Source organism: Bufo bufo, chromosome 6 (assembly GCF_905171765.1).
Source record: "Bufo bufo chromosome 6, aBufBuf1.1, whole genome shotgun sequence".
Lineage (NCBI taxonomy): Eukaryota > Metazoa > Chordata > Amphibia > Anura > Bufonidae > Bufo > Bufo bufo.
In genome coordinates, this window is record NC_053394.1 from 139486122 (window position 1) to 139630300 (window position 144179).

The 144179-nt window shown below is 44.3% G+C and overlaps 2 protein-coding genes across 3 annotated transcripts; one reads left to right on the plus strand and one right to left on the minus strand.

Annotated features, from left to right (window-relative positions):
• Positions 1–54556: 54556 nt before the first annotated feature.
• RTF2 (replication termination factor 2) lies at positions 54557–113248 on the minus strand. Its single transcript, XM_040436079.1, has 9 exons — positions 113106–113248; positions 112094–112188; positions 111591–111684; positions 109564–109700; positions 97672–97750; positions 69267–69380; positions 57874–57931; positions 57533–57619; positions 54557–55319 (listed from the first exon to the last, which is right to left on the minus strand). Exons 1-9 carry the CDS (start codon positions 113172–113174, stop codon positions 55150–55152), a joined length of 903 nt encoding a protein of 300 aa, XP_040292013.1. The 5' UTR covers positions 113175–113248; the 3' UTR covers positions 54557–55149.
• On the plus strand, positions 73445–95127 carry LOC121004040 (beta-1,3-galactosyl-O-glycosyl-glycoprotein beta-1,6-N-acetylglucosaminyltransferase 7-like). 2 transcript variants are annotated; one of them, XM_040436077.1, is made up of 5 exons: positions 73445–73549; positions 74097–74280; positions 88435–89477; positions 92446–92541; positions 94206–95127. In XM_040436077.1, the coding sequence occupies exons 3-5, from the start codon at positions 88514–88516 to the stop codon at positions 94424–94426; spliced, it is 1281 nt and encodes a 426-aa protein (XP_040292011.1). In that variant the 5' UTR covers positions 73445–73549; positions 74097–74280; positions 88435–88513; the 3' UTR covers positions 94427–95127. The 2 variants fall into 2 exon arrangements, with proteins under 2 accessions (XP_040292011.1, XP_040292012.1); XM_040436078.1 differs by having other exon boundaries at positions 73451–73553.
• Positions 113249–144179: the final 30931 nt, after the last annotated feature.

Consider the following 144179-nt stretch of genomic DNA (forward strand, 5'->3'; position numbering starts at 1 on the left):
TTTGATGCGGTTTTTGGGGTTTACTAATTATTATAGAAAATTTATCTTGAACTATTCTACCATTGTAAAAAATCTGACCGATATGACTAAGAAGAGCGCCGACGTCTCTGTCTGGTCGGATGAGGCATTGCAGGCCTTTTCGACTATTAAGGAATGTTTTGCGTCTGCTCCCATTCTGGTGCAGCCCGATGTGTCTCAGCCATTCGTGGTGGAGGTTGATGCATCAGAAGTGGGGGTTAGAGCAGTGCTGTCGCAGGGTTCATCTCCTGGCAAATGGGTTCCGTGTGCTTTTTTTCCCAAGAAGCTCTCGGTCGCCGAGAGGAATTATGATGTAGGAAATAGGGAATTGCTGGCCATCAAATTGGCCTTTGAGGAATGGCGTCACTGATTGGAGGGGGCGTCTCATCCCGTTACAGTATATACGGATCATAAGAATTTGGCTTACCTGCAATCTGCCAAGCGTCTGAATCCTAGACAGGCCAGATGGTCACTGTTCTTTACCAGGTTCAATTTTGTGGTTACTTTTCGCCCAGGGGTTAAAAACGCCAAGGCAGATGCGTTGTCTCGCAGTTTTCCTGGGGGATGTGATTCAGAGGATCCTGCTCCGATTTTGGCTGATGGGGTGGTGGTCTCCGCTCTGTACCCCAAATTGGAGATGGAGGTATTGGGAGCCCAGGAGGGGGCTCCTGGTTCTTGTCCCCCAGGGAGGTTGTTTGTTCCTGATGGACTGCGATACAAGGTATTCAAGGAACATCACAATACTGTCCTTGCTGGACATCCTGGTGGTAAGTCCACCTTTGTTCTGGTGGCCCGGGTTACGTAAGAGTGTTGAGGATTACGTAGCAGCTTGTGAAACGTGTGCACGGTCAAAGGTTGCTCATACTCGACCTGCTGATTCACTTCTTCCTTTGTCTATTCCGTCTCGTCCTTGGACGCACTTGTCTATGGACTTTATTATGGATCTGCCGAGTTCCTCTGGGAAAACAGTAATTTTAGTGGTTGTTGACCGTTTTAGTAAAATGGCTCACTTTGTATCATTAGCCAGTCTGCCCAATGCCAAGACCCTTGCTCAGATTTTTGTTGATAATATTGTGAAATTGCATGGCATTCCCTCGGATGTGGTTTCTGATAGGGGCACGCAGTTTGTCTCCAGGTTTTGGATGGCGTTCTGCTCTCGGCTTGGCATGCAACTTTCATTCTCTTCGGCTTTTCATCCGCAGTCGAATGGGCAGACAAAGCTTTGTGGCTGAGAATCAGGAGGACTGGTCCTCATTCTTGTCCATAGCAGAGTTTGCTTTGAATAACCGTAGGCAGGAGTCCACGGGTAAGTCGGCATTTTTTGGCGCTTACGGTTTTCACCCTCAGTTTGGTACCTTTTCTGGGACTAGTTCCTCTGGGATACCAGAGAAGGAGAGATTTTCTTCTGCCTTGTCTTCTATCTGGCGCAGGATCCAAGTGAATTTGGAGAAGATGGGTGAGAGATATAAGCGAATGGCTGACAAGAGACTTATGACTGGTCCGGACCTGTGTGTGGGTGATCTGGTGTGGTTATCTACTAAAAATATTAAACTGAGAGTGCCATCTTGGAAACTGGGTCCAAGATTTATTGGACCTTACAAAATATCTGCGGTGGTCAATCCAGTAGCGTTTCGTCTGGATCTTCCGCAGACTTGGAGGATCCATGATGTGTTCCACAAGTCTTTACTGAAGAAATATGTAAAACCGGTGGAACCATCGCCATTGCCCCCCCCCCCCTGTTCTGGTTGATGGAAATTTAGAGTTCGAGATCTCCAGGGTTCTCGACTCAAGAGTTCTTCGGGGTTCCCTTCAGTACCTGGTACACTGGAGGGGATACGGCCCTGAGGAGAGGATGTGGGTTCCGGCTGTGGGTGTTAGTGCCAGCCGACTGGTGAGGGCTTTTCACAGATCCCACCTGGATAAAGTTGGGCCGGGGTGTCTGGAGGTCACCCGTAGAAGGGGTGGTACTGTCATGCCCTGCTCAGGCTATGTGCAGAGGTCTGCCAGGTTAGCAGCACGTGTGTAGCCTTTTTTTTTTGTTTTGGAGTTGAGCTATATCCGCCTCCCTTCAGGTGCACTGGGTGGGGTCGTTGGTTTGAGTTAAATTACGCCCACTCCCAGTGTCCTGTGCGGGTTATAGCTTCTGTCTGGCTCAGAGGAAGGAAGGAAGGAAGGATTTGCTCTTCCTGCTCAGTAAAGATAAGTTGGTTTTGTTTATCTTGTGGTTGTCTGTCTAGGCTGTTAGAGAGACGCCTGCCCCCTCCAGGTCTGAGGGAGCAGGCTGCCTCTTTCCCCCTTTCACCATCTTAGGGATTCTAGGGAATCTTCAGCCTAGGCACAAGGACACGTTTATTCCCACCTTCAGGGTCTGAACGTGGGCATAGAAGTCTAGGGAGAGCTGGTAGGGATTTGTCAGGAGGTCACCTTTATCCCCAGCTTCTTGCCTAGACACTTGTTTGTTTATATTCTATGTATCTTGTTTCCTGTCCGCCGTGACATTATAACCCGCCAATACTTTGACTGCCATTTCTCAGCTGTTTTGAGATGGAGTCAATTGATGCTCTAGTTGATTGCATGCAGGGATTATCCCTAGAGGTTGCGGATCTGCGTAATTCGGTCACACGGGGTCAGAATGCTCTGGCATCAGGTGCAATAGGAGGAAGTCAAATTTATGGGGAGCCTAAAGTCTCTCTCCCTGATAGATTTTCAGGAGGTGTGGATGACTTTATCCGCTTTAACCACCTCAGCCCCCAGTGCTTAAACACCCTGAAAGACCAGGCCACTTTTTACACTTCTGACCTACACTACTTTCACCGTTTATTGCTCGGTCATGCAACTTACCACCCAAATGAATTTTACCTCCTTTTCTTCTCACTAATAGAGCTTTCATTTGGTGGTATTTCATTGCTGCTGACATTTTTACTTTTTTTGTTATTAATCGAAATTTAACGATTTTTTTGCAAAAAAATGACATTTTTCACTTTCAGTTGTAAAATTTTGCAAAAAAAACGAGATCCATATAGAAATTTTGCTCTAAATTTATTGTTCTACATGTCTTTGATAAAAAAAAAATGTTTGGGTAAAAAAAAAATGGTTTGGGTAAAAGTTATAGCGTTTACAAACTATGGTACAAAAATGTGAATTTCCGCTTTTTGCAGCAGCTCTGACTTTCTGAGCACCTGTCATGTTTCCTGAGGTTCTACAATGGCCAGACAGTACAAACACCCCACAAATGACCCCATTTCGGAAAGTACACACCCTAAGGTATTCGCTGATGGGCATAGTGAGTTCATAGAACTTTTTATTTTTTGTCACAAGTTAGCGGAAAATGATGATTTTTTTTTATTTATTTTTTTCTTCTTACAAAGTCTCATATTCCACTAACTTGTGACAAAAAATAAAAACTTCTATGAACTCACTATGCCCATCACGAAATACCTTGGGGTCTCTTCTTTCCAAAATGGGGTCACTTGTGGGGTAGTTATACTGCCCTGGCATTCTAGGGGCCCAAATGTGTGGTAAGGAGTTTGAAATCAAATTCTGTAAAAAATGACCTGTGAAATCCGAAAGGTGCTCTTTGGAATATGGGCCCCTTTGCCCACCTAGGCTGCAAAAAAGTGTCACACATCTGGTATCTCTGTATTCAGGAGAAGTTGAGGAATGTGTTTTGGGGTGTCTTTTTACATATACCCATGCTGGGTGAGATAAATATCTTGGTCAAATGCCAACTTTGTATAAAAAAATGGGAAAAGTTGTCTTTTGCCAAGATATTTCTCTCACCCAGCATGGGTATATGTAAAATGACACCCCAAAACACATTCCCCAACTTCTCCTGAGTACGGAGATACCAGATGTGTGACAATTTTTTGCAGCCTAGGTGGGCAAAGGGGCCCATATTCCAAAGAGCACCTTTCGGATTTCACAGGTCATTTTTTACAGAATTTGATTTCAAACTCCTTACCACAAATTTGGGCCCCTAGAATGCCAGGGCAGTATAACTACCCCACAAGTGACCCCATTTTGGAAAGAAGACACCCCAAGGTATTCCGTGAGGGGCATGGCAAGTTCCTAGAATTTTTTATTTTTTGTCACAAGTTAGTGGAAAATGATGATTTTTTTTTTTTTTTTTTTTTTCATACAAAGTCTCATATTCCACTAACTTGTGACAAAAAATAAAAACTTCCATGAACTCACTATGCCCATCAGCGAATACCTTGGGGTCTCTTCTTTCCAAAATGGGGTCACTTGTGGGGTAGTTATACTGCGCTGGCATTCTAGGGGCCCAAATGTGTGGTAAGGAGTTTGAAATCAAATTCTGTAAAAAATGACCTGTGAAATCCGAAAGGTGCTCTTTGGAATATGGGCCCCTTTGCCCACCTAGGCTGCAAAAAAGTGTCACACATCTGGTATCTCTGTATTCAGGAGAAGTTGAGGAATGTGTTTTGGGGTGTCTTTTTACATATACCCATGCTGGGTGAGATAAATATCTTGGTCAAATGCCAACTTTGTATAAAAAAATGGGAAAAGTTGTCTTTTGCCAAGATATTTCTCTCACCCAGCATGGGTATATGTAAAATGACACCCCAAAACACATTCCCCAACTTCTCCTGAGTACGGAGATACCAGATGTGTGACACTTTTTTGCAGCCTAGGTGGGCAAAGGGGCCCATATTCCAAAGAGCACCTTTCGGATTTCACAGGTCATTTTTTACAGAATTTGATTTCAAACTCCTTACCACACATTTGGGCCCCTAGAATGCCAGGGCAGTATAACTACCCCACAAGTGACCCCATTTTGGAAAGAAGAGACCCCAAGGTATTCGCTGATGGGCATAGTGAGTTCATGGAAGTTTTTATTTTTTGTCACAAGTTAGTGGAATATGAGACTTTGTATGAAAAAAAATAAAAATAATAATAAATCAGCATTTTCCACTAACTTGTGACAAAAAATAAAAAATTCTAGGAACTCGCCATGCCCCTCACGGAATACCTTGGGGTGTCTTCTTTCCAAAATGGGGTCACTTGTGGGGTAGTTATACTGCCCTGGCATTTTCCAGGGGCCCTAATGTGTGGTAAGTAGGTAAATGACCTGTGAAATCCTAAAGGTGCTCTTTGGAATATGGGCCCCTTTGCCCACCTAGGCTGCAAAAAAGTGTCACACATGTGGTATCTCCGTATTCAGGAGAAGTTGGGGAATGTGTTTTGGGGTGTCATTTTACATATACCCTTGCTGGGTGAGAGAAATATCTTGGCAAAAGACAACTTTTCCCATTTTTTTATACAAAGTTGGCATTTGACCAAGATATTTCTCTCACCCAGCATGGGTATATGTAAAATGACACCCCAAAACACATTCCCCAACTTCTCCTGAGTACGGCGATACCAGATGTGTGACACTTTTTTGCAGCCTAGATGCGCAAAGGTGCCCAAATTCCTTTTAGGAGGGCATTTTTAGACATTTGGATACCAGACTTCTTCTCACGCTTTGGGGCCCCTAGAATTCCAGGGCAGTATAAATACCCCACATGTGACCCCATTTTGGAAAGAAGACACCCCAAGGTATTCAATGAGGGGCATGGCGAGTTCATAGAATTTTTTTTTTTTTGGCACAAGTTAGCGGAAATTGATATTTTTAATTTTTTTCTCACAAAGTCTCCCGTTCCGCTAACTTGGGACAAAAATTTCAATCTTTCATGGACTCAATATGCCCCTCACGGAATACCTGGGGGTGTCTTCTTTCCGAAATGGGGTCACATGTGGGGTATTTATACTGCCCTGGCATTCTAGGGGCCCTAAAGCGTGAGAAGAAGTCTGGAATATAAATGTCTAAAAAATTTTACGCATTTGGATTCCGTGAGGGGTATGGTGAGTTCATGTGAGATTTTATTTTTTGACACAAGTTAGTGGAATATGAGACTTTGTAAGAAAAAAAATATATAATTCCACTAACTTGGGCCAAAAAAATGTCTGAATGGAGCCTTACAGGGGGGTGATCAATGACAGGGGGGTGATCAATGACAGGGGTGTGATCAATGACAGGGGGGTGATCAATGACAGGGGGGTGATCAATGACAGGGGGGTGATCAATGACAGGGGGGTGATCACCACAGTCATTGATCACGCCCCTGTAAGGCTTCATTCAGACGTCCGGATGCGTTTTGCGGATCCGATCCATCTATCAGTGCATCCGTAAAAATCATGCGGACATCTGAATGGAGCTTTACAGGGGGTTGATCAATGACAGGGGTGTAATCAATGACAGGGGGGGTGATCAGGGAGTCTATATCGGGTGATCACCACAGTCATTGATCATGCCCCTGTAAGGCTTCATTCAGACGTCCGGATGCGTTTTGCGGATCCGATCCATCTATCAGTGCATCCGTAAAAATCATGCGGACATCTGAATGGAGCTTTACAGGGGGGTGATCAGGGAGTCTATATGGGGTGATCACCACAGTCATTGATCATGCCCCTGTAAGGCTTCATTCAGACGTCCGGATGCGTTTTGCGGATCCGATCCATCTATCAGTGGATCCGTAAAAATCATGCGGACGTCTGAATGGAGCTTTACAGGGGGGTAATCAATGACAGGGGGGTAATCAATGACAGGGGGGTGATCAGGGAGTCTATATTGGGTGATCACCACAGTCATTGATCACGCCCCTGTAAGGCTTCATTCAGACGTCCGGATGCGTTTTGCGGATCCGATCCATCTATCAGTGCATCCGTAAAAATCATGCGGACATCTGCATGGAGCTTTACAGGGGGTTGATCAATGACAGGGGTGTAATCAATGACAGGGGGGTGATCAGGGAGTCTATATGGGGTGATCACCACAGTCATTGATCATGCCCCTGTAAGGCTTCATTCAGACGTCCGGATGCGTTTTGCGGATCCGATCCATCTATCAGTGCATCCGTAAAAATCATGCGGACATCTGAATGGAGCTTTACAGGGGGGTGATCAGGGAGTCTATATGGGGTGATCACCACAGTCATTGATCATGCCCCTGTAAGGCTTCATTCAGACGTCCGGATGTGTTTTGCGGATCCGATCCATCTATCAGTGCATCCGTAAAAATCATGCGGACATCTGAATGGAGCTTTACAGGGGGGTGATCAATGACAGGGGTGTAATCAATGACAGGGGGGTGATAAGGGAGTCTATATGGGGTGATCACCACAGTCATTGATCATGCCCCTGTAAGGCTTCATTCAGACGTCCGGATGCGTTTTGCGGATCCGATCCATCTATCAGTGCATCCGTAAAAATCATGCGGACATCTGAATGGAGCTTTACAGGGGGGTGATCAGGGAGTCTATATGTGGTGATCACCACAGTCATTGATCACGCCCCTGTAAGGCTTCATTCAGACGTCCGGATGCGTTTTGCGGATCCGATCCATCTATCAGTGCATCCGTAAAAATCATGCGGACATCTGAATGGAGCTTTACAGGGGGGTGATCAATGACAGGGGTGTGATCAATGACAGGGGGGTGATCAGGGAGTCTATATGGGGTGATCACCACAGTCATTGATCATGCCCCTGTAAGGCTTCATTCAGACGTCCGGATGCGTTTTGCGGATCCGATCCATCTATCAGTGCATCCGTAAAAATCATGCGGACATCTGAATGGAGCTTTACAGGGGGGTGATCAGGGAGTCTATATGTGGTGATCACCACAGTCATTGATCATGCCCCTGTAAGGCTTCATTCAGACATCCGGATGCGTTTTGCGGATCCGATCCATCTATCAGTGCATCCGTAAAAATCATGCGGACATCTGAATGGAGCTTTACAGGGGGGTGATCAATGACAGGGGTGTGATCAATGACAGGGGGGTGATAAGGGAGTCTATATGGGGTGATCACCACAGTCATTGATCATGCCCCTGTAAGGCTTCATTCAGACGTCCGGATGCGTTTTGCGGATCCGATCCATCTATCAGTGCATCCGTAAAAATCATGCGGACGTCTGAATGGAGCTTTACAGGGGGTTGATCAATGACAGGGGGGTAATCAATGACAGGAGGGTGATCAGGGAGTCTATATGGGGTGATCAGGGGCTAATAAGGGGTTAATAAGTGACGGGGGGGGGTGTAGTGTAGTGTAGTGGTGCTTGGTGCTACTTTACTGAGCTACCTGTGTCCTCTGGTGGTCGATCCAAACAAAGGGGACCACCAGAGGACCAGGTAGCAGGTATATTAGACGCTGTTATCAAAACAGCGTCTAATATACCTGTTAGGGGTTAAAAAAATCACATCTCCAGCCTGCCAGCGAACGATCGCCGCTGGCAGGCTGGAGATCAACTCTCTTACCTTCCGTTCCTGTGAGCGCGCGCGCCTGTGTGCGCGCGTTCACAGGAAATCTCGCGTCTCGCGAGATGACGCACGGATGCGTCCAGGAGGAATGAATCAACCACCTTCCGGACGCATCCGTGCGTTAGGCGGTCGGGAGGTGGTTAAAGAGTCATGCAAGTTGTATTGTTGGCTGCGTCCATCTTCGTCTGGTGATGAGAGTCGGAGGGTAGGGATAATCATTTCCCTGCTTAAAGGGGACGCGCAATCCTGGGCCTTTTCTCTGCCGTCCAGTTCTCTGGCCCTCTGGTTGGTGGAAGAATTTTTTAAAGCCTTTTGGATTAATTTATGATGATCCAGATCGGGTCTCGATGGCGGAATCTAAATTGCGTAATTTATTACAAGGTGAACATACTGCAGAGGCCTACTGCATTGAGTTTAGGAGATGGGCTACCGAGGCAGAGTGGAATGACCCCGCGTTACGTAGTCAGTTTTGTCAGGGGTTATCTGAGAGATTGAAAGATGCCCTTGCTTTTCATGAGTACCCGGATACATTGGAGAATGCTATGTCTTTGGCAGTACGGTTAGATAGACGGATTAGAGAGAGGTGTAAGGTTCCCTCCGCGCAAGGGATCCCTTCTGTGAGTGGTTTCGTCTCATCTGCTCCACAGGGTGATATGACATGTAACTCTGGGGTAGGGGAGGAACCCATGCAGCTGGGTCAGGTATCTTTCTGTTCTGGTAGTAGGAACTTTAGGAGGTTGCATAAACGATGTTATTACTGTGGAAAAAGTGGTCATTTTATTTTTGCTTGTCTTTTTGTTAAACCGCATGTTGATGAGAAAGAATCACAAAGAGGTTTACTTAAAGAAAAAAAAAAAACATCCCTGACTCTTGGTAGTGTGAATGTGGTGGTGGAGCAAGCAGGTATGCAAGCTCCCTGTAATACTCGTTTTCTCCTTCCAGCTATGGTGCTGGGGTAAACCTTATTGATTTTCTTTAGACAGATGCCTGCCCCCTCCAGGTCTGAGGGAGCAGGCTGCCTCTTTCCCCCTTTCACCATCTTAGGGATTCTAGGGAATATTCAGCCTAGGCACGAGGACAAGTTTATTCCCACCTTCAGGGTCTGAATGTGGGCATAGAAGTCTAGGGAGAGCTGGTAGGGATTTGTCAGGAGGTCACCTTTATCCCCAGCTTCTTGCCTAAACACTTGTTTGTTTATATTCTATGTATCTTGTTTCCTGTCCGCCGTGACAACTAGCATGCTAGAAAACCTATTGCAGACATCTTCCCAGAAGGAAAAAAGCCATATGTACACCAGAGTTGCCAGCCATTGGCTTTTAAAAATGAGAGGGCACACATGCAGGAAGGGGAGGAGGGCCCGTTCTGGTAAGTGGCTGCAGCCTGCGTGGAAAGACAGAGCAAGCCCAGCAACTAGAAGAGGGACACAATGGGAGATGGGCCCGGACCGCAAGGAGAGACCAGCAGAGCAGTGACGGCTAAAGGCTGCTGCTGTAACAATGGGCCTCTTCTAAAAATCTATGTTGTTCTGAATAGCTTAACTTGGTTCATTTTGAGACCATTCCTAATAATGGTACTGGTTTGGGGTGGTTATGGTCTATGCATAAGATTATTCATTTTTTTCGCTTTCTTTCTCATTGAGCGAGTAGGGAGTAATGTTAAATGCTGTTGGCACAATAATTGTATATTTGTATTTATATCTACAGTAACACATCTAGAAGTACTTTAATTGTAGATAGTGAAATTCCCTTTAAATAGATCACGCTATTGACACCTGCTCAGTAATCATATGACTGCCATAAGTTGCATTTTTTACAACCCCCCCTCCTAGCACCCACCCATCCCATACAGCACCCATAAATGGTACATCCTAAGATTGTAATGGTGTTCAATGACAGGACATGAATTTTAGGGTAATTCTGTCCTCCCAGGTGTGTGTTCAAATCATCCGGCTCCAGGCAAAGTTATTTTTATTGTCAGCTATAATTAACCACACAAGCTGTACGAGGAGCTGACATCAGCAATCAAAGGGGGAGTGTCATGGTTTTATGACACTGTGCTCCAAGAACAAAGTCAAAGAGCCCTGAGATCTATTTATCTATATATGGGGAAAATAAGGTACAGGCCCTAAAAGTAACTAAATAGGTACATTGATAATTGAGCTATTACAAACTAAAATTAGATATGGCTTCTATGATATGGACATTAGCATGAAGAAGCTCCACCCACTGTGTACCAAAGACAGCCATGCAAACATTTCTTTTAGACCCTCACTCCTTTTTTATCCTTCGTATCTTGGAACATCATCAATCTAAGGGTAGTATAATTTTTGGAGAGCAAGATTTAGGTTCATTTAATGTAAAGAAGAACTGATTTTAGACATCTTTTAAGAATGGAATTCCCCTTTAAATCATTAAAAAAATGTTTGACTTCATTTTTTATATATTTACAAAATACAGAAACATAATCACATAAGGGACGGATTGGAATTATGAGCTATCACTATAGTGAGGATCGACTTCTGAATTAAAAGGGATTGTCCAGCATTAGAAAAACATGGCTGTTTTCTTCCAAGAATAGCACCACACTAGTTCACAACTTGTGTGCAGTATTGCAGCGCTTTCCATTTACTCCAGTAGAGCCAAGCTACAATACCAGACACAACAGGTGGTGCAGTTTTTGAAAGAAGGCAGACATGTTTTTCTAATCCTGGACAACTGCATTAATAAACTGTTAATATAAACAAAAGACCAACGCTGGCCCACATGCCAAAACTACAGTTAGTATATGCAATACATATTGTGGCAAATTCTGGGGGGCCAACAACTTGAAAAAATATAAGAGTACCAGCTCCTACAACAAAACACAGAACCTACAAAAATTGAAGCTCACAGGTACCAATACAAAAAATATACTTTATTGAATTACAATTGTACATACATAAAAGACGTTGTAGTTAAAAAAAAGGTAGCAGCAAAGAAAAACACCATCCCAGTGGGACACTGGCTACATATTATGTTATAATAAACATCAGTTTATATACAGTACAGACAAAAAGTTTGGACACACCTTCTCATTCAAAGAGTTTTCCTTATTTTCAGGAGAAGTCAGGTGGATACACAGCTGATAGTCCTACTGAATAGACTGTTAGAATTGGTATTATGGCAAGAAAAAAGCAGCTAAGTAAAGAAAAATGAGTGGCCATCATTACTTTAAGAAATGAAGGTCAGTCAGCCCAAAAATTGGGAAAACTTTGAAAGTAAGGGCTATTTGACCATGAAGGAGAGTGATGGGGTGCTGCGCCAGATGACCTGGCCTCCACAGTCACCGGACTTGAACCCATTCGAGATGGTTTGGGGTGAGCTGGACCGCATATTGAGAAGGCAAAAGGGCCAACAAGTGCTAAGCATCTCTGGGAACTCCTTCAAGACTGTTGGAAGACCATTTCAGGGGACTACCTCTTGAAGCTCATCAAGAGAATGCCAAGAGTGTGCAAAGCAGTAATCAAAGCAAAAGGTGGCTACTTTGAAGAACCTAGAATATGGCATATTTTCAGTTGTTTCACACTTGTTTGTTATGTATATAATTCCACATGTGTTAATTCATAGTTTTGATGCCTTCAGTGTGAATTTACAATTTTCATAGTCATGAAAATAAAGAAAACTCTTTGAATGAGAAGGTGTGTCCAAACTTTTGGTCTGTACTGTACATCTATCCATGTGGCTGAGTCTCATACATTACAGCAAAATATGCATAAGGTACAAAAAGTCTCCAAAAATGTACCCAGCAATCCTAAAAGAATGTCAGAACAAAATGTACTGCCCATAAAACAGGGACTAGAAATCTATAGACTATTGACAGCAAATAGGTAATAACCAGGAACCAAAGGAGAGACTCACCTACAGAGCTCAGTGTACCCAAACCAGGATGGCGCTACCCCGACACGCATTTTGGCGTGCCTTCGAAACGCGTGTCGAGGTAGCGCCATTCTGGTTTGGGTACACTGAGCTCTGTAGGCGAGTCTCTCCTTTGGTTCCTGGTTATTACCTTTTTGCTGTCAGCAGTCTATAGATTTCTAGTCCCTGTTTTATGGGCAGTACATTTTGTTCTGACATTCTTTTTGGATTGCTGGGTACATTTTTGGAGACTTGTTGTACCTTATGTATATTTTGCTGTAATGTATGAGACTCAGCCACACGGATAGATGTATATAAACTGCTGTTTATTATAACATAATATGTAGCCAGTGTCCCACTGGGATGGTGTTTTTCTTTGCTGCTACCTTTTTTTTAACTACGTCTTTTATGTATGTACAATTGTAATTCAATAAAGTATATTTTTTGTATTGGTACCCGTGAGCTTCAATTTTTGTAGGTTCTGTGCATTAATAACTGGACATAATTGTATTTATTCACTATTATATTTTATTTTTTATAATTAATATTTTTTTTATTATAATTCCATTTTTTTAATCATTTACACCAGATTTCCTTTTAAGTTTGGTCTTTTGTATTTTTCCATAATTTTGCTCAGTGAAATAAAAACATATGAATGCAAACTTCAAAGTAGTCACAAAAAATAAAAATAATTATCCAACATTTAATTTTTGTGCAATTTAGTATGTCTGTGCTCATAGAACTTTTTTATTTTTTTATCCCCAGAGTTCACAATGTGCTGCATAATGATTACTTTGTGCACAATCTAGTCCAAAAATACAGAACAATATTCTCCTCTCCCCCATCTGCTGGTTATTGGACGCCATAGGTCTATCTGTCTTCCGACAACAAATACCTGCCACATTACTGATAAACTCAGTTCAAAAATATTTTTCGAGTTAATACAAAGTCTTTCCTAATCTTTTCTGTCTATCTGATGGAAGCTATGAGTAAAATGGGTCGTCATGTGTGGTATTTATGGAGGCAACTAAATCATGTGTGATAATTACTTTTATCACAAAACAAAAAAAAAGTTGGTTAGAAAGGATTCTGGGAAGTATAACTAAAGTCAATCCTGAGTTCATTCCCAAAGATATCTGTCATTGTTTTCTCTAATGCTATATCTTTTGCTACATCAGTGTCCCCACCTAAAGGGTAAAAAAAAAGTGAAAACTGCCCCGGGTGCCAATTTGTGATGCCCAGAAGCATTGTCACTCCCTTTCCCTCTTGAATCTTTGAAGTGAGATATTTTTTTTTTACTTTGATACTTTGTAGAATTGCATCCCGGTCCAAAAAGCCAATTTATCCTAGACGAAGAAAAGAGGGATGAATTTTAAATTTTTGAAATCGCCCAAATGCTTTTTACATAGGAAGTTGTACTTATAATGTCTATGTAGAAAATACTCCATACAAAATGTAGGCAACTTTAGAGATCTACTGTAGAGATCTACTGTTGTTACTTTTGATAGGGCCAAGGGGGAAATGGTTTGACCATAGAAGACATGGTATGAGGGGTATTGCTAGGATCTTAAAGGGGTTGGGCAGTGGGTAAATATTGATGTGTAAGTCATCAATATCAGATTAGTGCTGGTCTGACTCCAGGAACTTGCCAATCAGCTGTTTTAACTGGTAGCTGCCCTCATTTGAGCACTACTCCCTTTTCATAATTATCTGGGCATTGTTTCACTTGTATAGGTGGCGTAGTGTGATTCCAACTGCACGTCCCATTCACTTGAATGTTGTAATTACACTGTGCCGCCTCTACAAGTAAGAAGATGTGCAGATAATTATGAAGCGGAAGTAGCACTCAAACAAGTGCCGATACCTCTCAAAACAAATTATTGCCGGGTGCTGGGTGTGGGAACCCTAACAATTAGATATTGATAACCTATCCTGCCCTACTGAACAACCTTTAAAAGATATTGGGAGAGATTTTTTAAGAAAGGTATTTCATATGCAATGCTTAAACTGAAATACGTTGGAGTAAAATGCAAGAAATATATTAAGAGGTGCCCATCTCTTAATAAATGTGTCTCATCTTGAGAAAAAAATTACCTGTGCTATAAGTAGGCATTGATTTGCGCTAAAATTTGTGACATTTTCTGTTTTTAGGAGTCAAACATCTTTACAAATGATGCTGCCTTGCTCCGTCCCAGATAACCCACCCATTTTCCCTTCAGTTCTACAGAACATATAGGAGAATATAGCACTGAATCAACAGTCACAGATACATTGCACAATTACTTCTAGTGACTCAAAGGAGGTAACCTCTTATTATAGACATTTTCTTTTCTCATCATTATTCAGCCTAATCAGCCATGATGTTTCTTCCAGCCACAACTCACACTCCCCATTTTGGTGCCCTAACAGTGTCCTCCTGTTATGACCTCTAATACCATGCCTTCTGTCTTGCCCAGTGCTCCCAAATGCAGTACTGCAGAATCAGTTTCCATATTGCCAATCAAAGTATCCTTAACAGTAAGAGTACTGATAATATCCACCAAAATAACTGTGGCAAACTTGGACTTCAAAAGTGTCTGAACATCTTTAGTGCCCACATAGTCCACCCAAAATAATTCTGCTAAAACAGACGTCCCTCACAGTGCCCCCAACATGAATAGTAGTCTCGTGTATTTCCCAAAGTTCTCCACAAAGTAATAGTGTCTAACTCTAAGTACAAAAAAAATCTAAAAAATTCCCCTCTGTCCCCACATGGCACACACTGGGGCATGCTACAGGTCTCTTCCACTCTGTAGCCTGAGTACTCTACATGATGGCACAGGCAGGCTGGAAGCCTGCCGTCTGTATACTAACAATGGGCTGTGGTCTGTGAGGGTAAACTGTAGGATATGTTTTTGATGGTAGTTTTCAAATTGATCCAAAGAGGACACAGGTGAAGTTGAAAGTTGCCACTGATGCTACCACTGATCAAATTGGGACCCAACATTGATTGACCTTTCAAAGCAATCAATAGGTTGCTTCCCCAGGCCCTAAAGTATAGTGAACAGAAATCCTTTAAAAATCACTTGGTGCCCACAATTCATTTTACATCAATATCTAATGTCAGTCATGTACGTGGTTATCATCTTGTTGATCAAAAGGAGTTGAGAAAGTCTGGAGTGTAGCAAGGGGGTTACTGAATGCCCAAGCTAGCCACTCTGCCATAGCCAGGGTACTTCGCTAGGGCAACAATTTGAATTTTTGGTTTGGGTAAAGGAAAACCTATAAATCATCTACCACCTCCTATAACATATTGGTCCATTGAAGTGATGACCTCAACGTTTCTGCAACGGACACCAAACCCAACAGTCATTGATAAACTGTAAAAATCCAACTCAAACGATCCAAGTTCTGCAAATATCAGTCACATGTTGGTATTCTTGCTAATAATCATGTAAAAATAATATCCAATAGTTACCCAAAAGTGTTGGCAATATAAAAGTGGTTGTCCTCTGTGGATATTTAAAGCATATCCACAGAATATGCCATAAAGGAACAACATGGGCGCATGACAGGGCCTTGTTGTTATGATTCCAGAGGTGGATATGCCATAAAAATTCAGATAGGACAAACACTTTAAGTTGATTTTAACTGTATCTCTTAGTTATCAAACCCTGCACCGAACAATCTCTCCTGACAGTGTGTGGTGGTTTGGCACTCTTATGTTTATCCACATTCACCATACAATTCAACTTTCAAATATCGATCTCTCTTCTGTGAAATCTTATTTTTTTTCTCAAAAAGTAAAATTTTAAAAGACAAAGTCATAGCTGATAGTCAGTGACAGTGACCTAATGTCAGATAGGAACCTTCATGTATCCATGTTTAATTCTGTACCAGATTAAGGGGGTCATTTATTATACTGAAATACGACTTTTTCCTGCTCACACAAGGTGGACGGGGAAGGGGGCGTGCTGCCATGCCCGTCTGATTTAGCATTTTCTTTGCCTGTTTTAGCCGTACAAAAAGGTCTAAATGTAAGCCAGACTGACGCCTCTTCATAACTTTGGCAGATCCACCACCAGCTTAGGGCTTTATTAAGACCGGCATCTAAAACGCTGGTCTTAATAAATGTTCCCCTGTATACTTTTTCATTTATATTGAGCTTTTCCAGGGCTATTCCAGGATTTTAATATTAGTGATCGCGCTGATTAGCTGTTTCACAGTAGCTCAAAGTTATTGGGAGTAGCATATTGGTATTGAAGTGAATTGAGTTACCAGCTCTGTCTACTGCACAATGGACAGATCTGTGTAGTTCTGGTGCCGACTTACGGTTCTTGAGCTACTCTAAAAGAGCTAATCATCAGGGGTGCAAGTTGTCAGATCCCCCCACTGAACAGATATTGATGACCTATCCTGTGGGTAGGTCATCAATAGTAAAATACTGGAATATTCCTTTAAGTGCTTGTGCAGACGGCAGAGATGTACTATGGAGCAAAGATGGTGGAATATGTGCTGCCATAATGATCCTTCAGATTGATACCCTATTGTGAAGGAATTCTCTTCTAAAAACAGTGTGTGTAGGGGAGAAAAATGATATAATGTGACATCAATTGAGCCATGATATCAGTGTGCATGAGCCCTTAGACTCCAGAGTTCCCTGACAGAATCGGTTAAGTGCAAATTCTTATTTCTCTTTTTTTTTTCCTAATTAAATGATACAAAATATCTGAATTTGGTGTTGAGTAGATGGTCACCACCACACAGATCACCAACCAAGTTTTTGTTCATTCGAAAAAGTCACTTTTTGTAAATGTTTTTGTTTTTCACATACCCAATTGTCTTTGTACCCAATCATCTTAATTGTAGAACAGTTCGAAAACCTCTTTGACTACTGGTCATGGATAGAGCAAGACATAAACCAGGCATTGCTGTGTCTATGGCCAGGTTAATGGAGACAAGACACAGAAACGAGTTCTAAAGTTAAAAAAAAAAGTTAGAGATAAAGAAAAGGAACACCTGTAAAGACAAGATGTGTATGATAAGTTATGATGCAATCACCTGGGGCAAAGGTTTGTACTGTTGACCTCTGATCCCTTCCTCCTGACCTCTCCAGTTTAACAGATTAACCCCAGAGTGTCAGCGACCAAGAAGACATTGGTACTCAGAGGTCAGATATCAAAAGCTCTTTTTGGAGACCCTCACTCTGAAACTATTAAATGTAAGCCATAAATCATATGATCATTTTCCATGGGTGCACATGTTTAGACAATAACCCCATATTTCACATGATTCCGTATACGTTTGCATGCTTTCCACTTTATTAATTTTAACAATTTTTCCATATATCATATTTTTTACACATATATGAAATTTCAAGTTAGATTTTGACAAATTGTCATTTGTGTCAACCATCAAAGATGTCTGTTTTTGTATCGGTGAAGTTGCTATGGTCATAAAGCAGAAAATAGAAAACAGTATTTGTGTTACAACATTCTAATATTCGAAAAAAATAATCCTTTTTTGGTTGTATTTATGCCATTTAAAAAACAAAATGATCTACAGAGAAAGTGTTTCCCCAATAGGAGGTATTTTGCTAAAAAATGAACAGTTATTTAACTTATTCATTTTATGGGAGTTTGTTTAGTATTTTAGACTCCTACATCATGGTGTTGCTTTATGTTTTTAATAGTAAAAAAACCTTTTCCTTTGACAACGTATTGTATACTTATAGATTAATTTAGAGAACGAATTGTTGGGAAATAATATAATTATCGTAAATGTTATTTAGTTGGGAGACTACGAGATGACGACCAATGGTAATATCCAGCTGGCAGATGGTCACGTGATGTTGAGATACACAAAAACAAAAAGGGAGGTTGCCCCAGGGAGTGGGACAATAGCTCCTGGCTTATTTTCATTGCAAGTGATCTATAGTCACATGCAGTTCAGCTGAAGTGTGTTCAGGTGGCTACTAAGAAGGTTACTCGTAAATAGGCCAAGACAAGCCATGAACAAAGTCACTTGTAATTTATTTTTTTCTTACCATTTCATATTTTAAACTTTTTATCCATTTGTTTTTTTGGATTACATTTTATACAAAATGTTATAAATTAATGTAGAAACAAAATATGTCATTATTTCTTAAGTTGCATGATAAAAAAAAAGCTTGTCATTGTGAAATTTTAGCTTACTTACATTTGTCTTCCTCGAAACCAACTTATTGATTAATTTATTTTTTAGTTGATTGTAAATTTTTATCTTTATTTAATAATATTTTTAATAGTAAGTAAATTAGTTAAAGAAAAATGTTACTTGGCAATCTGTCTTTGTCTTAGAAATGCTACAAAAAACTATAACAGAAATTATTGGCCACTAACACGATTGTTTTCTACAGTTTACCTCCCAAACTGGACGATGGGTGTTGAAAGCGCACATTCCATTCCATCAGTTAACTTGGGGGCTAATTCACCTGGACTGTCCATCACAAAGTGATGTCACGCTGCACCTTTGTATACAGACAATGGTTTTTGCTTTGTTGTCACAAGTAATTTTAGTTTAGACAGGTATCAACAAATTAATCACATAAAAGAGCTCTGGATATTGGCATGTAAATGACGGCCAACCTTAAAAGGACACCTTCATTAACATAGAAATGTTCTGTTTTGTTTTCCCTACCTGTTCTTTTAAAGTAAAAAACATAGTGTAGCAGGACTAGCTTTTTGGTGGGATTGTATGGCCAAACTGGGCTTTCAAGGTAATTCAGTTTCAATATTTTGGTAGCTTTGAAGGGATTAGGAAAGCTCAAGATGGTACAGTGTTACACTAAAAAAACAAAAGAATTGAAAAAAAATCCTCAAATGATCTACAATGATGGAGCTATACAAACCAAACACATTTTGTAGGCTTTTATGTATGACTGTTACAAGGCTATTGACCCTCTGTAAGGGATACAGGAACAAATATTGATTAAGAGAACCTTACTTTTTAAAGAATAAAAAAAATAATAATAATAAACTAAAACATTTTTATTAAGAAATTTGAAATTTAACATGAAAAGAACAGTATGACAGTCAGTAAAGTCCACAAAACATACACACTGAGCAAATTATTGCCAAATATTTATAGGGAATTAACCCCTCCTCCCAGGTGGTTAAATATTCTCCAATCAGTCTTCACAGAAATTCTTTGAAATGTTTTTGACCAAGCTAAAATTAGTTATTGGCACAAATATCCTGGATATCATATCTATCAATTAGTTTGTAATAAATCAATTCTAAGGTCATGTGGGGAAACAGATAAGTCTGGGTTCACATCATTGTTTGGCTTTCCATTCTTCTGTTCCTTTAGAAGAACAGAAATAAAAATGTAAAAAAAAAAACATATATTTTTTCCGTTTCCGTTCCGATTTTTTTGTGTTCTGTTTGCGGTCCGTATGCGGAACCATTTACTTGAATGGGTCCTCAAAAACAACTGAAGGTACTCCGTATGCATTCTGTTTCCGTATTTCCGTTCCGTTCAAAGATAGAACATCTCCTATTGCCCGCAAATCACGTTCCATGGCTTCATTCAAGTCAATGGTTCCGCAAAAAAAACGGAATGCATACAGAATGCATCCGTATGTCTTCTGTATCCGTTCCGTTTTTGATGAACCATCTATTAAAAATTTTATGCCCAGCCCAATTTTTTTAAGTACTTACTGTTTAAACATTATTGTATGTTTTTAGTTTCCGTTTGCGATCCGCAAAAAACTGATCACAACTGGAAACCAAATGGAAAAATGGACCGGCAAAACGGAATGGAAACGGAAACACTACTGAAGCAAAAACCCGGAAAAACCGATCCTTTAAAAACGGACCGCAAAATACTGAAAAAGCCATACGGTCGTGTGCAAGAGGGCTTATTTTGAGCATTATAATCAGTTTGTGTCACTTCCATCAGAGATCAATTTTTGTTGGAAGAAAAAAAACTTTTTGCAGGACTCCTGTAAAAAATAACTGAGCTCTGATGGAAGTGACAAAAAACTGATGCTCAAAATAACGGATCCGTTTTTTTTTTTCTTCCGACGGAGAACAGAAAGCTAATCAGTGATGTGAACTTGGCCTAAGATATAAATTTGTGTGTGTGTGTTTTTTTTTTACATACATAATAGTAAATATTATTATTATTATTATTATTAGCTGCACACATTGCGTTTTTGATGCCACTGGATTTTATTCTAATTCTTTTGTAAGCTGAAACCAGGATTGGATTCTAACCATTTAGATTCAATTTTTTAAAATCTAATCCCAGTTTCTGTCACGTGTCCACATTGCAAAAATTGCACCAAATCCACATCATGTAAACAAGGCCTAAAATAATCTCTCATTGGACAAATGTCTCTCCCTGTGAGAAGAATGTCATAAGGAGCAATAATCAATAGACAGACAACATAAGATGCTACTAAAAAGTGTTGTTGTTTTTTCCAAAAGAGAAAACCAAACTATATTTTTGGTTAATTTATTTTTAATGGTTTCCAAGTATTTGAGGCAGAAAAATAGTTAACAAGCAACTTGTTCTTTGAGCAGCTGAATTGTTATGACAGTTGTGGTCACCGATTGTTCTCGAGGTGAAGAATTTTACTGTGGTTACGACCTATGCTGTGACAATAGAGAATAGAGGTGGATATGCTCATAGCTTTGTTTGTTATGCATCGCTTCGGGGACGGCTGAATCGTAGTTGGTCTCTAGCTATCCACCTATGCTGCATTTCCCTGACAGCAAGCAAAGGCTTGAGACATCCCAGGGACTCCAAACGTCTCAAGCATTCGCCAACATGTGGATACCTGCACCAATGTGATTGTTGACAAACAGACTTGTTACCCAATCTACTCTCATCACGGTTACACCCATCCTCAAGTTGATTAAATTAAATGATTGGAAATATGGAAAGACGCCAAGAATAGAAATAGTAATAAAAGTTATTTTTGTGTGATTACAGGGTAGCATTTAGTGATTTCATGTCAAAATTTAACCCTCACATTGTAGATTGTAAGAATATAATAATTCATAATTCCTATGATTTAGCATAAAAAGAGGGCTTCCACACAGGCTACTTCTACAATCTGAGGGGATGGTAGAAATATCTGTAATCTTGAAATAATAATAATAATAATAATAATAATAATAATAGTACATATATATATATATATAATAAAACAGTACTCTACAAAATAAACTATATAAAAACATATTGCAGCTTATAAAATGCAGATCTAATTATTGAAAAGAGAATCAAATCAGCCTTTCTGATGAGCTGCGATTATTCAAGTTTAGCTAAAGGCCAAGTACAAGTCAAGAAAAGTTTACTAGTTTGGAGAAAACTTTTACACTTCTTGAAAAGTTCTTCACCTAGAGCAATACTACTGTAAAAGGTGTGAAAGAGCAGCCTGTAAATGAACCCTGGAATAAAGCAGGCGTGGAGCTTGTTGTTCTCGGTTTGTTAAATACCGCTTTTTGCTTTTTTTTTTTTATTATTATTAATCCAAATCTCATAGATGACAGTGTTCAAAGCCTAACTAATACCTGGAGGAACGGCTTTCCTCGCTTCCAGCAATGCATATACCAGTATTTTTCTAATCCTCTTCCATCACAAAGCAAAACCGCTTTCTGATCACTGAATAGTATTACTTAGGACTTTTAGTTATTGTCGTTATTATTACTATTTATTTAATAGTTTTATTATTCATGTTTTATGTGTTATTCTTCTATATTGTATTTGTAAATGCAGAAATATTCTATTTTTAAAATCATTTTATTATTACTATTGCTATTTTTTCTTTAATATGTGCATTATCATTATTAGCTATTGAATTTTATCTTGTTGTTTTGTTATTACTACTATAATTTGATTTAGCAATATTCCATTTGTTTATGTATTAGATTTCAATTATGATATATATATATATATATATATATATATATATATTTTGCAGGACTTGCAAGACTTTATATGATTTCAGATTTTAAAAAAAAGATAGATTTTTTTCTCACCATCATTAAAAAAAAAAAAAGGTAGGTAACATTTTACTGATGCCAGTTTATAATTTCTTTGCATGCAGGATGACACATTTACTGTCCTACTCACAAAGAAGTTCTTACATGAAACTAAATTCTGAAAATAGTTATAGATAAGGACAATTCTTTTACAGTTACTCTCCGCCTTGATGGTTTCTTTTGTTTTTTTATTTCATTTCATTTACATTTAAATTATTTTATTATTTCACGTTATATTCTTTTATATACACCAACATAAGCAGAAATCCATGAACCATAGAAAATTTGAAGACAAAAATGTTTACACACTGCTAGGCCTTACTGATAATGTGCAGATCTATTGCAATTGTTTAAGTGTTTTTCACACGCTAAACTGATTTTTAAATAAAGGGCATCATAGGTGATAATGGGATAAGGGTGTGAGTCGGGGAGGTCAGTTCCCTGAGTGCTGGGTGCTGGGGGGTGGGCACCAACAAGCCACTCATGGGTAATGGGCTAGGGCAATGTAATGAGTTTTTCCCCATATGTATTTTTTTTTTGTGTTTTTTATTGCATTTTTTCTGCAGTTTCGAGACTTTGTGTATTTTTCATGCAGTCATTGATAGGAAAATGTGTTAAAAATCCCACCAAAACAAGGCAAAGCACCACATATATTCAGCCCTAATTACCTAGTATACCCTTATGGTATTTTCCCCATTATTCTCAATTGAAAACTTCCTGGACTTGCAGTGTTACCCACATGATAACCCTCATCATCATCATCATCATCATTATATCATCAATATTATTATTTCATTGTACTTTTTGAAATAATGAAAAACATTGGAACAAATATTGTTTCCTGTAAATTAGGCCCGACCCCTAAGCATCCAATTACACTATTTCTACAGCCATATTTTTTTTAACTATGCAATGTTGTTTAAATATATATTTTTTTCTAATTGCTGGCATTGCTCTTAATATTTTTTTTTTTACTGTCAGCCAGGTGCTGCAAATTACCAAAAGTTATGTCACCTGAGTAACTGTATGTAAACTTCAAGGAAAACACAAGAGCCGGCCTGCAGGACGGGTTACATTCCTGACTCCAGAGAGAGATATAAAGCAGAATTATGTCTGCCCGCGGGACTTCTGTTATAAATTCACGTTATTTTTATGCCAATGACTCTAACAGACCCGGGTAAAAAAAAAATATATAAAAATTATAAATAATAATAACAACAATAAATAATAATAAACATTTTCATCATCCATTTCCACACTCCAGGCCCAGGGGTCACGCCCACCCATGAAACCATAATGCGATACAATGATTGCACTTTGTGGGGTTGCATCCGATCATGGCCCATTGGATTGCACCTGATTGCAACAGCCCACAACTGATGCAAGCCTCTCATATCTTCCATAGGCATGTAGCTAAATGAAAGCTATCATTCTCTGTTATCCGCCATGTCAGTCAGGTTTGGGGATGTGGTGTTGGTTGAGTGTAGTGTCCATCAATGGTATTCCTTTTTTCACTACCCACTACTCTACTTCAGGTGGTGGGCTATGTATTTTATACTACAAATTTGGGGTAATGGGCAAATACCAGTCATGAAAGACAATGGATCATATAATGATCACAACAGAGGAGGTCCCATAGCAACAACAATATGGAGCCATTATATTCACCATCTCAGGAGCTTGGTGCACCTCAACATCCCACGCAGGAGAGAAGAGCAGAATGTGAATGTTGGTAATAGTGAAAAAGGGAGCCCTGCGCATATTTACATAGCATGAGCTTGATGCCATCATCTCATGGGCCCCTCACTAGACACCAGTCTGTACAGCGTCAGATCCCAACAAATATGACATTTTCAGTTGTAAGTGGGAACAATCTGTGTCCTTCTTGCTAAGCTAGATAGTATATATTTAAGGAACATCAAGTAGATAAATCTGTAGAGCTGATGTTATGCTGCCATTGCCACCAAGGGTGTAGCTGCAGGGGGTGCAGACGTGCAGAAAGTTGCCAGGTTCATTTAAAAAAAATAATAAATTCTGGACAACTTATTCAAAAATCACAGGCAACCACAATTTTTTTATGGACAAATTGGAAAACAAAAATGAATGATAAGGTATTCTTTTTTTTTTTTTTTTTTTTTACCCCAGGACAGTAAAAATGCTCTGTTGAAAGTAATAATGTCCTCCAACTTCACACTAAAAAGTAATATTTCCTCTGAGTGCCAAACAGTGGTCTGTGCCACCAACAAAATAAAAATGGTTCTGGATAAAAAAAATAAAAATAAAAACTTATACCCACCTAAATTGAGCCCTCTTCTGGCATTTACAATTAGTGGCCTGGCACAGATAGACTGATGCAGTGATGTCATTGTGCCATCTCTGCTGGGAAGATGATATTCTGTCCGTAGTTCCCGCATTGTAAAATAACAGGTGCTGTGGCTCCTTGCGCTACCATACGTTTCAACTTCTATATAGTTGCAAGTGGTGCTCGGCATGTACCCTGTATGCTAGCAATGCCTCTGCTGGGTAGTGATGTGAACCCATGGGCTGCAATTACTCTGGCCTGTAAAATGAAGATCATTACAATTATAATATCCTGTAAAAGCTCCTCCAGTTAATCTCTTGAGACTTTAAACATGGTGCCCATTCAGGAGCTAAATGGGTGCCATAGCCGTCAGGTGACTGCTCTGTTATACATGATCATAGGCAACTCCAGTCATGGCCATTTTTTCCTTCAGATGACGTGGTCATTTGTGACCACAGCATCTGAGTGGTTGGGGGGGGGAGTGCTCATTCTGATCATCTAACACTCCTCCTAACCCCCTCCGCCCAACAAGATTACGGGAGCTGTTTGGTTACTAAGCAAGTTTGGGGACTTCTGAAGGCTCCCAAGCCTGCTATAGTAAAGTAGTAAAGTCCCAAATAAGTCCCTGCCAGTAGATGGCAATATAAAAAAGTTATGAGTGTCAGAATATACATAAATACAGTATATACCAGTTAGGCTACTTTCACATCTGCATTGTTCTGTCTGTTTTTTTTAGATCGGCCACAGGGCCTCAAAACCGCAACACAACACTTCTGTTTTGTCCCCATTCATTGTCAATGGGGACAAAACTGAACAAACCGGAATGGAGTGTACCAGAATGCATTCTGTTCCGGTTTGTTGCATTCCCATGCCGGACACAAAACCGCTTCAAGCAACATTTTTGTGTGCGACATGGGAAACTGAACAAGCCTGATCCGGCACTAAAAACCATGTAAGTCAATGGCACAGATTTGTTTTGTTTTTTTGGACACGAAAGAAAAGGATCCAGCGCCCATTGCAACGGTTTTAGTGTTGGATCTGGTTTCTTAATTTTTGATATAATACAACAGGATCCGTTCTGAACCGGTTGTATTATTAGAACAGAAGCGTTTTTCCATGGTTTTGAGATCCTAAGCCAGATCTCAAAACCGGACAGCAAAAACGCAGATTAGAAGTAGCCTTAAATTTTTTTTTGAGAGCATAATAAAATTATAACAATTAAAAATTTAATAAATTTAAGAATTTCAATAGAAATAACATCTGCAAGGGATTATTTACTGCTGAAGAGTGAAAGTGCAGTCAATGTAACAGAATACTGTAATGACTAATGGAATAGATTTTACATAAAATGTGGAATTTTAGAAGCTACTGATTTATTTGTCAGCGCAGCTCCAGGCAAGGTTTATCCAGTGATCTGTAAAGCAGCATTATTAATGTTATCTAATCTGCCCCACCCACAGCTACCATTAAGACACCCAGACAAAGTTCTCTACTTTGGCACTTCACGGAAAGAACTTCATGGCCTTAAGATACTGAAGGTCTTTACAGATTTCCAAAAATTCTAAGAAATTCTAATTTTCTGTAATTTCAAATAAAATCTATAGACTGAAACTACATATAACATGCACAAAAAAAACCTGTATTTTACATAGACATTTTATGATGTTCAATTCGATATTATGTAATCATTTTGAAATGTAAAAAATTATTTTTAAATGGTGAAGAATATGACATAGCCCTACACATAAATATATGTAAATTAGCTACTCCCCTTTCGATATATTTTTGCAAATATTTTATCCCTGTATTTTATCATTTACCTAAAGGCAAGTGACCCAGCAGTGATGACCTGTTTGGGGCCAAATCACCTCTGAGGCCAGTCACTGGCTGCAGCGGCGCACGTAACCCTGCTTGTGCGGAAGGGGACAGACGGGAACCAGAAGGCCAGTGAGGAAAATCAAGGGTGGAATGGAGCAGTTGAGGATGGATTCTTTCACAGGGTGCATTTTGGACAACCCCTTTAAGAAATCTTTTCTTATTTTTTGGACTTATTTCCAACAAAAATTACAGTGGCAGCCACCGAATGCATTAAAAACAGTGCACTTGGTAAGCAATTAAATAAGGAAATAAATAATTTATTACTGCTGTTTCCCTGTATCTGTAGTCCTATTTAAATTTTTTTATCTTTTTTATATTTTTTTTTAGCATATTCTAATGAAAATTCTCAAAATATCACACAATAGAATATTACCGAGCCCTGACCGTAATTTTAAATTAATCTATCCATGGAAGCGGCCATATTCAAACAACAATTTTCCAGAAATTTACCAAAGATTTAAAAAAATTCTCGGACATTCGTTTTACAAAATTTTACAACTATCTGAACAGATTAACATGGGTCACAAATGATTGTTTTGTCACCAGGTTTTGTCAAATTACCAGAATGGTGGAATAATGGAATATTTTTGTGCCTGTGAAGCTAACATTAAGCTGAGAAATAACTGACAATGACTTATTGACGGAGCTGAGAACAATGAATAATGTTTTAAATAAAATTTCTTTTTTGAAGTCCCCGCACTGTAATTCATGGCTGTAGGCTGCATCCATTTTTGTTTCACCACAAATTTTTATTTTTTTTATAATTTGTTGAAGACTTAAAATATGGTAAAAAAAAACAAACTAATAATAATAAAAGCAGTGTCAGAGATAAAATGGTGTATTCATAGATCTCTGCATGATATTGTTTTCTGCTTCGTGTCCTTCAGGTTCCCAGGTTTGTAGAAGGTACCTGGGGTCATTTGGATGCTGAATGCTAATATATTGTTTTTTGTTGTTTTTCAACTATTTTTGTGTCTGTATGATTTCTACTAAATTAAATGCCTACATTTATTTCAAGGTAACAACTTGATTTTTGAGATGGTATTTTCAGGAAATTATGTATAAAATTATTAGAGCAAATAATTTGGAGAGAAAAAAAATGAAATGTCATAAAAAAATAGCCATCGCTGTTTGTGAACACAAATGATAAACATTATAAAATTTATAGGTATTATTTTTATTTCAATAACATCTTGAAAGAGAACTTTCAGAAGTTGCATATTAAATTGTCTTTAGAAGATCTTGTGTACCTATGGCAGGGATGGCCAACATGCGGCTCTCCAGCTGTTGCAAAACTACAACTCTCAGCATTCCCAGACTGCCTACAGCTATCAGCCTACAGCAAGGCATGGTGGGAATTTTAGTTTCAAAACAGCTGGAGAGCTGCAAGTTGGCCATCCCTGACCTATGGCAACACTTGTCGACGTCCTCAGGCAGATGACCACAGTACAACTGATTCAATCTTGTGCTCCAAAATGAAAAGAAGGGTTCTGATGGTTATCATGCCTCATCGGAGCACAGGACCAGGAAGGGTTGTCATTGACCAGACAGAGAGTTGCTTCTCTCTAGAATGCATCCTTGATCTCTGTTGTGGTTCTGCTGTTGTCATGTCTGTGTTCCCAATGCCCAGTTCTGAATCCCTGCAAGCTGCCACATCTGCGATGCTAAAATTCTGGTGGGGTGTGGTCACCACAAGGTGGCGTTCAATGGGAGCCATAGGAATCTGTCAAATGTAAGCGCCATCTAGTGGAGACCGCTATGATGTTAACATTCACAAAAGAGGCTGTATGCAGGGCAGATGGGGATTTAGAGTTCAGGGGGATCCGACTGTCATGAAAGTGTATTAAAAAGTTGATAAAGGGCAGTAGGGCACCTTTACAGTTTTACCTTTCAGTAGGTAAGTTTTTAAAAGTTTTTCTTCAGATTATATGTACAGCTTGTGTCTTCTTTGAAAGTAGCGTCGTTATTTCTAAAATTGAAGGATACAATGAGCAGGCGGAGAGAAAACTGAACATAAAATGATAATAATAAGTTACGCAAACAAGTTGAAGTGTTACTGTGAAGATAAACACGGCTGTTTACAATGGAGTGCCCCGAGGCCTACAACTCCACCATCCGAGGTGATGATGGGAGAAGAGCTCCATAGAATGGGGCCTGGAACAGACACAGCACGAGCTGCTCCCAAACAATGGCCACAGTCAACACCAGCATTCAGTCTGTCAGCTGGGCACAAACTGCTGCCAATGGTGTAGAAAATGTATAGACAAGCTGGTGTATCTAAGCCTATCATATGCAATATTGTCTGCCGAACCACTGTATCATGTGCAATATTGTCTGCTGAGCTGCTTTATCTAAGCCTATTATGTATAATACAGTCCACTGAGCTTCTGTATCTAAGCCTATCATGTGTAATACTGTCTGCTGAACTGCTGTATCTAAGCTTATGTATAATAGTCTCTACTGAGCTACTGTATCTAAGACCCCATTCATGCAACCGTATTTTTGGTCCATATCTGATCTACCTTTTTTGTGGTTCACACATGGACCCATTCATTTCTATGGGTCAGCAAAAAAAAAAAAATGGACAGCACACTGTGCACATCCGTACTTCTCTTCTGCAGTCCCGCAAAAAGATAGAAGATATCATATTCTTGTCCGTTATGCGGACAAGGATAGGCATTGTTACAAAGGGGCCACACGAAAAAAAAACGGATGCAACACAGACATCATCGATTTTGTTTGCAGATGCGTGTTTTGCAGACCGCAAAATACATACGGGTGTGTAAATGCACCCTAAGCCTATCATGTGCGATACTGTCTGCTGAGCTACTGTGTCTAAGCCTATCATGTGCGATACTGTCTGCTGAGCTGCTGTATCTAAGCCTATTGTGTGTGATACTGTCTGCAAAGCCTCGGTATCTAATCCCATCTTGTATGATACGGTTTTGCACCCAGGGTCTCTTACTTCTAGGCTTTTTCTAACTCCCCTATAGAGGTGCTCCAAAATGCCTGGAAAAACACCAAGAGCTCCAGCGCGCTGGGTTATTTTTAAAAGAAGACAAAAAGACAAAAAAATTCCACCCAATGAACAAAATATGCTAGGAGCAAAATTACGCTTATGTGTCCTGGATTTCGTATTTCCCATAGACTTTCAGCTAACGTCTAGAGCTGGCATCTTTACTGCAAAAAACTCCAAACACCCCTTCCAACAAAAAGTGTAGAAAAGCACCATAAAAAAACTGTGTGAATGCAGCCCTAAGACCTCCCTGACCCAGATAACCTGCGAGCCTGACAGTCAGTTTGTACCTTGTTGCCTAAAAACCCCTGAGTAATACCTTTATAAGACGGCGGAAGAAACGGTTGCTGCTCAGACATCTCCTTGAGTCAGTCGCTCCCCGAGACAGTTCCTGTGTGTCGTGTCAATAATTATTCCAGTCATTGGATGAATCATTTGCAGCCGATAATGGGAACTTATTGAGAAATAAATAACGCTCATTGTGTTTGTTTGTGCTGCCAGTTGTGCACTGAGGTCATTTTAAAAAAAAAAGAAATGAAGGAAACGGGAAATCTACATTCCGCAGAAGTGACTGCATGATTAAAAGGTGGCACTCCGAAAAATGGAGACTGGATACTGGCTAATACAATGATAGTAATATGCCGCCATCTAGTGGCCATAGGAGGAAGTGTAATTTCATGTGCCAAGACATGTAGCTTGCAATTTATACAATTCCTGTCAGTTGTCAGGACATGCTGGGATTTGTGGTTTTTCCATAGACAGAGTACTGGGTTTGCCATGACTAGTGCAAGGGAAATTCCCGATTTTTTTTATTATCACCGCTCAAAAATCAGTGCAGTATTAGTGCATCTATGACCAAGTTGAAGTGGTTCTGCAGTTTGTTTAAACTGATGATCTATCCTCTGGATAGATCATCAGCATTGTTTCATGTGATGTAAATAAACACAGCACACGGGATTACTGCACAGGAGCCATGTTGGTAACATAACATAAAGACAGAAGCAACTGCCACAAACGGAAAACAGGAAACAGGAAGTGGTGCACCCACATAACATCCATAATAACATCTTCCCCTTTTTTTGTGTTAATAAATGAACATTGTAAGTTTTGAAGAGAGATAACAATAACGCATTTGATACTCTATAGGTTACTGGGCCCTTATCACCTCCTACTGGCATGTCTTGCGCGTGGCTGCTGGTAGATGTACTAGCTTGTTCAGGATTGCCAGTACCATTGGTCTGTGGCCCCACCTCTGTACATTCCTCACAGTCAATGGGCACATGTGTCCCTATTATACCAAGCAAGACTGGCTTATCAGTGATATTGCGACATAGGTTTTTCTGCCACTCGTAAATCCACACGATTGCGACGAAAGAGAGTTGCGTCAACGTCCACTAGATACGAGCGTGGTGCAACTTTTTTCAAACAAGTACCCATTCTCCAACGACCTGTTCGATCCCCAGGTAAGGGTTTCATACGGATTTGTTCTCCAATAATCAACTCTGGCAGATCCCTGGCCGATGTATCATGTTGAGCCTTTGACATTTGTCTCTTAAACTTTAACTTTTCTCTAACACCTTGTACCACACAAGGTTCCAGAAGCTTATTCGCTGCCGGTAAGGAAGTCTTCAGCCTCCTTGACATCAGTCAAGGACTACTATCCATGCCTTCGGTTGGAGTGTTTCTCCAATGCAAAATGGCCTTCCACGAGTCTTTACCATCACTGTGTGCTCTCTTGCATAAGTTCTTAACAATCTTTACAGCTGCTTCTGCTTTGCCATTCGCCTGTGGATGACGTGGTGAGGAAGTAACGTGCTCAAACGCCCATTCCATTGCAAATCTTCTAAATTGCAAGCTTGAAAACTGAGGGCCATTATCAGAGATCAGTTTATCTGTTTGGCCATAACGGGCAAACTGAGCCTTGCGCCGCTTAATTGTGGTTTCAGTGGACAAATCAGGAAGAAGGTCGATTTCCCAAAAGTCTTAATAGTGGTCAACTAATATCAGGTATTCTTTGCCTGCGTAGTTGAATAAGTCCATACTGATGATCTGCCATGGACGTGTCGGTATCTCGTGCGACATCATAGTTTCTTTTTGTTGGAAGTGGGCATATTCATTGCAGATATGACAATTATTGACAAAATCTTTGATTTCACCTTGCATGTTAGGCCAGTAAAGAGTATCACGAGCTTGTCTGTAGCATGCTTCACCTCCAATGTGGCTAGAGTGTATTCGTGATAACATCTCCGCTCTCAGCGATTTAGGCACTATGACCCTTGGGCCTTTGTACAAGATACCATTTTGTACGCTGATCTCATCTCTGAAGGACCAATATTCCCGTAGAGTTGCAGGAATTGCTACTTTATCATCTGGCCATCCACTCAAGACAACAGATTTCAGAGCTTGTAACGTTGCGTCACCGTCAGTGTGTTGTTTGAGTTGCTGCAGATGCTGAGCAGTGACATTAAGATAGTCGGCTTGATTGATGTCAGCAAAGAAAATTTAGTTCCTGTTGCAGCTGACAAATTGTTTGACGCTCGTGCTCACCTCCAGGTGCCACATTATCCAACGTAGCTCTGCTCAAAGCATCGCTGATATACATTTCACTTCCTGGCTTATAGACAACATTGAGGTTGTAATGCTGCAATGTAAGCATCATGCTCTGCAAACGCTTGGGAGCACACAAAAGGGGCTTCTTGAATATGGCTATCAGAGGTTTGTGGTCCGTCTCAGCTGTAATGGAGTCCCGCCCATAGAGATAATGATGGAAGCGTTGCCATGCAAATACAATACTTAAACATTCCTTCTCAATCTGAGCATAGTTTCGCTCAGCTGGTGAAAGAGCTCTGGACGCATATTCAACCGGTTGACCTTCCTGCAAAAGACAACAACCCAGGCCATTTTTGCTAGAGTCACTTTGTATGGCAACAGGCTTAGTGACATCATAGTATTTCAACACTGGTGCAGAGGTGACCAAGCGTTTGATATCCTCTACTGCCTGGTCATGTTTGGGAAACCAGTGCCAAACCGCATCTCTGTCCACAAGTGGTCTTAACGGCTCACACACCTCAGATAAATGTGGCAGGAATTTTGCTAGATATGTAACAAAGCCAATAAATCTCTGTACTGCTTTGGCATCAGCAGGCTGTGGCATGTCCACAATGGCTTTAATCTTGTCCGGGTCAGCTTTTAAGCCTTGTGAAGACAGGATATGCCCATGGAAATGGACTTCTTGCACCTTGAACTGCAATTTCTTCACTCTAAGCCTCAGCATCACCTGTCTGCAACGATCTAGTAGCGCTATTAACTTTTTGTCATGGTCCCACTCAGCTTCTTCATCAGTGTTACCACAACCAACTATAAGAATGTCATCAGCTATTGGCTCAATTCCATGAAGCCCACTCAATAGTTCATGTTGTTTATGCTGGTAGACCTCTTGTCACGGTGGGGAGTGGGGGAAACTCCCCACCGTACAATGTCACCATGTACTAAGCCATAGGCAGGGAAAAGGGAGCTGGTCACCTCCTAAAGCTTCCCTAAAATAGCCCTAGTCTCCTGGCTGTATGAGCCGCCTTCAATGGTAAGGGGGCTCATACCCACGAACCTAGAAGTTTAGGAATCCCTGCATCGCCCTCAACATCGTGACAGGGCAGAGACCTCCTGTTCATCCATCACCACGGATGAAAGGCGTCTCCAGTGGCCCAGTAGCTGACAGGGAGAAAGACAATGCAGAAACTGCACGGCAGGTAAGAACACAATGTAACAACGGAACATCAAACACTTACCTGGTGCAGCAAAGATGGAATAACCACACCAAAACAACCTGGACCCCCATGCGGACACTGAAGCAAGGTGGCTCCAGGCAAGGCTGCTAATGTCTTTAGGTTCACCCCTCCGGGAAACCAATGGGACCCCCTTTCGGAGGTAACACACACAAGGGAGATGTCTTGCACACATGCAGGGACAAACACCAACAACATCCCAGACATGCAACCACAAACAAGACGTACACCAAATCTCCAACTTAAACCCACACCGTAAATGACACACCAGGAGGGGAAGGAAGACCAGGAGGAAACACTCAGGATGACATCGCTAATAAACTTGATGTCAAACTTGGATGGCCCTCAGATCTCATCCAAGTACAGATCAAGCATCTCACATGCAAGGCAGACAAACCAAACTGGTCTCAGTCTCCAAGCCAGAGTATATAAGGAGACCTGAGACCACACCCAACTCACCAATTTGCTCCAGCCAGAGTATTAACCCCACACACACCACACAGCAGGGAGACACTACTTAAAAGGGGATTGCACACACAGGCAAAAGGCAACAGGTTGCCGCAGACAACAGCATGCGCGGCCAGCAATTCACGGCGCACACAGCAAAACCCGTGGCACTGCCACAACATGCCAAAACAGCAACATGTTGCCACCAGCTTCATACTTGGCTATTGGTACATTCCTTGGGGCACATTGAACTGGTTGAATAGCAGGGTCAAGTTCAAAGCGCACCACCCCTGGAACAGATACTACCGGGCCTTCAAATACATCACTGTACAGTCGTGGCCAAAAGTTTTGAGAATGACACAAATATTAGTTTTCACAAAGTTTTCTGCTAAACTGCTTTTAGATCTTTGTTTCAGTTGTTTCTGTGATGTAGTGAAATATAATTACACGCACTTCATACGTTTCAAAGGCTTTTATCGACAATTAAATGACATTTATGCAAAGAGTCAGTATTTGCAGTGTTGGCCCTTCTTTTTCAGGACCTCTGCAATTCGACTGGGCATGCTCTCAATCAACTTCTGTCCCAATTCCTGACTGATAGCAACCCATTCTTTCATAATCACTTCTTGGAGTTTGTCAGAATTAGTGGGTTTTTGTTTGTCCACCCGCCTCTTGAGGATTGACCACATGTTCTCAATGGGATTAAGATCTGGGGAGTTTCCAGGCCATGGACCCAAAATGTCAACGTTTTGGTCCCCGAGCCACTTAGTTATCACTTTTGCCTTATGGCACAGTGCTCCATCGTGCTGAAAAATGCATTGTTCTTCACCAAACTGTTGTTGGATTGTTGGAAGAAGTTGCTGTTGGAGGGTGTTTTGGTACCATTCTTTATTCATGGCTGTGTTTTTGGGAAAAATTGTGAGTGAGCCTACTCCCTTGGATGAAAAGCAACCCCACACATGAATGGTCTCAGGATGCTTTACTGTTGGCATGACACAGGACTGATGGTAGCGCTCACCTTTTCTTCTCCGGACAAGCCTTTTTCCAGATGCCCCAAACAATCGGAAAGAGGCTTCATCAGAGAATATGACTTTGCCACAGTCCTCAGCAGTCCATTCACCATACTTTCTGCAGAAGATCAATCTGTCCCTGATGTTTTTTTTGGAGAGAAGTGGCTTCTTTGCTGGCCTTCTTGACACCAGGCCATCTTCCAAAAGTCTTCGCCTCACTGTGCGTGCAGATGCGCTCACACCTGCCTGCTGCCATTCCTGAGCAAGCTCTGCACTGGTGGCACTCCGATCCCGAATCCTCTTTAGGAGACGATCCTGGTGCTTGCTGGACTTTCTTGGACGCCCTGAAGCCTTCTTAACAAGAATTGAACCTCTTTCCTTGAAGTTCTTGATGATCCTATAAATTGTTGATTGAGGTGCAATCTTAGTTGCCACAATATCCTTGCCTGTGAAGCCATTTTTATGCAACGCAATGATGGCTGCACGCGTTTCTTTGCAGGTAACCATGGTTAACAATGGAAGAACAATGATTTCAAGCTCACCCTTCTTTTAACATATCAAGTCTGCCATTTTAACCCAATCAGCCTGACATAATGATCTCCAGCCTTGTGCTCATCAACATTCTCACCTGAGTTAACAAGAAGATTACTGAAATGATCTCAGCAGGTCCTTTAATGACAGCAAATGAAATGCAGTGGAAAGTTTTTTTTGGGATTAAGTTAATTTTCATGGCAAAGAAGGACTATGCAATTCATCTGATCACTCTTCATAACATTCTGGAGTATATGCAAATTGCTATTATAAAAACTTAAGCAGCAACTTTTCCAATTTCCAATATTTATCTAATTCTCAAAACTTTTGGCCACGACTGTAGGCATGAAGAATTTGCTGTTTTGTCAGCGGCCTTGTCAGAGATTTCGCTGGCTGATTATCAACATAGTGCAGCTCAGCAGGAATAGTGAACTGTAGCAGTCCCAGGCGCTCACATGTTGAACCAGATAATAGCGGTTTCTGATCAGCTTCCACAATCTCAAAGTGCAATTTGTGAGCACAATCTCGTATGCTGCATTTTGTTTGGAAAAGTCCCAATGATTCCAATATTTCCCCTGAATACAGCTTTAATATAGTGCTGCTAGGCTGAAGGGGTGTTTTGGGCGCCAGTTTTATTTTGTCCTTTAAACTCATTACATCACATGTTGCACCTGAATCCAGCTGACAAGGTTGGATTATATTATTTAAATTGAGGTTTACAAACAATTTCTTGCCTTTTGTGTTTACAGCACCAACGCATTCTGAGGAGTAAAGCATATCAGTGCTAAACAGTTGTGCATCAGCTTGCTGAATTGTGTGTAGCTTCCTTACTTATACAGTGCTGCCCATAATTATTCATACCCCTGGCAAATTTAGACTTAAAGTTACTTTTATTCAACTAGCAAGTAATTTTTGGATGGGAAATGACATAGGTGTCTTCCAAAAGATAATAAGACAATGTACAAGAGGCATTATTGTGGAAAAAAACATTTCTCAGCTTTTATTTACATTTGAGCAAAAAGTGTCCAGTCCAAAATTATTCATACCCTTCTCAATAATCAATAGAAAAGCCTTTATTGGCTATTACAGCAATCAAACGCTTCCTATAATTGCAGACCAGCTTTTTGCATGTCTCCACAGGTATTTTTGCCCATTCATCAATACCAATGAGCTCCAAATCTTTCAGGTTGGAGGGTCTTCTTGCCATCACCCTGATCTTTAGCTCCCTCCACAGATTCTCAATTGGATTCAAGTCTGGACTCTGGCTGGGCCACTCCAAAACGTTAATATTGTTGTCTGCTAACCATTTCTTCACCACTTTTTCTGTGTGTTTTGGGTCATTGTCAGGCTGAAATGTCCACTGGTGCCCAAGGCCAAGTTTCTCTGCAGACTGCCTGATGTTGTCGCTGAGAATCCTCATGTATTGCTCTTTGTTCATGGTGCCGTTTACTGTGATTAGGTTCCCTAGTCCATTGGCTGAAAAACACCCCCAAAGCATTAGGTTCCCACCACCATGTTTGACAGTTTTTTGGGTTGAAGGCTTCTCCTTTTTTACGCTGAATGAAGGAAACATCATTGTGACCAAACAATTCAATTTTTGTTTCATCTGACCATAACACAGAAGACCAGAAGTCTTCTTCTTTGTCCAGATGAGCTTTTGCAAAGGCCAAGCAAGCTTTTGTGTGCCTGGTCTGCATCCGTGGAACCCAGCAGTGTGCAGTGTCCGTTGGATTGTCGGCCTTGAGACATTGCCACCATCAGAGCCCAGATTCACCAGGATGGCCTTGTTGGTGATCCTTGGATTCTTTTTCACCTCTCTAACTATCCTCCTGGCCAGCACAGGTGTCACTTTTGGCTTCCGACCATGTCCTCTTGTATTTTTTGCTTAAATGCAAATAAAAGCTGAGAAATGTTTTTTTCCCCACAATAATGCCTCTTGTACATCGTCTTATTATCTTTTGGGAGACACCTATGTCATTTCCCGTAAAAAAATGACTTGCTGGTTGAATAAAAGTAAATTTAAGGCCCCTTTCACACGGGTGATATTTCCGCGCTGGTGCAATGCGTGAGGTGAACGCATTGCACCCGCACTGAATCCAGACCCATTCACTTGTGCGTTGCGTGAAAATCGCAGCATTCTCCTCTTTGTGCGTTTTCCACGCAACGCAGGCCCCATAGAAGTGAGTGGGGCTGCGCGAAAATCGCAAGCATCCGCAAGCAAGTGCGGATGCGGTGCGATTTTCACGCATGGTTGCTAGGAGACGATCGGGATGGAGACCCGATCATAATTATTTTCCCTTATAACATGGTTATAAGGGAAAATAATAGCATTCTGAATACAGAATGCTAAGTACAATAGGGCTGGAGGGGTTAAAAAAATAATAATAATAATTTAACTCACCTTAATCCACTTGTTCGCACAGCCTGGCTTCTCTTCTGTCGTCTTCTTTGCTGTGCAGGAAAAGGACCTGTGGTGACGTCACTGCGCTCATCACATGGTCAGTCACATGATCCATCACCATGGTAAAAGATCATGTGATGGACCATGTGATGAGAGCAGTGATGTCATCAAAGGTCCTATTCCTCAAAGAAGAAGACAGAAGAGAAGCCGGGCTGCGGGATCAAGTGGATTAAGGTGAGTTAAATTATTTTTAAATTTTTTTTTAACCCCTCCAGCCCTATTGTACTATGCATTCTGTATTAAGAATGCTATTATTTTCCCTTATAACCATGTTATAAGGGAAAATAATACAATCTACACAACACCTAACCCAAACCCGAACTTCTGTGAAGAAGTCCGGGTTCGGGTACCAAATATGCAGATTTTTCTCACGCGAGTGCATTAAAATGTTTTGCACTCACGCGGAAAAATCGTGCATTTTCCTGCGACGCACCCGCATCTTATCCAGGCCAAAAACATGACACCTGTGTGAAAGAGGCCTAAGTCAAAATTTGTCAGGGATATGAATAATTATGGGCAGCACTGTATGGCATGGGAGAGACACACCCTTGCAAAGTGATTTGGCTTATAGCATGCAGTACAGAAATTCCCATATGCAGGGCACTTTTCTTTCACACGTAAATGCAGACTGCCACAATACTTGCATGATACAGGCTTCTGCTCAGGTGAGTTGTGTGAGCGACTCTTGTGTTGAAACTTGTGCTGCTGTGAAGAGGCTATATTGATATTGTCGGTCGTTTTATCCTGCTCCATAGCTTTCATATGCTTGTCAGTAAGTTCTGCGGTGTGACATATCTCAAGCGCTGTTTGCAAATCTAAATCGTGTTTCCTCAACAAGTGGCGGCGTGTGTTTTCATTGATGATACCCAGAACCAGTTTATCACAAATAAGTTCATCTCTCAGAGCCATACTCACAGCTTGCAGATTTTTCTCTAAGCCGTGTGACAAACTTGTCTATCGATTTTGCCGTCTTCTTGCTTGCAGCAGCCAAATATATATCTTTCATATATGACATTTTTAGAAGGCCTGAAGAAAGTTTCTAATGCATCCAGGATGGCTTTGGCATCATTCTTTTGCTCCTCTGTAAGGTTTAGATTATGCTTGTAAATATGGAGCCATTCACTGCCCGTCACCCTCCTCAGAGTGGCTGCCGGCACTTCTGCAGGCTTCTCCTTTAACCCTGTTGCGAGGCAGTAGTCATCAAACTCAGTTTTGAAGGTGTCCCAGTTATCACAAACGTTGCCGCTTACCCTCATCGGCTCAGAAGCGGAATGCTGTTAGCCGCCATTATGCTGCTATTGCTTGCGTCAAATGCTCAAATCCACGGACAGGAGACACGATCACGCTGCAAGGCTGGCAGGCTCTCAGCGGCAAATGTGCCGAAGCAGCGCAAATCCAGATACTTCTGACACCATGTTTCATGTGATGTAAATAAACACAGCACGCGGGATTACTGCACAGGAGCCATGTTGGTAACATAACATAAAAAGACAGGAGCAACTGCCACAAACGGGAACAGGAAACAGGAAGTGGTGCACCAACATAACATCCATAACAAGCATCTGATCGGTGGGGTTCTGCACCCCAATCAGCTGTTTGAGAAGGCAGTGGCGCTCCAGCAGCGCCGTGGCCTTCTCACTGTTTACTGCTGGCCCAGTGACGTCACGAATAGTATCAACTGGCCTGGGCGGGGCTAATCTCCATTCAAGTGAACAGAGCACTGCTGCCTGGCTGTCGGACCACCGCCGATCAGATGCTGATTAAAGGAGTTTTCTGAGATTTTAATATTGATGACCTATCCTCAGGATAGATCATTAATATCAGATCAGCGGGGGTCCAACACCAGGCACCCACACTGATCAGCTGGTTGAAGAGAAGCTCTGCTGTCCCTTCACTGTTTACATGCTCACGACGACATCGCCTCGGTGAGCAAGTCATCCCATTCACTTCTATGGGACAGCTACTTCCTATTCAAGTGTACACTACAGAGCCATCCCATAGGTGAATTAGACGGCTTGTAGCTACACCTGCTCACTGTGGCAATGTCGACGCGAGCAGGTTAACAACGAAGGGAAGGCTGTCATCACATAGAGTGAGGCCTTCTCTTCAACCAGCTGATTTGCGGGGGGTGCCGGCTGTCAGACCCCTGCTGATCTGATATGGATGACCTATCCTGAGGAGTCATCAATATTAAAATCCCGGAAAACCCCTTTACTCTAGCCTAAGTTCACACGGCTAATAATTTGTGTAGGGGTTCATATTTCATACCAGGGGTCCAGGGAGTTATGTCTCCAGGTTCCAGTGTTGTCCTGGAAGCTGAACACTGGTCGTTCCTTTTCCTATTTTCTCCCTCCACTGATTATAGAGATGAGTGCAGGGAGGAGATAGACAGAACTGTGCAGCTGCAAGTGTATGGCTGTTCAGTCCTCTCTGTGATTGGGTAGAATGTTTCTCTGCCCAATCATTAAAGGGCATCTGTCAGCAGATTTGTACCTATGACACTGGCTGACCTGTTATATGTACACTTGGCAGCTGAAGGCATCTGTGTTGGTCCCATGTTCATACAGTTGCAAGAAAAAGTATGTGAACCCTTTGGAATGATATGGATTTCTGCACAAATTGGTCATAAAATGTGAACTGATCTTCATCTAAGTCATAGACAATCACAGTCTGCTTAAACTAAAAACACACAAAGAATTAAATGTTACCATGTTTTTTTTTCAACACCCCATGTAAACATTCACAGTGCAGGTGGAAAAAGTATGTGAACCCCTAGACTAATGACATCTCCAAGAGCTAATTGGAGTGAGGTGTCAGCCAACTGGAGACCAATCAATGAGATGAGATTGGAGGTGTTGGTTACAGCTGCCCTATAAAAAAAACACACCAGTTCTGGGTTTGCTTTTCACAAGAATCATTGCCTGATGTGAATGATGCCTCGCACAAAAGAGCTCTCAGAAGCCCTACGATTAAGAATTGTTGACTTGCATAAAGCTGGAAAGGGTTATAAAAGTATCTCCAAAAGCCTTGCTGTTCATCAGTCCACGTTAAGACAAATAGTCTATAAATGGAGAAAGTTCAGCACTGCTGCTACTCTCCCTAGGAAGGGCCGTCCTGTAAAGATGACTGCAAGAGCACAGCGCAGACTGCTCAATGAGGTGAAGAAGAATCCTAGAGTGTCAGCTAAAGACTTACAAAAGTCTCTGGAATATGCTAACATCCCTGTTAGCGAATCTACGATACGTAAAACACTAAACAAGAATGGATTTCATGGGAGGCTACCACAGAGGAAACTGCTGTCCAAAAAAAACATTGCTGCACGTTTACAGTTTGCACAAGAGCACCTGGAAGTTCCACAGCAGTACTGGCAAAATATTCTGTGGACAATGGAACCAAAGTTGAGTTGTTTGGAAGAAACACACAACACTATGTGTGGAGAAAAAGAGGCACAACACACCAACATCAAAACCTCATCCCAACTGTGAAGTATGGTGGTGGGGGCATCATGGTTTGGGGCTGCTTTGCTGCGTCAGGGCCTGGACGGATTGCTATCATCGAAGGAAAAATTAATACCCAAGTTTATCAAGACATTTTGCAGGAGAACTTAAGGCCATCTGTCCACCAGCTGAAGCTCAACAGAAGATGGGTGTTGCAACAGGACAACGACCCAAAGCATAGAAGTAAATCAACAGAATGGCTTAAACAGAAGAAAATACGCCTTCTGGAGTGGCCAAGTCAGAGTCCTGACCTCAACCCGATTGAGATGATGTGGCATGACCTTAAAAAAGCGTTTCACACGACATCCCAAGAATATTGCTGAACGGAAACAGTTCTGTAAAGAGGAATGGTCAAGAATTACTCCTGACCGTTGTGCACGTCTGATCTGCAACTACAGGAAACGTTTGGTTGAAGTTTTTGCTGCCAAAGGAGGTTCAACCAGTTATTAAATCCAAGGGTTCACATACTTTTTCCACCTGCACTGTGAATGTTTACATGGTGTATTCAATAAAAACATGGTAACATTTAATTCTTTGTGTGTTATTAGTTTAAGCAGACTGTGATTGTCTATTGTTGTGACTTAGATGAAGATCAGATCACATTTTATGACCAATTTGTGCAGAAATCCATATCATTCAGAAAGGTTTACATACTTTTTCTTGCAACTGTATGTGTCCGCATTGCTAAGAAAATTTATGTTTTAATATATGCAAATGAGTCTCCCACTTTCCAATACAAGACATGGTAAATTAAATGGTGGCATTAAAAATGCATCCTGTCCCGCAAAAAATAAGCCCTCATATGGCTATGTGAATGGAAAAATAAAAAAGTTATGGCTATTGAAATGTGGGGAGGAAAAATAAAAAAATGAAAAAATGAAAATAGGCCCGGTCTTTAAGGGGTTAAGCTGTGCAGCCACACAAGTTAACGGGCCCAGTAGAGCCCCCATATATGGCAAAGGGAAATTATTTGTGAATGCTGATGCATAATGGGATATAATTAAAACGGAAAAATGGGGTATCATTATTATTATTTATTATTAAAGCGCCATTCATTCCATAGCGCTGTACATATGATAAGGGGTGCACATACATAATACAGACAAGTGCACTAAGCAGGAACAAGACGAGTTACAGACTGGTACAGAAGGAGAGAGGGCCCTGCCCGTGAGGGCTTACAATCTACATGGTATGGGAGAAGGACACAGTAGGTGCGGGTATATTATACATAGTTTACGGTACAATTTTCTGCTTTCTAGCTGTAGCAAAATTACAACTCTTAGCTTGCCCTCACACCCTGTGGCTTTCACAGCATGTTGGAAGTTGTAGTTTTGCAGTAGCTGAAGAGCCACAGGTTAGTGATTACTATTGTGGAGCACAAACACAACTTTATACTAAAGTGTGCCAAAGGAAGCCTCACTGCACCACCTAGTGTCCAAAAGGATTTACTGCAACAGTGCAGATTCACTGAAATCTGACCGCAGTAATCAATGTAATGTTATTTCATTCTAAAACTAAAACAGAGGGGGGGATTTATCAAAGCTGGTGTAAAGGCAAACTGGCTTAGTTTCCCATAACAACCAATCAGATTCCACCTTTCATTTACTAAAACACTTCTGAAAAATGAAAGGGGGAATCTGATTGGTTGCTAGTTTTCCTTTACACCAGTTTTGATAAATATGTATCTAAGCCTATGGTGTGATGGTCTGCTGAGCAGTGTATCTAAGCCTGAGTAAGGGCTCTTTCACACTTGCGTTGTTTTGTTCCGGCATAGAGTTACGTCGTCGGGGCTCTATGTCGGAAGAATCCTGATCAGTTTTATCCTAATGCATTCTGAATGGAGAGAAATCCGGATGTCTTCAATTCCGGACCGGAGTGTTTTTTGGCCGGAGAAAATACCGCAGCATGCTGCGCTTTTTGCTCCGGCCAAAAATCCTGAACACTTGCGCAAGGCAGGATCCGGAATTAATGCCCATTGAAAGGCATTAATCCATATCCGGCCTTAAGCTAAACGTCGTTTCAGCGCATTGCCGGATCCGACGTTTAGCTTTTTCTGAATGGTTACCATGGCTGCCAAGACACTAAAGTCCTGTTTGGCATGGTAAAGTGTAGTGGGGAGCGGGGGAGCAGTATACTTACCGTCCGTGCGGCTCCCCGGGCGCTCCAGAGTGACGTCAGGGCGCCCCACGCGCATGGATGACGTGATCGCATGGACACGTCATCTATGCGCATGGGGCGCTCTGACGTCATTCTGGAGCGCCCCGGGAGCCGCACGGACTGTAAGTATACCGCTCCCCCGCTCCCCACTACTACTATGGCAACCAGGACTTTAATAGCGTCCTGGCTGCCATAGTAACACTGAATGCATTTTGAAGACGGATCTGTCTTCAAATGCTTTCAGTTCACTTGCGTTTTTCCGGATCCGGCGTGTAATTCCGGCAAATGGAGTACACGCCGGATCCGGACAACGCAAGTGTGAAAGAGCCCTAAGACTGTCATTTGTTGTACTGTCTCACTCCGGATAGGATTAAATACAGCACACTGTATCAAACAATAGCATTAGATACACACACCACTCAGCAGACCACGTTCTGGATGGGAAGATGGGAGTAGGCGGTTGCCAAGTGCATCTAACAGCAGCTTATCTCCCGAGACCAAAAGGATTGGTCATATTGAAAGCCAACTCCCTGATTGTTTTATCCGTTGACCTGTGAGTTGGAATATTCCAATACTCATTAGATGGTTGGCCATTTTCACCAAAATCAGTAAGTTTGGCCAACAGTAGTCATGTGTATGGCCACTTTAACCCCTTAAAGGGGTTGTCTCACTTCAGTAACTGGCATTTATGATGTAGAGAAAGTTAATACAAGTCACTTCCTAAGGTATTGTTATTATTCATATTGCTTCCTTTGTTGGCGGGATTCATTTTTCCATCACATTATACATTGCTCGTTTCCATGGTTACATTCCACCCTGCAATCCATCAGTAGTGGTTGTGCTTGCACAATATAGGAAAAACACTAGCCTATGTGCGCTCCCGTGGTCCCGGCCACCAGAGAGGCTGACGCTTTTTCCTATAGTGTGCAAGCACGACCACCACTGATGGATTGCAGGGTGGTCTGTAACCATGGAAACTAGCAGTGTATAATGTGATGGAAAAATGAATCCAGTCAGCAAAGGAAGCAATATGGGTAATAATATATTAGTAAGTGGCTTGCATTAACTTCCACTACTGATGTGAGACAACCCCTTTAACCACCTCCGGACCGCCGAACGCAGCGACGCGTCCTGGAGGTGGTTGATTCATTCCGCCTGGACGCGCCGGCGCGTCCTCTCGCGAGACGCGAGATTTCGGTCACAGCCGGCCTGCGCATGCTCATCGCGGGCCGGCAAAAGTTCGAGGAGAATTGCATCAGCAACCTGCCAGCCAATGATCGTCGCTGGCAGGTTGCTGATTTTTAAAAAACCGAATCACAAGCCATATAACAGATCATATTAGTAAATATGATCTGTTATATGGCTTCTCTGCTCCTCTGCTGGTCCTTTTCGTCGGTTGGATCCAGCAGAGGAGCAGACTGAACTGTGAGTACACACCAAACACTGCCCTTAGCCCCAGATCACCTTCCATCACCCCCATCATCCAAATTAACCCCTTGATCGCCCCCTGTCAATCACTTAGTGATAGACAAAAAGTGATCAGTGTAAACTGTCACTTTTTTTTCACTAGTATTGGCTGTTAGGTTTTAGGATTAGTTTAGGCCCCTTGGTTAGGTAGTTTAGCGTCAGTTAGCGCCCAGCCCACCGCACCGCAGTCCCTTATTCGCTGATTAGCATATCGCTAATCAGCATTTGTACTTTTATAGTATCTGTAAGTGATCAAAACTGATCTCGGTCAGATCTATAATTGTATTAGTGTCACCTTAGCTCGCCCTCCACCCAAAACGCAGTGTTTGCCCGATCAGGCCTGATCGGTCGCCCACACGTGCGTTCACCCACGCCCGCCCCACCGCAGTGACAAAAAATGTATTTATTTTGATCACTGCACATTCACTTTACACGCACTGCGGCGATAAAAAAATCAGTTTTGATATTTTTTATCAACCGCAGCGGCCTCCGGTACTTCGCTAGCCTCCCCTTTGTAAGACAGGCTTGCTTTTTTTTCTTGGGTAGTCTCAGGGAATACCCCTAAATTTAGTTGCCCAAATGTCAAACAGGGGGTATTCTTCTGAAGAGGCCTACAGGATTCTGACCCAGTCGGATGAGGAGTGGGAACCCTCATCTGATGAATCTAGCGGGTCAGAATATGAACCTGTAGAAAGCAGTGGCTCTCTGACCCAAAGTTCGGACGAGGAGGTGGAGGTCCCTGATAGAACCAGGCGTACCCGGCCCCGTGTCGCTAGACCACAGGTTGCGCAGGATCCGCTTCAAGAGCAGCAGAGTGGGGCTGTCGCTGCCGGATCACGTGGTGAGGCATACACCAGCAGCGCAGCCCTTCCTGGACCTAGTACCAGCACTGCCGTACAACATGGTGAAGTAGCGAGCACCAGAAGGGCAGTTGAAGCTGGTACGGTGGCACGTGCAGTAGTTACCCCGTCGCAGCCACCGCACAGACAGGCCCGTAGAGCCCCTGAGGTGCTGGCAAACCCTGATTGGCAGTCACCAACTTCAGCCGCACCTGTAGTTCCCCCTTTCACCGCCCAGTCTGGAGTTCGGGTTGAGACAGCTCAGATCGGTTCGGCCCTGGGATTTTTTGAGCTGTTCTTGACTGCGGAGCTCTTGGACTTAGTCGTGGCAGAAACAAATCGGTATGCCACACAATTTATAACCGCAAACCCGGGAAGCTATTATGCCCAGCCTTTCCGGTGGAAACCAGTCCAAGTTTCCTAACTTAAAATTTTTCTGGGCCTTCTCCTCAATATGGGTCTAACTAAAAAGCATGAATTGCGGTCATATTGGTCCACGAACCCAATTCATCACATGCCCATGTTCTCTGCTGCTATGTCCAGGACACGATTTGAGACCATCCTGCGTTTTCTGCATTTTAGCGACAACACCACCTCCCATCCCAGAGGCCACCCAGCTTTTGACCGGCTCCACAAAATTCGGCCCCTCATAGACCATTTCAACCAGAAATTTGCAGATTTGTATACCCCTGAGCAAAACATCTGCGTAGACGAGTCCCTAATACATTTTACCGGGCGCCTTGGCTTTAAACAATACATCCCAAGCAAGCGTGCCCGGTATGGGGTCAAATTGTATAAGCTCTGTGAAAGGGCCACAGGCTATACCCACAAATTTCGGATCTATGAGGGAAAAGATCAGACCCTGGAGCCGGTTGGTTGCCCTGACTACCTGGGGAGCAGTGGGAAGACAGTCTGGGACTTGGTGTCACCCTTATTCGGCAAGGGGTACCTTCTTTATGTGGACAATTTTTACACAAGTGTGGCCCTCTTTAGGCATTTGTTTCTAGAACAGATTTGCGCCTGTGGCACCGCGCGAACTAGTCGCGTGGGCTTCCCCCAACGGCTCGTTACCACCCGTCTTGCAAGGGGGGAGAGGGCTGCCTTGTGTAACGAAGAACTGCTCGCGGTGAAATGGAGAGACAAGCGTGACGTTTACATGCTCTCCTCCATTCACGCAGACACGACAATCCAAATTGAAAGGGCAACCCGTGTCATTGAAAAGCCCCTCTCAGTCCACGACTATAATGCGCTCATGGGAGGGGTGGACTTCAATGACCAGATGTTGGCTCCCTATTTAGTTTCCCGACGCACAAGACGCTGGTATAAGAAGGTGTCTGTATATTTAATTCAATTGGCTCTGTATAATAGTTTTGTTCTCTACAGTAAGGCTGGGAGAACACGATCCTTCCTCAAATTCCAGGAAGAGATCATCGAGAACCTGTATCCAGGAGGTTCCGTGGCCCCAAACACCAGTGTAGTTAGCCGTCTACACGAGCGACATTTCCCCAGTGTCGTTCCTGGTACCTCAACCCAACCGCCATCCCGAAAAAAATGTCATGTCTGTAGCAGGAGTGGAATAAGGCGTGACACCCGCTATTTCTGTCCTGACCACCCTGCCCTATGCTTAGGAGAGTGTTTCCGGAAGTACCACACACAGGTACACTTAGCATAGGGATTGCATCTCACAGGACAGGCACACAGGGCTATTAGGGCCCTTTTACTCACAGCTGCTGCAAACCTCTCCTTTCACCTGGGATAAAGTGCATAACGTACTTCGCCACATCTTTGGGCGATTTGCGCTTTGCACATTGTCCCATGGGGAAGGAGAGGTTTGTTCTATAAAGGTAAAAAAAACTAAACAAAAAAAAAATTACCGGTAAGTAAAAAAGTTAACGTTCAGTTAAAAAAGTTTATATGTTCTGTTCAAAAGTTAATAAATTTATTGCGTTGCGGCCTGGTTTTTTCTTTTGTTTTTTTTACCTTCCAGGTGGACCAACCGATCGACTAGCTGCAGCACTGATGTGCATTCTGACAGAAGCATTGCGCTGCTGTCTGATTACACGCAAGTCGGTGTATGCGGCGCTGCAAGACGAGATTTCTCCTCTGCAGTAAAAGATACGTTTGCCGAGGCAAACACTTTGTATATATATATGTGCCAACTTTGTATAAAAAAATGGGAAACTTGTCTTTTGCCAAGATATTTCTCTCACCCAGCATGGGTATATGTAAAATGACACCCCAAAACACATTCCCCAACTTCTCCTGAATACGGAGATACCACATGTGTGACACTTTTTTGCAGCCTAGGTGGGCAAAGGGGCCCACATTCCAAAGAGCACCTTTCGGATTTCACCGGCCATTTTTTACAGAATTTGATTTCAAACTCCTTACCACACATTTGGGCCGCTAGAATGCCAGGGCAGTATAACTACCCCACAAGTGACCCCATTTTGGAAAGAAGACACCCCAAGGTATTCCGTGAGGGGCATGGCGAGTTCCTAGAATTTTTTATTTTTTGTCACAAGTTAGTGGAAAATGATGATTTTTTTTACAAAGTCTCATATTCCACTAACTTGTGACAAAAAATAAAAACTTCCATGAACTCACTATGCCCATCAGCGAATACCTTGGGGTGTCTTCTTTCCAAAATGGGGTCACTTGTGTGGTAGTTATACTGCCCTGGCATTCTAGGGGCCCAAATGTGTGGTAAGGAGTTTGAAATCAAATTCTGTAAAAAATGGCCTGGTGAAATCCGAAAGGTGCTCTTTGGAATGTGGGCCCCTTTGCCCACCTAGGCTGCAAAAAAGTGTCACACATGTGGTATCTCCGTATTCAGGAGAAGTTGGGGAATGTGTTTTGGGGTGTCATTTTACATATACCCATGCTGGGTGAGAGAAATATCTTGGCAAAAGACAACTTTTCCCATTTTTTTATACAAAGTTGGCATTTGACCAAGATATTTATCTCACCCAGCATGGGTATATGTAAAATGACACCCCAAAACACATTCCCTAACTTCTCCTGAATACGGAGATACCACATGTGTGACACTTTTTTGCAGCCTAGGTGGGCAAAGGGGCCCACATTCCAAAGAGCACCTTTCGGATTTCACCGGCCATTTTTTACAGAATTTGATTTCAAACTCCTTACCACACATTTGGGCCCCTAGAATGCCAGGGCAGTATAACTACCCCACAAGTGACCCCATTTTGGAAAGAAGACACCCAAAGGTATTCGCTGATGGGCATAGTGAGTTCATAGAACTTTTTATTTTTTGTCACAAGTTAGTGGAATATGAGACTTTGTAAGAAAAAAAAAAAAAAAATCATCATTTTCCGCTAACTTGTGACAAAAAATAAAAACTTCTATGAACTCACTATGCCCATCAGCGAATACCTTAGGGTGTCTACTTTCCGAAATGGGGTCATTTGTGGGGTGTTTGTACTGTCTGGCCATTGTAGAACCTCAGGAAACATGACAGGTGCTCAGAAAGTCAGAGCTGCTTCAAAAAGCGGAAATTCACATTTTTGTACCATAGTTTGTAAACGCTATAACTTTTACCCAAACCATTTTTTTTTTATCAAAGACATGTATAACAATAAATTTAGAGCAAAATTTATATATGGATGTCGTTTTTTTTGCAAAATTTTACAACTGAAAGTGAAAAATGTCATTTTTTTGCAAAAAAATCGTTAAATTTTGATTAATAACAAAAAAAGTAAAAATGTCAGCAGCAATGAAATACCACCAAATGAAAGCTCTATTAGTGAGAAGAAAAGAGGTAAAATTCATTTGGTTGGTAAGTTGCATGACCGAGCAATAAACGGTGAAAGTAGGGTAGGTCAGAAGTGTAAAAAGTGGCCTGGTCTTTCAGGGTGTTTAAGCTATGGGGGCTGAGGTGGTTAATGACCAGGCCATTTTGAAACTTCGTGACCAGGCTGATTTGTGCAAATCTGACATGTCACTTTATATGGTAATAACGTTTAAATGCTTTTACTTATCCAAGCCATTTTGAGAATGTTTTCTTGTGACACATTGTACTTAATGTTAGTGGAAAATTTGAGTTGATATAAACCACCTTTATTTATAAAAACATCCTAAATTTACAGATAATTTGGAGGAAAAAAAAATTCTAAATTTGAATTTCTCTGCTTTTAAGGCGGATAGTGATACCTCACAAAATAGTTATTACTTTACATTCCCCATATGTCTACTTTGAGCTGGCATAATTTTGTAAATGTCATTTTATTTTTTTAGGACCTTAGAATTTTAGAAGTAATTCTTAAAATTTTTAAGAAAATTTCCAAAACCCACTTTTTAAGGACCAGTTCAGTTATGAAGTCCCTTTGTTGGGCTTACTTAGTGGAAACTACCCATAAATTACCCCATTTTAGAAATTACACCCCTCAAGCTATTCAAAACTGATTTTACAAACTTTGTTAACCCTTTAGGTGTTCCACAAAAATTAAAGGAAAATAAAGATGACATTTCTAAATTTCCCTTTTTTAGCAGATTTTCCATTTTAATCCATTTTTTCCTTGAACACAGCAAGGGGTAACAGCCAAACTAAAATCAATATCTATTACCCTGATTCTGCAGTTTACAGAAACAACCCATTTGTGGTCATAAACTGCTGTATGGGTACATGGCAGGGCTCAGAAGGAAATGAGCGCTGTATGGTTTTTAGATGGCAGATTTTGCTGGACAGGATTTTAGGCACCACGTCACATTTGAAGCCCCCCTGATGCACCTCTACAGTAGAAACTCTCAAAAAGTGACCCCATTTTGGAAACCACGGGATAAGGTGACAATTTTGTTGCCACTATTTTGACATACATATGATTTTTTATCACTTGATTTTACGCTTTTTGTGAGACAAGGTAACAAAAAAATGGTTGTTCTGTAACATTTTTAGGGTTCACCGGACAGGTTAGATCATGCACTATTTTTATAGAGCAAGTTGTTACTGACACGTTGATACCAAATATGTCTATTTTTTTTCAGTTTACATAATTAGGCACGTTTGAAAATAAATCATGTTTTTGTGTCTCCATTTTCTGAAAGCCATATTATTTTTTATTTTTTGGGCAGTTGTCTCATGTAGGGGCTCATTTTTTGTGGGATGAGGTAATGGTGGACTGGTACTATTTTGGTCTATATCGGACTTTATGATCGCTTCGTATTACACTTTTTGTAATGTAAGGTAACAAAAAATTGCTTTTTTGGCACAGTTATTTATTTTTTACAGCATTTACCTTAGGGGGTAGATCATGTGATATTTTTATAGAGCAGGTCATTACGAACGCAGAAATATCCAATAGGTCTATATATTATTTTTTTGTTGTTTTACACAATAAAAGCATTTTTGAAAAAAAAAAAATTGTTTTATGTCTCCATTTTCTGAAAGCCATATATTTTTTTTCTTTTTTGGGCAATTGTGTAATTTTTTGCGGGATGAGGTGACGGTTTGATTGGTACTATTTTGGGATACATACAACTTTTTTGATCACTTTTTATACCATTTTATGGGAAGGGAGGTGGGCAAAATTGCAATTCCATCAATTTTTCTTTTTTTTTATGGCGTTCACATTGCAGGAAAAGTAACGTGATCCTTATAGTTCAGGTCGTTACGGACGTGGCGATACCAAACTTGTGTAATGTATTTTATTTTTAACCAAATATAAATGTGCGGATATAGGAAAAAAGTTTTTTTTTACACTTTTTGTACCCAGATCCACTTGGTTCTTGAAGATCCAGTGTACTGCAATGTATTGTGACTGTACACTAAGGGCTCATGGACATGAACGTATGGGCACGACTGTAGGGCCTCCACATACGGATGTGGACCCATTCACGTGTATGGGGTCCGCAATCCGCACCGCAAAAATGTAGTGCATACACTACTTTTTTGCAGACACGGACAGAAACCCCACGGAAGCACTCTGTAGTGTTTCCGTGGGGTTGTGTGCCTGTTTCGCACCGCACCTTCCGGATTGTGGACCAATTCAAGTGAATTGGTCCACATACGGTATGGGGTGCAAAAACGTCTGGTGTCCGTACTTTGCGGGCCGCAATATGAGCCCGGACAGCACCAAGTCGTGTGCATAAGCCCTAAGCCTGATCAGGCTCCTACCTCTGTCAGGACCTTACAGGCTTAGACATCATGGCAAGCCTGGATGCCTGTGAAAGAGTCTGGTTACCATGGTAACCATCGGGGCGGTGGCCTAATGTAAGATTAGCCAGACCTCTCAAGTCTTCAATTTATGTACACTAACAGCTTGGCGTTACATTTCTTTAAGTGTTCCAGCAGCTGTTTTTGAACCTTACATTGCCAGGCCATATGTTGCTTGTGCTACCATGAACTGCAGAGTCTCCGGACGGGTCTCCTATCAAGCATATCTGGGACATCATTGGTCAGCAATTACAAAGGGAGCTTTCAGCAGTGGATCTTGATGATTTGCGTGCCCAAGTGCATTTAGTGTGGCAGAATATTCCTCAAACATCCATTAATAACCTCACTGATAGCATGCCAAGGAGTGTAAGTGCCTGTATTACTATGTTTGGCGCTCATACTCGATACTGAATAAATTGAGATGTTTTGAATATTTTGTTTCTGTTTTTTTTATAATTTACATATCATTAACATGTCTATCAATCCTGTGATTTCCAACTCTACAACTTTACCTTCTTGGTGTGGCAATTTCAATGTTGAGGGTTGTAGCTTCCAACCTTCCTGGATTGAGTGGGACAGTCCCATACTTCAGGCACGGTCCTACCAAGGGCTACCAATCTATAGCCTTCCTATTGTGTATCTATAGTACAGGAGTTAGATCATGGGCTATCTTTCTCTCATAAATGACTAATTGTATCACTTTCCCTCCTGGAGATCAGTTGTGTAATGATTGTGACAATACAGATCAGTGCGGCCCATAATAACAAAAGTGGACTAACAGGAGCTTTTTGTGGTTGTGCAGCATAATCTTCTGCCTGATCTGACATGGATGTGGAGAGATAAATCTGCATGCTGGGAGATACAGTCACCAAGAAAACAATCCAATGACCAGTGAGTATAGTGCATAGGCCCTATTCTAAATGGGACCCATGAACGATACTCAATAAGACATTTCTTAAGCTAATTACACCACTATTGTGCATGCCATATGTGAGCCATAATTTGCAACTTTTTAGGCTACTTTCACACTCGCGTTTGGTGCGGATCCGTTCAGATAATACAACCGTCTGCATCCGTTCAGAACGGATCAGTTTGTATTATCTTTAAAGAGGACCTTTCATCAGTATAATTTTAATAAACTAATAACCCTACCTAATAGTGCGGCTTCCACTGATGTTCCCCCTTTTTTTTTTTAAATCGACCACCGAATGTTGAAATAATAGCCCCGTTTGTTCTGGTGCAGCGCCTGTCACTCAAGCGCTTTTTTGTATGGGGCGTTGCTAAACTTTTTTCTTTGCTATGGGCCTTGGCTGAGAGCGCAGCCAATCAGAGCGCTCCTCTCTCAGCCAGGCAGAAGGAGCTAAAGTTCTCGCGAGAACTTTAGCTTCATAACATCCTGTTGCAGCGATGTCTAGGGGATGATTATGATACTTACCCTGCCGCTCGTACCGCTGCTTCCACACTCGTTGCGTCCCTCGGCCGGTCTATCTGATCTTTCTATCTGATCTGCCTGGCTGAGAGAGGAGCGCTCTGATTGGCTGCGCTCTCAGCCAAGGCCCATAGCAAAGAAAAAAGTTTAGCAACGCCCTATACAAAAAAGCGCTTGAGTGACAGGCGCTGCAGCAGAACAAACGGGGCTATTATTTCAACATTCGGTGGTCGATTTAAAAAAAAAAAAAAAAAAAGAAGGGGAACATCAGTGGAAGCTGCACTATTAGGTAGGGTTATTAGTTTATTAAAATTATACTGATGAAAGGTCCTCTTTAACATAGCCAAGACGGATCCGTCTTGAACACCATTGAAAGTCAATGGAGGACGGATCCGTTTTATATTGTGCCAGATTGTGTCATAGAAAACAGATCCGTCCCCATTGACTTACATTGTGTGTCAGAACGGATCAGTTTCGTCAGACGGACACCAAAATGCTGCAAGCAGCGTTTTGGTGTCCGCCTTCAGAGCGGAATGGAGAGGCAAACTGATGCATTCTGAGCGCATCCTGCTCTATTCAGAATGCATTAGGACAAAACTGATCCGTTTTGGACCGCTTGTGAGAGCCCTGAACGGATCTCCCAAACGGAAAGCCAAAACACCAGTGTGAAAGTAGCCTTAGGCTTCTCAACACTTTTCCGAAGTGGCGAGAAAAATTGGCAAGGCTTAGCAGAAGGGATGTGGCTTCACACCGCTCGTTGTAGTCACTATGACTTTCTCCAGAAACTGGCAGAAGTTATAGCTGGTGTAGACTTCAGCTCCTGGTGCAGGGCAGGGCAGAGATGCGCCTGATTTGTTAAGAGGCATCTCACAACAGTGCAGGGAGATCAAGAATGGTGTATGGACGCTCCAGTCTTGATATATTTCCCCCAATGGGTGTCAGACATGTCCTATGTCAGACCAAGTGTGAGAGAGGGGCTGGACAATCCCTTTCATTATAAAAAAAAAAAAAAAAGTTAACCTGTCCCTTCCAGTGCATTACAGAATTTTCTAGGGCCAGGCTTGGATTATAGGGTGGCTACTTTTTTGTGTTCATTGGACAGAAGATACACGGATGGGCTGGAATTCACAGCACCACAGATCACTATGATGCAGTCAGTTTGGCACAGGCGAGCCGTGGTCAGTCTGGAGAATGAGGCATTGCCACGCGGAGCATGTTTCACAGAGCACACATAGGGGTGTTAAAGAATACCGTTGGATGAGCTGTTGTATCTAAGCCCATCATGTGTCGCTCTCTAATAACTGGTCACTATATGAAGAGCACTACAAGTAAATGACAGTTTAATGACCTATAACAAAGACATCACATTTTTATTGTACTTTTCCAAGGGGACATTCACCTCCTATTATCCAATGAGGTTTGTGAGCTGGGACAAACATTGAACCTTTTAGTAAAATGGCTGCTCAGTAATACACTAGGCCTTCTTTGTCACCACGCACATTTTCAGAAACTCTCTGGCTTTTCAGGCCTCCTGGTTACTATGACAGATTTGCTTCCAGAAGAGATAGATATTTGGGCCCACCTCACAAACATACTCCGATTTGAAAAGTTGGAATACACCTTTAAAAACAGGTCTTGGAACTACTAAACCATGAAATGAACTTTGTATCTGCAGATGCACCCTATGCACGTGCCTCAATAACTGCATATGGAACAGAGTGGTGTTGCAAAACTATTGACGGGCTTACACACCATGTATGACTGAGGGCAGAAGACTGCCCCTTTAATATTTGGGCAAGGTCATAAATCTCAGATAAAGCATCAATCCCATAAAAAGAAAGATACAATAAAAGTTCACAACACTTTATACAAATGTCTATTCTCAGTACAGTCATGGTGAGGTCCAGTTCATTCGCTTAGAAGTAATATGCCGTGTGGGTGACCCAGTTGGACGACTGATCCTTGGTGCGCTTGGCAGAGCTGTGGGAGGTGAAGATGGATTTGTATGCCTCAGACTTCCTGTCCACGCTTGAAAATGGCCTTTTAGCAGCAGATGATGATGAGGCATTTTCTGATGACTTGGGTTCTGTAATGACACAGACACCATAAAGAGCTGAGGATATATACATTATGTTTCCTTTACCAGTCCTAAATTACACCCTGTATTATACCCCAGAGCTGTACTCTCTCTTCTGCTAGCGGAGTCACTGTGTACATACAGTGGATATAAAAAGTCTACACACCCCTGTTAAAATGTCAGGTTTCTGTGCTGTAAAAAAAATGAGACCAAGATAAATCATTTCAGAACTTTTCCCACCTTTAATGTGACCTATAAACTGTACCATTCAATTGAAAAACAAACTGAAATCTTTTAGGTAGAGGAAAGAAAACAAAAAAAAAACTAAAATGATATGCTTGCATAAGTGTGCACACCCTCATAACTGGGGATGTAGCGGTGTTCAGAATTAAACAATCACATTCAAAATCATGTTACATAGGAGTCAGCATACACCTGCCATCATTTAAAGTGCCTCTGATTAACCCCAAGTAAAGTTCAGTTGCTCTAGTTGGTCTTTCCTGAAATTTTCTTAGTCGCATCCCACAGCAAAAGCCATGGTCCACAGAGAGCTTCCAAAGCATCAGAGGGATCTCATTGTTAAAAGGTATCAGTCAGGAGAAGGGTACAAAAGAATTTCCAAGGCATTAGATATACCATGGAACACAGTGAAGTCATCATCAAGTGGAGAAAATATGGCACAGTGACATTACCAAGAACTGGACGTCCCTCCAAAATTGATGAAAAGACAAGAAGAAAACCGGTCTGGGAGGCGACCAAGAGGCCTACAGCAACATTAAAGGAGCTGCAGGAATATCTGGCAAGTACTGGCTGTGTGGTACATGTGACAACAATCTCCCATATTATTCATATGTCTGGGCTATGGAGTAGAGTGGAAAGATGAAAGCCTTTTCTTACGAAGAAAAACATCCAAGCCAGGCTACATGTGGGAAAAGGTGTTATGGTCTGATGAAACCAAGGTTCAACTTTTTGGCCATAATTCCAAAAGATATGTTTGGCGCAAAAACAACACTGCACATCACCAAATGAACACCATACCCACAGTGAAGCATGGTGGTGGCAGCATCATGCCAAGGGGCTGTTTTTCTTCAGCTGGAACTGGGGCCTTAGTTAAGCTAGAGGGAATTATGAACAGTTCCAAATACCAGTCAATATTGGCACAAAACCTTTAGGCTTCTGCTAGAAATCTGAACATGAAGAGGAACTTCATCTTTCAGCACGACAACGACCCAAGGCATACATCCAAATCAACAAAGGAATGGCTTCACCAGAAGAAGATTAAAGTTTTGGAATGTCCCAGCCAGAGCCCAGACCTGAATCCGATTGAAAATCTGTGGGGTGATCTGAAGAGGGCTGTGCACAGGAGATGCCCTCGCAATCTGACAGATCTGGAGTGTTTTTGCAAAGAAGAGTGGGCAAATCTTGCCAAGTCAAAATGTTCCATGCTGATAGATTCATACCCAAAAAGACTGAGTGCTGTAATAAAATCAAAAGGTGCTTCAACACAGTATTAGTTTGATGGTGTGCACACTTATGCAACCATATTATTTTATTTTTATATTTTTTCTTCCCTCTACCTAAAAGATTTCAGTTCGTTTTTCAATTGAGTTGTACAGTTTATAGGTCATATTAAAAAAGGTGGAAAAAGATCTGAAATGATTTTTCGTTGTCTCATTTTTCTACATCACAGAAACCTAACATTTTAACAGGGGTGTGTAGACTTTTTATATCCACTGTATGTTACAATACTTATCGTACACTGATCCCGAGTTACATCCTGTATTATACTCCAGAGCGGCACTCACTATTCTGCAGGTGGAGTCACTATGTACATACTATTACATATCTTGTACTGATCCCGATTTATACTCCAGAGCTGCGCCCACAATTCAGCTATTTGTTCTTGGAAACAGCCAGCAAGTTTATCTATCGTCAGGCACACGCTATCATTTTAGGTGACCACCTATAATGCAGGGGGCAGTTTCCTACATCAGATGCCTGTACAGTTCCCGGTAGAACTATGAAGTCTCCAAGAATGCCAAGGAAGAAAGATCAGTGAATTCACCAAACAAGCAGGGGATGCTGGGAGCTGTGATTTCTAAAGAGTGCAGAAACATGTTATGCTTAAATATACACAAAAACTAAAATCCGTCTAATCGGCCATCTTTAGATTTAGGTCAATCAGATCAGGTCAGTGATGAACGTTTTGTTCTCAGGCTTACCACTGGATTCAGTGCTGGACACAAAACTGATTTTATCCCTTGCATTGGTTTTGCTTCCATTTGTGACTTCGGAGGGTCCTGCAGCTACTAAAAAAACAAAACAAAAAAAAAACACAACTATTAGGAACACATTAACCCTTAATCCAGGGTACTGGCTAATACTGGAGTAACAGGAATATATCCGATAGGGCTGCACAAACCCGTGTCGCCAACATTTGAGTGCTCTTCAATGATGGCGCACTATTGTTAATATCTTCCATGAACGTTGGTGCTTTGTGGCTCTTAGGAGGAAAATACATCCAATGGATTTTTTTCTGGCGGCACAGTCCCTGCAGTCTTACCTTCCTGTGTGTGACCATTTGCTGCGATGCTTTCAGCTGGTTTTGTCTTCTTGGATTTCTAGAGGCACAGAGGATTTCAGCATTATAATATCATACATATATATTATACTTCTGTTATCAGAATAGTTTCCCTTATGAGTAGGAGAGATCTATAGAGCTGGCCCAAGGGTCCGTCTGCAGACACAGCAGGCCGCATTTATTCACAGTGAAGTAACAATGGGGATGTCCCTCCACATTTACTAACACGATAACCCTTGTCAAGTTTAATCATTGTGCAAAGTTTAATTGTTCACAATTTTCAAGATCTCTGCTTGCTGGCAGTGCTTGGAAGCATACTTTGATTAATAACAGAAAGAAACTCTAGTTAGCTACAAAGCACCTTAAAGGGGTTCTGGCACGATTAATGTAAAAATGAAAATCAGACAACATAGAGTACATGATAATCTCTTTCCAGCAAAGCTAGATCCAGCCCTGTACCTCACATGGATCCAGAGGTCTCCCCAACCATTGTTCCAATCTCTCTGCTAGATTTATATTAAGCTGGCAGCTCAGGGGGCATATCCTTTCTGCTGCAGATCTCTCCCCCTCACAGCTCAGAAGGCAGTTGAAGGATGGAACTGAGCATGTCCATTCACCTCAGCGACATGGACAAAGAAATAAGAAAAAGAACAAACTGCAGGTGGCGCCATACAGATACATTTTATTGAAGATTAAAGTGGCTATGCTAAGATTTTAATTATATGCAGTAGGAGTGGGCGATATAAATGATATTATCTTCATAAATTCCGGCCATGATATAGATTTTAGTTATATCGCCATATAGCGATAGATGACCACGGAGAGGTAGTAAATTGAAGAAGCTTCTCACTCACCGCTCCGTGGCATCCCGACTCTTCACCGTGCTGCAGGGCCTTAAGTTCACACATCATCAGTGCGCTGGCTGACGCTGTGTATGACGCCAGGTCCCTCCCAGTGCATGCTGGGAAGAAGACGCGGTCCGTCTCCTGCGGACTCCATCAGCCAGTCGCACACCCTCCAGGAAAGGGGGATGGCTATGGCATGGGGCTGATGGCGCTGGCTGGGGGACATGGATGATGGCAAATGGCTATGGCAAAGGGCTGATGGCGCTGGCTGGAGGACATGGATAATGATGGCCATGTAATTTGTATACATACAGAAGAAAATATATTGTGATATATCGGTATATTGCACATGCTTCAAATTATATTGCGATATAGATTTTAGGCCATATCGCCCAGCCCTAATTATGCAGTTACAAATTTATTCAGATCCAGGTGCTGGTTTGAAAACTGCAGATCCAGGGGCTGGATCTCACAGGCTGTCACGGAAGGCATCGGGCTTCCTTCCCTGTCATCGGGTCCCCGTCACAGCAGCGCGGGGACCCAATGACCACCCTGCACGATCCCGCATGTGCCGCGGTCAGCGCTGACCGCGGCAGTGCGAGGGTTAATGCGCCGGCATCTGTGTTTTCACTGATGCCGGCGCATACAGCAGGGGTCCAGCTATCAGTGACTGCTAAACCCCTGCCGCAGCTCCTGCACCCGCCCGATCAGCCCGCTGTACATGTACGGCTCTGGTTCTTAAGTCACGTCCACCAGCGCCATACATGTACGGCGCAGGTCCTTATGGGGTTAATATATGGATTAGAAAGACACCAGTAATAATATTCTCTATATGATAAGGATATAGATTTTTATTATGGGTTCAATGTGGAAGAAAAAAAAATAAAAAATAAGTCTCTCCCAGTTACAGAGCAGTGCTCCAAGGGTTCAATCCTGCCCCTTGGTTCTCAGACTTGCTCATTTAAATATAAATGAAAGACACAGATATCTCTGCAGCTGTTTAGCATACAGACAAAAGAAAGTTAGTTTTAATCAGCATGATGAGCTCTACCAGGCAGTATGCCTCGTTTAATAGCGCTGATCATAGTGACAGATCCTCTTTAAAGTGATTGTCCAAGTTATTTTTTTGTTCTTTGTATGTTTCTAACTAACCAAATGTAAGGGGTTTACAATTCACTTACTTCATCAACAGTGGCCCATTTGTCATATTTTTACATGACCTGTGTTGTCAGCTTTTCTCCCTGCTTTGATGATGTTTTCTGCACAAATCTGGGGAGCAGGTCTGTTCTGGCCACCCCCCCTGCACTGCCTCTGCTGCTGTCTGCCCAGTGTCTCCCCTCCCACTGGATTCATTAGCAAAGGTTAACCATTTCTACCATCAGCAGTACAGACTCAGGTTTGGAGGTATTGCTAAGCAGCTGCATGGCTTCCTCTTCTCCACGCAGTGAAGAAACAAATGCTGGGCACAGGATCTTCTCACCTTACCCTGCAAACCCAGAGCTGATGGACTGGAGGAGTTCTGCAGAGCATTGCACAAGAACAGATAGGGGGAAGATCCTGTGTGTATCAGCAATGGCATTGTACTGTAAAGCTGGGACTTGTAGTCCCACACATACAACATGAGTATCCCAACTGTCAGACTGCAGACAGGGCAACAATTTTATTAACTCCCTTTAGTCGTTGCTGATGCCCACAAAGATTCATTAGAAAACCCTCAGAGATTGTTGTTACTGCATGTAGACAAAGGGCCAGAACAAAATATATACGGTATTTTTATTTATTTATATAATTCGGACAACCCCTTTATCCAACTTCCTTACAAGGCCAGTTTTTCAGTTGTAGCAATGAGTCTATTTAACAGCAAATAACTGGTTAATTTCTGAGCCAGCCTAGATGTATTTCATCTTATTTTTCTCGGCACACCTTAGACCTTTTGTGTCATCAGATGATGGATATAATAAAAAAATATATATATTTAAGGAAAAACTGAAAATTATGAAAAAAACTTAGACTTCACGGTAATTCTGTTTCCTTAAATCCACCATGACGGCTACTACACATGAGATTGACCCCTTGACCTCTATAGGGGCAGGAACACAGTTTAAAAGGCCACCACCACCGACTCTCACCCTCAGTGTTTACAAATTACCAAAGTGGGTGCAAACCTATATTAGAATATATATATATTTTGTATATTTATTTTTGTATTTCTTTATACGCAATATCCGATCAACTAAGGGAGGGAATATCCGAGCCGTCATGGTGGATTCAAGAAAACAGAATTACCGGTAAGTCTAATTACGGTTTTCCATTTCATCCAACATGATGGCTACCCAATAGAAAGAGAGAATCCAGCTTCTTGTGGAGTAAAAAATAGTTCTTTATTTGCTAATCATATAAAATCCACTAAAATCACAGGAAAAAGGCGTAGTAACATGTTTCGGGCTACAGAATCCAGCCCTTCATCAAGACATAACACACATCTTAAAACCATTCCTTTTTATGTAGCACAAGGTCCAACCCCCTCTAATCAGCAAAGTGTCCGCACCTGGAGCCTGGAATGGGAACCATTCAGCGGTCCAGGGGAGGAGATCCAGTATCACAGGTGATGCATACATACACATAATAAACATATCTTAGGCCACTTTTACACCTGCGTTAGGTGAGGATCCGTCTGCCATCCGCACCTATAAATGCAAACGATGGCATCCGTTCAGAACGGATCCGTCCGTATTCTATGTAAAAAAGTTTAAGTCCAATTGTTAGTCAGACGGATCCGTCCCGACCCCACACCGAAAGTCAACAGGGGACGGATCCGCCCGCAAGCGCACCATATTGAGTCAACGTCAAACGGATCCGTCCCCACCGACTCACACTGCAAGTCAGGACGGATCCGCCTGGCTCCGCACGGCCAGGTGGACACCTCCAGAGCGGAATGAAGGCGGAACGGAGCCAAACTGATGCACTCCGAGCGGATCCGCATCCATCCAGAATGCATTGGGGCCAAACCAATCCGCCCAGGGCCGCCTGTGAGAGCCCCGATATGGACCCCACAGGCGGACACCGAAACGCCGGTGCGAAAGTAACCCTAGTTGTATTGCAGAGTGAGGTCATGTTTTCTATTCACTTGATACCTGCATGCCAAAGGGGTTAACCAGAAAACATGACCTCACTCTGCAATACAACTAGGGCTACTTTCGCACCGGCGTTTCGGTGTCCGCCTGTGGGGTCCATATCGGGGCTCTCACGGGCGGATTGGTTTGGCCCCAATGCATTCTGGTTGGATGCGGATCCGCTCGGAGTGCATCAGTTTGGCTCCGTTCCGCCTTCATTCCGCTCTGGAGGCGGACACCGGGGCGCTGCTTGCAGCATTTTGGTGTCCGCAGACGGATCCGCACCTAACGCAGGTGTGAAAGTGGCCTAAGATATGTTCATTATCTGTATGTATGCACCACCTGTGATACTGGATCTCCTCCCCTGGACCGCTGAATGGTTCCCATTCCAGGCTCCAGGTGCGGACACTTTGCTGATTAGAGGGGGTTGGACCTTGTGCTACATAAAAAGGAATGGTTTTAATATGTGTGTTATGTCTTGATGAAGGGCTGGATTCTGTAGCCCGAAACATGTTACTACACCTTTTTCCTGTGATTTTAGTGGATTTTATATGATGAGCAAATAAAAGAACTATTTTTTACTCCACAAGAAGCTGGATTCTCTCTTTCTATTGGATATTCTATTAGGCCCAGTTCTGGCCTTTTTTCCATGCTTCATGGATTAAAGTCAGGGGTGAGAGCTTCAGCCATTTCTATCATTGTTTTGAACATGATGGCTACACATAAGAACTACCAGATTACTTGGTAGGGGGCTTGCAGAACTTTCTGGCCAAAAAGGTCAGATCTGTAGAAGCAGAGACATCTATACGATAATGCTTTATGAATGTATTTATACTTGACCAGGTAGCAGCTCTACAAATCCTGTCAAGGGAAACACCAGCTTTTTTTCCCGTCCAAGAAGACGCCATTGCCCTAATGGAACTGTACTTCAGTTCAATTTTGTGGGTCTGTAGAAAGGGTAGGTAGGATGATTTCCTGATCTCTATGGAAATTTGAGACCACTTTTGGAAGAAAACCCGGATCTAAATCTCAGTACTATTCTGTCCGGAAAAATTGAAAGGTAGGGTTCTCGGCAGGAGAGGGCCTGAATTTCTCCCAGGCATCTAGCTGATGTTATAGCTATTAAAAATGCTGCTTTGAATGAAAGGTGTTTAATTGAAATGTCCGATAAAGGAGTAAACTGAGACTTCATTAGTCCTCTCAAGACCAAGTTTAAATCCCACTGGGAAAACCTTGGGGTTAGAGATGGTCTTAGTCTGGAGGCAGCTCTTATAAATCTTTTTATCCATCTATGGTTGGCTAAGTCCATGTCATAGAAGGCCACCAAGGTGGAGATCGGGACCTTTAGCGTCTAGGTCTAAGGCAGATATCAACCCCCCTCTGGAGAAAATCTTAAAATTTTCTGGATACATGGGGTGACCTATTCGGGGAGACCTCCCCTAGCCAACTACAGTATATTTTCCAGATATTGAGATATATAGCCGAGGTGACTTTTTTCCTGCTAGATTTCAAGTATTACTGACTTTTTCCGAAAGCCCTTTACTTAAGATTTCGCTTTCAGGATCCAGACTGATAGCTTGAACAGGCTGGGGTCCTGGGATAGAATGTCCTTCTGAAATGGTATTTTCCACGATTCTTCCACAGCCATCTCCTTTAGGATGGAGAACCAGCTTCTCTTGGGCCAGTAGGAGACCACTAGTATCACCGTTACTGGGTCCGTTAATATCTTCTGCAAGACCCAAGGGATTAGGGCCCAGGGAGAAAAGGCGTATGCGAGGTTCCAAGTCCACCTGACTGAGAAAGCGTCGACAGCCCATGGTGGGTCTTAGGGATTTAAGGAACAAAAATGCCTTACTTTCGCATTGGTTTTTGAAGTGAATAGGTCTATTTAAGGTACTCCCCACCTTTTGAAAATCTTCTGAAAAATTTCTAGACTTAGAGACCACTCCCCTGGGTCTAATGTTTTTCTGCTGAGATAATCGGCTTCTATGTTTTCTGAACCTTTGAGATGGATTGCTGTAATTAAAAAGGACATTCTTTTCTGCCCAGAAGAATATTTTTTCTGCCAGCTTGGAGATCTTGTGCCTTCCTGATGTTTTAGATAGGCCACAGTTGTTATATTGTCCGAAAATATTTTCAGATGCTTTTTGAATAACATGTCTCCTCTTTACTTTGTCTGACCACTTGCCCTGCCAAGTTGAGGAGGCCACTTTTGCCCCCCATCCGATGCCACTTGCGTCTGTCATCATTTGAATTTCTGGAACTGTTAGCCAGGCAACACCTTTTGATAGATTTTCTTTCCTTCCACCAGTTCAAATCCGAATTTACGTAGTAAGGGACGTTTATCTTTGTCTAGGGAGGACTGTTTTCTGTCCTATTTCCCTAGAATCCAGGTTTGTGTTATCCTGGTATGAGCCTGACACCATGCTACGGCTGTAATGCATGATGTCATCATTCCCAGGATGCTCATGGCCCCTCTGATATAGCACTGTTTGTGAGACTGGAAGTTCTTTATTCGCTCCCTGAAAGATTCCAACTTTTCCTGTGGGAGAGATGAATTCTGGGTAATTGAATCTAACATTACCCCCCCAAGAACTTAATTTTTGTCGCTGGTACTAGGCAAAATTTTTTCACATTTATCAACCAGCCCAATTCTGAGATTTTTTTGTATCACGTAATTGGTCTGTCTGGACGTTTCCAGCTCTGAAAAAGGAAGGAAGTTGTCTAAATGGGGAAAAAAAAATTTAAGCCCTCTACTCAGAGGGGAAATCATTTGTATTACCAGCTTTGTGAACACCCTTGGGGCAGATGATATACCGAATGGTAGGGCAGTGAACTGGAAATTGATTGACTATGCACTCTTCGTCTTTCAATGCGAATCTGAGGTATCTTTGTGACTTGATGGATGGGAACATGGTAGTAGGCATCTTTTAGATCGATGGATGTCATATATGCTCCTTTTTGGACTAGGGGAATTATTGATGAAATTGACTCCATTTTGAATTTTCTGCAGGCTATAGATTTGTTTAGCCCTTTCAGGTTTATAATAGTACACTAAAATAACTTTGAATAAAAGCCCCTTCCCCTCTCTGGTTCGGGAACTTCTAATACCACGCCTGATTTTTTTTAAAGTCTAGGACTCCCTGCCAAACACATTCTGACTGTGGGATGTTATTTGAAATCTTTTTGGAGGGGTTGAGGAAAATTCTATCCTGTAGCCATTTTTTACAATGTCTAAGGCCCAGGGATTCTGGGTTACGTCTTCCCACGGAGATAGAAAATGTATCAACATTCCTACTACCCTGGCGTCATTGTTTTTCGGTTTGTTTGTTCTGAGGATTAAGGAGGAACCCTCTGCCATTTTCCCCCTTTCTGATAGCTCCATCGTCCCGATTTTCCCTTTCCCCTGTAGGATCTTGATTGTGAGCTAAAGGGACGAAAAAGTTTCTTCTTGCTCTCTTCTGGGAACCCTTTTTTGTCAGCAGCCTTCTCTAGGATTGTATCTAGTACTGGCCCAAAAACGTATTCGCCAGAAAACACAATAGAGCAGAAGTTTAGCTTTGGAGGTCCTGTCATCCCCCCGAGACTTCATCCAAAATGCCCTTCTCAACGAATTTGATAGTGCTGCATCCTTAGCAGCAAATCTGACCGATTCTGCGGAGGCATCAGCCAGAAAAGTTGTGGCAGACTTAAGGGGGATGGAGTTTAGGATTTCTTCTCTGGGAGTTTTGATTTTTATGTGGTTCTCTAATTCGTCAAGCCAAAAATACATGGCCCTGGCCACAGAAGTTGCTGCTATGTTGATCTCAACTCCGAACATGGAGGCTTCCCAGCATTTCCTCAGTAGAGCATCTGCCTTACTCTCCATTGGATCCTATAGTTGTGACGAATCCTCAAATGGCAGGGAAGTTTTTTTGACAACTTTTGCCACCTGAAGATCAATCTTTGGGATCTCATGAAAGATTTTTATTGCAGCCTGATCAAACAACTACCTGTTTTTAAACTCCTTAGAGACTCCCAGTCTTCTTTCTGGATCAGTCCACTCATCCAGAATCAGGTCTTTAATATTTTAGTTTACAGGAAAAACTTAGGATTTTTTCGCTCTACGTCCCCCAAACATCTCATCCTGAACTGACCAGGGCTTTTGAACATCTTCAATGCCCATAGTAGCTCTCATAGCCCCCAGTAACTGCTCAATATCCTCAGAAGAAAAGTAATATTTATTTTAGTCTTCCACAATTTCCCCCTCTGACAATACATCATCTTCCATATTTTGTCTAGAGGTGGAAGCCTCCTCGTCCATGTCCTCTGCATCAGAGGAGGATGGAACCGACATTTTGGATTTTTTGGCAGGAGGCATAGGAGGGACAGACTAGAGGGAGGCCAAGGAGGATTTAATTTCACTTTGAATCATAGATTTAACCTCCATGAGGATAGATGGTTGCTCTTCCTTTACAAGCTCATTAATGCAAGACTAGCAGAGCTTCTTTTTGTGATTTTCAGGGAGTCTTTTCACAAGTTGCGCATCTTGTGTATTTGGATTTAACTTTGGGCCCCTTCACTCCCAATAAAGAGAGGAACAACCAGGTATCAGAGATTTTAAAAACACATGAAATATGCAAGGTCACAGATTTTCCCCACAGGGGAACTCAGGATAGGAGTAGCAGAGGGTGGGTCTGCGGTATCCATCTGGCTTGCAAGGACATCAGGAGCTGACAGTATATCTCCGGAGCAGGAAACGCAGTGGAGGCAGCGGCAGGTTGAATTCACCAACTCTTTCAAAGCTCGGCGTCTGACGTCACCAGTGTGCGCGCGCTCTCCGTGTGATCCTAGGCTCTGCCCCCTCCGGCAATGCCGAGAACAGATCGTAGACTGAGGTGCGTATGAGCAGGACGGCGTGCTCTTTTTCCGGTCTGCTTCCTCACAAAAGGGAGACCCTGTGTTATGGAGTGAAAATAGGCCCCCGCTGTTGCTACTCCCGTATAGGTCCTCTGCCCAGCTTTAGTAGCATCCGCAGGAGGGCAGAGAACAAAGACAAGAAGTAACCCTCTTCTTAAAAGGTATTCGAAAAATAAAATTGGCATAAAATCTTCACCTCCCCAAGGGAGGTCTCTCTGTGAGATGCTCTATAGGGACAGGAAAACAGAGGGTGAGAGTGGGTGGTGGCGGCATATAGGGGTCAATCTCATGTGTAGCCGTGGTGGATGCAATGGAAAAATATATATATTTTTCCTATCAATTTTTTTTCTAACTATTACAAAAGGTTTCAAGACAAAACATTTCTAAAACCATTCCCGTACGCTTGTACCCTGAAAATGGACGCTATTTATGCAAGTTATCTACTGGATGGGCTCACAGCAAGACTTCAAACACTGGAGCGCATTTTGGCGGCCTATTTTTCTATTGCTGGTTCTATAGCACCCTACTGCCAGAAAAATCTTGTACAGTGCCAAAACGCAACAAGCCCCGTCAAAGCGAAATTTTTTAGGTTATTCATCTTGGGGAAATTTGGCCATTAAGATTTTTATATTTACTTTTTATTTATTACTTACTTTTTTTTATTTTTTATGAATTAACCAATTTCTGCCACAGTCAAGGCAGCAAGAGGTTAATTCCCAGCCTGAAATTTCGTTTTAAAGCCAGCAGGTGGCGATCTTACCCAACAAAAAGCGCTCCCTGCCGGCTTTTAGATTTTACAATGTAAAATGACAGCGCGGTCACAGCGATCTGCGGCAGCATGGGCCACCGGCAGATAGCCATGTAACCCAACGCTTTTATACGTCAGGTTACAGATAAGAGCCTACTGCTAAAACGTATAAAGTCGTGCAGCAGTAGGCAAGTGGTTAAGATCTTGTAGTAACTGGAAACGTTTCAGAATTTTTCTGCCTCTAGTTGTATGCGGTTTTAGAGGATTTAAAAAAAACAAAAAAAACAAAAAAACAACTCCATTTTAAGTAGAAAGAAGCGGTGCTGGATTTTTTTTCTTGTTTTACGAATACTTTGTTTACAATCTAATTCCCTGATCTTGGCCAGCTCACATAGCTGCATTTCGTTACAATGTATCAGTTAGGGCTGCAACTTTCAATTATTTTTGTAATCAAGTATTTTACCGATTAATCCAACGATACGAGTACTCTAATCAGAAAAAAAAAAAACTAATTAAAAACTATTTATTTTTTTATAAAAATTCAGACCACCCTGCCATCAGTCCTCAGCGCCACCAGGCTACCCCTTCCCCCCCAGTACCATCAGGCTACCCCCCCCTCCCCCAGTGCCATCAGGTTCCCCTCCTAGCTATCAGTCTCATCAGTTAAGTCCCCAGTGCCACCATCTCCCCCTACTAGCCATCAGTCCCCAGCGCCAGTGAAATAAAATACTTACCTTTCCTGTAGGGGCGCTCTGGCACTCCGCAGTTGCATTGTCTTCTTCACGCACTGCAATGTCCTCCTGATGTCACACAGCATCAGGTCATAGTGCGTGCTCACGTGCACTACATCCTGACAATGTGTGTATGTCAGGATACAGTGCAGCATGGTGCGGCTGGCGGGAGACCATGTTGCGTGAGTAGTAAAAAGCGCTTCACTCATGCTCCGTGGTCACATGGCACAAACAAAATCAAAATTTTTTGCATTGAGGACTTTGTGTCGAGTTACTTTATTTAATCAACTAAGGCTACTTTCCCACTAGCGTTAATATTTTTCGGTATTGAGATTTGTCATAGGGTCTCAATACCGGAAAAAACGCTTCCATTTTGTCCCCATTCATTGTCAATGGGGACAAAATGTAACTGAACAGAACAAAATGCTCCAAAATACATTCCATTCCGTTCTCATACCGGAGAGAAAACCGCAGCATGCTGAGGTTTGCTTTCCGTCCTGGGATGCGGAGCAAAACAGATCCGTTATGACCCACAATGCAAGTCAATGGGGACAGATCCACAATAGAAAACTGATCCGTCCCCTATTGATTTTCAATGGAGTTCATGACAGATCCGTTTTAGGCATGTTAAAGATAATCAGTAAGGCTACTTTCGCTCCAGCAGTGCCGCGGCCTTCTCACTGTTTACCGCTGGCCCAGTGACATCACGACTAGTATCAACTTGCCTGCACGCGGCTAAGCTCCGTTCACTTGAATGGAGCTTAGCCCCACCCAGGCCAGTTGATTCTAGTCGTGATGTCACTGGGCCAGCGGTAAACAGTGAGCCGGCCGCGGTGGAGCTGGCGCTCCGATGCCTTCTCAAACAGCTGATCGGGGAAGGGGGTCCCGGGTGTCGGACCCCTGCCAATCAGATGCTGATGATCTATCCAGAGGATAGATCATCAGTTTAAACAAACTGCAGAACCCCTTTAAACTTCATTTACTTAAGACTGAACTGGCCCTTTAAGTCTATCATGGCTACAGACCACCTATACCTTACCTTCTCCATCTTGGCTCTTAATCTTCTTTCTTCCATCTTTTTCCTCAGCATCTCTATTTCATCTTTGTCTCCATTCAGCAGAATGACGTCATCGTCCTTGAAGCTTGCTCCACACTAGAAGCAAGGAACAGATAGAGAAAATGTAATCCATGTACGCACAATGAGTCCTTGAGCAGAAGACGGATTCCTACAGACAGCTCTGCCAAATCATACATATACAGATGTTCTAAACCTACATACACTGCATATATCTTATAAATCAGATAGTTTTTTTATACTCCAGTCACCTCCAAAGCTGCGGGGCCTCGGAACGGAGCAACGGATGCGGACAGCCCCCCCCCCCCCCCCCAAACATCATCTGGATATACATTGATTGTATTCAATGAATATAAATTAGGAAAAAAAAAAAAGTGTTTTTTCTTCCAGAAGGTGTTTCTGGGCTATTCCACATTATACTGTGTTGTACCCCCCTACGCCAGGTCCTCAGTCATTGACCTTCACAGGCACTCGTGCAGATAATTTACCATTTGTGAAGCTTGCCAGTTTTGCATAAGTAAAATACTCATGCATGCAAAACTTTTTCTTTCATGAAGGTGGGTCCATTTACCAAAAACCTGTGACCACAGAGCAGATGAAGGCTAGAGCGGCGGAGGACGTGGTCGACAGATTCAAGACATCAGGAAACACATAATAGGGTAAGATAATGAAATCAAATCAGCGCCACTAAAACAATTCTGGGCTACAAAGCCCTGGGTAACCACCAATAACATTAGCCTTAAAGGGGCTGTCAGAGTTAAAGGGGTTCTTTAACCCTTATCTTCAGAATAGGTCATCAATATCAGATCAGTGGGGGTTTGACATGGCGTCAGAGATTAAGGTCTCATGCACACAACCTTTTTTTTTTTTGCATCTGATACACATTTTTTTGCAGACTGGATGCGGACCCATTCATTTCAACGGAGACGCAAAAAAATAAATAAATTCTGACAGCACACATCTGTATGTCCGCATGTCCTACTCTTGTCCGTTTTACGGACAGGAACAGACATTTCGACAGTGAGGCCCGCTGAAATTGTGAGATGCACAAAGCTGGTATCTGTAGTTTGCAGATCTGTGGTTTGTGGACCGCAAAACACACACGGTCATGTGCATGAGGCCCAACAGTGTATGGACAGAAGCAGACGGCTCCAAACAATGTATTTTCCAGGACCAGAATACTGAAGTAAGCTGCAGTACCCCAGAACGGCCACTACACAGTGAACGGCGCTGTCTGCCTCCAGGTCCATACACAGCAAAGTTTCCAGAACTGTAGCAGCTTGAATCAGCTGACCAGTCGGGGTGTGGGGTGTTGGACCCCTCTGATCTGATACAGATGACCTATCCTTAAAACAGGCATCAATATGTGTAGACTGGAGAGCCCCTTTAAATAAAAATTCAGGCAGCCCCTATAAATGGCTTAAAATGTCAAAAGAATTGATACTTACCCCTTCTCTTCTCGTGCTGTGCTCTGGGCCTTCCTGTAGCGGTGCCATTTCATGCACACAGGTCACCACTGCAGCTAATCATTGGCCTCAGCAGTGACATCCCATACCAGTGATGGCGAACCTTTTAGAGACCGAGTGCTCAAACTGCAACCCAGAACCCACTTATATATAGGAAAGTGCCAGCACTGAATACTACAGTCCAGTATAGTATATCTTCCATGTACTTTATCATTTAGCTATAATAGCCTTACTACATTCAGTGCGCTGCCTGTGCTGTCCATAGCGCGCCCTGCACTGATGAATGGCAGGAAAAGTCTAAGGCATATTGGTACACCATAGACTTTTTGCAGGGAGTGGGAGCCCACAGAAAGGGCTCACCCGTGCCATAGGTTCGCCACCACTGTCCTGTACAATCCTGATGCCAGTAATTGGTTGCATGGTGACCTGTGTGCACAGAATGTCACTACTGCAGCCAGGAAGAAAAGGGGTGACTATTGATCCTGTTATTTTAGCACCTTTACAGGTGCTGCCCTAGTTTTAATTTAAATCAGACAACCCCTTTGAAAGGATAGTCACCCAGCTTTCTACAGACTCTGAATGGAACAGAAATGTGCTTTGTTAAAGAGGACCTTTCCCCACTCTTGACATGCCTGCTTCATGCATTCTCTATGTACACTGCTCAAAAAAATAAAGGGAACACTTAAACAACACAATGTAACTCCAAGTCAATCACACTTCTGTGAAATCAAACTTTCCACTTAGGAAGCAACACTAAGTGACAATCAATTTCACATGCTGTTGTGCAACTGGGATAGACAACAGGTGGAAATTATAGGCAATTAGCAACACACCCCCAATAAAGGAGTGGTTCTGCAGGTGGTGAGCACAGACCACTTCTCAGTTCCTATGCTTCCTGGCTGATGTTTGGTCACTTTTGAATGCTGGCGGTGCTTTCACTCTAGTGGTAGCATGAGACAGAGTCTACAACCCACACAAGTGGCTCAGGTAGTGCAGCTTATCCAGGATGGCACATCAATGTGAGCTGTGGCAAGAAGGTTTGCTGTGTCTGTCAGCGTAGTGTCCAGAGCATGGAGGCGCTAACAGGAGACAGGCCAGTACATCAGGAGACGTGGAGGAGGCCGTAGGAGGGCAACAACCCAGCAGCAGGACCGCTACCTCCGCCTTTGTGCAAGGAGGAACAGGAGGAGCACTGCCAGAGCCCTGCAAAATGACCTCCAGCAGGCCACAAATGTGCATGTGTCTGGTCAAACGGTCAGAAACAGACTCCATGAGGGTGATATGAGGGCCCGACGTCCACAGGTGGGGGTTATGCTTACAGCCCAACACCGTGCAGGACGTTTGGCATTGGCCAAAGAACACCAAGATTGGCAAATTCGCCACTGGCGCCCTGTGCTCTTCACAGATGAAAGCAGGTTCACACTGAGCACATGTGACAGAGTCTGGAGACGCCGTGGAGAACGTTCTGCTGCCTGCAACATCCTCCAGCATGACCGGTTTGGCATTGGGTCAGTAATGGTGTGGGGTGGCATTTCTTTGGAGGGCCGCACAGCCCTCCATGTGCTCGCCAGAGGTAGCCTGACTGCCATTAGGTACCAAGATGAGATCCTCAGACCCCTTGTGAGACCATATGCTGGTGCTGTTGGCCCTGGGTTCCTCCTAATGCAAGACAATGCTAGACCTCATGTGGCTGGAGTGTGTCAGCAGTTCCTGCAAGACAAAGGCATTGATGCTATGGACTGGCCCGCCCGTTCCCCAGACCTGAATCCAATTGAGCACATCTGGGACATCATGTCTCGCTCTATCCACCAACGTCACGTTGCACCACAGGAGTTGTCAGATGCTTTAGTCCAGGTCTGGGAGGAGATCCCTCAGGAGACCGTCCGCCACCTCATCAGGAGCATGCACAGGCGTTGTATGGAGGTCATACAGCCACGTGGAGGCCACACACACTACTGAGCCTCATTTTGACTTGTTTTAAGGACATTACATCAAAGTTGGATCAGCCTGTAGTGTGTTTTTCCACTTTAATTTTGAGTGTGACTCCAAATCCAGACCTCCAAGGGTTAAAAAATTTGATTTCCATTTTTTTATTTTTGTGTGATTTTGTTGTCAGCACATTCAACTATGTAAAGAACAAAGTATTTCAGAAGAATATTTAATTAATTCCGATCTAGGATGTGTTATTTTTGTGTTCCCTTTATTTTTTTGAGCAGTGTAATAATAATTCTGGAACATCTATTCTTATGGCTCTGTGTTGTGCCATTCCTTTATTATTTCTACTTGAAGTTATGAATGAATTGCTAGCAGTCTGCAGTAAGGGTACAGAGGGGTGGTAACAAGTTGGGGGTGTGTACCTGTACAGGCTCATCCAATCAGTGCTGCCATTTTGAGACTGTGCAGGGACACACCCCCAACTTGTTACCACCTCTCTGTACCCTTACTGCTGACTGCTAGCAATTCATTCATAACTTCAAGTAGAAATAATAAAGGAATGGCACAACATAGAACCATAAGAATAGATGCTCCAGAACTGTTATTACATGGAGAATGCATGAAGCTATTAAAACATACATGTCAGGAGTGCTGAAAGGTCTTTAAGAAGTTACATGCCTCTTCCCACCCAGCCCTGTGATAGTAAGTTTTAGGAAATACGTACTTCCTGCAAGCTGCAGTGCAGTGATAGCGGAGGCATGGCAGTTGTGCCCTCACCATCAATGTACCATATAGCTGGCAGCCCGCTCCAACTATCAGGATTGGAGTTAACTGATGCCAATTGCAGTACGTGAGTGGTTAGAGAGAGGTAGGGGGCCTCTCTCATGCCATTGTCCCCCCACAACATGATCATGGTATACGGAGGGCTTGCCATGGCAGCCAAGAGCTTAACAATGGCCCTCAGGCCTGCCATGTATAGAACTCTAAAAGGCATTCTGTCAGATTTACTGTAACTGACATAATACACTGCAATACAAAGTATTTCAGTGTATTATATGGGCGATCAAAAGATCACAGGTCCATGTACCATACTGGGACTTAAACTGCTGTTATGCTTAAATGAACTCCCAAAAAAAATAATAAAAAAAATAATATGCAATAAAAAGGTGATCAAAAAGTTCCCCAAATGTACCCCAAAATAGCATAAATGAAAACTACAACTCATCCCACAAAAATCTAATTGGCAACATTTCTGTGCTTTTTCATACAAATCACTTCCTCCCTCCCCCCACAAAAAAATGCTAAAAATTATTATATTTTTCATACTGTAAAGCAAGGATTCTGGCTGGCAGGGCACACCTAGTCCTTACAGCTTTCATTCTCTTTAATAAAGCCCAAAAGGACCAACAAGCAGTGTCCCAGGGGCCCCGTGGAGTCATCAGATAAGAAATGTAAACCTTGCTTGGAAACCAAATCTCTGCTGCTAGTAACTGACACACCAACAATAACACCCACAACTCATCCTAGACGTCTGCAGCACAGAAGCTTCTGGTCAGGGTGTGAGGAACGCTCTGCAGGTAAGTGTGTACCTGAAGGGTGAGGAGACCGGGCTGTATCATAGGAGGTTACTTATATAAACCATGGGGAGTGAGCATACGTGGGCAGTGGTTGATAGTCACAGAAAGATGAGGATATATGTAAGAAAGATAAAATAACTGCAGTGTGTAAACATGCTGCCAACCAGCCTGTAATCAAGCTAATGCTCTTTTGGTGGGTGATGGCATCTTTTATGAGTTTGTTGGCAACATATTGCCCCAGTTAAACAGGGATGAGCTGCAGAGAAAGGAAAACCACGTAGGGGGCGAAAGATCTTATTACCATCTGGTTGCATAATTGCTGCAAATAAATGAAGATTGCGTAAGACAGTTGCCATGCTGGTAATTGGCGCTTGTTACCAGGCAGAATATCTACTTGCATAAAGGGACCCAACGTAAAAGGATCCCAAACTCAAGCAACAGAATTGTTAATGCAGACAGATAGGTGATATATAGATAGACAGACAGACACACAGCCAGACATGACATACGGTAGATCTATAGATTCGGAGCACATTAATAATATTTATAATCCACGAACCAGAAATGTTTCAGCAACTTCCATGCATTTGTTATATGTACATGGAGGGGACATCCTGTACAGTTGTGAAAAAGTCATCGAACTGCCTAGAGGTGGTGACTGGAGGCATAACGTCCATACTAAAGAAGCATATTGAGCCCTGCAATTGGAGACTCGGGCTCCACAGGGTATTATTAGGGATGAGCGAACTCAATGAGCGAATCGACTTCTGATTAAACATCCGAAGTAGATTCGCATAATACTTCGTTTGAATACTGTACGGAGCGAGTATTAGAATGTATTGGCTCCTATGAGCTGAAGTTTCTCAAGAGACTTCGCATAATAACTTCAAAAATCTATTTCTACTGTTTATAAAGTGACCCAATAAAGCGTGTGAAAGGCTCACTGAGTTTTCAGGGAACATTTGATATGTCATAGGGACGCATCAAAAGTTTGGATAGGTAGAAGGTGAGAGTGCAGAGTACCTCGCCGATCGCTAGAACAAAGAGAGAAGCCCTTGCATATCACGCTTTTTCCTCTGCAGGACGGAAATCAGATGGACTCAACAGAACGTCTATGGGCCCATCTTGATTATGTCTCCTGCAGCAAACAGGGACATGTGAGCACTTCTCTTTTCATTCCATAGGTTGACAGGGGTCTGAGTGCAGGAGACAGAATAAAGACAGGCCCATGGACTTTCTGTTGAGTCCATCTCCTGCAGTGACGAGAGAGGGCAATAGGTGAGCACTTCTCTCTCCTCTTTCTAGCGATCGGTGGTGGTCAAAGTGCTGAGACTCCCACCAATGCTAGAATGAGGAGAGAAGTCTCACTTATCACGCTCTCTCCTTGCTACAAGATACGGTAAAGAGGGTTATTAATAGCATGACTTCTTGTTAGATCATGGGGCTCAGCAAAATACCCAGAAAAAGAGGAGTGGAGACAGGTAATGAATAGAATCAAGAGCAATATACACTTGATTCTATAAAAAACAATCAGTTAAGGGTTTGGGATAGGATTTGGGTTGGTTGGCAGTAATTTGAATTTTGATTTATTATTTTTTCCCCTTACCCCCGATGGTGCTTGTTGCTTGGGTTGGGTGGATGGTGTGGTTAAGGTTAGGTAGAGATGAAGGGGATCATGTTTATTATTTTTCTCCCTTCTTCTTGGATATGTACCGATATACATAGTAACAGTTTATAAGGCTGAAAAAAGACATCTGTCCATGCAGTTCAGCCTGTTAGCCTGCAAGTTGATCCAGAGGAAGGCCAAAAAAAAAAAAAACAACACACAACACACACACTGAGGTAGAAGCAAATTTACTTTAGGAGAAAAAAAAATTCCTTCCGGACTCCAATTAGGCAACCAGAATAACTCCCTGGACCCCTCTCTAGTAGCTATAACCTGTAATATTATTACACTCCAGAAATACATCCAGACCCCTCTTGAACTCTTTTATTGTACTCACCATCACCACCTCCTCAGGCAGAGAGTTCCATAGTCTCACTGCTCTTACCGTAAAGAATCCTCTTCTAGGTTTGTGTACAAACCTTCTTTCCTCCAGACGCAGAGGATGTCCCCTCGTCACAGTCACGGGGATCAATACAGTCAGGTCCATAAATATTGGGACATCGACACAATTCTAAAATTTTTGGCTCTATACACCACCACAATGGATTTGAAATTAAACAAACAAGATGTGTTTTAACTGCAGACTGTCAGCTTTAATTTGAGGGCATTTACATCCAAATCAGGTGAATGGTGTAGAAATTACAACAGTTTGCATATGTGCCTCCCACTTGTTAAGGGACCAAGAGTAATGGGACAGAATAATAATAATCATAAATCAAACTTACACTTTTTAATACTTGGTTGCAAATCCTTTGAAGTCAATTACAGCCTGAAGTCTGGAACGCATAGACATCACCAGACGCTGGGTTTCATCCCTGGTGATGCTCTGCCAGCCTCTACTGCAACTGTCTTCAGTTCCTGCTTGTTCTTGGGGCATTTTCCCTTCAGTTTTGTCTTCAGCAAGTGAAATGCATGCTCAATCGGATTCAGGTCAGGTAATTGACCATTGCATAACATTCCACTTTTTTCACTTAAACTCTTTGGTTGCTTTTGCAGTATGCTTTGGGTCATTGTCCATCTGCACTGTGAAGCGCCGTCCAATGAGTTCTGAAGCATTTGACTGAATATGAGCAGATAATATTGCCTGAAACACTTCAGAATTCATCCTGCTGCTTTTGTCAGCAGTCACATCAATAAATACAAGAGAACCAGTTCCATTGGCAGCAATACATGCCCACGCCATGACACTACCAACACCATGCTTCACGGATGAGGTGGTATGCTTAGGATCATGAGCAGTTCCTTTCCTTCTCCATACTCTTCTCCTCCCATCACTCTGGTACAAGTTAATCTTGGTCTCATCTGTCCATAGGATGTTCTTCCAGAACTGTGAAGGCTTTTTTAGATGTCGTTTGGCAAACTCTAATCTGGCCTTCCTGTTTTTGAGGCTCACCAATTGTTTACATCTTGTGGTGAACCCTCTGTATTCACTCTGGTGAAGTCTTCTCTTGATTGTTGACTTTGACACACATACACCTACCTCCTAGAGTGTTCTTGATCTGGCCAACTGTTGTGAAGGGCGTTTTCTTCACCAGGGAAAGAATTCTTCAGTCATCCACCACAGTTGTTTTCCGTGGTCTTCCGGGTCTTTTGCTGTTGCTGAGCTCACCGATGCATTTCTTCTTTTTAAGGATGTTCCAAACAGTTGTTTTGGCCATGCCTAATGTTTTTGCCATCTCTCTGATGGGTTTGTTTTGATTTTTAATGATGGCTTGCTTCACTAATAGTGACAGCTCTTTGGATCTCCTCTTGAGCGTTGACAGCAACAGATTCCAAATGCAAATAGTACACTTGAAATGAACTCTGGACCTTTTATCTGCTCATTCTAATTGGGATAATGAGGAAATACACACCTGGCCATGGAACAGCTGAGAAGCCAATGGTCCCATTACTTTTGGTCCCTTAACAAGTGGGAGGCACATATGCAATTCCTACACCTGATTTGGATGTAAATACCCTCAAATTAAAGCTGACCGTCTGCAGTTAAAGCACATCTTGTTCGTTTCATTTCAAATCCATTGTGGTAGTGTATAGAGCCAAAAATGTTAGAATTGTGTCCATGTCCCAATATTTATGGACCTGACTGTAGATGATGGGAGAGATCTCTGTACTGACCCCTGATATATTTATACAAAGTTACTAGATCTCTCCTCAGTCATCTTTTTTCTAAAGTGAGTAACCCTAATTTTGATTATCTTTCAGGGTACTGTAGTCCACTCATTCCAGGTATTACTTTAGTTGCCCTCCTCTGAACCCTCTCCAGCTCTGCTATGTCTGCCTTGTTCACAGGAGCCCAGAACTGTACACACTACTCCATGTGTGGTCTGACTAGCGATTTGTAAAGTGGCAGGACTATGTTCTCATCACGGGCATCTATGCCCCTTTTGATGCAACCCATTATCTTATTGGCCTTGGCAGCAGCTGCCCAACACTGGTCTACAGCTTAGTTTAATGTTCACTAAAATTCCTAGGTCCTTTTCCATGTCGATGTTACCCAGTGTTTTACCATTTAGTATGTACTGGTGACTTGCATTATTCTTTCCCATGTGCATAACCTTACATTTGTCAGTGTTAAACCTCATCTGCCACTTATCTGCCCAAGCCTCCAATCTATCCAGATCCACCTATAGCAGTATACTGTCCTCTTCCGTGTTAATTACACAGTTTAGTGTCATCTGCAAAAATTGATATTTTACTGTGCAAGCCTTCTACAAGATCATTAATAAATATATTGAAGAGACTAATGCCCAATACTGACAGTGACCCAATCTGAGTATGTACCGTTAATACCCACACTCCGTTTTATATCACTCAGCCAGTTACTTACCCACATACAGACATTGTCCCCAGTACAAGCACTCATTTTATATACTAACCTTTTATGTGGTACAGTGTCAAATGCTTTTGAGAAGTCAAGATTCATTGATTCGCTGTGGTCAAGTCTTGAACTTACCTCCTCATAGAAACTGATTAAATTAGTTTGATATGACCGATCCCTCACGAAGCCATGCTGATATGGTGTTATTTGCTTATTTTCATTGAGGTACTCCAAGATAGCATCTCTTAGAAAACCTTCAAACAGTTTTCCCACGACATGTTAAACTTACCGGCCTATAGTTTCCGGGCTCTGTTTTTGGACCCTTTTTGAATATTGGCACCACATTTGCTATGCGCCAATCCTGTGGAACACTCCCTGTCAGTATAGAGTCCATAAATATAGGAAATAAGGGTCTGGCTATGACATTACTTAATTCTCTTAGGATACGGGGGTGTATGCCATCTGGTCCTGGCGATTTGTCTATTTTAGGCTGGGTTCACACGAGCGTGTCCGGATTAGTTCCGGATGCGTCCCGGTGTGTTGCGGCAAACCCGCGCGAGTAGGAATGCAATTGCAGTCAGTTTTGACTGCGATTGCGTTCCGATGTTCAGTTTTTATCGCGCGTGTGCAATGTGTTTTGCACGCGCGTGATAAAAAACCGACTGTGGTACCCAGACCCGAACTTCTTCACAGAAGTTCAGGTTTGGGTTCGGTGTTGTGTAGATGTTATTATTTTCCCTTATAACATGGTTATAAGGGAAAATAATAGCATTCTGATTACAGAATGCATAGTAGGTGATCGATTGAGGGTTAAAAAATAAAAAAAATTAACTCACCTTCTCCGTTTGTTCGCGTAGTTCTCCCGGTCTTCAGTTCTTTAAAAAGATGAACTATGGGCTAAAGGACCTTTGGTGACGTCAGATCACATGCTCCAATCACAGGGTCCATCACCGTGGTGATGGACCATGTGATTGGAGCATGTGATCTTACGTCATCAAAGGTCCTTTAGCCCATAGTTCATCTTTTTAAAGAACTGAAGACCGGGAGAACTACGCGAACAAACGGAGAAGGTGAGTTAATTTTTTTTATTTTTTAACCCTCAATCGATCACCTACTATGCATTCTGTAATCAGAATGCTATTATTTTCCCTTATAACCATGTTATAAGGGAAAATAATACAGTGTATAGACAGTCACCTAGCAACCGTGCGTGAAAAATCGCACCGCATCCGCACTTGCTTGCGGATGCATGCGATTTTCACGCAACCCCATTCACTTCTATGGGGCCTGCGTTGCGTGAAAAACGCAGAATATAGAGCATGCTGCGATTTTCACGCAACGCATAAGTGATGCGTGAAAATCATCGCTCATCTGAACAGCCCCATTGAAATGAATGGGTCCAGATTCAGTGCGGGTGCAATGCGTTCACCTACCGCATTGCACCCGCGCGGAAATCTCGCCCGTGTGAACGCAGCCTTAAGCTATTTAAGATGCCACTGTACTTCTTCCTGGGTCAGACAGGGCACTTTTAATGGGGAATTTACTTTAACATTCTGCATTTCATCTGACAGTTTCTTCAGTGAATACAGTGAAGAAGAAAAAAATAGTTAATAGCTTTGCTTTCTCCTCATCGCTCTCTGCAACTCCCCCTGCTTATATTTGTCATTTACATATTCTATTCTTTTAGTTTTTCAGTGCTTCCTCGCTACCCTCCTGTTTTAGTGACTTAAACGGAACCTGTCACCTCCAAAACACATTTTAAACAGACTTCATTACCTTACAGTAGCCCCCAGTGTGTTCCTAATCATGATTTTCATTCCTCCACTGGTTGTTTTATAAGTTATAAAAAAGTGGCCTCCTTGCTTCAAGTCAAGCTAAGCCCGCCCCTTACCAGTCCTCCCTTCACTGTGATTGACATGCTGCTGTGAGGCTGGGATAGTGCAAGTCTCACGCATGCGCTCCTTGTCACTGCGCGATCCTGTCTCCGGCAATCAGCCGGTCGCTTTCTTCTCTCTGCGCATGCGCCGGGCTTTTCCATTGTGCGCGCCCGGCTCAAACGCAGACATAAGGAAAGCAGCCGGCTGAGTGTGGGACCCGGAATTGCGCAGTAACAAGGAGCGCACAATCCCAGCCTCACAGCAGGATGTCAATCACAGTGAAGGGATGATGGGTAAGGGGCGGGCTTAAGGAGGCCACTTTTTTTTTAATAAAGTATACAACAACCAGTGGAGGAATGAAAATCATGATTAGGAACACACTGGGGGCTACTGTAAGGTAATGATTTCTGTTTAAAATGTGTTTAGGAGGTGACAGGTTCGCTTTAAATAATTTATTTTTGTCATTTATTGCTTTCTTTTCATTTGTTTATCCACATTGTTTTTTTTCTTGTTCCTTACCCTTTTATTCCCATAAAAAGGTATGTACCTCTCAGAATTAGATTTTGGGATGCCTTTAAAAATATCCCATTTTGTGGCAGTATTTTAATTTTTGAGGACTTTGTCCCAGTTAGTTAGGCCTCTCTTAGTTGGCTAAATTTAGCTTTTTTGAAGTTTGGTATTTTTGTCCTCCCTGAAGAAACACTCTTTTGAATGACAACTGGAAGGTTATTACTTTATGGTCACTATTTCCCAGGTGTCCCCCAACCTGCACATCTGTTGTTCTGTCATGTCTATTGGTTAATACTAAGTCCAGTATGGCCGTCCCTCTAGTCGGGTCCTGAACCAGTTGGGAAAGGTAATTGTCCTTGGGTATTGCCAAGAACCTGTTTCCATTATGGGATCTACAGCTTTCAGTTTCCCAGTCTATATCTGGGAAGTTAAAAGTCCCCCATAATAACCACCTCATTATGATTTGCCCCTTCATCTATTTCATTTAGTAGAAGATTTTCTGTGAACTCTGGTATATTAGGTGGCTTATAATAAACTCCTATTAGTAATTTATTATTGTTTTTAGCTCCATGTATCTCTACCCACAGTGACTCCACATGTTCATGTCCCTCACTTATATCTTCCGGGACCGTGGGCTTTAGACAAGACTTTACATAAAGGCAAACCCCTCCCCCTCTCCGGATTTGGCGATCCTTTCTAAACAGACTGTAACCTTGTACATTAAAAGGGGTATTCCCATCACAATGGTCACTGTTAAATCTGTTAATGATTTGACAGTGATCATTTTTGTAAATACATTTAATTACCCAATTCCCACCCTTTTTGAGAAAATAAGTCCCCTCTTACCTGATTGTTGTCTTTCGTCTCCCCTGGTTACGGCCACCTCTCCTGTCGAATCCCGCCAGGCCGCGCTTGCGCAGAAAACTGAAGATTTTCTCCTGGCCGGGCAAAGTCCTGAACGCGCAGGCCGCCACGCATGCACCATGATGACTTCTTCCTGGCCAGTATAGTACAGAGCCACGAACGCGCACGCTGGCTCTGTACTTTACGGGTCAGGAATAAGTCACCATGGAGCATGCGCGGCGGCGGCGTGTGCGTTCAGGACATTGCGCGGCCCAGCAAGGAGAAAATCTTCAGTCTTCTGCGCAAGCACAGCCCGGCAGAAGAAGTCAATCAAGTCCAGCCAAAACCAGGAAGTGAACGTCGCGCTCAACAAAAGGTAAGTATGAAAAGTGAAGATGGGAATACCCCTTTAACTGCCCAGTCATAGGTATCATCCAGCCATGTCTCAGTTATTTCCACTAGGTCATTGTCCTCCTCACAGATCACTAATTCCAGTTCACCAGGTTTATGAGTCAGGCTTGGTGATAGAGACCTCCCCCAGGTCTCTATCTTCCCCTCCTATAATTACCCTCCCCTCCCTCAGTCTCTAGTTTAAACACTCCAACCTTCTTGCCATCTTCTCACCCAAAACAGCTGCACCTTCCCCATTGAGGCGCAGCCCATCCTAACCATAGAGCCTGACAGCCCAGTTCTCCAGGAACCCAAACCCCTCCTACCTACACCAGTTCTTGAGCTGCCTTTCAGGTGTGCCTCGTGGTACAGGTATTATTTCGGAAAACACCATCTTTGAGGTCCTTGCCTGTGACCTAAATCCCTAAAAATCCTTTTTTAAGGTCGCTTCACCTACCTCTAACTTTTTTTATTTGTTCCAATATGGACCACGACTGCCGGGTGTTCTCCAGCCCCCCCCCCAGTAATCTGTCAACCTCGAGTGCCAGAAAGACAACACACCATTTGATGATCACGGTCTTTGTGACAGATCGCCCTATCTGTACCCCTAATAATTGAGTCTCCCTGTCTTGCCTGCCCTGCTCTCCTGCTTACTGGAGCGGACATTCCCCTGACTGACAGAGGAAGGGTCTGGCTGCAGCAGTGTTGTCCCTGAACCGACATCCCCCTCATCTGCCAACCTTTCAAACTTGTAGGGGTGAGCTAGATCAGGACTAGCCTCCCTGGCACTCTTCCCTCTACATGGCTTTCTAAATGTTACCTAGCTAGCTACCTCACTTTCCTGAGCCTCCTCGCTACCATCTTCCCCCGCATCTCCCTCATAGAGTGCCTGCTCAGTGAGTAGCAAACTTTTTTCCAAATTGTCAACTCTTCTGTGTTGAAACTCGCCCGGTTAGATACACAATGTGCGATTCCCAACGGGCAATTTGCTCACATTTTGAACAAAGATATGCACCTTCAAACGGCTGTTCCAGGACTGCATACATTAGACAAGATATGCACTGGACTGTGCTGTCAATAATGGAACACATACTAAATGGGGATTACGCAAGAAAAGAGAAAAAAAAAATACAATACAGTGCAGTGATAAGAAACTGATTTAGTGTAGTCCCCTCCGAAAGTCCCTGAATTTCTCAAGTCACAATCTAAAGTCACACACTTAATACAAACACATATTTTAAATCAAACTAGGGCTGCAACGATTAATCGATGTAATCGATAATAATCGATAACTGGATTCGTTGTCGACGAATCCAGTTATCGAATAATCGCCGATTCGTTGCTATGCGGGCGGGCGCCGGGCGAGCGGTTTACTTTAAGTCACTGCATCTTTGTAAGGTAAAATAATCGTGACACTCCAGTAACAACTCTGCAGGCAGAGCGGAGAGCGCCGTAACGTCACTTACTCACGTGACGCGCCTGCTCCGACACCTTTATTCATAAAGTGGGCTGAGCAGGTGCGTCACGTGAGTAAGTGACGTTACGCCGCCCTCCGCTCTGCCTGCAGAGTTGTTACTGGAGCGTCACGATTGCAAGGTAAAATAAAGATGCAGTGAGTGATTAGTCTGCTGTGAGCAGCAGGGCCGGGGCTGTTATGGGTAGGGGGATCGGTCTATGGCACTGCTATGGGGATGGGGGATCTGTGCACTGCTATGGGGAGGGGGGATCTGTGCACTGCTATGGGGAGGGGGGATCTGTGCACTGCTATGGGGAGGGGGGATCTGTGCACTGCTATGGGGAGGGGGGATCTGTGCACTGCTATGGGGAGGGGGGATCTGTGCACTGCTATGGGGAAAGGGGATCTGTGCACTGCTATGGGGAAAGGGGATCTGTGCACTGCTATGGGGAAAGGGGATCTGTGCACTGCTATGGGGAAAGGGGATCTGTGCACTGCTATGGGGAAAGGGGATCTGTGCACTGTTATGGGGAAAGGGGATCTGTGCACTGTTATGGGGAAAGGGGATCTGTGCACTGTTATGGGGAAAGGGGATCTGTGCACTGTTATGGGGAAAGGGGATCTGTGCACTGTTATGGGGAAAGGGGATCTGTGCACTGTTATGGGGAAAGGGGATCTGTGCACTGTTATGGGGAAAGGGGATCTGTGCACTGTTATGGGGAAAGGGGATCTGTGCACTGTTATGGGGAAAGGGGATCTGTGCACTGTTATGGGGAAAGGGGATCTGTGCACTGTTATGGGGAAAGGGGATCTGTGCACTGTTATGGGGAAAGGGGATCTGTGCACTGTTATGGGGAAAGGGGATCTGTGCACTGTTATGGGGAAAGGGGATCTGTGCACTGTTATGGGGAAAGGGGATCTGTGCACTGTTATGGGGAAAGGGGATCTGTGCACTGTTATGGGGAAAGGGGATCTGTGCACTGTTATGGGGAAAGGGATCTGTGCACTGTTATGGGGAAAGGGATCTGTGCACTGTTATGGGGAAAGGGATCTGTGCACTGTTATGCCCATAACAGTGCACATATCCCCTTCCCCATAACAGTGCACATATCCCCTCTCCATAACAGCGCCACCCACAGATCCCCCTCTCCATAACAGCGCCACCCACAGATCCCCCTCTCCATAACAGCGCCACCCACAGATCCCCCTCTCCATAACAGCGCCACCCACAGATCCCCCTCTCCATAACAGCGCCACCCACAGATCCCCCTCTCCATAACAGCGCCACCCACAGATCCCCCTCTCCATAACAGCGCCACCCACAGATCCCCCTCTCCATAACAGCACCACCAACAGATCCCCCTCTCCATAACAGCGCCACCCACAGATCCCCCTCTCCATAACAGCGCCACCCACAGATCCTCCCCATAACAGTGCCATCCACAATTTGTTTTAATATGGCCTTTGAACATAATTTTTCAAGTAAAATCATATAAACCGCTTTGTTTTGTAATTTTGTCGTTTTTCCCGATTAATCGTAGAAATTAATCGGCAACTAATCGATTATTCAAATAATCGTTAGCTGCAGCCCTAAATCAAACATATGAACGCTCACAAACTCGCGCTGTTTGTCTGCTTGTATAAGTGCAGCTCCAAAACAACTTCAAACCAGACAGCTTTTTTTCCCTACTGGAGTCAAAGGACTGAGCTGACCTTAAGACTGGCTATTTAACTTCTCCTAATAAGGCTACTTTTACATTAGCGTTTTTTGCGGATCAGTCATGGATCTGCAAAAAAACGCTTCCGTTACCATAATACAACCGCATGCATCCGTCATGAACGGGCCGGTTGTATTAGGTCTTCTATAGCCATGACGGATCCGTCATGAACACCATTGAAAGTCAACGGGGGACGGATCCGTCCCCATTGACTTGCATTGTGTGTCAGGACGTCTTGCTCCGCACCACATGACAGAGAAAAACGCTGCAGGCAGCGTTTTGGTGTCCGCCTCCAGAGCGGAATGGTGACTGAACGGAGGCAAACTGATGCATTCTGAGGGGATCCTTTTCCATTCAGAATGCATTAAATTCAAAAACAAAACACGCTCAATAGTCAGCAGCACATGGCCCAGGCGTGATCCTGCTGAACAATGAAAAATGCATGTGGACGAAAGATCTAGTCACTGATGGTTTGTCTGAATACTAACAGCACATAGATGCAAGTAACGTGCGGCGGTCGCCATCCTGTTGACATCTATTGCTGCTTGTGCTCGGATCGGCTCATGTAAGGACACACCCTACCTAATAGCAGAAGGATTATGCCGGAACTGCTGTAGAAGGGCAGCCTAAAGGGGGCAACCCTAATATGAAGCGCCCTAAGAAAGAAGGGGGTTTTGGGAGGGCTGTAACGCTGACGTACCGCACCTGTGGCTGTGTGCCTGCAGGTATAAATAGGTTGTAGGGCCCCGTCCCCCCTCTCACAAACACGGCAATTGTATTGCCTAACACTTGTGCTTGGATCGGCTCATGTAAGAACACACCCTACCTAACTACCTACCTAATAGCAGAAGGATTATGCCGGAACTGCTGTAGAAGGGCAGCCTAAAAAGGTGCCAAAAATAACAGACCATTGATATAGCAAAGGTATCTTTAGGACATAATTACATAACCAAATCCTGAAAGGCAAGTGACAAGTCATGATGAGGATCGGGAATATATTGAGTAATAGCAAGCAGAACTCCACCGACCCATTTTTTTTTTTTATGATATGGACCGGTAAGTAATGCTCTGAAGCAGCGCCAATACGGAAGGAGTGACCAGTTATGGACAAAGGGTTAACTCCTGAATTGACTAACAATATGCGGATGAACTTGAGGAACGTATTGATATTCAAGGGAGCATCTACCAACTTGAGTAAGGGGGAATCCGTTGGCTCAGCTTTGATAAACTGCAACCACTGATGCAATACCCTCACCGGGCACCATTTATTACCGGTGGCAAAATACTTGACTGTTACAGGTTCCCCCAGCCGGGTCGTCTTGGAGGCTAATAAGGTAAGAGTGTAGCAAGAGCTACTCCAGCGCAGCCGACTCTTGCATAAGTAATTTAAAGATGTGCTGGCGCAGGAAAACTCACCCGGCCTGAGGAACCCATAGAAAGCCAAGTACATGGCTGTTTTAATTAGTAGGCTGATGTGCCGACCAAACGGGTTATTCTGCAACATGTCTGATAAAGACCTAAACATGCTACCGTTAAAAGGCTGTTGAGTGGGTCGTTTCTTGACGGACACCTTCTGAATACCCTTTAATAAGGCCTTAACGGGATGGGCTGAGAACAGAGACGGTTGATCGGGATACTGTGTTTTTTTTTTATAATTAAAAACGGAATTGTGGGCCCCCCCCATCCCCCCAGCAACAAACCCAAACAAACATAACGAGCAGCACTAGGATGTGCTGGCGAAGCTGCAGAGGTGCGCAGCGAAAAATGACCAGCAGATGGTGCCCGCACACCCCGACAGGCACTGGGGAGGGCCAAGCACGCCGGCTGTGAGCTCAGTGCGCGCCGCTCGAGACAGGAACAAAACTGAAAGTAAGCACCGCCAACCCTGCCCCACGGATAACAGCTTTGATCGAACATGTCCCAGGCTGCCAGGAAGCACTAGCAGCCTTCGTCCTACCAGGAGAAGCAGCGCCTGCTGTGGAAAGACGCCTCACCGCCGAACCACCACTAGCGCACACAGAATCCAATGGTGACCCAGCCAAACCGGAAGTGCCTGTAACGCTGACGTACCGCACCTGCGGCTGTGTGCCTGCAGGTATAAATAGGCTGTAAGGCCCTGCCTCCCCTCTTACAAACACGGCAATTGTATTGCCTAACACTTGTCACCGGGCACAATATCTACGTGTATAAAAGGAACCTATGTATGGCCAGGAAAGATCTCTCTACAGATAGGATGTGTATGGTGGACGTCAAAGTATATGGTGACACAGGGCTGACAGATTTCAAACTCAAGCAGCAGAACCGTTAAAGCAGCTCTAGATAGGACTGGAGAAAATACATGGGATGTACTGTAGACAAATGACCGGTTTCCAGTGGCCCAAGTGGAGAATTGTGAATGCAGCTGTGGAAACTGAATAAGGCCTCACGCACACACAAATGTATTTTCTTTCTGTGTCCGTTCCGTTTATTCGTGTGGACCGTATACGGAACTATAAAAAAAAATATAATAATAAATAGTCTGTGTGCATTCCGTTTGTCCATTCTGCAAAAAAATAGAACATGTCCTATTATTGTCCGCCTTACGAACAAGGATAGTACTGTACTATTAGGGGCCGGCTGTTCTGTTACCGCAAAATACGGAATGCACACGGACGTCATCTCTATTTTTTGCAGTTCCGTTTTTTTTGCAGACCACAAAATACATACGGTCGTGTGCATGAGGCCTAAGAAAGGTGAATGCAGCTCTGGATGTGACTGATGAATAAGAAGAGCGACTGCAGCTCTGGATGTGAATGAAGAATGAGAATTGTGAACGCAGCTCTGGATGTGACTTCAGAATACATATTGTTAAGGTTGTTTTCTCTATTTTTTTTCAGGCAGGATCACAAACTAAAAAAAAAACAAAAAAAAAAAAAACACAATAATGCTGATGACAAGGCCGATGCAGAGGAGACAATGAGCCTCCTTGGATGCACCAAGTCAGGATTTATGTTATGTGTCGGCCTCTGCCTCATCCTTTTGGCCATTAACAATTTTAACCAACCTGAGGTCAGGCTGACCGTTGAGGAGATCAAGGAATGTGGCTTCTATCCCGGAGAACTCTGTAAAGCGTTATTTGAGGAGAAGCCAAGCGCCCTGGTGGTGGGAAAGATATGTCAAGAAGCCCTGCCCCCACCCAGAGAAGATGGAGCAATCAACTTACAGTTCAACTGCACCACCCTGATAAACGACCTGCACTTTATAACAAAGCCGCTGTCGTCGGAGGAGGCGGACTACCCCTTGGCGTACATCCTGATCATACACAAACAGTTGCACATGTTCATAAAGTTGCTTTCCGCTATTTACACCCCGCAGAACGTCTACTGCATCCACATCGACCAGAAGTCTCCCAAAACGTACAGTCAGGCGGTGTGGAGGCTCGCCAGCTGCTTCCAGAACGTGTTTATAGCATCCCAGCAAGAGACAGTGGTCTACGCGGGGTTCTCTCGACTACGCGCTGATATCAACTGCATGGAGGACCTCGTCCGCTCCCACGTTCTGTGGAGACACGTCATAAACTTGTGCGGCCAAGACTTCCCCATGAAAACCAACAGGGAGATTGTACAGTATCTCAAGAGCAAATGGAAAGGACGGAACCTGACACCGGGCGTGATCCAGCCGCCGCATATGAGGTACCGGACTCAAATCACTTACAAGGAGTTTGTCCATATGGGGAGGTCCTACGTCTATCCTATCCCAAGAGGAAAGGCTGCCCCCCCTCACAACATCACGCTTTACTTCGGAACCGCCTACTATGCCCTGACAAGGGAGTTTGTAGAATTTTTATTGACTGACCAAAGGGCTAAAGATCTTCTAGAGTGGTCGAAGGAATCCTACAGTCCGGATGAGCATTACTGGGTGACCCTCAACAGGATGAAAGGTGAGAGATCTGCACATGAAACCTAGTAGAGTCCATACCTCGTCCGTAACCCCCTAGAGTCCAGGCTACAATCTCAATGATTGTATTAGACTCTGGGCATCAACCCCTGATGCTCGTCAAGAACTCTACCTGCCGTCAGTGAATGGGAACAGATCCTTATTCACATTCAGAGGCTGAAAACATGTCCTGATCTAATACTTCTCACATATAAAGGCTTGCTACAATTGTATCGAGTTTAGACAATCCTCTGGGATACTTCATGCTGATACACCGTACCTGCTTGTGGCACATTATCAGGAGAGAGTTTGGTGCTGCTCGCTTGCTTACCTCACAGAGGATAGTCTAGACTGGATACATTTGTGGCAAACCCTCACTTGTGAGAAATACAAAGTCTGTAGGGCTAAAATAGTTTACATTCACTGACAGCAAGCTTGCAAATTGTGAGGAACTGCAATGCAAGTTCCGGTTAAGGCTCCATTCAGACGTCCGCACTTTGGGTCCGGATCCGTTCTGCAATTATGCGGAACGGGTGCGGACCCATTAATTTTCAATGGGGACGGAAAAGATACTGTCCGTGTGTGCTGTCCGCATCAGCATTTCCGATCCGCGGCTCCAGGGCTGGGACAAGGTCCACCAACAGAGGCTGAGCTGCCCAAGTGCGCCCCCCTGCCTGCGCCCAGGGCCGGTGCAAGGTTTTTTACCAACACAAGCGAACCTACATTTTGGCGCCCCCGACCCCCCCTCCCCCTTCAGCTCACCTGGGGGAAGGGGGGTGCACCAAAATGTAGGTTCGTCCCATAAGACGCACCTAGGTTTTAAAGGAGGATAATAGGAAACAATATTTTTCATTCCACCTCAGGTCAGACCAGCCATCAGACCCCAGCTCGCAGGCACAGCCCCAATGCCTCAGATCAGACCCCCATGTCAGCCATCAGCCCTCCATGTCATATTTCTCCCCGTCCATGGCACAGACAGACTACAGTCATTGTCTCCGGCCCATCATGTAACCCCATCCTCACCCATGTCACATTTCTCCCCCTCCATTTGATTGCTCTAACACCTAAAGAAATTATATATTTTTTTTTTTAAAACCTGATGTTTCTCCAGATAATCTTGTGCTAAAAGTCATGGTAATAGAGTCTCAAAGGTCTATAGAAGCAGGTACAATATTTTTACAAACCTTTGAGACTCTATTAACACTACCATCAACATCAGGTCATTTAGAGAAACAGCATGTTTTTTTTTTAATTATGTTTTTCCTTTAGGTGTTAAAACATAACTTTCATTTGACTGCTGTAACACCTAAAGGAAAAATCTTTTTAAAAACCTGCTGTGTCTCTAAATGACCTTATGTTGACAGTAGTGTTATTAGAGCCTCAAAGGTCTGTAAAAATAGGGTAACTGCTTCTATAGACCTTTCAGACTCTATTACCACTGCTATCGACATAAGGTCATCTTGAGAAACAGCAGGTTTCTTATTTGATTTCCTTTAGGTGTTCAAGAAATCAAATAAGTTATGTTTTAACACCTAAAGGAAAAAGATAATTTAAAAAAACTTGTTCTTTCTCTAGGTGACCTTATGTTTATAGTAGTGTTAATAGTCTCAAGGGTCTATAAAAGCAGTTACCCTATTTTTACAGACCTTTGAGACTCTATTAACACTACTATCAGCATAAGGTCATCTTCTAGAGAAACAGCAGGCTTTAAAAAAAATCCCTTTAGGTGTTAGAGTAAATTGCAATCAAATGAACGTTATGTGTTACGATTAGGGTCAGAAGCAGACAAGCAGGGTTTCTTTAGCCTCTTGGGTATTAGTTTTTACATTCATAAAGCTCCACATTGAGCTTCCAGCAGCAGACAGATGCCAGGGCACTTCTGTGGTCACCTCACCTGGGCACATGGTCTTTGCTCAGCAGAGTCCTGCCATACATGCTGGGTAGATGCTAGAATGGATTTGTTAGAAGGAGGTCTGTGACGTCACTGGTCACATGCTCCTTCGTGGTCACATGATCCACTGTGAGAACGCCTGCCTCCTGTCTTCAAAGTTCACACCCTCCTGCTGTGTTCAGCTCCAGAGAGAAGGGGGTGTGAAAGGATGGACCAATGGCAGGGCAGCTAGCTGATACTGGCCAATCAGCAGCCTCCTGCTCCTATCTACAAGCGCAGCTTAGAGTGAACACTGGCTGGGGAGGGGAGGGGAGGGCGCCCGGCAGCAAGTAAGTGATAAAAAAAAAAAAAAAAAAAAAAAAAAAGGTTTGTTTTTCCGCCCACCCCAGGCTGCGCCCTGAGGCTGGAGCCTCCCCAGCCTCTGTGTCGGCCCGGCCCTGCGCGGCTCCACCAAAAAATAGAACATGCCCTATTCTTGTCCACAGCTTCGGACAAGAATAGGCATTTCTATTGGGGTGCCGGACCGGTGTTCTGCGGATCTGCAAAACACTGCGGATGTGTAAATGGACCCTAAAGGGGTTTTCCAGGTATTATATTAATATCTGACCAGTGAGGGTCTGAAAACCCTGCTCCAGCTGATAAGTGGCGGTGCAGAAGAACAGCGCTGTTCAAAGTGTAGTGGTCACACTTGGTTACTGCAGCTTAGCTCCTATTGAAGTGAATGGGAGCTGGGGTGCAGTAACCCAGCACAGCCACTACTCTTTGAACGGGGCTGTGCTTCCTGTTTAATTCAAAGTGCTTGTTCCAGCGCCAGAGGCTGCAAAGAACAGCTGATCAGTAGCGGTGCGGGGTGTCAGACCCTCATTGACCAGATATTAATTACCTATCCTGAGGTCCTCAACAACAGGAACCTGAAAAACCCATTTAAGCTTCATGGACAAAAAGCAGAAAAACATCTGTAATGCCCAATTAAGCAGGAGAGCAGAAATGCAGCCGGTCAACAGGACAAGGATCCACAGTCGCCGCTCCGCTAAGTAACCATCAGCCCTTTAAACCGTGCACTGGATTTTTCTGTTTCCAGATTTCCCAGGATCAACACCGGATGCTGGCTGGGAGGGGAACATCCGAGCTGTAAAATGGAGGGACCAGGAGGGCACCTCACACTCTGGCTGCAGTGGTAACCTTTACAATCTCATTCTGCCTTTGCACTCTATGAGGGGCAACGTTCAAGCCGTTTCCCACAGAAACATTTAGGTCAGAGCCAGGCCATCAGTGTGCGCTCCCGGCCAGAAGAGGGGTTATGTGACTCCAACGCGCCTCTTGTGTGTTTCTTTATATTGGGAACGCTGGGAGTCACATGACCGATTCGGTCGCCATACTCGCACTGCAGCAGTGTTAGGGACAGGCTGACACATGGATTTCAAGAACACCAAAGAGAATCCCTATGTCATAGCACAGTACGTCACTTCTCCTAGGAGTGCTTCTTCAATTTGCGCCATATTGCAACTAACAAGCCACTCCATGTCTTTGGTGTAAGAAATGGAGTAAACACTGACAGCTGTAGAGCCAAGGTCATGGTCTTAAAGGGCACTTCCTCCAACTTAAAGGGGTTGTCTGGTTTCAAGAAGAAACCAAACTCCACATGTGATTCACTTGCAATAAAGAAAAGATCATCACTTACTTGACAGCTCCCATGCTACCGCGCCGGTTCTCCCGGCAGGGCTCTGTTAACCTGACGGCACTGGTGACATCACATTGACATGCAGGGCACCAAAGAGGCTAGCGATTGGCTGCAGTGGTCACGTGTTGACGTGACCTCACTGCTGCAGCCAGGTAAACAGAACCGGGACAGGAGCACAGGATGTTTTGGGTAAGTAACAGTCTATTCATTAGTGAGGGTGGAGAGCATGTGTTGTCTAGTTTCCTTCTGAAACAGGACAACCCCTTTAAGTTGGAGGAAGTGCCCTTAAAATCATGCCCTTAGCTCCAGGATTACAAAAAACACATGGCTGCTTACTTCTAAATCCAGCACCACACCTGTCCAAAGGCTGTGAGTGGTATTACAGCTCATGAGCATTCACTTTGAGGGCGGATTCACATCACCCTGATCAGTCCGGGAAACACGGTCCGGGTGTCGGCTGCGGCTCCCCTGACCCAAAGCGACTGCGTCATAGTGTTTTATGACACAGTGGATTCCTATGTGATCTCGGATCTATTATACATGTGAGTACAGTACAATAGACCTGCAATCAGATGGGAACTGACTATCATAAAACACAATGATGCGGTCAGTTCAGGTGAGGGGAGCCGTGCAACCAAGACACAGACCATGTTCTTCGGACAGAAGAACCAGGCCTAAAAGGAGCCAAACTGCAATACCAGACACCATCCTTAGCTGCGGCAGTGCTGGTTTCGGAAAAACGCAGCCACATAATTATAATCCTGGACAACCCCCTAAAAGGGTGTAAGCAAAAAAAAGTTCTGCAATTTTCTAATACAGTAATAATTATGCCTAATTTAGTTCACAATTTCCAAGATCTCTGCCAGCGAGTGAGAATTCACATTTATTCTTCACATCCAGGTGTAGAAACCGGTCCCAACACAAAACTTCTGACAGCTGAGGCTTTGTTACAATAATACCCAGTAATACCCTGAGAGGTAAACAATCTGGATTCCAGACTGCTACATCTTACCTGCCTTGATGTATTGGAACAAACTCTCAGGACAGGAGATATTGGTGCTGCTGGTGTGTTTCTACACTGGATACAACTGTAACAAACCCTCAGCTGGAAGTCCACTGAAGTCACTTTTTCCCTAACCTGCGTCCTGTTCCTCTCTCAGGGCATTATGTCCGGGACATCTGCATCTATGGGCTCGGAGATCTGCGCTGGTTGATCAATTCTCCGCATTTATTTGCAAACAAATTTGACCCCAATCTCTACGGCCTGGTCACCGACTGCCTGGAGAGACATCACAGACACAGGGTCCTGGAGGGGGCGGAGGTCCCGGTGGAGAAGAGCTGGTATTTACAAGACGAGTATTCAGCAGAGATCATTCCGTGAAGTCGAGCAGAGCGCCCTCAGGAGGTGAAATGCAATATGTCATTTGAATACATGCAGAGTAGCATGCAAATCTACTGGACTCATCTGCTGCAGTAAAGCCATTTGCATGGGAGACTGAAGGACATAACCCGAGAATCCCAGAATGGAGCGTTCCTCGCGATTTCAATTACTTTATTAACCCACAATGGGTGAACAAAATAAATAAAAAAACAGCAATATGGTCGAGTCAATTAATGGGGTCTATGTGTCTGGCAAAAACCTATGACACCAAAATGCTAATTGCAAGCTCCTGTGGTGTTTGATCCTTAAAGGGGCAGTAACCCCATACTTGTTTCTCATTTTCAGCCATTTTTAATACGAGCAAAAGCTCACTACACAGTATAGTCAATTATTGTTCTCTGTTGTCAGCCATTTCTGGCTGGTGAGAGTCTGACTAACGTGTGGGAGGAGTGACAGGAACGTGACCACGGGGGCTGAGAATCTCCGGAGACATTTACATCCGTAGGAGCATTATTAGATGCTGGCCCTTTAAACGATTTTCATGTTTCTCATTGTGAGCCTGGATACGGGACTACATCAAATTCGGAATCAACCAGAATGACTGCAAACGACTGTATATAATTAACAGATTTTGGAGATGGTGGATAGGTCACCCCAGGAGCTAAACAGAGATGGAGCAGGGCTGGGTTTGTCATTAAAAAGTTTCTTTGGTACTTTGTACTAACTTGCTGGGGTTAAGCTAAGATCATAGAATGGACAGCACACCATGCATTGTGCTGAACAGCAAACACAGCCCTGCTACATAGACACCATAGACAGATCACCAACCAACAGTGAATCCAAGCAGATACCCCCCAGCTACAGAGAAAACTAACTGGGATAACTCGGAGTATCTACCGAATCATTCAATGAGGACTTTTCCTGACTGGGACAAGCGGCTCTCACTTCAATTTGGATGTTCCTTGAAAACCATTGTGAATATTGTATATGAATATCAATGCATTAAATGCTCTAAATCTGTAATTTTTAACACATTAAATTGTTGAGATGGTTTATGTCGTTATGTGACTGACTTCACCACTGGCCTTAGGATCTACACCAGTGACAGAAAATTCCCTTAAAGAGGCATCTTAACCACAGACCTCTAAAAGGTGTACAGATATCTGACAGGTGAGGTCCCGCAGGCTACTGGCAAAAGACCCCCTAGCTAGAGTGTCGATTAAATAGGTAAACGAGAAGGTGAAGAGAAGAGATCCAAGGGAGTTCTGGAACAGCCGAGCACGCAGCCCATTCTGTGCCTACCGTAGACTACATCTGAGAGATGTAACTAGATTGCTATAGTCACAAAACCCCATAAATCTGATCTTATGGATGCCGGATTTATCAGAATTAATGGACTAGTGAAGAACTATAGAAAACTCATTGTTAGGGCTCATGCACACGACTGTATGTATTTTGCGGTCCGCAAAAAATACTGATGATGTCCTTATTTTGCAGAACGGAACAGCTGTCACCTAATAGAACAGTCCTATCCATGTGCATTACGCAGACAATAACAGGACATGTTCTATTTTTTTGCGGGACGGACATGAGGACATACGGAAACGGAATGCACATGGCATATACTTCCGTTTTTTTATTTACTGACCCATTGAAATGAATAGTTCCGTGTACGGTCCGCAAAAAGAAAAACGGAACGGATACAGAAAGAAAATATTTTCATGTGCATAAGCCCTTAAAGTGTAAAAACAGCAGGGAATGCTGGAAGAATTCAACTCTGACGCCTGTAGTGCTGTGAATGTAGCTCCATAGTATATTACAGGATGTCCCTCAATCAGTACAAGATAAGTAATGTAATGTATATACACAGTGATTTCACCAGCAGAATAGTGAGTGCAGCTCTGGAGTATAATACAGGATGTAACCAGGATTAGTACAGGATACAGAATAGTGATTGCAGCTCTGGATCAGTACAGGATAAGTAATATAATTCATTTACACAGTAAATACAGCTGGATCATAATCTGTGTTGTTGTATAATGTTAATTGTATCTGAATTATAACATTTAGCCACAACTGTGTTTCTAATCGGCTACAGTATAAACATTAATTAGGTGTGAACAGGCCCGGGGCAGCATTCCATGGCCATGTTGGTGTCCCTCGAGAGTGCCATGTAATAGTAAGATGACAGAATCCTATCAGAGCGTCTCGCTGCTCCTGGACTATGGCTGAAACGATTACTCGATTGAATCGAGTAATTCGACACAAAAAGATCCTCGATGCAAATTTTTTTCATCAAGGATTCGTTTGTGTCATGTGACCACAGAGCGGGAGTGAAGCGCTTGCTATTACTTACCGCTCTGTGGTCACCCGCCGGCCCGTACCGCACTGGATCCTGACACATCGTCAGGTCATAGCGCATGTAAGCGCGCACTATGACCTGACGCTGTGTGACGTCAGGATCCAGTGCAGCTCGCGGTGAGGAGCCCCTACAGGAAAGGTAAGTATTTTATGTCACTGGTGGTGGGGACATGGCACTGAAGGGGGACAACCGGCAATGGATGGCATGGAGGAGCTGATCTGATGGCACTGGGGGACATGGAGGGGCTGATCTGATGGCACTGGGGGAGTGGGGGACATGGCAATTGATGGCACTGGGGGAGTGGAGCTGAAGGCACTGGGGGAATGGAGTTGATGGCACTCGGGGAACTTATGGGGCTGATAGCACAGGCGGGAACGAAGGGTGTTGGGGACTGATGGCAGGGGGTCTGATGAGTTTTTATAAATGAAAAACAAACATTCTATTAATTAATTTTTTCTTATTAGAGTACTCGATTAATTGTAAAAAATAATCGATAGAATAGTCGATTACTAAAATAATCGTTTACTGCAGCCCTATCCTGGACTAGTAACAGTGGAGAGAAATGATGCATCCATTGGCAAGGAGCAATCCCACAGGAGGAGCCGCTAATGATCTTAGAGCTTAAATAAAGGACTGGTAACTAGAAACCTTAGCGACCACCCCAGGGGAGAAATCCAACCATATACACAGCAGCTAAGCCACTTTGTTACCGTAATGATGGCACTTAGGTACAAAGTGACAGGGACAATAGAGAACAGAAAATCGCTACGGAAACGTTACATCATAGAAGCAATGCAGCTCTGAAATACTTAGTGCTGCTGACAGGATGCTGCACAGTGTTGATGTCTGGTTTACTTATTTCACACATTTGGGGTGGACATACCTTATGGCATATGTCAGTCTTGATTTCCTTTAACGCTCTCTCGGAGAACACACAGCCGCAGTTTCTCAGCACACAGAACCTAAGAGATATGAAGACACATTACAGGAGATACGAATGTTTAACCCTTGAAATAACCTGCTTCATAAATGATCTGGACCACTACCCTATTATCCAGAGCCTCATTTCATTTTCATGGAGCTGTTAGACTAATATCACAAGCATCTGAATGAGGCTGGTTCTGCTGCATGGCCATGGATTTCTCCAATTCGGATGAATGAGGCAGATGTGGGTATTTTTTCAACAAATCTACTGTGCGTGAATGTACCCTTATTCTCCCAACTGTTATCACCACTAAGGAGGATGGGTCACTGATTCTAACGTCCAAGTGTGCGGGGAACAAAGGACCAAGTTTCTGAATATAGGAAACAGAGCAGAGGTTTATCAAGTATATTAGGAATAGGCTCCACATACAATTATAAATCATCACCTGTAGGTGTTACTGTTGCTACAACGATGAAGTGCACGTGTCTGGAGATATATCTATATGAAGGCCAAAGGCAACTGGCACCCAGGTCAGAAGTTTTGGAGGTGCTGTGAGAGGCCTTCTCCATTCAACCTACAAAAGACCTTGGGGCACCTTTATTAAGAATGGGGTTTGGGTTGTGTGCGCTAATAGGGCAGTGACCATTTTATTTCCCTTGATGCTTGTACCCTAGAGAAAATGAGCTATTATACATAAAAGCTTTTTGGGAATGTGTTTATAATAGTAATATTTAGGTATTTTCAGTAATTTTACTCCTTTAAAAAGGTAAATCTCACATAATGCCTAAAGGCGCATTTAAAGGGGTTGTCCAAGTATTTTTTTTGTTTGTTTATTGTATGTTTCTAGCTAAGAAAATGTAAGGGATTAAAACCCTCATAGATTGTTGTTACATGCCCCCACAGCTCTGCAACTGCATGTCAACAAAGGGCCAGAACAGAACTAGGGTAATGAGGAAACATTTTTATTTATTTTTTTGCTTGAAACTTGCTTATCTTACGTATACATTGCTGACCATCAGATTTACAGTGCTATATTATTTTTTTTTACATAACTCAGACAACCACTTTAAGGTAAATCTGACATAATGCCAAAAGGCGCGTTTACACATGGCAACCAAGTAGGCAATTATCGGGAAGGGACCGTTCCTTCCCAATAAGTGCCACGCTCATCAGTGGAGGAATGCTATTGCTTGTCCTCAAACAGATTACAGTTCACACAGCACTATCTGCTGCTCAGAAATGGCGAGTTAGTTGTCCGCATGAACGAACATTTCACCTGATGAACTACGGCACCTTTAGGCTCCATTCACACGTCCGTGGTGTGTTGCGGACCCGCAAATTGCGGATCCGCAACACACCCGCCCGGCACCCCTATAGAAATGCCTATTCTTGTACGCAGCTGCGGACAAGAATAGGACATGTTCTATCTTTTGCGGAGCTGCGGACCCGAAGTTCGGGGCCGCGCTCCGCAATTGCGGATGCGGACAGCATCCATTCCATCCCCATAGAGAATGAATGGGTCCGCACCCGTTCCGCAAATTTGCGGAACGGATGCGGACCCATTTGCGGACGTGTGAATGGAGCCTTACACAGGCCACTTTTTTGGCATGAGCTTCCAAACGTACTAACTAGGGCAAAGCGAATCGACTTTGGATGCTTTATCCGAAGTTGATTTGCATAAAACTTCATTCTAATACTGTACGAAGATCCCGCTCAGATGAGCTGAAGTAATTACTTCGAAGACTCGCGAGACTTTGTGTAATATCGTCGAAACCTTGACACAGATTGGGTTTGGTTCCAAGAAGCATCCGGAGTCGATTCACTCATCCCTAGTACTAACATTTGTTCCCGATAATCAGCCCAACAATTGCCGTGTGTAAACCCGTCATAACAGACATTCATACCAGGCCATCGTTAGGTCCCAGGCTACCATGGTAACTTCCCGACACCTCACAATCACATTGTGGGGTGTGGCGGTGCAGGGAGAGAGGGAGTCCAATTAGATGCTGTAGTCAGCACTGACTGTGGCATCTAAGGAGTTAAACGTCTAATCAACGTTAACTTCGATCTCCATAGTAAGAGTAGGGTGCTGTCATAATAGTATGGCAGCACACAGAAACTATGGCCCTGGTCTGATTCATCAAGACCGATGTCTGCTAGGCCTGCACGATATATCGCCAAAGCAATCGTATCGCGATAATCGACGATTCCGATATGGCGATTTGGCAGACCCAAAAACGCTGCGATTACCTATACACAGAGGGAGGAGGGGCTGGGGGCCGGCATCTGTATTAGGAATGACAGTGGGGACCGGTGCAGTCCCTGTATTCTAATGCACCGGCCCCGCTCATTGTTGTATAATATTATCTAACATGTAGGCATTTTTAAAATATAATAATCTTGTATAATCCATACTTACAACTAAATTCCGTAGAAGAGAGGAGGGAAGAGGCAGGCTGGCGCGTCACTCACTAAGTCATGCACCGGCGCCGCCCACTTTATGAATGAAGCAGGCGGCGCGGGCGCGTGACGTAGTGAGTGACACGTCGCCCCGCCCGTCCTGCCTCCTCCCTTCTACGGAATTTAGCTGTAAGTAATACAGCTGGATTATACAAGATTATTATATTTTAACAATGCCTACATGTTAGATAATATTATACAACAGTGAGCGGGACCGCAGAGAAAAAGGGGGTCAGTCAGCACATGCCAAAGCGCAGGGGCACGTTGCTATGGCTGAGAACAAGACTGTTAAACAAAACAAGCAATGCAACAGCTCACTGCAAATCAAATAAGGTACAAAATTGCATCATAATTGCAAATGCTGAACTAATAAGTTAGAGATACTTGGCAAATCGTTTTGTACAAAATTATTTGAGCCCGTCTGCCGAACGTCAAGGCAATCTCTAGTTAGACGGGTTCCTAACACTAAATATACCCGTTATGTGCCATAGCGGCTATCATAATTCAGAAAGTGCAGGTTCCACTTACATGCTGGATCCGCCTGAATTTCTGTAATTTTCGGTGCCAAAATGGCCTCCATTATATCCAGGGAAAGCAGTTACCAGCATGCACGCCAGGCCCACTCCACACCACCCCTGGCGCCACATGGTCACCAAGGACTGCAATGAGAGTCCACACAGCGGGGCCGGTGCATTAGAATATAGGGACTGCACCGGTCCCCACTGTCATTCCTAATACAGATTCCGGCCCCCAGCCCCTTCACACTGCAAGGACACTATTATATTGGGGGGGGGGGGGGGGGGGGGGGGGGGGGGAGGAATCTCTGAATGGCACATAGAATAAGATGCTATATATGTGCCATGCACAGATCCCCTCCAATTCTGGAGCATCTATTCTTATGGCTCTATGTTGTGCCATTCCTTTATTATTTCTACTAGAAGTTATGAATTGCTAGCAGTCGGCAGTAAGGGTGTTACGTGTGTGTGTGTGTGGGGGTGTCTCTGCAACGTCTGACAATGGCACCACTGATTGGATACAGTGAGTCTGTGCTTGTACACACCCCCAACTGGTAACACTGCTCTGTACCCTTACTGCAGACTGCTAGCAATTCATTCATAACTAGTAGAAATAATAAAGGAATGGTCTTTAGGGGGAGCAGAGCCTGACTGCTCATGGAGGAAGACGTGTGAGTGTGGAGCTCCTCCGTAACAGTCCCTACAAGCATCATAGAACTCGACTCTAAGAAGACAGACATGGTCAAATACGGCAGAGACCGCAAGGCAGACATCCCGAGCGTTCATTCAAGCCAAAAGACCAATCCAGATATGCACAAGTTTCTGCAACAGAAGACTGCTAGCCTGCAGCCGCAACCAGACAAAATGGCGCCGAAAGATCTGGCAGCAGCTGACAGCGAGGAAGACGCGGAGCTGCGCAGCGGCGAGGAGAGAGAATATGAAGAACCAGGCATGGCGGCCACTTCTAAAGTGTTTTTCAAGCATACCATCACGCAAACCCTGCGCCCAGTAGTAACCGAGCTCTCAGAGATCAAGGCAGAGATCAAACAGGTGGGTGCGAGGGTAGAGACTCTGGAAACCTCATGTGCAGCCACAGTTGACCACGCCACATCAATGGAGGCGCGAACAACCGATCACCCGGGGCACATCAACAGAGCACTCCCTCTAATTTACGACCAGGAGAATAGGAATAGAAGGCGTAACATCCGCATAAAAGGCCTACCAGAATCCTGGTCAGCGGACATTGCCATTGAAATCTTCAGCGGCTTAGTGGGTGAAACTGAGGCCCAAAAGATCACTATAGAGAGAATCCATAGGTCCCTCAGGCCCAAGCCAGTCTCCCACAGATCCGCCCAGGGATGTAATATGCGGATTACTATCATGTACATACAGCTTCCATATTAAAAGAAGCGAGAGAAAAGGCACCAGTGGTGTACGCTGGGGTTGAATTAGCCTTATACCAAGATGTCGCACCATCTATACTGGCTAAACGGAGAATACTGAGACCGCTTCTGGAACAGCTCCGCCAAAAGAACATTGTCTACTCCTGGCTTTACCACTTCGGCTTAAACATCTTGCGTAATGGCAGAAGGATCCGCATTCACACGCCAGAGGACTTAGATAAATCGTGGTCGTTGCTAGGCCTGGAACCGATGAAGATTCCATCATGGATGCCTATATCCGCAGACGCGCACCTACCCGCGCTACCAACTTCATCACCATGGCAGCCAGTGCCGAAGAATAAGAGGCAGCGCCCAGACCAACGTACATTTCAAAGCACCAGAGAACCAACCTGAGAAAGGACTTGGTCTTGTCGGAGGTACCACGTCCTATTAAGGCCATGTTAGACGGCCCAGTGAAGTACAGCCGTGCTCATTCACAGTACAGTTCTTCATTTGAACGTTGAGACTTATGTCTCCTGTTTTACACATTACCTAGTGAGATCTTAATATGCTAGATATATGTTTTTTAAGTGCTTGTTTAAAAGTGCAAAATCATAAGCTGCAAGACCGGCATAACCTCCCCCATCCCCTAAACAGAGTCACAGATATCTGACAGACACATGAATACCGACATGAAAGTCACCACCTATGAAAACATATGTGGTCTCCTTTAGCTATATATCGGTTTTAGGACAAGCTGAGCCTCATTATATATCCCATTCTGATGTGTAAGGTATATATCTCAATGATCACCAGCTCTAATGTTCATCACCGTTATCCATAATGATTTGACATGTATAACTCTCTCCAGCCTGGGTCTGTGATATTTGACTGCCCTAATAACACTAGTCTCAACCCAAACCTCTAAATCCTAATGCTTACTACAGGACCACGTCATCTTCCTGCAAGAAACGCACTTTAAAATGAAACGCATTCCGAAGATGCCCAAATCGCCATTTTCGCAATGGTTCCATAGCTGCAATACCTCCTAGGCCACCAAAGGAGTAGCGATAGCCATACACAACTCGATCCCTTTCACATTCATGAAACAACATACTGACTCAGAAGGTCGTTTGCTCCTAGTGAAAGGGGAAATAGAAGTTAGCAAAAGTATATATCTGTGAGCCTATGCCCCTAACAAAGGACAAATCTCCTGGCTGCTCAAAGCGTTAGACACGCTATATCTCTTCGCAGAGGGCACAGTCATCCTAGGCACAGATCTCAATGTCACACTGGATCCAACAGTGGATTCCTCCACATCCAGATCACACGTATCACTAAAAGAGCTAGGGAAACTCTCAAGCAAACTACACGACTTACAACTAGTAGATACCTGGAGATTATGTAATCCATTGATGAGACTACTCTTTTCACTCCATACCTAATAACTCTTTCCAACGCTTAGACTATATTTTCACCTCTAGAACAGCTCTTCCCCTTCTCTCAACGGCTCAAATAGGCAATATCACGATATCAGACCATGCGCCCTGCTCGGTCACAATTCTTTTGTCACAAATCCCACGGGGTGAATGGATCTGGAGACTAAATGAAATGCTACTTGGCACAGAGAAAAAACAGGCACATATTAGAAAACATCTACAAGAATTCTTCCAGAATAATGAAACCAAACAGACCCCCCCAGCGTTGTTGTGGGAGTCGCATAAAGCATACATTAGAGGTGTACTGGTTGAATTGGGCTCTAGGACAAAGAAAGAGAGGCAGAAGGTAATAGAGGACTTACTGGAACAGATAGCCAAAATAGAAAGTTCCATCAAGCTTTCTTACTCTCAGGAAAAGCAAGCAAACTTAGCAGCAACTTAAACATGTACTAGACCTACGCCATGCCAAACACCTCTTTTTCAAAACACAAGCTGTATGCGCATGGAGACAGAGGGGGAAAGTTGATGTCCTCCCTGATTAAAAAGTCAAGGGAAAGATCATTCATTAAAAAGATTAAGGGGAATCAGGGACAACAGTACACACAGACAGACGACATAGCTAGAGCCTTCCACTCCTTTTACACAGAACTCTATAACCTCCAGTCTAACCCCTGCCCCCCTCAATTCAGACTTTTCTAGATACCCTAGACTTACCCTCAATATCCGAGTCTGAGGCGGACAGCCTTTTGGCGCCGGTTACATTAACAGAAATACAACCCATCATTAACAGCTTTTCACCAGGGAAGAGTCCTGGTCCAGATGGACTCCCGCTTCTGTATTACAAAAAATTTGGTGAAGTGTTGTCACACCAACTTGTGTCTTTGTGCAACTCATTGCTACAAGGAGGTAGGCTGTAGCCCCAGACACTAGAGGCCCACATCACATTGATTCACAAAACGGGAAAAGACCCCCAGTCATGTGGGAGTTACCGACCCATTTCGCTTTTGAATTTGGATTAAAAAATTTGGGCCAAGCTGATAGCTAGACGAATAGCTCCCCTGCTCCCGAAACTTATAGGTAGCGAACAGGCCGTATTTATTCAGGGAAGAGAAGGAAGGGATAACTCGTGCAGATTATTTCATGCCATGCATATAGCACATAAGCGCAACCTACCGTTAGCATTACTAGGGGTCGACGCGGAGAAGGCCTTCGACCTGTAAATTGGGCCTTTATGGAAGCCACACTCAATAAATTTAATTTCCCTCCTAGCTTCATAACAGCCATCCTCTCACTACACAAAACCTTCAGCGAGAATAAAAATAAACGGTACATTGTCCCCCTCCTTTGCGATCACAAACGGGACAAGACAGGGGTGCCCCCTGTCCCCATCCCTTTTTATCCTGGTAGTAGAAACACTACTACAGAACATACGGCAGAACAAATCCCTCAAGGGATTTACCATAGGTCATATACAACTCAAATGCCTAGCCTTTGCAGACGACCTTTTATTCCTTATCGCAAACCCAACTGCTGACCTCCCGATACTCACCAAAATACTAAATGATTATGGCCTTATGTCCAATTTTACAGTAAACATATCAAAGTCTGAGATCCTTAACATCACAGTCCCCTCCAAAGAACTTCATCTAGCAAAATCATCGTCTCACTTCCCATGGGTTTCCTCTTCACTAAAGTATCTAGGTATACAAATCCCAAACAAGCTATCAGACCTACACTCACCTAAAGAATTATTAGGAACACCATACTAATATGGTGTTGGACCCCTTTTTGCCTTCAGAACTGCCTTAATTCTACGTGGCATTGATTCAACAAGGTGCTGATAGCATTCTTTAGAAATGTTGGCCCATATTGATAGGATAGCATCTTGCAGTTGATGGAGATTTGAGGGATGCACATCCAGGGCACGAAGCTCCCGTTCCACCACATCCCAAAGATGCTCTATTGGGTTGAGATCTGGTGACTGTGGGGGCCATTTTAGTACAGTGAACTCATTGTCCTGTTCAAGAAACCAATTTGAAATGATTCGAGCTTCGTGACATGATGCATTATCCTGCTGGAAGTAGCCATCAGAGGATGGATACATGTTCTCATTCTGTTTACGCCAAATTCGGATTCTACCATTTGAATGTCTCAACAGAAATCGAGACTCCGACCAGGCAACATTTTTCCAGTCTTCAACAGCCAATTTTGGTGAGCTCGTGCAAATTGTAGCCTCTTTTTCCTATTTGTAGTGGAGATGAGTGGTACCCGGTGGGGTCTTCTGCTGTTGTAGCCCATCCGCCTCAAGGTTGTGCGCGTTGTGGCTTCACAAATGCTTTGCTGCATACCTCAGTTGTAACGAGTGGTTATTTTAGTCAACGTTGCTCTTCTATCAGCTTGAATCAGTCGGCCCATTCTCCTCTGACCTCTAGCATCCACAAGGCATTTTTGCCCACAGGACTGCCGCATACTGGATGTTTTTCCCTTTTCACACCATTCTTTGTAAACCCTAGAAATGGTTGTGCGTGAAAATCCCAGTAACTGAGCAGATTGTGAAATACTCAGACCGGCCCGTCTGGCACCAACAACCATGCCACACTCAAAATTGCTTAAATCACCTTTCTTTCCCATTCTGACATTCAGTTTGGAGTTCAGGAGATTGTCTTGACCAGGACCACACCCCTAAATGCATTGAAGCAACTGCCATGTGATTGGTTGACTAGATAATTGCATTAATGAGAAATAGAACAGGTGTTCCTAATAATTCTTTAGGTCAGTGTATATACCATGAATTTCTCCCCTCTGATTTTAGAAGTCAAACAACTTTTGCAGAAGTATGATTTCCCCTTTATCTCCTGGATAGGCCGCAAGAACCTACTTAAAGCTTATATAATACCTAAAATATTATATACCTTAGCAATGGTCCAAATGTACCTACCAACGAGCTTCTTTAGCTCCATCAGAGCTCTCTTCTCCAAATACTTGTGGAAGGGCCGTAGGCCTAGGTTGCCATACACTTTACTAATGAAACGAAGAGAACATGGAGGTATAGGTCTCCCAGACATAGCAACATACACTGCTCAAAAAAATAAAGGGAACACTTAAACAACACAATGTAACTCCAAGTCAATCCCACTTCTGTGAAATCAAACTGTCCACTTAGGAAGCAACACTGAGTGACAATCAATTTCACATGCTGTTGTGCAAATGGGATAGACAACTGGTGGAAATTATAGGCAATTAGCAAGACACCCCCAATAAAGGAGTGGTTCTGCAGGTGGTGACCACAGACCACTTCTCAGTTCCTATGCTTCCTGGCTGATGTTTTGGTCACTTTTGAATGCTGGCGGTGATTTCACTCTAGTGGTAGCATGAGACGGAGTCTACAACCCACACAAGTGGCTCAGGTAGTGCAGCTTATCCAGGATGACACATCAATGCGAGCTGTGGCAAGAAGGTTTGCTGTGTCTGTCAGCGTAGTGTTCAGAGCATGGAGGCGCTACCAGGAGACAGGCCAGTACATCAGGAGACGTGGAGGAGGCCGTAGGAGGGCAACAACCCAGCAGCAGGACCGCTACCTCCGCCTTTGTGCAAGGAGGAACAGGAGGAGCACTGCCAGAGCCCTGCAAAATGACCTCCAGCAGGCCACAAATGTGCATGTGTCTGCTCAAACGGTCAGAAACAGACTCCATGAGGGCGATATGAGGGCCCGACATCCACAGGTGGGGGTTGTGCTTACAGCCCAACACCGTGCAGGACGTTTGGCATTTGCCAGAAAACACCAAGATTGGCAAATTCGCCACTGGCGCCCTGTGCTCTTCACAGATGAAAGCAGGTTCACACTGAGCACATGTGACAGACGTGACAGAGTCTTGAGACGCCGTGGAGAACGTTCTGCTGCCTGCAACATCCTCCAGCATGACCGGTTTGGCATTGGGTCAGTAATGGTGTGGGGTGACATTTCTTTGGAGGGCCGCACAGCCCTCCATGTGCTCGCCAGAGGTAGCCTGACTGCCATTAGGTACCAAGATGAGATCCTCAGACCCCTTGTGAGACCATATGCTGGTGGGGTTGGCCCTGGGTTCCTCCTAATGGAAGACAATGCTAGACCTCATGTGGCTGGAGTGTGTCAGCAGTTCCTGCAAGACGAAGGCATTGATGCTATGGACTGGCCCGCCCGTTCCCCAGACCTGAATCCAATTGAGCACATCTGGGACATCATGTCTCGCTCTATCCACCAACGTCACGTTGCACCACAGACTGTCCAGGAGTTGGCAGATGCTTTAGTCCAGGTCTGGGAGGAGATCCCTCAGGAGACCGTCCGCCACCTCATCAGGAGCATGCACAGGCGTTGTAGGGAGGTCATACAGGCACGTGGAGGCCACACACACTACTGAGCCTCATTTTGACTTGCTTTAAGGACATTACATCAAAGTTGGATCAGCCTGTAGTGTGTTTTTCCACTTTTAGGGTCCATTCACACGTCCGTTTTTTCTTTCCTGATCTGTTCCGTTTTTTCAGGAACAGATCTGGACCCATTCATTTTCAATGGGTCCTGAAAAAAATCTGACATTGAGCTGTCCGTTTTTTTCCAGGACCCATTGAAAATGAATGGGTCCAGATCTGTTCCTGAAAAAACGGAACAGATCAGGAAAGAAAAAACGGACGTGTGAATGGACCCTAATTTTGAGTGTGACTCAAAATCCAGACCTCCATGGGTTAAAAAATTTGATTTCCATTTTTTTATTTTTGTGTGATTTTGTTGTCAGCACATTCAACTATGTAAAGAACAAAGTATTTCAGAAGAATATTTAATCAATTCAGATCTAGGATGTGTTATTTTTGTGTTCCCTTTATTTTTTTGAGCAGTGTATATACACACAACAATTGTTGGCGTTGTGAGACGGGGACTGGCTCCCTATCCCACATCTGGTTTAATTGTCCACGAGTTGCCACCTTCTAGAGCCAGGTAGAACAGACCATTAAGACAATATGCTCTCCCTCCTTCTCTATTCAAATAGAACATATTGTCTTAGCAAGACCCAGCCTTGCATTCCTACCATCCAAGCACAATTTAGCCGCCCATCTTATAGCAGCTGCAAAATCTCTTATCCCCTTGCATTGGCTGAGCAAGGAGCCACCCACATTTAGTGAATTGATTGACTTTGTTCACCCAATTTGCCAATTTGAAGAGATTACTAGTCTACATGACAGACTCAAAGATAAATTCCACAGAATCTGGTCTCCCTGGCTAAGATACAGGGACCAAATTACCAAACCTGCATTAACTGCGTGTGTATAATGTACGCCAAGACCGACTTTTGTACAACTGCATACTTGAGAAAGAAATAGTCACCTTTCCCTCCCCTCCTCTTATACCTATATCCCTCTCTTTTCTTATCTTTGTGTTCCTTTTCTAATGCAGGCCGTTAAATATATGTTTTCTGAACCGCATAATCATTTCCAACACTATGTCAGATGTAATACTATGGAATTGTTCCTTTTTGCTGGCCTTTTTAGGTCGACAGTTTGTGCAGTAACCTATTCATTGTATTTTTCTCCTATGACATTTGTTGTATACTACAATGACTGCTAAAAATTAAAAGAATTAAAAAAAAAAAAAGAAAAGAAATAAAAGAATGGTACAACATAGAGCCATAAGAATAGATGCTCCAGAACTGTTATTACATGCAGAATCCCACATGTGTGTCAGGAGTGGCGACAGGTCCTCTAAGTACTTCTGCAACTCACTAGAATGCCATTAAGTGGAAGGGAATGTATACCTCAGACTGCTGCCTGACAAGAGGGAACAAATCCCTCTCGTCCTGATACTTTGTTACAATGTATCCGTGCAGGTAAAACAAACCAGTCTAGAGTTCAGGCTGTGTAGCTCACAAAGGATTATGTAGACTGGATACAACTGTAACAAACCCTCAGCTGGAGAAGCTGTATGTCAGGACATATTTTGGACAGGAATATTCTCTTTTTTTTTTACATCAGGCAGGGATCTTAAAATCTCAACGACATTCCTTGTTTGTTTTGCTGCGCACATACCTGTGTTTTCCATTCACTTCCAGACCCACAACAGGACAGATGAACTGCGCTCGCTGCTCGTCATATGTGTCGCCTTTCGTGTTGCCTTTGTCGCCTTTCCAGGCCGGGTTGTTGGTCAGATTCAGCTCAATCACATTCTGCAAGGAGATAGCATATTATGTTAACCACAATAGAATGGTGACACTAATCTTGGCCACAGCCAGAGCTGCATGTATTACATTGCAGGAGATGCAGTGTTTAGAACAGTGGTGTAAAGTAAGTCTTCCATATAGCTAACTGCACAGTACTGCAGTGTCAGATTGGGGTACGCTGGGCCCACCTTCTATCTTCACAAATGTAATAAAATTTTTACATATAAATAATACCCTCACATACTATACATATAGCGCTCTGTTCATCACATTTATAGGCCTTAAAGGGGTTTTCCAAAACTTTAATACTGATGATGTATCCTCAGGATAGGTCATCAGTATCTTATCGATGGGGGTCCGACACCAAGGACCTCTGCTGATCAGCTTTCTCCAGGCCAGTGACAACACGTTCATCGGTCATACGGCCTAGGAGCAGCTTAGCCCCATTGAAGTTAATGGGGATGAGCGCATGTCACCACCAGTTCTGTGAGAAGATCTGGCAGACGTTCTTCTCTACCTGTTGTATGATGTTGTTTGTTTTGGTTTCACTTTCTCATCTCCTTTCCTTCTCCCAGCTGTCACCTATTTGCACTGATTGTCTCCCTTTATATTCCCTCCCATACTGCCTCACTTTGCGGTTTACACTTCTTCCTGGAGGCTGCGTCTCCTGATTCCTCAGATAAGTCTGTTTCCTTTATTTGTGTTTCTTGCTGGCTTGATTGTAGGTGACCCTGACTCCGTCCGTATTAAGTGCAGGGAGCCGGTGGTCGTGTCCCCTCACTATTATAGGGTTTTCAGGTGTCACATAGCATAAGGTACGAGGGCATGCAATCGTCTACCATAAAGATCTTTGCATGGGCATAGCAGTCAGGGAGAGCTCTAGGGTTTTATTGGGCTCACCCATATGCTCCTTAGTTTGGGATCAAGCCAGTTGGATGTTTATTTATAAGTTCCAGCTTTCTGCAACACCATCCGTGACAGCGCAATACCAAGCACAGCCACTATACTATGTATGGCGCTGTGCTTGGTAAGCACGGAGAAGGCCACATCGCTCACAGGAGCACCGATGCCTTCTCGAACAGCTGATCAGTGGGGCCCCGGGTGTCAGACCCCCACCGATCAGATATAGATGACTTATCCTGACTCTGATTCTTGGAAAACCCTTTTAAATATGTGCCAAGGATGTACATGTGGAACAGATACTCTGCCAGGTGTCATACAATGACAGTTAAAGGGGTTTGCCGGGATTTACATACTGATGACCTATCCTCAGGATAGGTCATCAACATGAGATCGGCAGGGGTCCGACTCCCACCAATCAGCTTTTGCAGGAGACCGCTGCCTCCTCACAGCGTACCAAGCACATTGGTTCAGTTTGGGGCCAATGTACTGTGAATGGGGTATGCTCCATTCAGGATGCATACCGTTCTGGTAGCATTCAGTTTTGTGACCGGATCCGTTTTATTCGGATCTGTCACCCATTGACTTACACTGTTTTTAGTGACAGATCCGGTTTCTTCCATTTCGATTTAACACAACCGCATCCTAATGGAAGGGATGAATCCTGATGTGCAAAATCAAACTGAACTGTTTTGGTCCGGTTTTCAGATCCTCTGCTGGAAGCGCAGATGTGAAAGTAGCCGGAGCTCAGCTGCTCTCTAATAGCCAATATGGCTGACAGTGATAGCGGTCATGTGCTCCTATTACTGTCCCCGGTCAACTCAGGGGCTCCTTGCCTTCCTTCTCTCTGGTAATAAATCAGCGAGAAACCTCCCCATGCCGCTCACCAATTCTCTACCTGTAGGGTGGGAAACATGACCTGGTACTTGGTGTCCGGAAGTAGCGAACTGAAGCCTGGGACAGAACAACACGAAATACAGCAGCAAAGAGCTTTACCTTGATGCTCTTGATATGGGCGGCAGAGTCCGCGTGCGGTTTTTCTGGGGATTTGTCAAGAAGGAATTCAATGACAGCATCTTTATTGTACAACCTGTGAAAAGACAAGAATATGGAGTCACAATCGGATGCAAGGGGGGGTATTTATTAACAGACATCACTGTATTAGAGGGACAGGCGCCATTTTATACAATGAAGACTTAACAACACTTCACAATCAGAAATACTTCTCTCAGCTGGGGGTTTGTTACATTGCATCCGGTCTAGACAGTAAACAACACTCTGCTGTGCGGATAGTTTGTTACAATGTATCAGCACAAGTAAAATGTCTGTAGATCAAAGAGGATTGTCTAGACTGGATAAAATTGTAACAAACCCTCAGCTGTGCAAAGTAGTTGATCTGCGCAGGTTTTCAGCCTCTGGAAGCAAACAAGAATAATGCCGTTTACTGACAGCAAGCTGAGATCTTGGAGAGGAATTAAAACAGCTTTATTGGTCCGCACCTTCCCAGCTCACAGGTGACGATTGGTCTTTTCAGCTTCTCCTGGCTCAAGGTGCAGTAATACCAGCGAGCGACCAGCTCCGCGTTCTTATCAATCTGCAAGAGACAAGAAGAAACTAAGAAACTAAGTTACAGGCAGAGGAAGGGGGGGCCGAGGGCACGGCAGAGGAAGGGGGGGGCCCAGGGCACGGCAGAGGAAGGGGGGGGGGCCCAGGGCACGGCAGAGGAAGGGGGGGGGGGGCCCAGGGCACGGCAGAGGAAGGGGGGGGGGGCCCAGGGCACGGCAGAGGAAGGGGGGGGGGGCCCAGGGCACGGCAGAGGAAGGGGGGGGGGGGCCCAGGGCACGGCAGAGGAAGGGGGGGGGGGGCCCAGGGCACGGCAGAGGAAGGGGGGGGGGCCCAGGGCACGGCAGAGGAAGGGGGGGGGGCCCAGGGCACGGCAGAGGAAGGGGGGGGGGCCCAGGGCACGGCAGAGGAAGGGGGGGGGGGCCCAGGGCACGGCAGAGGAAGGGGGGGGGGCCCAGGGCACGGCAGAGGAAGGGGGGGGGGGGCCGAGGGCACGACAGAGGAAGGGGGGGGGGCCCAGGGCACGGCAGAGGAAGGGGGGGGGGGGCCCAGGGCACGGCAGAGGAAGGGGGGGGGGGCCCAGGGCACGGCAGAGGAAGGGGGGGGGGGCCGAGGGCACGGCAGAGGAAGGGGGGGGGCCGAGGGCACGGCAGAGGAAGGGGGGGGGCCGAGGGCACGGCAGAGGAAGGGGGGGGGCCGAGGGCACGGCAGAGGAAGGGGGGGCCGAGGGCACGGCAGAGGAAGGGGGGGCCGAGGGCGGCCGCCGAGATAGCAATATGTCACCACTTTGAAAAGTGGGCAGCAAACCCATATACACATGTAGTATCAGCCACTCTCCAGACCGAAGAATACTGGGATTTGTAGTGCCCCTGTTCTGAGATATCTGAGGTAGGAAAATATCTCAGAACACCACCACCGCTCGGCCCATACATTGTATCCCGTCCTCACCTTCTCCACCTTCTTAGGCCCTTTCACCAATTCATGGCGCTTGGGGATGGTTCCTCCGTCACAACCCATCGCACGGCTCTCTACGACCACAACAAACTCGGTAAAGGCTAAATCCCATGAACAGGAAGGACCTACTGACGTCAAGGAGGCACGTGACCGTAAAGCGCAAACCGGGCCTGCCGACGTCACAACATCACGTGGGACTCCTAGATCACGTGATTTTATACTGCGAACTTGCTAGGGTTGAGACTAGAATGGAGTTGTTACAATGAGGTCCTCCCCCTGGAGTCAGTAATCTAGCCTGTTCAGTGTAGAGCAGGCTAGAATGGAGTTGTTACAATGAGGTCCTCACCCTGGAGTGAGTATTCTAGCTTGTTCAGTGTAGAGCAGGCTAGAATGGAGTTGTTACAATGAGGTCCTCACCCTGGAGTCAGAAATCTAGTCTGTTCACTAGAAAGCAGGCTAGAATGGAGTTGTTAGGAGGAGGTCCTCCTGTTCTTCATGTTACTTAATAAATTCTTTGCTTTCTTAATTCTGGAAACTGTTTTACTAGATTTATGAATTTCCTATATAATTTTTTCATATATATTTTTATCGATGCAATAGAAAAAATTCCATTCTGCTTGTTTTCACAAATACATAAAAATAGAACTAAGGGGTCATTTATTTTCAAATATATACGACCTTTTGGTGTATTTTTGGTGCAGATTTTTTCGCAAAGGTGATTTGCGGCAAAATCTAAGACTTCATCCCCTTCCAAGTCACTTACACCAGTTCTAAATAAGGAGGAATGGCGGGGAAGGGGTGGCCCGACTGGTTTATAATTTCCTACACCAATGATGTAATTCTAATCCGACATGATCAAATTCAGAGTTTTACAGTTGTGTTCACACAGCGCGGCCATTTTCTGTTAACACTCTCATTAATGGCTGTGTGGTTTTGCCAATAAAACACACAAGTGTCAATCAAAATGCCACTTCTAAAACCACGCCGACCACATGAGTACACCCTTCATGTATTTTAATTTCACAGTTTTATCTGCCACAGCCGACTAGATTAAGGACTTCTCAGAGGACCAATATTAACTCAATAAGCCACAGCAAATACAGGAGGACCTCCTTCTGCCCACTCCATTCTAGCCTGCTCTGTATAGAAAAGACTTGGTTACTGACTCCAGGAGGAGGACCTTCTTCTAATATCTCTACAGCTTATATTACTGATAGTAGAGGAGGACCTCCTTCTAACACCTCTACAGCTTATATTACTGATAGTAGAGGAGGACCTCCTTCTAACACCTCTGCTGCTTATATTACTGATAATAGAGGAGGACCTCCTTCTAACAACTCCATTCTAGCTGATTCTATAGTGAACGGGCTAGATTACTGACTCCAGGAGGAGGACCTCCTTCTAACACCTCTACAGCTTATATTACTGATAATAGAGGAGGACCTCCTAACAACTCTGCAGCTTATATTACTGATAATAGAGGAGGACCTCCTTCTAACAACTCCATTCTAGCTGATTCTATAGTGAACGGGCTAGATTACTGACTCCAGGAGGAGGACCTCCTTCTAACACCTCTACAGCTTATATTACTGATAATAGAGGAGGACCTCCTAACAACTCTGCAGCTTATATTACTGATAGTAGAGGAGGACCTCCTTCTAACACCTCTGCTGCTTATATTACTGATAATATAGGAGGACCTCCTTCTAACACCTCTGCTGCTTATATTACTGATAATAGAGGAGGACCTCCTTCTAACAACTCCATTCTAGCTGATTCTATAGTGAACAGGCTAGATTACTGACTCCAGGAGGAGGACCTCCTTCTAACACCTTTACAGCTTATATTACTGATAATAGAGGAGGACCTCCTTCTAACACCTCTACAGCTTATATTACTGATAATAGAGGAGGACCTCCTTCTAACACCTCTGCAGCTTCTAGCAATGATAATAGAGGAGGACCTCCTTCTAACAACTCCATTCTAGCTGATTTTATAGTGAACAGGCTAGATTACTGACTCCAGGAGGAGGACCTCCTTCTAACACCTCTAAAGCATATCCTACTGGCTCCTGGAGGCCCTCCTCCTAACATTCCTATTCTACCATATTACTGGCTCCAGAAGGAGAACCTTATTTCTCCCACTATTCTAATAAGGGTCCATGCACATAAACATATGCCATCTGAGATATACAGTCCGTGAGCAGGGCATATGTCCCAGAGCGCATAGCTTCATAGTTTACTATAATGCAGTGCACATCGAGCGACCCGCGGGACTACCGTCCCAGACTCGTATTATCATGGGACATGACTGATGCCGCTCTGGGACATATGGCCTACTCATGAACGCTATGTCTCGGAAGGCACACGTCTGTGTGCATGGGCCCTAACATGCAGTTGTTAGGAGGAGGTCCACACTTTGTAGTCAGTAATATATTAGAATGGAGTTGTTAGCAGGAGGTCCTTCTCTATTATCAGTAATATAAGCTGTAGAGTTGTTAGTAGGAGGTCCTCCTCCTGGAGTCAGTAATCTAGCCTGTTCACTATAGAATCAGCTAGAATGGAGTTGTTAGAAGGAGGTGCTCCTCTATTATCATTGCTAGAAGCTGCAGAGGTGTTAGAAGGAGGTCCTCCTCTATTATCATTGCTAGAAGCTGCAGAGTTGTTAGGAGGTCCTCCTCTACTATCATTAATATAAGCTGGAGAGATGTTAAAAGGAGGTCCTCCTCCTGGAGTCAGTAATCTAGCCCTTTCACTATAGAATCAGCTAGAATGGAGTTGTTAGAAGGAGGTGCTCCTCTATTATCAGTAATATAAGCTGTAGAGGTGTTAGAAGGAGGTCCTCCTCTATTATCAGTAATATAAGCTGTAGAGGTGTTAGAAGGAGGTGCTCCTCTATTATCAGTAATATAAGCTGTAGAGGTGTTAGAAGGAGGTCCTCCTCTATTATCAGTAATATAAGCTGTAGAGGTGTTAGAAGGAGGTCCTCCTCCTGGAGTCAGTAATCTAGCCTGTTCACTATAGAATCAGCTAGAATGGAGTTGTTAGAAGGAGGTCCTCCTCTATTATCAGTAATATAAGCTGTAGAGGTGTTAGAAGGAGGTCCTCCTCTATTATCAGTAATATAAGCTGTAGAGGTGTTAGAAGGAGGTCCTCCTCTATTATCAGTAATATAAGCTGTAGAGGTGTTAGAAGGAGGTCCTCCTCCTGGAGTCAGTAATCTAGCCTGTTCACTATAGAATCAGCTAGAATGGAGTTGTTAGAAAGAGGTCCTCCTCTATTATCAGTAATATAAGCTGTAGAGGTGTTAGAACAGGCATCCTCCAACTGCGGCCCTCCAGCTCTTGTAAAACTACACCTCCCATAATGTCCTGCTATAGGCTGATACCTGTAGGCTGTTCAGGCATGCTGGGAGTTGTAGTTTTGCAACAGCTGGAGGGCCGTAGTTGGAGGATGCCTGTGTTAGGAGGTCCTCCTCAATTATCAGTAATATAAGCTGTAAAGGTCAGAAGCCAGTAGTATAAGCTGTAGTGTTTTTAGAAGGAGTTCCTCCTCTTGGAATCATTGTTCTAAAAAAGTTTCCTTGAGAATGTAAAGAATTTAATATCAAGAACAGGAGAACCGCCTCCTAACAACTCCATTCTAGCCTGCTTCATAGTTAGTGAGCAGACTAGATTTCTGACTTTGGGGGGGTTTACGGGACCTCCTAACAACTCCATCCTAGTCTCAGTATTCTAGCCTGTTCAGCGTGGAGCATGCTAGAATGGCGTTGTTAGCAGGAGGTCCCGTAACCCTTCCCCCCCCCCAAGGTCATAAATCTAGCCTGCTCAATAACTATAAAGCAGGCTAGAAAGGAGGAGTTGTTAGGAAGAGGTTCTCCTGTTCTTGATGTTATTAAATACCTTACATTCTCAATTAAGTAAATAGTTTTACTATTAAGAATTTACCTTTATTATTTTCTTGTATATTTTTTCTATGCAATCTGATGCCACTGAGTGTTTGATATCCAAAGCTTGTCTTCATGCTGCAGATATCAAAAACTGATTAAAAACCTTTCCATAGAAAAGAGCCTCACCCCCCACCATTTTCTTTGATTTCACATAAAATGTTATACGAATGTAGTGTGAGGCGGGTGTGCAGTTGGCCTCCTCTACCACCTCACCCTCCATTCCTGCCAATTTTCAGAGCTCTGGTTACCATGTAGTGGGCAGAAGAATATGTGGGTGTTCTGTATGGGCCCTATTGCAATTTGATATATATATATATATATATATATATATATATTTTGGTGATGTTAACTTGGGGGTGTATCTCACCTGGTGGTTCAGTCTCACTGGGTGAGGTAGCTGAAATGCAGAAAAGTACTGCATCAGTAAGGCATAGCTTGCTGGAGATTGGTTAAAGTTGTATGGGCTGGATTTCTTTGGACTGGGAGTCAGGTTGGTAGCGTGAAACAACTGAAAATATGTCATATTCTAGGTTCTTCAAAGTAGCCACCTTTTGCTTTGATTACTGCTTTGCACACTCTTGGCATTCTCTTGATGAGCTTCAAGAGGTAGTCCCCTGAAATGGTCTTCCAACAGTCTTGAAGTTCGAGTTCCCAGAGATGCTTAGCACTTGTTGGCCCTTTTGCCTTCACTCTGCGGTCCAGCTCACCCCAAACCATCTCGATTGGGTTCAGGTCCGGTGACTGTGGAGGCCAGGTCATCTGGCGCAGCACCCCATCACTCTCCTTAATGGTCAAATAGCCCTTACACAGCCTGGAGGTGTGTTTGGGGTCATTGTCCTGTTGAAAAATAAATGATGGTCCAACTAAACGCAAACCGGATGGAATAGCATGCCGCTGCAAGATGCTGTGGTAGCCATGCTGGTTCAGTATGCCTTCAATTTTGAATAAATCCCCAACAGTGTCACCAGCAGAGCCCCCCCACACCATCACACCTCCATGCTTCACGGTGGGAACCAGGCATGTAGAGTCCATCCGTTCACCTTTTCTGCGTCGCACAAAGACACGGTGGTTGGAACCAAAGATCTCAAATTTGGACTCATCAGACCAAAAGCACAGATTTCCACTGGTCTAATGTCCATTCCTATATATATATATATATACACACACACACACACACACACACACACAAAAATTAAAGTCACATACTTGATTTATTAAATATATGCTTTATTTAAAAACTTTTCAATAAATCCCATTTGTCCTGTGTGTGCATAGATAGAACTGCAGGGCGTCTGTATATCTGAGAACACTGCACCTTAATGTCAATTGTTGACATGTTCTGAGAGACCAATAATACAATTTAGTTGTCTATTTTCAGCCCCCCAACACCAAAGAGAAAAAAAGTGAGAAGCCGTTATTAAAGTGTTTGTTACCTACATTTCAGAACCATTTACAGTTTTATACATTAAATACAGACTTGCATATGAAAAAAGTTATGCCACTTTCACCAATTTGATCAGTTTGTTTACCTACAAGAAATAAAAAATAAAGTTAATGATACTTTAAGTATATAAAATTGGCTATTTGCCTCTTGTTCCTGGTAACCCTGCCTCCATACGCAAGACAGCTGAAGTGACTGAAATATGAGGGATGTCGTTTTTAAACCAAGTGCATGTAGGCCAAGTTCAGTCGCTGTATTCACAGTGCGCTTATCTGGTCTGTAATAAACTTTCAGGCTGTTTGCTACTTCAGCGGGTAAAGTAGGGCGGCCAGAGGTCCAGTTTTAGGCTCCCTGTCCTCCGTCTGACGCAGGGCCTGAATGGACTCAGCTCCCTCTCATACAGCAGCCCTGTGCAGGGAGAGTCACCATCTCTCCACAGCAGATGACATGAAGTTTATTTTGTATTGGCTGCGGAATCGGAGGGAGTATTGCCTAACATGGTCAGGTGTGGCCTAGTGGGGTCAGGCGCCCTAAGCCTAGAGTATGGGCACCCTAAGGTAGAGAAGCAAGGCTGGATTAGGACAGCACATTTAGGACACTGCTTCCAAACTAGGGCTAGCCTGTGTCTGCTGTAAGGCCGGAGTCTAGACGCTGTGGTGTATAGGCACATGAGCACTGCCATTATGCCATCTGAATCCAGGGGAATTACACAAGTAAAGTGCCAATGGCACACTGGAATGCACCCGCACCGCCATAGAAACACTCTGCTATGCCGTTAAGCTGACATCACCAATTTGAATCCCAACTAAGGGTGCTTACACAGGACTAGGGCTGCAGCTAACGATTATTTGAATAATCGATTAGTTGTCGATAATTTAATCGATCGGGGAAAAAAAAAAAAAAAAAAACACCAAAATTACAAAACAGAGAGGTTTATATGATTTTACTTGAAAAATTATGTTCAAAGGCCATATTAAAACAAATTGTGGACGACACTGTTATGGAGAGGGGGTCCTGTGGGCGGCGCTGTTATGGAGAGGGGGTCCTGTGGGCGGCGCTGTTATGGAGAGGGGGTCCTGTGGGCGGCGCTGTTATGGAGAGGAGGTCCTGTGCCCAGATCCCCCTCCCATAACAGTGCCATAGACCGATCCCCCCCCTCCCCATAACAGCCCCGGCCCCACTGCTCACAGCATCTTTATTTTACCTTACATTGACGCTCCAGTAACAGGCAGAGCTGACGGCGGCGTAACGTCACTCACGAGACGCACCTGCTCCGCCCACTTTATGAATGAAGGAGGCGGAGCAGGCGCGTCACATGAGTAAGTGACGTTACACCGCCGTCCGCTCTGCCCGTTACTGGAGCGTCATTGTAAGGTAAAATAAAGATGCAGTGACTTAAAGTAAACCGCCCGCATAGCAACGAATCGGACGATTATTCGATAACTGGATTCGTCGTTCTAGTCGATTACATCGATTAATCGTTGAAGCCCTACACGGGACTTCAGCTCTTCTGACACAATCCTGCTGTGTCTTTAGGACAGATTCTGTTTACTGACTGCCACCTAAACATGACAAGCAGCGACACAACAAGCCCTTATATATAGTGTGTAGTGCTGCATACAGCATCCTTCCTGCCATCAGACTGTACAGCAGTGGGCACTGGTGTGCTTGTCTCCTCCGGCTCTGCTGGATGGCAACCCCTCTGCTCTCAAGAACAAAATCTATTGGGTGAATACACATCAATGTTACCACACAGCAGCTACAAGATACACCCAGCCCCATACACAGAGGCTTACACCCCCCCCTATTGATCTGCCCCCTCTCCAATACAACCCATAAAGCCCACCCTCCCATAGATCTGCACCCTCATGGCGCCAGAATACACCCACATCCCCCCCCCCCCATAGATCTGCACCCTCATGGTGCCAGAATACACCCACATGACCCCCCCATAGATCTGCACCCTCATGGTGCCAGAATACACCCACATGCCCCCCCCCCCAAAGATCTGCACCCTTATGCCCCCAGAATACACCCACATGCCCCCCCTATAGATCTGCACCCTCATGGCACCAGAATACACCACATGCCCCCCCCATAGATCTGCACCCTCATGTCCCCAGAATACACCACATGCCCCCCCTCACAGATTGACCCCCCTCCCCACAGATCTGCACCCTCATGGTACCAAAATACACTACATGACCCCCCCCCTTGGAGATTGACCCCCCCCACACAGAGATATGCACCCTCATGGTAACAGACTACACCACATGCCCCCCTACCAGACTGACCCACCCCATAACCCCCTCACAGACCTACACCCTCATGGCCCCAGAATACGCCACATGCCCCCCCCCCATAGATCTGCACCCTCATGGCCCCCAGAATACACCACATGCCCCCCCCCATAGATCTGCACCCTCATGGGCCCCAGAATACACCACATGCCCCCCTCACAGATTAACCCCCCCATGTCCCCAGAATACACCACATGCCCCCTCACAGATTAACCCCCCCATAATACACCACATGCCCCCTCACAGATTAACCACCCATGTCCCCAGAATACGCCCCACCACCCCATAGATCTGCATCCTCATGCCCCCCCCCATAGATCTGCACCCTCATGTCCCCAGAATACACCACATGCCCCCCCTCACAGATTGACCCCCTAACCCCCCACAGATCTGCACCATCATGGCCCCAGAATACACCACATGCCCCCCCCCCCCCCACACACACACAGAGAGATATGCACCCTCATGGCCCCAGAATACGCCACATGCCCCCCCCCCCCCATAGATCTGCACCCTCATGGGCCCCAGAATACACCACATGCCCCCCCCCCCCATAGATCTGCACCCTCATGGCCCCAGAATACACCACATGCCCCCCCCCCCACACACACACAGAGAGATATGCACCCTCATGGCCCCAGAATACACCACATGCCCCCCCCCCATAGATCTGCACCCTCATGGCCCCAGAATACACCACATGCCCCCCCCCCCACACACACACAGAGAGATATGCACCCTCATGGCCCCAGAATACACCACATGCCCCCCCCCCATAGATCTGCACCCTCATGGGCCCCAGAATACACCACATGCCCCCCTCACAGATTAACCCCCCCATGTCCCCAAAATACACCACATGCCCCTCACAGATTAACCCCCCATGTCCCCAGAATACACCCCCCCCTCACAGATTAACCCCCCTCATGTCCCCAGAATACGCCACATGCCCCCCCACAGATTAACCCCCCCATAATACACCACATGCCCCCCTCACAGATTAACCCCCCCATGTCCCCAGAATACACCCCCTCACAGATTAACCCCCCTCATGTCCCCAGAATACACCACATGCCCCCCCACAGATTAACCCCCCCATAATACACCACATGCCCCCCTCACAGATTAACCCCCCCATGTCCCCAGAATACACCCCCCTCACAGATTAACCCCCCTCATGTCCCCAGAATACACCACATGCCCCCCCCCCATAGATCTGCACCCTCATGGCGCCAGAATACACCACATGCCCCCCTCACAGATTAACCCCCCCCCATGTCCCCAGAATACACCACATGTCCCCCTCACAGATTAACCCCCCCCATGTCCCCAGAATACACCACATGCCCCCCCACAGATTAACCCCCCCCATGTCCCCAGAACACACCACATGCCCCCCCCTCACAGATTGACCCCCCCCCATGACCCCAGAATACACCACATGCCCCCTCCCTTCACAGATCTGTAACCTGCCTCCTCATGTATGCGCTCCTATGGACTCTAGCTCTGCAGCACATCCAGGCACACACAGCTCCTCCTCCTTCACAAGCGCCTGCAGTCTGGGTTTATAAGCACTTCCCACACTTGACCATGTGACCATGAAGGAGCATGTGACCAGTGACGTCACAGACCTCGTTCTAACAACTCCACTCTAGCATCTACCAACTTGCTAGGGATGTGTTTTGAGGGATTGTACACTGAGATGGGAGACAGCTGTGTAGATGCAGAGGGAAGGGGGTATCTGGCTGTATATATGGGGGGGGACGTTTTGTGTAGTAGTGTGGTGTCTGTGAGGGAGGGGGTATCTGGCTGTATTGGGGGGCGGACTGTATTGCATTTTATGCTGAGACTGGGGGGTCTGTGAGGGAGTGTTCGCTGAGAATCTGGTGGTGGGCTGTGTGGATGCTGAGGGAGGGGGTATCTGGTTGTATGGGAGGGCTGTGTGGGATTGTACACTGAGATGGGGGGCTGCTGTGTGGATGCTGAGGGGGGTGTATGTTGTTGGTAGTGTGTGTAAAGGCTGTATTACATAGGCAGATTTTACAGGCGATAAGGAAGGAATCGCCTGCTCGCTTCCTGAGGAGACCGCTCCTATTACATGCAGCCGTCTTGTCCACAGTGTGGGGAGGAGTGATCGTTGTACCATCGCTTGTCTCCATGCTGTACAGTTATTTGCTAGCGGCAGACTGTAATTAGCACGATCTGCCGTTTGCTTGTTCATCGGGTAATTACCGGCGGTATTACACTGTATTGATGATATGGGAATGTGGGGATGACTTCAGACCAGAGGTCGCAATAACGCCTGTACAAGCGTCATAGACTCCTGTTCAGGCTGCTTTACTCTCTGAAAAAAGTTTAAAGTGTACCAATACGATGTAGACATTTCCATGCCATTCATCAGTGCAGGGCGCCATGAACGGCATGGAAGTGTATCAATGCTGCCTGTGCCTGCAATAGGGAGCTTTGGCCGGTACAGTGTCCTGCAGCAGAGAAAGCTGGCAGGAGCTGTTCGGAGGGGCTAGCTCCCGGGGTTGCTATAGTAAGGAGAGCCGGGCACGCTTCCCAAGGACCCCGGCAAATATGGCGGCGGTGAAGCTAAAGACTACATCCCAGACATCAAGATGGACGCGCAGAACAGGGTGACAGCTAGGGATGAGCGAATTCATTAATTAATTTGTACTGTAAAAAAACATCTTCCCGAGTTCGGGAAATGTTTTTTTTTTAGAGTGCAAATTAATTTATGAAGTTATTGTGCGAAGTCTCGTGAGACTTCGCAAAGTAATAGCTTCGGCTCATCGGAGCCAATACATTCTAATACTGTACAGAGCTCCTGCTCCGTGGGGTATTAGAACTAAGTTTTATGCGAATCGACTTTGGATGTTTCATCCGAAGTCGATTCGCTCATCCCTACTGACAGCAGTGTGTAATCTATCGATGTATGTGGTGCAGTGTGTGATGATCACACACACTGCACCTCGCGCACTGCCCCACATGCTTCTCATACATCACACGCTGCTCCACATGCTTCTCATACATCACACACTGCCCCACATGCTTCTCATACATCACACACTGCCCCACATGCTTCTCATACATCACACACTGCCCCACATACACCTCATGCTTCTCCTACATCACACACTGCCCCACATGCTTCTCCTACATCACACGCTGCCCCACATGCTTCTCCTACATCACACGCTGCCCCACATGCTTCTCCTACATCACACGCTGCTCCACATGCTTCTCATACATCACACACTGCCCCACATGCTTCTCATACATCACACACTGCCCCACATGCGTCTCATACATCACACGCTGCTCCACATGCTTCTCATACATCACACACTGCCCCACATACACCTCATACATCAAACACTGCCCCACATGCTTCTCATACATCACACGCTGCCCCACATGCTTCTCATACATCACACGCTGCTCCACATGCTTCTCATACATCACACACTGCCCCACATGCTTCTCATACATCACACACTGCCCCACATGCTTCTCATACATCACACGCTGCCCCACATACACCTCATACATCACACGCTGCCCCACATGCTTCTCATACATCACACGCTGCTCCACATGTTTCTCATACATCACACACTGCCCCACATGCTTCTCATACATCACACACTGCCCCACATGCTTCTCATACATCACACACTGCCCCACATGCTTCTCATACATCACACGCTGCTCCACATGCTTCTCATACATCACACACTGCCCCACATACACCTCATACATCAAACACTGCCCCACATGCTTCTCATACATCACACACTGCCCCACATACACCTCATACATCAAACACTGCCCCACATGCTTCTCATACATCACACGCTGCTCCACATGCTTCTCATACATCACACACTGCCCCACATGCTTCTCATACATCACACGCTGCCCCACATGCTTCTCATACATCACACGCTGCCCCACATGCTTCTCATACATCACACGCTGCTCCACATGCTTCTCATACATCACACACTGCCCCACATGCTTCTCATACATCACACACTGCCCCACATGCTTCTCATACATCACACGCTGCCCCACATGCTTCTCATACATCACACGCTGCTCCACATGCTTCTCATACATCACACACTGCCCCACATGCTTCTCATACATCACACACTGCCCCACATACACCTCATACATCACACACTGCCCCACATGCTTCTCATACATCACACGCTGCTCCACATGCTTCTCATACATCACACGCTGCCCCACATGCTTCTCATACATCACACGCTGCCCCACATGCTTCTCATACATCACACGCTGCCCCACATGCTTCTCATACATCACACGCTGCTCCACATGCTTCTCATACATCACACACTGCCCCACATGCTTCTCATACATCACACACTGCCCCACATGCTTCTCATACGTCACACACTGCCCCACATGCTTCTCATACATCACACGCTGCTCCACATGCTTCTCATACATCACACACTGCCCCACATACACCTCATACATCAAACACTGCCCCACATGCTTCTCATACATCACACACTGCCCCACATGCTTCTCATACATCACACACTGCCCCACATGCAGAATTGAAAATACATTAATAAAAAAAAAATATATAAACATCATGGGCATCACCACGTCCAAAAATACCTGTATTATTGAAATCTAAAAATATTTTTCAAATATGGCGTAACAGAAAAAAGTATCAAAAGGGCCGATTCACCTTTTATCATCGCTTACCCCCCAAAAAACTAATAAATTGTCATAGTGAAAGTCACTCACTCCAAAATGGTAAGAATAAAAACTACAGATTGTCCCGCAAAAAGTGAGCCCCAACACAGTTCAGTAGACATTACAAAAAAAAAAAGTTATGTGGGTCAGAATATGGTGATGTCCATTTATTTTATTTTATTTAGTATAAAACCTACCCTTTGGAATGAAATGGATTTCTGCACAAATTGGTCATAACATGTGATCTGATCTTCATCTAAGTCACAACAATAGACAATCACAGTCTGCTTAAACTAATAACACACAAAGAATTAAATGTTACTGTAACGGCCCGTTTCGCCACAGTTACCATGTTTTTATTGAACCCCAATGTAAACATTCACAGTGCAGGTGGAAAAAGTATGTGAACCCCTAGACTAATGAAATCTCCAAAAGCTAATTAGAGTGAGGTGTCAGCCAACTGGAGACCAATCAATGAGATGAGATTGGAGGTGTTGGTTACAGCTGCCCTGCCCTATAAAAAACACACACCAGTTCTGGGTTTGCTTTTCACAAAAAGCGCTGGGAGGGAATCGGGGAACCATGGCTGCTCTTACCAGCATGCAGCCATGCCAGGTAAGGGCAGCACCTCCCCTCTGCAGCTCCAAGTCAATAAAAACTGGCACATCGCAGCGCTGGAAGCTGAAAAAAAAGCTGCGGTGCGGGTCAGAGGGAGGTGACCGGTCTCCTCCGAGGTGAGGTAGGGGACACCAGTGTTTTTGCATCCCCTGCCAGCGCTGCGATTGGCTGGAACAACACTCCAGCCAATAGCAGCGCTATAGCTGCATAGGAAAGGGCTGAACTTCCCTGCATGCAGCCATTCTAGCTGGTGACTTTATGCAGAGAGGTTCCGTGCTTTTCTGGGCTGCTGTTGGCTTGCTGGGACTTGTGGTGCACCTCCACTGCTATTTAAACTTTTCCTGAAGAAAAGAACATCTCGAATTGCTGCAGTGATTTTTTTTTTTTTTTTTCATTTGCAGTTGTTCCAGATCACTAACCCCCCCCCCCTGTCATTTTTTTACAGACGCCATTTGGTCAGTGCGCTTTTTTTGTCTTTTTTCTTTTACAATTTTCCTGCTCTGCGACACTTTTTATGCGTGCGAGCTGTGACCGCCAAGTGTTGTTCAGTGCGTACCTGCCTGATCAGCACCTGGGGATTATTCTTTGCGCTCTTTTTTTTCACATCTGTGTTGATTTTTTTTTTGCCAATTTTTCCTTTTTTTTTGTTTCAAAAAGAAGAAATTGTAGTTAGGGCTTTATATAAATACACTGCCTGTCCAAAAAAAAAGTCGCCACCAAAAAAAAAAAAAAAGATTCTCAATGGGGTTAAGGTCTGGACTTTGTAGTGGCCAATCCATGTGTGGAAATGATGTCTCATGCTCCCTGAACCACTCTTTAGCCCGATGAATCCTGGCATTGTCATCTTGGAATATGCCTGTGCCATCAGGGAAGAAACAATCCATTGATGGAATAACCTGCTCATTCAGTATGATCAGGTAGTCAGCTGACCTCATTCTTGGAGCACATACTGTTACTGAACCTAGACCTGACCAACTGCAGCAACCCCAGATGATAGCACTGCCCCCACAGGCTTGTACAGTAGGCACTAGGCATGATGGGTGCATCACTTCATCTGCCTCTCTTCTTACCCTGATGCGCCCATCACTCTGGAACAGGGTAAATCTGGACTCATCAGACCACATGAGCTTCTTCCATTGCTCCAGAGTCCAATCTTTATGCTCCCTAGCAAATTGAAGCCTTTTTTTCTGGTTTGCCTCACTGATTAGTGGTTTTCTTACGGCTACACAGCTGTTCAGTCCCAATCCCTTGAGTTTCCTTTGCATTGTGCGTGTGGAAATGCTCTTACTTTTCTTTTTTTTTTCTTTTTTAAATTCTTTATTTTCAGAATTTTTCAAAACAAACAATGACCATTTGGCCATATATAGTATACAAAGTTGATATCACAGGTCATATACATTACATATATTAACTATTTGACGTATCTTTATAGATCCATAAGTAATATCATGCGGTATAGCAATGATCTCAGTCCCCTATATGACTCCTAGAGGTGTTAAGTAAAGACCTAATAATTGCATAGCAAAGTATATCAAAGTATCAAGGGGGACCATGGTTGTCTGGACCATATGCCATTTATACATAAAAAAGATAAGATAGAAAAAGATATTGAAAAAGAAAGAAAGGGGGAGAGAGGAGATAGAAGGAGAAGAAAGATGAAGAAGAGGAGGGGGGGTGGAGGGGGGGATAGATAGTAAGCGAGGTTTAAGCTATTTCAGTGCTCAGTAGAACTGTGTATGAGTAAAAAAGCCTTAACAGTTCTGGAACAACATCCTATGGACAGATGAGACCAAGATCAACTTGTACCAGAGTGATGGGAAGAGAAGAGTATGGAGAAGGAAAGGAACTGCTCATGATCCTAAGCATACCACCTCATCAGTGAAGCATGGTGGTGGTAGTGTCATGGCGTGGGCATGTATGGCTGCCAATGGAACTGGTTCTCTTGTATTTATTGATGATGTGACCGCTGACAAAAGCAGCAGGATGAATTCTGAAGTGTTTCGGGCAATATTATCTGCTCATATCCAGCCAAATGCTTCAGAACTCATTGGACGGCGCTTCACAGTGCAGATGGACAGTGACCCAAAGCATACTGCAAAAGCAATCAAAGAGTTTTTTAAGGGAAAGAAGTGGAATGTTATGCAATGTCCAAGTCAATCACCTGACCTGAATCCAATTGAGCATGCATTTCACTTGCTAAAGACAAAACTGAAGGGAAAATGCCCCAAGAATAAGCAGGAACTGAAGACAGTTGCAGTAGAGGCCTGGCAGAGCATCACCAGGGATGAAACCCAGCGTCTGGTGATGTCTATGCGTTCCAGACTTCAGGCTGTAATTTACTGCAAAGGATTTGCAACAAAGTATTAAAAAGTGAAAGTTTGATTTATGATGATTATTATTATGTCCCATTACTTTTGGTCCCTTAACGAGTGGGAGGCACATATGCAAACTGATGTAATTCCTACACAGTTCACCTGATTTGGATGTAAGTACCCTCAAATTAAAGCTGACGGTCTGCAGTTAAAGCACATCTTGTTTGTTTCATTTCAAATCCATTGTGGTGGTTTATAGAGCCAAACATTTTAGAATCCCAATATTTATTGACCTGACTGTAATTTTAAGTCTGCGTTAAGCAGGGAATTGGGCCGCAGATTAGTGGGAGAATTTGGGGGCTTGCCTGGTTTTGGGAGTGTTATCACAGTAGCAAAGAGCATCTCTGGGGGGATCAAACCTGTTGTAAAGAAGCCATTATAAAGGATGGACAGGTAAGGAGTTAGTTGAGCCTGAAAGGTTTTGTAGTAATTAGCAGTAAATCCATACGGTCCCGGTGCTTTGCCTGATGGAGTGTTATTGATGGCTATAGAAATCTCTTCTGCAGAGATCGGACTATTGAGTAGTGTTAGTTGAGCACTCGTGAGGGCGGGAAGATTAAGTGAATTTAATAAGGAGTCTATACCATTCTTATCGGGTTGGGGAGTTAAGGAGTCGTTTTTAAGGTTGTATAGTCTGGCATAATATGAGGCTAGTGCATTTGTTATCTCTTGTGGGTGCGTAATTGTGGAGCCATCAAAGTGTAGCTTCTCTATTCTAGAGTTTAATGATTTTTTCTTGACTCTATTCGCTAGCAAAGAGCCTGCACGATCACCCATATGATAGAAGGAGGAGCGCAGTCTGCACAGTGGTTTTTCATGTTTATATAAGAGAAGAGATCTGAGATGAAGTCGGGCAATCTGAAGTTCTTTCAGGAGGGTTTGGGAGGGGTTATTATTATAACGCTTAGCCGCCATTTCCAGCCTCAATAGAGCCTCCTTCAGCTGTAGGTCTCTTAGTTTTTTGAGACGCTCAGCAGATTGCAGAAGTATTCCTCTCATGTGTGCCTTGTGCGTTAGCCACAAGGTATGCGAGGATATCTCAGGAGAGTCATTGAGGCTGAAAAAATCTTGTAGGTAGGTGCGGTATTCTTCTATTCTCTTGTCACATTTGAATAGATATGGATTTAATATCCATTGTGGGGTCGAATGGTTGGGGAGGCCAGAATCTACTACTAGAGAGATGGGAGCATGATCAGACCATTTAGCACACCCAATGTCCGACTTAACCGTTTTGTGCAGCAGGTCCCTGGAAATCAAAAAGTAGTCGATGCGGGACTGTGAGCAATGGGAGGAGGAGAGATGTGTGTAATCACGCTTCCCACCGTGTTGATATCTCCAGATATCATGCAGGTAGGTAAGCTTGAGAGAGCTTTTTAAATCTTCACGTCTAGTTCAAGCATGTGTGAAGCAGTCCAACTCTGCGTCCACCGGGATGTTAAAGTCTTCTCCCATTATCACAGCCCCTACCGCCACCCTCTGCGTCTTCCTATATAGCCTTTTGCCCTACATTTGGAGCATATACAGATACTAATGTACACTGCTCAAAAAAATAAAGGGAACACAAAAAGAACACATCCTAGATCTGAGTTAATTAAATATTCTTCTGAAATACTTTGTTCTTTACATAGTTGAATGTGCTGACAACAAAATCACACAAAATTAAAAAATGGAAATCAAATTTTTCAACCCATGGAGGTCTGGATTTTGAATCACACTCAAAATTAAAGTGGAAAAACACACTACAGGCTGATCCAACTTTGATGTAATGTCCTTAAAACAAGTCAAAATGAGGCTCAGTAGTGTGTGTGGCCTCCACGTGCCTGTATGACCTCCCTACAACGCCTGTGCATGCTCCTGATGAGGTGGCGGACGGTCTCCTGAGGGATCTCCTCCCAGACCTGGACTAAAGCATCTGCCAACTCCTGGACAGTCTGTGGTGCAACGTGACGTTGGTGGATAGAGCGAGACATGATGTCCCAGATGTGCTCAATTGGATTCAGGTCTGGGGAACGGGCGGGCCAGTCCATAGCATCAATGCCTTCGTCTTGCAGGAACTGCTGACACACTCCAGCCACATGAGGTCTAGCATTGTCTTGCATTAGGAGGAACCCAGGGCCAACCGCACCAGCATATGGTCTCACAAGGGGTCTAAGGATCTCATCTCGGTACCTAATGGCAGTCAGGCTACCTCTGGCGAGCACATGGTGGGCTGTGCGGCCCTCCAAAGAAATGCCACTCCACACCATTCCTGACCCAATGCCAAACCGGTCATGCTGGAGGATGTTGCAGGCAGCAGAACGTTCTCCACGGCGTCTCCAGACTCTGTCACGTCTGTCACATGTGCTCAGTGTGAACCTGCTTTCATCTGTGAAGAGCACAGGGCGCCAGTGGCGAATTTGCCAATCTTGGTGTTCTCTGGAAAATGCCAAATGTCCTGCACGGTGTTGGGCTGTAAGCACAACCCCCACCTGTGGACGTCGGGCCCTCTTATCATCTGTCACGAGGGTGTCGAGGACCACGCCTGACTCCGTTATACCCGGGGTCAGGAAGTCGCAGCGGTTGGCTGCACGCTCTATTTAAGATAGGGCTGTTTTCCTTATGGTAGCTTTCTGGGTTTGCTTTGCAAACCCTTTTGGCTCACTCAGGGATCCGTAGCTCCTTCTCCTCAGCTGTTCCTTGTCCAGCACTCCCAGACCTCCTTATATTTCTCTCTCACACTTCTCTGGTTGCCAGAGATAGAGCTTCCTGCCTGGACATCTATTCTGACCTTCTGGAGCTGTGTTGCTGCGTTCGCTGGTAGTTGGTCCAGTACGCTACCCTCCAGATCCCTGTTGGACCTTTTTGGTTTATTGTGGTCGCCCACCTGGGTGTATGTGTTTGTATGTTTTGTCTGTCCTCTCCCTGGTGTTTCCCTCTTAGTGATAGTGGTGTGGATTAGCGATCCCACCGGCCTGTTCACTATCCAGGGCTCATATTAGGGAAAGCCAGGGTTTAGGCACGCGATCGCCGCACGGGTGAGGAACCCGTCTAGGGACGTCAGGGCAGTCAGGTGCCAGCCGCAAGGTGAGTTAGGGGTCACCACCTTTCCCTCTCCCTTGGGCAGGGCTTTCCTTGTTTTCCTCCCTGTGCGTGTCGTCGGTCATTACATTATCTCTGGCCATTATTTTGTGTAGGTAAAAAAAAAAAAAAAAAAAATTTTTTTTTTACCTACTTAGAATCCAGTATGGATCAAATTGCTGCTCTGTCCAAACAATTTCATGGCCTGTCTTTGGAGGTGGTAGGATTGAAGGCGTCGGTCCTCCAGCAACAGCAGCAATTACAACTGACTGCAAGCCCAGCGGTTGCTACTGGTAACCAGGTTGTTGCGGAACCCAAGGTCCCTCTCCCTGACAGATTTTCTGGGGGAAGGGACAAGTTTTTGACATTCCGTGAGGCCTGTAAGTTATATTTTAAACTGCGCCCTTACTCCTCTGGTAATGAAGATCAGCGGGTGGGGGTTGTTATTTCCCTGCTGCAGGGGGATCCGCAGTCCTGGGCGTTCTCTTTACTTACTGATTCCCAGGCTCTTCGGTCAGTGGATGAGTTTTTTGGGGCCTTGGGTCTCATATATGATGACCCTGACCGAGTCGCCCTGGCTGAATCAAGATTACGGAGACTCTTACAAGGAGAGCGGCCGGTAGAGGAGTATTGCTCTGAATTCCGTAGGTGGGCTACGGATACCCAATGGAACGACCCGGCTCTCAGGAGTCAGTTCTGCTCTGGGTTATCCGAAAGGGTTAAGGATGCGCTTGCATTATATGAGACCCCCTTTTCCCTTGATGCGGTTATGTCCCTTTCTATCCGAATAGATAGACGCCTTAGGGTCAGGTTGAAAAAACCGGAGCAATTGGTAACCCCTCCCAAGCAGCAGTTAGTCTGTACGGACTTAGACGAGCCTATGCAGCTAGGAGGAACTACTCGTCAGGTCCGTCCCCCTGAGGCTCGCCGTAGGCGTGGGGTTTGTTTTTTTTGTGGGGAGAGGGGTCATTTCATTAATGTCTGTCCTTCTTTCCTCAGAAACAAAAGACCGTCGGAAAAACTACTAACCCCAGGCTGTGTGGAGGATGTCAGCCGGGGGGTATACGTTTCCTCCATACGTACATCGCAATTTGTGTTGCCAGCGGTTATTATTTTTGGTGATAAGACGGAGACTATTTCTTTCTTTCTAGACAGTGGAGCAGGGGTAAATTTGATAGATGCCCATTTTGCCCGCACTTTGGGTTTGTCTCTCTGTACTTTACAGAGACCCATTCCCATATTCGCTATTGATTCTGCTCCCCTGTCTCAGAGAAACCTCACGCACATGGTTCATAATTTACACCTTCGGGTAGGGGACCACCATAACGAGATGCTTTCAGGTTATGTTCTGGAGGGGCTTCCCACTCCGGTAGTGCTGGGTCTTCCCTGGTTGGTAGCGCACAATCCAGTGGTGGATTGGCAGGCCAGGGAGATATTGGAGTGGAGTGAGCAGTGCAGAGAAAATTGCTTAAATAGCAATTGCTTAGTCGCCTCCATAACTACCCTACCTACATTTATTTCGGACTTTGAGGATGTTTTTTCTGAAAAGGGTTGTCAGAAGTTACCACCTCATCGTCCTTATGATTGCCCGGTTAACCTTATTCCCGGCGCAAAATTACCCAAGACCAGGTTATATAATCTTTCGGGTCCAGAGAGACAAGCCATGAAAGATTATATCTCCGAGAGCTTGGCTAAGGGACACATCAGACCCTCTTCTTCACCCGTGGCTGCAGGGTTTTTCTTCGTTAAAAAGAAAGATGGGGGCCTGCGTCCTTGCTTAGATTTTCGCGAATTAAATCAGATAACCATCCGAGACCCATACCCTCTTCCTCTCATTCCTGACCTGTTTAATCAGATTGCGGGTGCTAGGTGGTTCTCCAAACTTGATCTTAGGGGGGCCTACAATCTGATTCGTATCAAGGAGGGGGATGAGTGGAAGACAGCGTTTAACACCCCTGAGGGGCATTATGAAAATCTAGTTATGCCTTTCGGTCTGACCAATGCTCCTGCCGTCTTTCAACATTTCGTTAATGACATTTTTAGTCATCTAATCGGCAGGTTTGTGGTAATATACCTAGATGATATTTTAATTTATTCGTCCGATCTGAAAACACATGAGGTGCATGTCAGACAAGTACTGCAGGTCCTACGGACGAATGAATTATATGCTAAAATTGAAAAATGTGTCTTCGCCGTTCAGGAGATACAATTCCTGGGTTATTTTTTATCTGCGTCAGGTTTCCGTATGGATCCTAGGAAGGTCCAGGCAATTTTAGATTGGGATCTTCCTGAGAACCTCAAAGCACTACAACGGTTCTTGGGCTTCGCGAATTTCTATAGGAAATTCATTAAAAATTATTCACTTATTGTAAAACCGCTTACTGACATGACTAGTGATTTTTCTAAATGGTCTGACGCCACTAAAGTTGCTTTTTCCTCTCTAAAAGAGAGGTTTACCTCAGCACCTGTAGTGGTCCAACCTGATGTCTCTCAGCCTTTTATTGTTGAAGTCGATGCGTCAGAGGTGGGAGTGGGGGCGGTGCTGTCTCAGGGTCCGTCTCCTGGCAAATGGCGTCCTTGTGCTTTCTTTTCTAAAAAACTATCTGCAGCAGAAAAGAACTACGATATTGGCAATAGGGAACTATTAGCTATTAAACTTGCGTTTGAGGAGTGGCGTCATTTCTTAGAGGGGGCAGTCCACCCCGTCACTGTGATTACAGACCACAAAAATCTTCTGTACCTCGAATCTGCTAAGCGTCTCGCCCCTAGACAGGCTAGGTGGTCGCTATTTTTTACCAGGTTTAACTTTGTGATTACCTATCGTCCTGGGGCAAAGAACACCAAGGCTGATGCACTATCTCGTTGTTTCCCTGGAGGGGGTAATGTGAGTGATCCGGTACCCATTCTTCAAAGAGGAGTGGTTGTTTCTGCGGTACACTCTGTTTTGGAGGGGAAGGTGTTAGAGGCCCAGGGGGACGCCCCGGTCTCTTGCCCCTCAGAGAAATTGTTTGTACCGTTGAACTTACGTTTCGAATTATTAAAGGAACATCATAATTCGGCACTTGCTGGGCACCCGGGTAGTAAAGCAACCTTGGAACTATTGTCTCGTCGTTTTTGGTGGCCAAGGTTGCGTCAGGATGTATTGGATTTTGTGTCTTCTTGTTCTACCTGTGCGCGCGCAAAAGTTTCACATACACGTCCTGCAGGGTCTCTATTACCACTCGTCATTCCCAATAGACCGTGGACACATCTGTCAATGGATTTTATCACTGACTTACCTTTGTCTGCGGGTAAAACAGTTATTTTGGTAGTAGTGGACAGGTTTAGCAAAATGGTACACTTCATTGCGTTACCCGCACTACCTAATGCTAAGACTCTTGCTCAGGTATTCGTCAGTGAAATCGTGAAGCTTCACGGGGTCCCCTCCGATGTTGTTTCGGATCGGGGTACCCAGTTTATTTCTAAATTTTGGAAAGCTTTTTGTTCTCGTTTGGGGGTACACTTGTCCTTTTCCTCTGCTTTCCATCCTCAGTCGAATGGACAGACTGAGCGTACCAACCAAAACCTTGAGACATATCTAAGATGTTTTGTGTCTGAAAACCAAGAGTTGTGGTCATCATATTTACCGTTAGCTGGGTTTGCCATAAATAATCGTTGTCAGGAATCCACTGGCAAGTCACCATTTCTTGGTGCATATGGTTTTCATCCCCAATTCTGTACTTTCAAAGAGGGGGGGTCTTCTGGGGTTCCCGAAGAGGAACGGTTTTCGTCATCTCTTTCATCGGTATGGCAGAAGGTGCAAGCTAACTTGAAAAATATGGGAGGTAAATACAAATGCATGGCTGATAAGAGACGGTCGCCAGGTCCGGACCTAGGAGTGAATGACTATGTGTGGTTGTCTACTAGGAATATTAAATTGAAGGTTCCCTCTTGGAAACTGGGTCCTAGGTTTATTGGCCCTTACAAAATTGTAGCCATCATCAACCCCGTGGCTTTTCGCCTGGAGTTACCTCAGACTTTTAAAATTCATAATGTTTTTCATAAGTCGTTACTCAAAAAATATGTTCCACCTCTAGAACCATCACCGCTGCCACCCCCTCCTGTTGTCGTGGATGGTAACCTAGAATTTCAGATATCCAAAATTGTTAATTCTCGTCGGGTCCGCCACTCTCTTCAATATCTGGTGCATTGGAGAGGTTACGGTCCCGAGGAAAGAATGTGGGTTCCTGCGTCTGAGGTAAACGCCGACAGGTTAGTTCGGGTTTTTCATGCCTCTCATCCTGGGAGACCTGGTCCTGAGTGTCCGGAGGCCCCTCGTAGAGAGGGGGGTACTGACACGAGGGTGTCGAGGACCACGCCTGACTCCGTTATACCCGGGGTCAGGAAGTCGCAGCGGTTGGCTGCACGCTCTATTTAAGATAGGGCTGTTTTCCTTATGGTAGCTTTCTGGGTTTGCTTTGCAAACCCTTTTGGCTCACTCAGGGATCCGTAGCTCCTTCTCCTCAGCTGTTCCTTGTCCAGCACTCCCAGACCTCCTTATATTTCTCTCTCACACTTCTCTGGTTGCCAGAGATAGAGCTTCCTGCCTGGACATCTATTCTGACCTTCTGGAGCTGTGTTGCTGCGTCCGCTGGTAGTTGGTCCAGTACGCTACCCTCCAGATCCCTGTTGGACCTTTTTGGTTTATTGTGGTCGCCCACCTGGGTGTATGTGTTTGTATGTTTTGTCTGTCCTCTCCCTGGTGTTTCCCTCTTAGTGATAGTGGTGTGGATTAGCGATCCCACCGGCCTGTTCACTATCCAGGGCTCATATTAGGGAAAGCCAGGGTTTAGGCACGCGATCGCCGCACGGGTGAGGAACCCGTCTAGGGACGTCAGGGCAGTCAGGTGCCAGCCGCAAGGTGAGTTAGGGGTCACCACCTTTCCCTCTCCCTTGGGCAGGGCTTTCCTTGTTTTCCTCCCTGTGCGTGTCGTCGGTCATTACATCATCCTCATGGAGTCTGTTTCTGACCGTTTGAGCAGACACATGCACATTTGTGGCCTGCTGGAGGTCATTTTGCAGGGCTCTGGCAGTGCTCCTCCTGTTCCTCCTTGCACAAAGGCGAAGGTAGCGGTCCTGCTGCTGGGTTGTTGCCCTCCTACGGCCTCCTCCACGTCTCCTGATGTACTGGCCTGTCTCCTGGTAGCGCCTCCATGCTATGGACACTACACTGACAGACACAGCAAACCTTCTTGCCACAGCTCGCATTGATATGCCATCCTGGATAAGCTGCACTACCTGAGCCACTTGTGTGGGTTGTAGACTCCGCCTCATGCTACTACTAGAGTGAAAGCACCGCCAGCATTCAAAAGTGACCAAAACATCAGCCAGGAAGCATAGGAACTGAGAAGTGATCTGTGGTCACCACCTGCAGAACCACTCCTTTATTGGGGGTGTCTTGCTAATTGCCTATAATTTCCACCTGTTGTCTATCCCATTTGCACAACAGCATGTGAAATTGATTGTCACTCAGTGTTGCTTCCTAAGTGGACAGTTTGATTTCACAGAAGTGTGATTGACTTGGAGTTACATTGTGTTGTTTAAGTGTTCCCTTTATTTTTTTGAGCAGTGTATATTGTGAACCCTCTAGTGTACAGATCAGAATAACCTAACGCCCAGCAGAGTCTGTTATACATTGTTGAAGAGTAAATGCAACTGAGGACTTAATGCATATAAGTGTGCCCGCCTTCTTTTTCTTAATAGCTGTTGAGTAAAAAATATAAGGGAAAAGACGATGGGCACACCTGTGTTGATCTGATTTCAATAAATGGGATTCCTGAATGAATGCAACATCACATTTAGACTGAATCAGATCTAGCCACATTTGAGAGCGCCTAAATGGAGAGTTCAGTCCTCTTACATTGTTGGAGTAAAATTTTAACCCTGCCATGGAGAAATATACAGAGCAAGAATCACTGTCGCATTGGGCAATATCGGAAACCTCACTGATCCTAGACACATATGACATTTACCATATCTAATAGCATAAGTACAAACCGGATTCCAAAAAAGTTGGGACACTATACAAATCGTGAATAAAAACTGAATGCAATGATGTGGAGGTGCCAACTTCTAATATTTTATTCAGAATAGAACATAAATCACGGAACAAAAGTTTAAACTGAGAAAATGTACCATTTTAAGGGAAAAATATGTTGAATCAGAATTTCATGGTGTCAACAAATCCCCAAAAAGTTGGGACAAGGCCATTTTCACCACTGTGTGGCATCTCCCCTTCTTCTTACAACACTCAACGGACGTCTGGGGACTGAGGAGACCAGTTTCTCAAGTTTAGAAATGGGAATGCTCTCCCATTCTTGTCTAATACAGGCCTCTAACTGTTCAATCGTCTTGGGCTTTCTTTGTTGCACCTTCCTCTTTATGTTGCGCCAAATGTTCTCTATAGGTGAAAGATCTGCACTGCAGACTGGCCATTTCAGTACCCGGATCCTTCTCCTACGCAGCCATGATGTTGTGATTGATGCAGAATGTGGTCTGGCATTATCTTGTTGAAAAATGCAGGGTCTTCCCTGAAAGAGATGACGTCTGGATGGGAGCATATGTTGTTCTAGAACCTGAATATATTTTTCTGCATTGATGGTGCCTTTCCAGACATGCAAACTGCCCATGCCACACGCACTCATGCAACCCCATACCATCAGAGATGCAGGCTTCTGAACTGAGCGTTGATAACAACTTGGGTTGTCCTTGTCCTCTTTGGTCCGGATGACATGGCGTCCCAGATTTCCAAAAAGAACTTCGAATCGTGACTCGTCTGACCACAGAACAGTCTTCCATTTTGCCACACTCCATTTTAAATGATCCCTGGCCCAGTGAAAACGCCTGAGCTTGTGGATCTTGCTTAGAAATGGCTTCTTCTTTGCACTGTAGAGTTTCAGCTGGCAACGGCGGATGGCACGGTGGATTGTGTTCACTGACAATGGTTTCTGGAAGTATTCCTGAGCCCATTCTGTGATTTCCTTTACAGTAGCATTCCTGTTTGTGGTGCAGTGTCGTTTAAGGGCCCGGAGATCACGGGCATCCAGTATGGTTTTACGGCCTTGACCCTTACGCACAGAGATTGTTCCAGATTCTCTGAATCTTCGGATGATGTTATGCACAGTTGATGATGATAGATGCAAAGTCTTTGCAATTTTTCGCTGGGTAACACCTTTCTGATATTGCTCCACTATCTTTCTGCGCAACATTGTGGGAATTGGTGATCCTCTACCCATCTTGGCTTCTGAGAGACACTACCACTCTGAGAAGCTCTTTTTATACCCAATCATGTTGCCAATTGACCTAATTAGTGTTAATTGGTCTTCCAGCTCTTCGTTATGCTCAAATTAACTTTTTCCAGCCTCTTATTGCTACTTGTCCCAACTTTTTTGGGATTTGTTGACACCGTGAAAATTGGAATCAACGTATTTTTCCTTTAAAATGATACATTTACTCGGATTAAACGTTTGATCTATCATCTACGTTCTATTACAAATAAAATATTGACATTTGCCATCTCCACATCATTGCATTCAGTTTTTATTCACAATTTGTTTAGTGTCCCAACTTTTTTGGAATCCGGTTTGTAGTATGGAAACAAGAAAGGGCTAATAACCAATGGCGACGAAATTGTCGCGTAGAACAAATAAATGTTGACATATACAGACACTTCATTGAACTACAATAACAGAGTAATGCTAAAATAATGGGACGTCTCCTTAGAGGGGACGAAATCTCCTATATACCAGAAAAAGCAGACTGATAGGGGTGAGAAGAACTGATGTTAAGTTCTTACGTGCTCCATCTGCCCTCCATCCATAAAGATATAGAAGAGAGGGAGTCCGAGTAGTCACACAGTTTCCCATTCCGGGGCACTCCTGTCATAATTTTTCCCACTTTCTTTTCCAGCTCTCGGAAGATTAGAAAGCAGTCCCCACTTGTGTAGAAGAAGCGCCACTTCTTGTGGAGAGGTGCAGGTTGTTTGCTGGCCATTCGCGGAGATCACCAATTTAACAGAGAAACCCCAACGATAGCGGATTTTTGGATCACGAAGAATCTTAGTGATTTGCGCAAATTCTCTCCTTTTAGCCAGCGTGGCTGCAGAAAGATCAGGGAACACCAAGATATCTTTAAAGGAAGCTGTTGGAGTCTGGTTCTGCCTTAGCGCCCTCAGGAACAACTCTTTAATATGATAAAAGTGGATTCGCGCTATCAAGTCACGCGGCAGAGAGGTGTCTAGGCCCTTGAGTTTGGGTATGCGGTGTATCCGGTCAATTATAAGATCCTGTTCTGTGAGATCAGGGATGACTTCTTTCATTAAGCCTTTCAATAGGGCTTCAAGCGCCCCCGAGTCCACCGACTCCGCAATTCCCCTTATTCTCACATTATTGCGCCTGTGGCGATCTTCAAGATCTTGAATCTTATTTTTGATGGCCCCCACCTCCTCTTCTAGCGCTTCATGCGCATCTATTAACGTGTTATGTGACACGGCGAACTCAGCCATCTTGTTCTCCACATGAGAGGTGCGCTCCCCTAGGCCTTGGATTTTGCTCCGCATATCTTTCAACATGCAGGATAGGTCCACTTTAAGCGAGGACCTGAGTGACTCCAACATTACACGCATGGTGCTTTCGGTGAGCGGGAGAGCTGCTGAACTTACATGCAGAAGATCCGCTGGAGTTCCTGGCGCCTCCGCAGGCGAGGACGGAGAGGCAGTTGTTTGCGGCGCCGAGGCGGGAGACCCTGAGGTGCCTGAACTGTTCGGTGAAGGTATAGCGAAAAACTCAGTGAGCTTCTTCGGCACCTGCCTCTTTTTTAGTTTGCCCATCTTGGGAGACCGAGGAGATAAACTTCAGGTAAATAAGCCTCCCTCAAGAGGTCTGTGTGAGCCGCTTAGAGCAGATACGAGCGGAGCTGAAGGATTATGTGGCCACCGCCATCAATATATGTAAAATTGGGCAAGGGGGTAATTTACTTAATATTTTGGTGTTTGTTTTTAAAAAAAAAAATTATTTTTGTTTAATAACTATTTCCTGCCTTAGGGGCTAGAACCTGGTATCTTTCATCCCTTGTCCTATTCACCCTGATAGAGCTCTATCAGGGTGAATAGGACGTCACACTCTCTCTGCTGCTCTGTGCACACAGCAGCAGGGAGCCGACTATGGCAGCCAGGGCTTCAGTAGCATCCTGGCTGCCATAGTAACCGATCGGAGCCCCAGGATTACACTGCTGGGGCTCCGATCGGAACTGCCACCAATGAGGAGGGGGGGGGAACCCTGTGTCCACTGCTACCAATGAAGAGGGGGGGAGGGGACCCTGTGGCCACTGCCACCAATGATTATAATACTTGGGATAGGGGTTGGGGGCGCACTGCGCCACCAATGATTCTACTTTATAATACTGGGGTTGGGGGGGGTTCGGTGCACTGTTCCACCAATGACTATAGTTTATGCCTGAATACAAACGCAAGCTGCGGGGGCCGGCCATATCCCATACCCGTTACCCAGCCTCTATGACTGCGCGCTGCGATCCGCCACTATTAACCCCTCAGGTGCGGCACCTGACGGGTTAATAGCGGCGGATCACAGCGCACAGTCATAGAGGCTGGTGCGGGGTATGGGATATGGCCGGCCCCCGCAGCTTGCGTTTGTATTCAGGCATAAACTATATTTATTGGTGGTGCAGTGTCGACAGCCCCTCCCCTCCTCCTCCCTGCTATCAGCCCATTGGCAGCGGCACAGGGGGGAGGTACTGCCTCCTTCTCCCCTGTGCTGTTGAGAAGAAAATGGCACGCGCTGACAGCAGCGCGTGCCATGTCAGTTCCTCGTGTGTGAGAGGCAGGGCAACGGAGGGTCTAGGCGCAATAGGCGACAAGACTACAAAGTCTTGTCGCCATTTAGCAATTCTAAGTCGCATTGGCGACCATTTTGGTCGCCATCTGGAGCCCTGTGTTAATTTTTAGCCAATGTTCACTTTTTTAACACTATAGTGAATTTTTATACTACAGTTTTTGCATGATCTGTGTGCGTGCTGCAGAGCACCGATCAGTAGTGTGCTCATTTACATCTGCACATTTTTGAGTTTTTATTTCTATTTTTTTGTGTGAAAAAAGACCTGCAGTTAGTGGTAGTTAGTTTTATATATACAGTATTTTTCGCTTTATAAGACACACCTGATAAGATGCACCTAGGTTTTTGAGGAAGAAAATAATAAGAAAAATTTGAACCAAAAGGTGTGCTTTTGGTGGGTTTTGAACTAATGGTGGTCTGAGGATGACACTATTATGGGGGTTCTGTGGATGACACGGTTATGGAGGGGATCTGTGGATGACGCACTGTTATGGGGGCATCTGTGGATGACACATTGTTATGGGGGCATCTGTGGATGACACACTGATATGGGGGGAACTGTGGATGATGCACTTTTATGGGGGCATCTGTGGATGACACACTGTTATGGGGTATTTGTGGATGACACTGTTATGGGGGATTTGTGGATGACACTGTTATGGGGGATCTGTAGATGACACACTGATATGGGGGGAGCTGTGGATGACACTGTTATGGGGGATCTGTAGATATTACTGGATCTGTGGATGACACATATATAGCATCTCATACTGGTCCCCTCTGTGTCTTCTTATGTCCCTGTGTAAATAGTGACCCCCCCATTACACCAGGCCCCGCTCACAGCAGTCTTCACATGTAAAGTCTATTAATGTAATCTTCAAGCAGTGGCTCTGCTCTGTTAAACTACCTTAATCATCTGTAGTAGTACTCACTACAAAAGCAGCGGGCAGGCCAGAAGTGCTACATCACTCATTCACGCTCCTGCTCCGCCAGCTTCATTAATGAAGTGGGAGGAGCATGACCGAGTGAGTGACGTTATGCTGCTTGCCTGCCTGCTAGTTTGATAGTGAGTACTACTACAGATGATTACGGTAGTTTATCAAAACAAAGTCACTGGTTGAGGATTACATGGCTAGTCTAGACTTTACATATGAAGACTGCTATGAGCGGGCCCGATGTAATGGAGTACAGTGACTGCACCGGGCCTCGCCGCGAGTGCAACAGCAGTTGCCGGACTGCAGCCCCTCCTCCCACCCCGCATGATAGAGCTTAACTGTAACTGATACATCGCAGGCCGCACTGTGCAGCATAACAGCCGGCGATGTATCAGTGTCAGCAATGTAAAAATTGCACCATTCGCTTTATAAGACGCACTGCCATTTTGGCACCACATACACACCCCTCACACTAAATAAAGGTTTCCACATTTCACATGTCACACCCCAATAAAATAAAAATGGCCCGTCCATCCCAACGAGTATACTCAGCTGAAGAGGCATACGCCATGCTTGCTTCCGATACTGAGTCTGCCAGTGAGGGAGAAGAGGATGCCACTTTCCTCTACTCCTCTACCCCCTCATCATCATCATTCGCTGATGAGGGACCCTCTAGAAGGCGCCCCAGGGTAGCAGCGGAGACCGCCCCCCAGAGTGATCCCACATGGACCACACCCCCTGATTATTATTAGCCCCAAATTCCGGATTTTGAGGGCAGGTCCATAATACAGATAGATTGTGTGGGCTTCACTGAGCTAGATTTTTTCAAAATCTTCTTCTCTAAAGATTTTGTAAATTTAATGGTGGCCCAAACCAATTTATACGCCCAACAATTTATTGATCATAACCCTAAATCGCCATATGCTAGACCCCCCAGTAAGTGCAGCAGAGATGATGAAGTTTTGGGGACTCGTGCTGAATATGGGCGTTGTTTTTAAAAAAAAACTAATGTTAGAGAATATTGGAGTTCGGACATTTTCTACCAGACTCACATTTTTGCAGATGACACTAAACTGTGTAAAGTAATAACACTGAAGAGGACAATATACAGCTACAGATGGATCTGGATAGATTGGAGCCTTGGGCAGAGAAGAGGCAGATGAGGTTTAACACTGACAAATGTAAGGCTATGCACATGGGAAGGGAAATCACCGTACATACTAAATGGTAAAACACTCGGTAACACTGACATGGAAAAGGACCTAGGAAGTTTAATAAACAGCAAACTAAGCTGCAAAAACCAGTGACAGGCAGCTGCTGCCAAGGCCAATAAGATAATGGGTTGCATCAAAAGGGGCACAGATATCCGTGATAAGAACATAGTCTTGCCAGTTTGCAAATCACTAGTCAGACCACACATGGAGTACTGTGTACAGTTCTGGGCTCCTGTGAACAAGGCAGACATAGCAGAGCTGGAGAGGGTTCAGAGGAGGGCAACTAAAGTAATAACTGGAATGGGGCAAAAACAGTACCCTGAAAGATTATCAACATTAGGGTTACTGACTTTAGAAAAAAGACGACTAAGGGGAGATCTAATTACTATGTATAAATATATCAGGGGTCAGTACAGAGATCTCTCCCATCATCTATTTATCCCCAGCACTGTGACTGTGAAGAGGGGACATCCTCTGCGCCTCGAGGAAAGAAGGTTTGTACACAAACATAGAAGAGGATTCTTTACGGTAAGAGCAGTGAGACTATGGAACT

What these genes read in the sequence shown, in the direction of transcription:
- RTF2 (XM_040436079.1), bottom strand. Translation starts at nt 113,174, where the DNA reads ATGGGTTGTGACGGAGGAACCATCCCCAAGCGCCATGAATTGGTGAAA. An exon ending in GAAGTGAATGGAAAACACAG is followed by an intron (nt 97,751 to 109,563) that starts GTATGTGCGCAG and finishes CATATCTCTTAG; the next exon opens with GTTCTGTGTGCTGAGAAACT. An exon ending in GTCCAGCACTGAATCCAGTG is followed by an intron (nt 55,320 to 57,532) that starts GTAAGCCTGAGA and finishes GTGTCATTACAG; the next exon opens with AACCCAAGTCATCAGAAAAT.
- LOC121004040 (XM_040436077.1), top strand. Translation starts at nt 88,514, where the DNA reads ATGAGCCTCCTTGGATGCACCAAGTCAGGATTTATGTTATGTGTCGGC. An exon ending in GACCCTCAACAGGATGAAAG is followed by an intron (nt 89,478 to 92,445) that starts GTGAGAGATCTG and finishes TTCTGTTTCCAG; the next exon opens with ATTTCCCAGGATCAACACCG. An exon ending in CTCACACTCTGGCTGCAGTG is followed by an intron (nt 92,542 to 94,205) that starts GTAACCTTTACA and finishes TTCCTCTCTCAG; the next exon opens with GGCATTATGTCCGGGACATC.